The sequence below is a fragment of the Xenopus laevis genome, chromosome 7L (assembly GCF_017654675.1).
Source record: "Xenopus laevis strain J_2021 chromosome 7L, Xenopus_laevis_v10.1, whole genome shotgun sequence".
In the NCBI taxonomy this organism is placed as follows: Eukaryota; Metazoa; Chordata; class Amphibia; order Anura; family Pipidae; genus Xenopus; species Xenopus laevis.
The window spans coordinates 77,183,859-77,309,279 of record NC_054383.1 but is presented as its reverse complement, the minus strand read 5'-3'; the positions used below and the strand labels follow the sequence as shown (position 1 = coordinate 77,309,279).

The following is a 125,421-nucleotide window of genomic DNA, read 5'->3' as shown; positions in this document are numbered from 1 at the left end:
CTCCTATGGAAGGTCCTCAATAATCGGGGGGCATGGGTATTGGCAGCACTCACCCACGATCTCTCCTCAGGACCAAAGCCTCTCCAGTGGACCAGGTACTGGACTCCTCCTCTGGACCTACGAGAGTCAATAATATCTTGTACCTCAAATTCCTGATGGCCATTCAGGAAAACAGGAGGAGGAGGTGATTCCAGAGAAGAAAATGCGTTCTGGACAACAGGTTTGAGCAATGAAACGTAGAAAGAGCTGGAAATGTTCATGTTGGGAGGAAGGTCCAACCTCACAGACACCGGATTAATGATTTCCTTGACTTTAAAAGGACCGATGAAGCGAGGACCCAGCTTAGGACACGACTGCTTGAGCTTGATATTCCTAGAAGAGAGCCAGACAGAGTCCCCTACCTTGAACCAGGGAGCAGGGCGACGATGTTTATCGGCAGCCACCTTCTGGCATGAAGAAGCCTTGGCAAGGGCGGAATGAGCATCTGTCCAGATCTTCTGAAAGTTCCGAAACAAGGAGTCAGCTGCAGGAACGTCCACTTTGACAGCAGTTGGAGGAAGAGCTGAGGGAGAGAGACCATAGACACCATAGACACAGAAAAAGGGAGAGCAGTTTAAAGAGCTATGTTTGAGATTATTATGTGCAAACTCAGCCCAAGGAAGAAGATCAGACCAATTATCCTGATTTTGTGAGATGAAACATCGGAGAAACTGCTCCAAAGACTGGTTCGTCCTTTCAGTCTGCCCATTACTCTGAGGATGGTAAGCCGTGGAAAAGTTCAAATGAATGTCCAGAAGTTTACAAAAAGCCCTCCAGAATCTTGAAACAAACTGAACGCCACGATCAGAGACAATGGAGGAAGGAATGCCATGCAGGCGAAAAACCTCTTTGACAAAAAGCTGAGCGAGAGTGGAGGCTGTGGGCAACTTCTTGAGGGGAACAAAGTGCGCCATCTTCGAGAATCTATCCACGACGACCCAAATGGTAGTCATCCCCGAAGACTTGGGTAAATCCACCACAAAGTCCATTGCAATGTCCACCCAGGGTTGGGAGGGAGTGGGTAAAGGTTGAAGAAGGCCACAAGGAAGGGAACGAGGAGTCTTCTGTTGAGCACAGGTGACACAGGAAGACACAAACAAAGAGACATCTCGTTTCAAGGAGGGCCACCAAAAGTACCTGGATAACAAATCGAAAGTCTTGTTGACACCAGGATGCCCAGCCAACTTGGATGAATGGGCCCAGGACAGGACTTGAGGGACAGAGGAGGCAGGCACAAAGGTCTTTCCAGGAGGACATTCTGGAGGAGAGACAGAAACAGGAGCCACAATGAATTCAGGAGGAATAATTGGAGTAGGAGAGAGAACAGGGGCTTCATCTGACAAAAATGATCTGGACAGGGCATCAGCCTTGGAGTTTTTTGAACCAGGGCGAAAAGAAATGATGAAATTAAATCTGGAGAAAAAGAGAGCCCAACGTGCTTGGCGGGGATTCAGTCTCTTGGCAGAAGAGATGTATTCAAGATTTTTATGATCCGTAAGAATGGTGATAGGTTCAGCCGAACCCTCCAGCAGATGACGCCATTCCTCTAGGGCCAATTTAACTGCCAAAAGTTCTCTGTTGCCCACGTCATAGTTTCTCTCAGCAGAGGAAAATTTCCGTGAAAAGAAGGCACAAGGATGTAACGGGCCATGAAAGTCAGACCGTTGTGAGAGGATGGCCCCAACTCCGGAATCAGAAGCATCCACCTCCAAAACAAAAGGACGAGAAACATCTGGGTGAATCAAAACAGGAGCAGAAGAAAAGGCTTGTTTCAGGTCATCAAAAGCTCTCTGTGCTTCAGGGGTCCAGACAAACCTTGTACCCTTCCTAGTAAGGGCGGTGATGGGAAGGACGATGCCGGAAAAATTTCTAATGAACTTCCTATAGAAGTTGGCGAAGCCCAGGAACCGTTGGACTGCTTTCAGATTAGAAGGAGGGACCCATTTGTGGACCGCAGAGACTTTTGCTGGATCCATCTCAAAACCAGTGGCAGAAATGATGTAACCAAGAAAGGAAATCTTAGGCTGATGAAATTCGCATTTGTCAATCTTGGCAAACAAATTATTCTCTCTGAGGCGCTGAAGGACCTGTCTCAGATGAGTAACATGAAGAGATTCACAAGGGGAGAAAATCAAAATGTCATCTAGATAGATGACAACAAAGGAGTAGAGGAGGTCTCGGAAAATATCGTTCATGAAGTCTTGAAAGACAGCGGGGGCGTTGCAGAGGCCGAAAGGCATGACCAGGTACTCATAATGGCCGTCACGTGTGTTGAAGGCTGTCTTCCACTCATCTCCTTGCCTTATACGGATAAGATTGTAGGCTCCCCGGAGGTCTAACTTAGAAAAAATTTTGGCGCCCTTGAGCTTATCAAAAAGTTCAGGAATGAGAGGGAGAGGATATCTGTTTTTGATAGTTATCTTGTTGAGACCACGATAATCAATGCATGGCCGAAGACCCCCATCCTTCTTCTGAACGAAGAAAAATCCGGCACCAGCAGGTGAATTAGACTTCCTGATGAACCCCCTAGATAAATTGTCCTGGATGTAGTCCTTCATAGCCTGAGTTTCAGGTATGGATAAAGGGTAAGTTCTTCCCCTAGGAGGGACGGTTCCAGGGATCAGGTCAATGGGACAGTCATAGGGTCTATGGGGGGGAAGGACTTCAGCGCTTTTCTTCTCGAAGACATCAGAAAAGTCTCTATAACAGGCAGGAAGAGACTCGAGGGTGGATAAGGAACAAACGGAGACTGGAGAAGAAGAAGAAGAGAGCAAACAACTGGAAGAACAGCAGGAATTCCAAGCAGACAGTTCTCCAGCAGACCAGTCAATAGCAGGGTTATGCAGTTGTAGCCAGGGCAACCCTAGGATGACCGGAGTGGAAGGACAGGAGATGGCCAAAAACGAAATCTTCTCTTTATGGAAAGAACCAACTTGCAAGTGCAGAGGGGAAGTGGAGTGAGTAATCAGTCCAGGAGAGACGGGATGTCCATCAATTGCTTGAGCCGCCAGAGGCACTTGAAGAGGAACAAGGGGCAAGGAAGAGGCTCGGGCAAAAGAGAGGTCAACGAAGTTCCCAGCAGCACCGGAGTCGATGAAAGCCTGGCAAGGAATGGTTTTGGAGGAGTGCTTAATAAGACAGGGAACCAATAAGCGAGAGTAGTTTCTTGGTGGAGAAGAAGCGGCAGTGCCCAGGACGGTCTCCACCGGCCGACCTAGGCTTTGGAGTTTCCCTGCGGCCGAGGTTGAGGCTTGTTAGGACAAGTTTTGACAAAATGACCCTTCAGGCCACAGTAAAGGCACAGACCTGCCGTACGACGACGAGACCTCTCCTCGGAGGTAAGTCTAGTAGCCCCCAGCTGCATGGGTTCCTCCGGCACAGGAAGAGAATTAGCTGGAGAAGGAATGTTGGAGTCGAGGAGCAGTCTGTGAGCACATGATTTGGCCGAAAGCCTCTCCTTCAGTCGAACATCAATTCGGATGACCAAAGAGACCAGGTCTTCAAACTGCGGAGGCAGATCTCGGGCAGCCAACTCGTCTTTTAGGGACTCATTGAGACCGTTCCAAAAAGCTGCCACAAGGGCCTCGTTATTCCAGGATACCTCCGCGGCAATGGTACGGAAATCAATGGCGTACTCGGCTGCGGAGAGTGACCCCTGGGAGATCTTTAAGAGACGAGTCGAGGCATTCTCCTTCCTGCCAGGAGCATCAAAAATCTCACGGAAAGTGGATAGGAAGGCCGTGGAGTTGTGAACCAGAGGATCGTCCCGTTCCCAGAGAGGGGAAGCCCAGGCCAGGGCCTTTCCATAAAGCAAAGTCAAGACATAGGCCACTTTGGACTTCTCATTAGGAAACTGTGAAAGCTCGAAGTGGATCTTGCACTGATTCAAAAAACCTCGACAGGTCTCGGGGTCCCCGGAGTAACGAAGGGGTGCAGAAATCTTGGGTCTCCAGCAAAAACTCTCCCCACTGGGTAAATGAGCCGAGACCAGAACTGGAGCAGGCGGTGCCACAGAAACAGGAGGCAATGGGGTCTGGGAGGCCTGCAGGACATCTAGGCGACTGGACAGATGTTGAATACTCTGAGCGAGATGCAACTGCTGGGTCTCAGAATCCTCAAGACGCTTCATGAGAGCCTCCAAAACAGTCTCCAGAGAGGAAGGTCGACCAGCGGCTTGGGAGGGATCCATTTTAAATGGCCCAAGCTAACTGTAACGATCTGTTACCTGGGATCCCGGAGGAGGACAGCTGGTCCTAGGCGGACAGATGGCAACTGGAACTCCTCTACGGCTCCGGTCTTCACCGACGCCCTTTTGGGGCCCCGGACTTTCTGCGGCGGAGGCAGCAAAGGAGCCAAGCGTGTTAGCCAAAAGCGAAGTATCCAGGGATCAGGCAAAGGCGTAGTCAATTACAGGCAGTGGTCGGTTTCAGGAAGCAGAGAAGCGAAGTACCAAGGGATAAGGCAAAAGCGTCGTCAAGTTCAAGCAGTGGTCGGTCCGGGCAGCGAAGGTACAAGGTCGAATAAACAGGCCAAGGGTCGAATAAACAGGAAAGCAGGCAAACGGGACTTGAGCAGGAACTGTGGAAACAGAAGCCAGCTTGGGCAATGTGAGAAGGAAGAGGAAGGTATTTAAGGGGACAGGAACCAATCAGGAGCAGGCTGAGGAAGACAGACAGATCAGGGACCAATAGGAAGCCAGGCGCCCAAATTAGATGTCATAGCTCCTAAGTGTTTTGGTGGGAGCGTCCATTTTGGCATGCACCGGTGTTTATGCGCCGGCGCCTGAGTTGACGCGATCCAGCGTTTATGCGCTGGAGCACTGCCGGTGTTACAGATTACAGTTACCATCCCCTGGGAGAAAAATACTTATATTACTCTAAGTTGCCCATATCTTCCCTCAATTTTTGTGAGAAAGTTTAAAGCTGGTCATACACTCATGCTCAAAACAGCTAATTCTGTACACTAATTTTCCACTAAAATGGCAGATCATAATTTCAAAGGTTAACTAGTATTAGTATGGTAAAGCATGTCCAAACCACTTCCTAGTTGCTAGAGTAAACAAGACCTTATCAGCCAGATAACTGCTAGATTACCAAACTGAAGAGCTATTGAACAAAAGCTAAATTAATGAAAATTATAAAAAATAAAGGCCAACTGCAATTTTGCCTTAAATATCAATAACTGCATCATACTACATGCTAATTTGAGAATGAACTACCGGTTTAATATTGTTAAAAAATACATTAGAACAAACTGCTCAAAGCTGAAAACATTATAAACAGATGCCCTCTCATATTATATGAATGGTCTCATTGGCTGACCTAAAGCAGAAAATGGCCTAATTTCTGCATTATCCAAGTTGCTCATTCACTTGTGTGACCTAATTGTCATTACCTGATACATTTTATACGAAATCTTGAACATTTACTTATGACTCTGTGCTAGCAGTATATGTTAAACTGCTTGTACACAACATCATATACACCTAGGCATATCAATTTCCTCTTCATAGATTGGGACCTTTTATCCAGAATACTTGGGAACTGGAGGTTTCCAGATAAAGGTTCTTTCCGTAATATGGAGCCCCATAACGTAAGCCTACTAAAAATCATTTAAACGTTAAATAAACCAGATATGATTGTTTTGCTTAAGAATTGTAATTATCTTATTATAAATCGTATACTGTATGCCTTCAGATAATTATGAGCCTTCTGGATAACAGAGCCTATACATAATAATGTCTATTATGTAATGTATAATGTAGTATAATAAGTTGTGTAATGTTTTTGTATTCTATATTCAGACATTTGGTTTGCGATGTTATTTGATTAGATGATCATGGGATTCAATTAAATCAAATTAAAACATTTTTGCCATGTTTTCCCCCTTAAAGTGACACTTTCTACATACATTTGTTAGCGAGGGCAGGGTCATATAATTGATAAAACAGCTAAAGTTCTTTATCACATACTACTAATATCCACAAACAATGCTAAAATTATGTAATTATGTACAATGTGGATGGATCACTTCCTTTACGTGATAAAATATTCATGACGAAATACATCACAATCCAACATTTCGGTCCCAATTGGGGACCTTTTTCAAGGATAATACAATGGGATTATACAACCCTTTTAATACCCTCCCAACTGTGAATTTTTATCTCCCTGAGTCATTTCCCATTTTACACCACGAGGTGTCACTGTAGTGTTAAAAAATGTGCACCGTACTGAAACAAAATTGAAACTAAAAAAAGTTACATTACTTAGGGGCATAGGACAAAAAAATTAACAAAAAGGTGGTATAAAGTTGATATCTTTATTGGCTAGCTAAGATAATCACTGCAAGCTTTCAGAATATTTTAGTTTCTTTTTTTCAAGCTGACTATAATGAAGCTGTGGTGTTCTCTGATATATATAAAAGTCAGCTCATAGATCAAATGACCAAAAAAATGGACGTTCATCTCTGTGTGAGGTGTTAACAAAGTCATATACACGGGGACATGCAAGGAATAGCCAGATAAGGTACAAGATAATGTGGATCAAAGTGTCTGAATATAAATTAGGGCTAAAATAATGCAGTGTGAAATAAAAGGAATTCTATATGAGAAGTTAGTCTAGTGTCCTAACAACTGTTAGTGTTTCTGACTTGGTGCAGGCAGTCCTTAAAGGGATACTGTCATGGGAAAAAATGTTTTTTTCAAAACGCATCAGTTAATACTGCTGCTCTTACAGAATTCTGCACTGAAATCCATTTTTCATAAGAGCAAACAGTTTTTTTTATATTCAGTTGTGAAATCTGACATGGGGCTAGACATTTTGTCAATTTCCCAGCTGCCCCTGTCATGTGACTTGTGCTCTGATAAACTTTAGTCACTCTTTACTGCTGTACTGCAAGTGATATGACCCCCTCCCTTTCCTCCCCAGCAGCCTAACAACAGAACAATGGGAAGGTAACTAGATAGCAGCTCCCTAACACAAGATAACAGCTCCCTGGTAGATCTAAAAACAACATTCAATAGTAAAAGCCAAGTCCCACTGAGACTGATTCAGTTACATTAAATAGGAGAAATAACAGCCTGCCAGAAAGTAGTTCCATCCTAAAGTGCAGGCACAAGTCACATGACTGGGGCAGCTGGGAAATTGACAATATGTCTAGCTCCATGTCAAATTTCAAAATTGAATATAAAAAAATCTGTTTGTTCTTTTGAGAATTGGATTTCAGTGCAGAAGTCTGCTGGAGCAGCACTATTAACTGATGAGTTTTGAAAAAAAACATGTTTTCCCATGACAGTATCCCTTTAATCCACATAATTAGCTAAATCCAAGGCCCAGGTTCAGTCCCTTCTCCAGAGAGGTGAAAGTTTTCATTGATTTATATTCCCATACTTCCGTTTTCTGTTTCATAATTCCCCTTAAGAACCAAGATTCTTTAATCTTTTATGGAGTGGCAAGGGCTGTTGCAATGGTTTCCTACTGGTGTGTTCAGTTTTATTGGTTATGGTGAAGCTGTGCTGTGTATTTCTCTTTCTCAGACTTTGCTTTATCTCTCCTATAAACCTTCCTCCTGTTATGCATCTGGTGCATTGTATTAAGTACACCACATTGGAAGAACAGTTGTACTGGCTGTATGCTGTATTCCTCTAATGTGTCTGGAATCTGTATTCTATCTGAGATCAGGATGTGTGGGCAGCTTTTACACTGTTTTTTGCCACACGGGTATGTTCCATTTTTGGTGGGTTGTTATAGGGCATTACTTGTTGTTAATTTTTTTTTTTAGGTTTGGAGGCTGTCTAAATGCTAGAAGTGGTGGGTCTAGGAATATGCTTTTGAGCCTCTCATCCTTATGAAGTGTACCCTGTAAATCCCTGGCTATTTTTCTAAGGGTCTTTAGTTGTGGATTATATGTGGCTACAAGAGGTGCCTCTCTATCGTGTGCCATCTAGGTTCTAGATTGCCTTATGTGTCTTGTTTTGTGCTGTTAATTAAATTATTATATTTTGTTCATTGATTTTGTTTTGTTACTGTTTGGCTCTGTACCATTTTTCTATATATTCTACAGGCTTCCTACTAATCTTTGGGCTTGTGTGCCACAAGGTAGCAGTGTTGTGCAGGTTGTTATGTGGCTGGCTGTTATCACTCAACAATGTGCATATGCTATTATGTAAGGATATTTTATAGTGGCTGTGCATGTTCCAGTTCTTTTCAGGAAAGCCTGAAGTACAGGTATGGGATCTGTTATTTGGAAACCCGTTATCCAGAAAGCCCAGAATTATGGAAAGGCCATCTCCCATAGACTCCATTTTATCCGAATAATTAAAATTTTTAAAAATGATTTCCTTTTTCTCTGTAATAATACAGTACTTCGTACTTGATCCAAACTAAGATATGATTAATCCTTATTGGAAGCAAAACCAGACTATTGGGTTTATTTTATGTTTATATTATTTTCTGGTAGACTTACAGAAAGATCCGTTATCCGGAAGACCCCAGGTCCCGAGCATTCTAGATAACAGGTCCCATACCTGTTATCTATGTATGTTACTGGAGTCAAGCTCTTGTTAGGATCAATTGTTTTGCCTTGTCTAAATTCTGGGTTACCATATGCAGCCTCAGGTATGAAAAGCTTTCTATCCCTTAACATTTTTTCGACATGTATTTGTAAATGTCATTTATTTTGGTTTATAATAGGTTAAGTGCTTTTACAGCACAGATGTTCATCTGTTAGACTTAAGGAAAGCTGTTGGCCCTCCAAACCCCTAAGATGTTGCATTTATATCCAGCCACTGCTTTAAGAGTTCTCTAAAGGGCTGCGTTTACAGCAATAAACACCAAATACATATCTGCATCCTTACCAAGATATGTAAGAGGCTGACAATAATAATTGTTTTTATTTTAAAGGAGAAGGAAAATCTTTTCTTTTTTTTTTCTTGGGGGTGCCAAAAGTTAGGCACCCCCAAGAGATTGCATTTACTTACCTGACACTCCGGGCCGGTGCTCCTATCAGCAGAAAACTGCACTGACCTTGGTATCTTCCAGCAAGCACCACGGAGTGATCCTGTTCTGGCTTCCTCTTTCTTCTCGCGTCTGCATGAAAAGCCAAACTATAATGAAAAAGCCGTCTTTTTTCATTCTACTGCGCATGAGCCTGCCCCAGGCACAAAGAAGGGAAGAAGATGATCGTTCTGTGGTGCTCGCTGGCAGAACCCCAGGTCGGTGAAGTTTTCTGCTGATAGGAGCACCAGCCCGGGTGTGAGTTGAATAAATATAACCACTTGGGGTTCCAATTATAATCATGAATAGGTGGGCGTTGTATTTACAATCTTTCAAGCCTACCTAAAAGTTCTCCATATGTTGCCTCCAGTTTGGCGCATGGTTGCATTACTCATTACTGCTGAAGCCCACAGACCAACAATCTGATCGCTTGGAGGGGGCCCTTTGCAGACTTCAGTCTGACCATGCCACTTTCAGACATTGATCAGGGAGGTCATTGTTTTATTTTATTTAAAACTGTAAAATATTCGCACGCCATCGGTTACTGCCTAGGTGCAAATTTGCCCAGTGTTTGTTAATGAGCCCCAGTGTGTTTATTCACAATATGCTCACCTGTGTCTTAGATAGGTGAACGTCATCTTACAACTAGATCCATGACTCTTTTCAACTGGTCTTTCTAAACCTTTATTTGTGGTTCATTAAAGGAAATCAGAACACCAAGTTATTTAAAATAAATTAATTCATGTTATATGATGGAATACTGGTTAAATATTCAATGCCTTACAGTAGCACATTGAACTGGACTGCTATATTTTGCTGTTTCTGATGTTGGATGGCATTTCAAATCTCTTGTACACTTTTGGACTTTGCCATATGCACTGTCACCCAATAAGATGCATGTTGATGAATTATTTTCACTTTACTGCATTGATTGGAACAGGGCATCCTTCTTGGTGGGGGGCAAAGGTATCATAGTTCAGGCAATGTATAATTTTCTGAGAGTGGGTAGGAAATTTTGGCTTTTTTTCTGAAAGTAATCTGTCTCTCCAAGCAAGGAAGGAACATAACTCTGCAGTACTGTCTCCCCTAACAGGATAAGTTTAAAATAGAAAGCAAAATAGTTATTTGTATATGGCCTAGTAAAACCAAAAATGAAAATGTTGTGAAGAGTGGGCACTAGGAAGGTCTGAATGACACCCTTTAAGGCTACAGTGAACCTTACATTAATTGTATTTCTAAATCAAGTGTAAGATAACAGTAGATATATATTTACATGAAATGAAGCCCAAAATGATCTTGTAAACATTCTGTGGGAACCAATGCAGTTGCACTGATGTATGCAACTATGCATTGTCCATGCAATCATTTGGTACAAATCAATTACCAATCAGTGATGCAGCTTGTGTTTTGAATATTTCACAATTAAAGATCTTTTAAGGCTTTTTTACTCCTTCCCCTCCACATTCTTTAGACTGAGAGGAAGTTGACAATACAAATCAATGGGTTGACTTGAGTCAGAAATTTTTCTAGGATGGATGATACATAATTCCTTTTGCATCACTCCAAATTCTTATTTTTCCAGTGGAATCTATTGTCTTGCTAATGGGAGTGTTAAAGGATCAGTTACACCAATAATTTAACGTTTTGTATACATTAAAATATATTGTACTGGGGGTATTTACCGTACTAAAACTTGAATTTATCAAATTTTTTTATTAAAACAAAGATGACCTAACTCCCATCCATGAATCTAATTCATTTATCAAAAAATCAGCTCAAAAAAGTCAGTGCGGGAAAAATCGCAACAAAATCGTGCGACAATTTGAATTGTACGAAATGTCGATGTTGACGACCAAATCGATTCTTTCTTTTTTTTTCGAGTTGTTGCCCAAAAACCCCTACTTTTTTTGATTATCGTACGAAAACCAATTCAGATCACAATATCAGGAAACATCTTCAGGAACAGGTTTTAGCTGCAGTATTTTTGGATTCGGATTTTTAGCAGCTTTGGGGTATAATAAATCTCAAAAAATATGAGGTTTTCCCCTTTAAAAACTCGACCAGAAAAAAACGAGGTTTAATAATTAGGCCCCTAAGTCTGCACTGAAATAAAATTAAGTTTCCATAAGTCGCATTGTACAATGTCAGGGGTTACACTCCCTACATCTGCCTGTCACCTGTGCTGATAAAGTACTGAAGTACTGATAACGTTTATATAAATAAGTAGCTGTATAACCATGAGGGATTTGGAGAATACTGGTTTTATTTCTATTTTATTCATCTTTTCAGATAAACGGGAGTCGTGGCTTTCTACAAATTTGTAGAAATAAAATAGGAAATGTTGCTAATAATCAGTTTATTTGGAAGAGCTCAGTGAACAGATACACACTGTTTACTTTATGACATTACTGGTGTTTTTACCATGTGTCGGGTATTATTAATAAAAACTTCTACTGAAATATCTACTTTATGCTCAGTGCTTTGAAAATAAAATCCAACCTTTTTTTTGAGATGACGTACTGAAAAATAATTGTTTGCTCTCTGGTAGCTAAGCAAAACTATGAAGCATGTACGACACAGACTAGCAGCCTTGAAGACTGTGGAGAGAGATGAGTTAACTCTTCCTGGTGGCGTCCGGAAGGTCTCACCCACTAGAGATGTAAGTACTGTAATTTCTTTAATGCCTTAAATTCGATCGCACCTCATATTCAACGTAGGCCTGACTGCATCCTAGTAATAGATGATTCTACATTACTTAATATTAATAAAGATGTTTGCATTGTTTCACTTTGTCAAAGCTGGGCATAATGATACACTTTGCCACACAGTAAATCATGACATAGAATCCCACCATATTTTGTGAGTGATTCTATCATTTTTAACTTTTTAGGGTATTAAGCGGGTTAGGAATATTATGATTAAATAAAATTTGAAGATCTTTTATTAAGGCTTAGATTTTAGGGCTTTACTTTCCAGCTTTTACACAGTACACTTTGTTTTGCTAGATATCATGACCTGCCAGTGGAACTACTAGCTACTACTCGTATGCCCCCTTGTCAGAGACCGGCTATATTAACACTTCTTGGAATCTCTTAAAACCTGTAATGTAATTTTATACATTCTTGTAATGCTTCTTGCTGTTGTCACAGTAATGGTCAATTTATTTTGTGAGCTGTTTTTTCTTTACAAACCAAATAAAATATTGTAATTACAGTAGTATTGTGTATGTGGATGTTTTATTTGTCTGCCCCTGCTTTTTGTCTATTTAACATGGGATATTTTACAAGCGCCCTAAAGATGAAGAAAATATATCCCTATTTGACATGAGCTCATTCAGTTGGGCTTATACATAAAATAGGTGCATAAAAACTGAACGGCCAAAAATAGAAAAAGCAAACCTGTTTAGTTCAGAAATGAAAGCTATCCTCTCCAATGCAGACTGAGGGTTAGGGATGTAGCGAACGTCGGAAAAAATGTTCGCGAACATGTTCGCGAACTTCCGGACAAAAATGCGAAAGGTTCGCGAACGTCGCGAACCCCATAGACTTCAATGGGAAGGCGAATTTTAAAAGCTAGAAAAGACATTTCTGGCCAGAAAAATGATTTTAAAGTTGTTTAAAGGGTGCAACGACCTGGACAGTGGCATGCCAGAGGGGGATCAAGGGCAAAAATGTTTCTGAAAAATACATTGTTGACACAGCGCTGCGTTTTGTGCTGTAAAGGGCAGAAATCACACTACGTCACTCAGGTGATGTTTCTGGACACGGAATGTGAAAAAGCTCACACAGCTAGGTGGCACTTGGTTAAAGACTGGGCAAACAATGCCTGCAAAGGCAACGTATACAGTAGTGGATACGGAATATATTATTGCTGCTGTAAAAACTGTGGGACCGGTTCTTGGAACGTGATTATGATAACGAGGTGATCAGGGAGGCGTATGAGAAGGCAGTCTCGCTTGATAGAAAAGCCCTTTTGGGTAGGGGGAAAGATCGTAGACGTGGAATGAGTTGTAAAGCTGGCACGATAAGGTATTGTACTACTTTTGATAGAAACACTAGATTCATCAAGAATAGTGTAAGTAAATACTGGAATGTTCTGAGACAGGATCCGATGTTGGCGGAAGTCCTGGATCCCCACCCCTCTTTTGTATTCAAAAGGAATAGGAATGTAGCGTCATGGCTGTCGAAAAGCCTTTATGACTCCAGAAAGGGTGATAATAATAAGGCATGGCTCAGATTTAAAGGTAATTTCAAATGTGGCAGAACCAGATGTAAATCTTGCCAATATTTACTGGTTTCTAAGGAATTTAGATCAACGTCAACAGGGAAAAATTATGGTATAAAGAGATATTTTAATTGTACTTCGATTGGGGTGGTTTACCTTGTTACATGTGGATGTGGGGCCCAATATGTGGGTAAAACTGTAAGAAGAGTGGGTACACGGATACTGGAACATCTCTCCGCAGTAAATAGAAAGGACACTAAGTCCGCAGTAGCTAAGCATATATTAGATAAACATAATGGGGATATTAAAATACAGTACCAGGTTATTGATACAGCTACAGTTGGACCAAGGGGGGGGAATCTGGATAAGTTGCTATTACGCAAGGAGGCATATTGGATATATCAGCTTAGATCAACGGAATGTTTTGGGGGGTTAAATAGGGAGTGGGAGGTTTCCTGTTTCTATTAATTTCGTGATGGAACATCAGGGGGTTGGGATGGTTAATTCTCTGAGTCACTAGTATGATATATTGGTAATAATTGTGTCCTGGATGCTAATATGTTGATGGTGAGTTAAATGTTAAATGAGGGATACATCTTGCTAGATTTATTTCGGGGGTTACTAGGGCTGTCTAGAATTACATTATATAAGTGAAATGGCTATTACATCAATGTTCACTCCTTTTTGCTGGAGTCTTTAGTTATTATTTAGCAACAGTGTTCATCTGGAGTGGGGAAGATAAGATGAATACTATGTATTGCTTTTTATGATGGCTTGTTATATTGTGTTTTATTGTATTTTTGTGGGGGTTACCTTGGTTTGAAGATGCATGTTTACATATGGTTTTCATTGAAAGGGTTAAATTTAGTAGGGAGGGGTGGGGGCCATGCTATAGGGAGGGGTTGGATTTATTTCTCTTATATATATCTGGTGTTTAGACTGGTTGTTAGCTCCTGAGGAAGTGGCGAGAGCCATGAAACGCGTTGAGTGAACAGCCCATTGTTTAGCATGGGGCATGCTTTTTTCCATTACTATTTTAAAATGCTTGAATAAAGGTTTATATTTTTAATTTTTCTACTTTTTGGATTCCTTGGTGCTGCACCTACAAACTTACTTTTTCTCTGGAAGTAACCGTTGGGATCTTCGGTTTTGTGACATGCACAGGTGAATCCTAGTACCTGGTAAGTGCTCCCACTATTTTTTGCAAGTTTATACTGGGCAAACAATGCCTGCAAAGGCAACGTATACAGTAGTGGATACGGAATATATTATTGCTGCTGTAAAAACATCACTCAGGTGATGTTTACGGACACGGAATTATTATTGTTATTATTTAGACAGAATGTGAAAAAGCTCACACAGCTAGGTGGCCGTTGTTTGAAAATGAAGAACACACTGGGCAAACAAATTGAAACAATGCCTGCAAGGTCAACGTATACACTACAGCAGTGGATACAGAATATATTATTGCTGCTTGAAAAACGTCACTCAGGTGGTGTTTCTGGAGACGGTATTATTATTGATATTTAGACAGAATGTGAACAAGCTCACACAGCTAGGTGGCCGTTGTTTGAAGAACACACTGGGCAAATAATGCCTGCAAGTGCACTACTATTGGTGCACTACTATGAAGAACAGCAAACAGCACTGGACACGTTAAAGAACAGTGAGATAAGTAAAATAAAAAAATATATATATATATTAAAAAAAAAAAATTACTCTGGTTGGTGCTGAACTACTAGGAGCAGCACACCAGTCCCACTCCCCACCCCAACACAGCTAGACTAATAGCACTGGGCTCTTATAGTAGCAAAGTAAAAAAACAAAAAAGAAAATAAAAGCAGTCCTTACAAGGACTATTGGGTTACAGGCAGCAGTCAGCAGATGAGAGATCAGCAGCAGTGCCCACAGCAGCTACACACAGAGCACTGCAGTAGAAGGTAGATTACTAGCCAGCAAAGCTACCTAACCTAAAATGTCCCTCAAATCCCTGCAGAGTTCTGTCCCTACAATACAGAGCAGTATCAAGTAGATTACTAGCCAGCAAAGTTACTATCAACTGTCCCTCAAATCACTAACAGCTCTCTCCCTACACTAGCTCTTCCAAGCACACACAGGCAGAATGAAAAAACGCTGCAGGGCTTCAGTTTATATATGGAAGGGGAGTGGTCCAGGGGGTGTGGGGGTGGTCCAGGAGGGAGAGCTTCCTGATTGGCTGCCATGTATCTGCTGGTCTGGGGTGAGAGGTCAAAAATAAGCGCCAGCTATGACGAACCCAAATTGGCGAACGTCGCGCGACGTTCGCGAACATTCGGCGGACGCGAACACCCGATGTTCGCGCGAATTAGTTCGCGGGCGAACAGTCCGCGACATCCCTACTGAGGGTCTAGGTTTAATAGTGTAATGTCAAATTGCAGGTTTGAAGTTACTCATAACAACCAATCAGCAATTCATTTTGAGCATTCTACAAAGACTGATTGGCTGATATTTGTAATTGTACTTGTACAGTTTAGCATATATATTTGTAAATGAATCATTGATAGTAACTGAAATAAATCTCACAATACCATATCTGCAATGCAGCCAGAGAAGGCACTTCAGAACATCGTAGGTGGAAGATTGGACTTTCTCTGGCCAAGTTTAGAGATGTATTATATGTGGTTAATTGTACATTTCTTTCTTTATTTGTACATCTCTCAGTGTATTTGATATTTCCATGTGTCTAATTAGTGTGGCATCTAGTTTGCTTCTATACAAATACATGGCTAACCAACTTTGTGTACATTGCAGATTGTGTTATTTCATCTAATAGAGATTAGCTATTGTGTGTTCTAAAAGGGGTAGTTCATTTTAAGAAAGAAAAGAAAGTAAGGAAATATGCTATTGCTGCTCTCATGAACCTCCAAATGATTTACTTCAGTAATTGGCATCCAGCCCATTGCTCCTTGTGCTTTGCAGCTGCCATTTTAAATGGAACAGTAACATCAATTTTTATTAATGCTTAATTCCCCCCCCCCCAAATTAGCTGTAATTTATAGCTAAGTAGTGATGGGCGAATTTGCGCCGTTCGCGAAAAATTCCGGCGAATTTTTTTTTTTTATGCCAGCGAATTTTTGCCGGCAAATTTTCGCGGTCGTTTCACGAATTTATTCGCTGGCAGCGAATAAATTCGCCCATCACTATAGCTAAGGCTTATTTCCCCTTGGATTTTTTCAAATCTTTAGCTTGAATTTGATATGCAAAGTGCCCCATAGGAGAATGGTGAAAAGGCAGCATGAATTCCTGTGTGCTGAACTGGAAGCTCGCTTCACACCGATAACCTAAAGCACCTACGTTTTTTTTTAAGCGTCTGTAGCTTAAATATATACTCGCATCATTACCCCCAAAGCTGTCCAAATGCATGGAAACATAAATTGGAGCTGTCACTGAAAAAAATGCTTAGGTGCTTAGGTTATCAGTGTGAAGCTGACTTCCAGTTTAGCGCACAGAAGAATTTAAGCTGCCGAAGCCTTTTCATCTTTCTCTTATGGGGCACTTTGCTTGTCAAACTCAAGCTGAAGATTTGAAAAAAGTCAAGGGAAAGTAAGCCTTAACTATTATTATAGCTATTTTGAGGGAAATAAGTAATGAAAAAAATTGGTGTTTCTGGTCCTTTAAATGCTGATGAGGTCCCTCCACCCAGAGTGATGTCCGCATATACAAGTTTAATTCTTAGTGCATTTGTCTGAAAAACCTATGAAATATGCAGGTATGCACAGGTATTAGTATGGTTTAGTTGCACAGTGAGCTTTACATTCTCAATTCACATAAACTTTCATGCAGATATACTTTTCCTTTGAAAACAATGATATGATACCATAGTTCGCAGTTGGTTTTTATATTTTATTTTTATGTGGCTTCTGGATTATTTGACTATTTGACTTTTTTTTGGGTGTTGATGTTCTTTCCACATAATTCAGAAAGCTTGACAGTGCACACAAACGAAGTCAGCATATAGGGCTGGGTGGGAGCTCTATCCAAAGCATCCAAACATTCCACTCTGGTCACGTGGGTAAAGCAAACACTAAACTGAAGGAGCATAAGTTGGATTCCGTTATGGATAGAAACGCTAAGTGAAAGAGCTGTATAAAATCTTCTTTTATTAAATCTTCATTAAAAGCATTTCAAATGCCATGTGAAAATTTTCATTAAAACGCGTTTCGTGGCTACAACGGTCACTTCATCAGAAGTGATGAAGTGACCGTTGTAGTCATGAAATGCGTTGAGCCATGCACTCCCCTGCTCTGCTCATCCAGTTGTTGGTGCTTTTAATGAAGATTTAATAAAAGAAGATTTTATACAGCACTTTCACTTAGCGTTTCTATCCATAACGGAATCCAACTTATGCGCCTTCAGTTTAGTGTTTTCCACATAATTCCTAAACTATAAACAATATGAAGACTGATTAAAAAACTGCTAAAAATAGGCCATTCTATAACATACCCCTCATTTTAGATTGTAAGCTCCCCTGTACAAGGCCATTCTATAACATACCCCTCATTTTAGATTGTAAGCTCTTCTGGACAGGGTCCTTTTTTTGTTTTTTTATGTATGAATTTATAATTGTTTGTTAGACATAGGAATATATATCTTCTCATAAATCAATATTTAAGTAATATTTTCCATGGCACAGAATGCTAACAATAGATGATGTAGATCTTAATGGGACAACATCACTAAAAGTACATTAGTAAAGTATGGCCACTCCTTCAAATGGCCGGACAAATAGTTATAAGCTCCTTCTGACAAAATGAAGACACATATGCAAGTGGACAGGGCTCACTGGGGACATTAACATTTACAAAAGAAACCTGTTTAATATTTACCAGCTATGATTAGGGCAGCTTGTCTCTTTAACATTGGTGTTAAACATTACTGTTTTTCAGACATGCAGTCGGTTATTGAAGGAGACTTACCCCACTGGCCCTTCCCCAGCATTTAGCACAGATTTCCATGCAGCCCTTGTACTTCGACCAGGTGTTGATGAGGAGGAGAACCGTAAACAAGTAAGTGTAAGAGTGCAGAGCAATTGAAATTAATGCATTGTGTTTCATCTTTTAACTTTAAGGGACAAATAAAGGCAAATTCACTTGGGAGGGAGTGTTAATAGGCACTGCACATTGAATTCAGCCGCAATGCTTGTTTTCTGGTTCCACTTTTTTTTAAGGAACAACCAGATCTAAAAATGAGGAATACCAATATCATATATCAGTTGAAATGTTGGTTTCCTATCATGCTACATGAAAAAAATGTACTTTGCATGCTTTGTTAAATAGGTAATATACATTTTTATGACAAAATATACAATAAACAAAGAGCTATCTGCTTTAAACAATAAAAAACTAAAGATTAAATTTTTTCCACTAATTTAATTTTGCATATTAGGGTTCACATTCTTATTAAGGCCACTCCAGCATTTGGGTGGGCAGATATTTATATCATACCTAGTTGCCGAATTTTGGTCTCTAAATGGGGCCATTGAGTTGCTGTTTTTGTTAGAATGCTATATATGCATAGCTGCTTCTCATTAAAGATGACACCTGCATAATCAGTTAGCTTTTGGGCTGCCAACACAACTGCTCTGAATGTGATCTGCCATGCTTAAAGTCGAGTATTAGCATTATATAACTGATAAATCCTTAGCCATGTGACTTGTGCCCTGATAAACTTCACTCCCTCTTTACTGCTGCACTGCTAGTTACAGTAATACCACCCCTTCCTCCCCCCCCAGCAGCCTATCAACAGAACAATGGGAAGGTATAGAAGCTCCCTGACATCTGCATTGCTAAAAATGCTCCTATGTCCCTCTCCCTTCCATGTCCTAGTGGTAGATGTGAGAACAGCACTCATTAGAAAAACATCCAAGTCCGGCCATGACTGTACCAGTTACATTAAGTAGGAGAGACCATAGCTTATCTGAAAGCAGTTCCATTGTAAAGTGCTGGCTTTTTCTGAAAGCACTAGATCAGGCACAATGATATGAGATGTTTGCCTACACACTCCTATTACAACTAAATGTATTTATTAGTTCAAAAAAAGAATTTGAATCTTCTAAGTGAAAACTAAGGAAAACTGCAGTATAAAGGAGCCAATGTTAAATTATATGTGTATAGGTTCAAAAGGGGGCTTGGAATGAGGGATATAGAGGTAAGGGGCACTAAAAGGAGCAGCCCGGGCACAAAGTCCACAACTGACCCCTGGGCATTTAGTGAACTCCCTGTCCAATTTTATTAAATAATAATGTTAAAGATGTCCATGGATCCTTTAGGCAGCCAGAATAACTTTTGTACAGCCACATTTGGCTGTACAGCCACATCAGGCTCCTGATAGAGCTTAAGTCTCAATTAGTAGCCAGCCATCCCTGTTCATGTTCAAGATAGGATGTCATCCTTGCTTGTTTGAGATGCTGTTTTAACACCACTACTGTCAGGCAACTTTGAGAAAAGATTACTATAAAATATTGCCTTTGGCAAGTACAAACATTCTGCCAACATAATTTTGTGGGGGGGGGGAGCATTAGCCACTGTTCTCCTGTACATGATGCTGAGTGTGAATTTAAAGGTGGGCCCTATTTTAAAGAGAAATTTTTCCAGCCTTCCATAAATAACCTTTCTGCCATGTTTGTTATTACAAGTGCTGTTTCATAATCTGTGAGTGGCTAAAACGATACACTTTGCAAAGGTCACAAAAATATTTTCCAATATAGATTCCAATAATTAGAGTCAATTCTTCTTTCTCCATTGTAGCCTGGTATTTACCGAGATTTAGAGTTATACGTTATATACTTTTGCCCTCTGAGATGCATTGTGTAATAATCAGCCATGTACTGTTACAGTGTTTGTGCAGATTAACTGACAAACAGTTGCTTGTAGTTGAGTGTCCTATTTGCACAAATTATACTGTGTGTGTGTAATTGCAGGTTTTAATACTAAACACTATTCTGGGATATGTAGTACTGGTATTGCATTATCAACTAGATAAATGTGAATATAAGTGTGGGAAAAATGGCTTCCGTAATTTATAATGTAAGCTACTATAAATACATATTTCCCACATTTTAAAACCTCAAAGATAATCAGTGCATTATGAGCTGAAAATACTTTATAATGCCACATGGTTAATTTGGGTTAAAAAAAAAGTTCATCAAGTTCAACCCCTCAAAATGATCCCCAGTACATAGAATCAAAATCGTCAAGTTCCAGAATCCAACTCTTTGCAATGGAACAGTGTGAGAAGGTACAGACCTGCACAGGTCCAGGCAGGCAGACCCGTACCTGACCCCGACCCGCTGACCTGCAAAATGACCCACACCTGCCACTCCTCTATGCCCCCTACCCTGATCCACTACCAAATTTGCACCTGCAGTGGATTAACTTCCGACCGAGCTCTTGCAAAACCAGAAGGGATTTCACCGTGGACCAGAAGTGATGTCACTCAGGAGCCGAATCAGCTAAGTAAGGGGAAAATGGGAAAAACTTTCATTTCCATCAGGGGAGGGAGGGAGACAATACATCCGCACTTTAGCAAGGTACTCAAGCAGGGTAGCAGTAGACCTCCCACATGGTCAAGGAATCGGGAACTTCCTACCCAAAATCCAACTGCTTTGCGGGAATTCCGCGAGTACCAGACCTAATGCAGGACCCTACAGGGTGGGGTTGCATCACACTCTGAGCCAAAGATGAGTTGGGAAATGGACCTTACAAGTATGATAGAGTCATTTCAATCTGTGCAATCAGTCCAACTGAATGAGCTCATGTCAAAAAAGGTGTAGGATACCTTACTCTCCTGCATCCATTTTTTGCAGGTGGCTTGCAGTAAATGTATGTTGTGGCTATACTACCAAGTTAGTACATGTACATTTGTGTAGTACTCTACTATGTTTCAGACACAGAACCAAGCTGAAAAAATGAATTCTCCTTTTAGCAGTATCTCCAGGTAGTCCCTTTAATTGAGACATTTCTCATTTCAAATGCCATGTGAAATGCTGCTGCACTGATTTCAGCGCAACCATTCAGATTGCATATACATGCATAGCTTTAACGAATTAAAGAAATAATTTCTGAATTTTTTTTTTTTTTAACATCTTATTAATTTTTAGTGGCAAAACCAGTATCTCATGTACAGAAGACTGTTTATGGACATTGAAAGAGAACAAGTAAAAGAAATTAAAAGACAAAAGAAGAATGAAAAGAAAATTAAAAAGTAAGGATGATTCCCATAACATATATGGAAAACAGAGGTTATGATTAGAAGCAAACATAAGTAAAACTAGGATTTGGACCCCCTTTACACCCAGTGAGTTTACTTACTGACTCAAATAACATTTCTTCTTTCTGACAGAATTAAAGGAGAGAGAGAGAATTCCAAAGGCAAATAGAGGAGCAGCAGTTGCTTGATGAAGCTGACAAGGTCAAGGAATATTTACATGAAAAGCAATCTGAGTTGTCAAATTTTCATCATGGGCCAAAAAAACATCCAGAACATATAGAAAAAAACACAAAAGAACTTAGAATATGTTCAGTAATATTCCCCTGATGTATTTCTGTCATTTTTAATATTGCCAATACATTTTTCAAATACTCCCATTGGCCAGTTGGCCACAAAGCAGGTGCTTATTTTTGAATTCCAGGCATGAATGCAAGTTTTGGTTGTATAAAAACCAAGTGTACTGCCAAACAGAGCCTCAATATAGGTTGACAATCCATATAGGCCAACCAAATGGCCAATCACCGCACTTATTTGGCACACCAAGAAGATGTTTCATACTTGTGTTGCTCCCCAACTCCTTTGGGTTAGTCCACATGAGGAGATTCGGGGAGACTAATTGCCTCGTCTCTTGAGTGACTATCTCCCCGAACTGCCTCAGCGTGTTTTCCCATAGGCTGCATTGAAAAGTCGCCTGTGCTAATGCACACGCTGCGATGCGTTTTCAATAGTCGCCCAAAGTTGCCTCTTTACTTTTGGGAAGCAATTAGCTGGACATGTTTCTTTTTGTGAGCAATCATCCAACTGTTGGTTTCAAGTCATTCTTATACAGACCAAAAACACTGCATCCAAAAGAATGTGAGGATCTCCAAAAATAAAGAGGCAAATATAAAAAGTAGAAAAATTTATTAGGACATGAAGACCTAACGCGCTTCGTGCCTATTGGGGCACTTACTCATAGGCTAGATTGTTGTCAATCCTCTACTTTAGGTATGTTGAAGATTTAAGAGTGCAGATAAAGGAAAAGATCCATCTTAATAAAATTGGAATGCCACCATTATGTTGTTGTGGCTCAGATTTTTGAAATTCACATCCAGACGCTTGTGCAAAGAACTGTGTTTTTTACAAGAATCCAAAAGGTAAATTATCTTCTAGTAATCCAAAATTTATTCCCTCTGCGTCTCTCATCAGGCCGGATAGTTTAGTGTTTTTTTTTGTCGGATAATTCAGTTATCCTCACCCTTTGAATTACTTGCTTGGCGTGTATTATATCACCCAGTTTGTTCTCCTCTTACCAGTGATTCACTCCAATTCACCTCCAACTATATATACATTATATAAATATATTTATTGAAAATTCGAGTTACTTCTTCTTTAGTGTACACTGTTTTGTTTGAGTGCTAATCAGACATTCCTTCAGATCACTTGAGGGTTTGTTCGTACCCCCTCATTTCTGACCTGACAATAGAGTATAAACTGACAACTGAGCACCTCTTGATCTTCATCTTGACTTAGAGGAGGTCCTTCTATGTATGTGTTCAAGATCAAATTTCTGTTTCTTTTTCATTTGTTATTAAAAGGATTCTGTCATGATTATGGTATAGTTTTTATTACTAAATTACATTGTGTACATTCCAAGTAATTAATTCTACCATTTAAAATTTTATTCTTGAACCAATAAATATTGGTGTGTAGGCAGCCATTTAAGGTCATCCTGTGCTTTCGGAAAGAGTCAGATAAGTTATTGTTAGCTTTTTACTATTGTTGTTTTCATACCTAACACTATGGGGCACATTTACTAAGGGTCGAATATCGAGGGTTAATTAACCCTCGATATTCGACCATCAAAGTAAAATCTTTCGACTTCGAATATAGAAGTCGAAGGATTTACCGCAAATACTTCAATCGTACCATCAAAGGAAAAATCGGTCGATTTTAATCAATCGATCGAAGGATTTTCCTTCGGTCAAAGAAAGCTTAGAAAGCTTATGGGGAGGGTCCCCATAGGCTAACATTGGTGCTCGGTAGGTTTAAAGTGCCGAAGTAGGTAGACAAAGTTTTATTTAAAGAGAAAGTACTTCGACTATCGAATGGTCGAATGGTCGAATAGTCGAACGATTTTTAGTTTGAATCGTTCGATTCAAAGTCGTAGTCGAAGGTCGAAGTAGCCTATTCGATGGTCGAAGTACCCAAAAAAAACTTCGAAATTCAAAGTTTTTTTTACTTCGAATCCTTCATTCGAGCTAAGTAAATGTGCCCCTAAGGGTGCACTAGGAGCATTTTTAGCAATGCAGGTGTCAGGGAGCTGACATCTGGTTACTGTCCCATTGTTCTGCTGATGGCCTTCTGAGGGAAGGGAGGAGGGATTATATCACTCCAACTTGCAGTGCAACAGTAAAGAGTGACTGAAGTTTATCAGTGCACAAGTCACATGACTGAAGGTACCTAGAAAACTAGCCCCAAGTAAGATTTCAAATTTATATTTATGAATTGATTTCCATACAGGATTCTGCTGGAGGAGCACTATTAGCTGATGCATTTTGTAAAAAAACATGTTTTCCCATGAAAGAATCCATTTAAAGAAACATGCTAAAAGCACATAACACCCTGTATTTACTATTCAAGTGAATGTCCACTCCTGTGTTAAATTGACACTTGCCTCACACATAGCGAAGGAAGATTGAGGCTGGTTGTAAATGAGGCTCATGGGTTCACACAACGATAGGGATTCTGGGATGTATGAAGTGATTAATGGATATTTCCCATATATAAAGTTTGTGTACTTTGTCTTTAAATAGAAACTAAATTCTAAGCTGTTAATTATCTTATTCCATGTTTATATGGTTGGTGTATATGCCTAAAAGTGCAGCAGATTTATAAGTACAGTAGAACAATGTCTAAAGTAATTCTCTATTATACTACTGTGGTGTTTGGCCCTAGCAACCATGCACTGATTTGAGTAAGAGACTACAGTATATAAGAATAGGAGAGGGTCTGAATAGAAAGATGAGGAATTATAGGTAGCATTAACAATACATTTGTAGCCTTACAGAGCATATGTTTTTAGATGGGGGCAGTGACCCCAATTTGAAAGCTTTAATGGGTCCAAAAAAGAAGGCAAATAATTCAAAAAACTACAAAAGAAAAAAATGAAGGCCAATTGAAAAGTTGCTTAGAATTAGCCATTCTATGATATACTAAGGGGCAAATTCATCAAGGGTCGAATATCGAGGGTTAATTAACCCTCGATATTCGACTGGGAATGAAAATCCTTCGACTTCGAATATCAAAGTCGAAGGATTTTGTGCAAATAGTTCGATCAACGATCAAAGCAATAATCATTCGATTCGAAGGATTTTAATCCAACGATCGAAGGATTATCCTTCAACCAAAAAAATTTAGCCAAGCCTATGGGGACCTTCTCATAGGCTAACATTGGGTTCAGTAGCTTTTAGGTGGCGAACTAGGGGGTCGAAGTTTTTTCTTAAAGAGACAGTACTTCGACTATTGAATGGTCGAATAGTCGAACGATTTTTAGTTCAAATCCTTCGATTCGAAGTCGAAGGTTGAAGTAGCCCATTCAATGGTCGAAGTAGCCAAAAAAATACTTCGAAATTCGAAGTTTTTTTTCTTCTATTCCTTCACTCGAAGTTAATGAATTGGCCCCTAAAAGTTAACTTTAAATGTTACCTACCCCTTTAAAGAGACTCAAGAAGGTGGTCCTTGCAGTCCCCTGGAGCAGTTTTCTAACTGTACATTCTAGCTCACAGAGAACTGCCTGAACACATTCCACATCCTGTTTATGTATATTGAAACTGCCTGACACAGCATGTACAGTCTGTGCTGCAGCCACAGATCAGAAGAAGGCAGACCAGACTATTTTAGCCACTGGTTTTCCCTGATAATAGTGGCAGCAAAACCCCATATCCCCCAATGTGCTGTAGCCCTTAAGCTGTCCATAGACGCAAAGATCCGATCGTACGAATCGTGGATTCGTACGATTTTCGGACCATCTGTGGAGAGTCCCGACATTTTTCGTCCGTCGGAGATCAGTCGTTTGGTCGATCGGACAGGTTAGAAAATTTCTGTCGGCTGCCGATAATATCTCTGCGTGTATTGCCGATCGTACGATTTTCAGAGGGAGACTGTCACTAGTGTTGTCAGACATAAGTATCGTACGATTGCTGTCAGGGGCAGAACATTGGGTGATCTGTTCTATTTGATCGGAATGGTAAAGACTTAGATCTGAATGGTTAGTGGAGGGTCGGGAGATGGGAAAGTCCGATCGTACGTTGATTCGTACGATCGGATCTTTGCGTCTATGGCCAGCTTTAGGGAAATGGCAGGTGGGATCCATTGTCACTCACAGGAAATCACATCCCCAGAAGGCTACAAAGTGCACATCTGCCATTGTCCCTAAACTAAACAGCAGGCAGGCTGAGGGTCATGCCACTAAAATGGATGCAGCTGTTTATCATTTTGACAGCCGGTCTGACCTGTGTATTGATATACATTCAAGACCACCCTCACATCTGGGAGAAGATCAACAGCTACACATTGCATGCCCAAAATAGCACAACATTCTATCTGACAATCGTACTTCAGCATTCCATACGGTGCAACCAATACGTGGGGGGACACCTATTACCTAAATGTATTTCCCCACCAGAGGTGCGGGATATTACAGTCCACACTCCAGTTGGAGGAAACAATAGTTATGACCCTACGAGCACTACACCACCATATAGTGCCACAGCCATGTTTAGTTGTGCACATATGAGTGCTTCTCCCTACCTCTCCTTTACCTGCCAGTTGTCACGTTCGGCACCCTAAATCCCGAACCAGTGCTAGGCTCCCTGGTCTCGGCTCTTGCTTCTGCCTTTAACAGCCATCTTTCACTTCAGGAGGAGCCCTTCGCTAATTGGATGCCGCCAGGTCTTAATAAGAGAGGAGCCAAGCAAAGGGTTCTGGACGAGCAAAGGGGCACGATCGTTTTACCAAGGATATTGGACAGAAGGTAACACAGCTCAGAAGACAGGCAAGGATCAGAATTGGAGAGTGTAGAATAGTCAGGCAAGGGTCAGCTTTGGAGAGATCAGAGTGGTCAAACCACAGGCAAGCAAGGGTCTATACCAGGATAATCAGAAAGGATTCACTACGAATACACAGCCAGGAACCAACTAAGTTGAACCTAACAACGGGCAATGTAATACATACAGAAGTCCCATTAAATATGTTTGAAGTCATCATGCCGGCTCATAAACCCGGAAGCGTGTGGCCATGAGCGCCATAGAGAAGTCGACGCTGAAGGAGTGGAATTGCAGAAAAACTCAGGCATGTTTAGAAAGCTTAGATTGTCCTAAAAAAATTCCTAGGTGAACAAAATGCCTCCCTGGAAATGCCCTATAGAGAGTGCACAACATGTTCAAAAAACATCTAGCATTGAGTGCCAATGAACTGCAAAATTCTGTTGCCACTTTGCTGCTGTTGGAAGAAATCATTTCATATGTATGCATGCACAGAATAAAAAAGGTTGGCATGGTAGATTTCTTTGACACATCCAACATGGCGGCCACAATCCTTTCAGATTAACTAAATTAGCCCATGAACCATCTGATCTTCATGTTTTGTCCCAGCATATGCTTGGACAAATTGGGCAAAGGTCTATTCGTATATGGCCAGCGTTACATGAATCAGTAGCCACGGAACCACCATGATTGTTCCAAAAAATTACCGAACTACAAGAGTGGTGGCACACGTGGAGATTAGTTACTAATCGATAAAACTTTGCTACTGCAGTGACTAATTTCAACAAAATGCCTCCCCACCGGCAAGAATGCGAATCGTGTGGGATGGCATCCGTATCGCTTCTGTAGCAAAGGTTTATCGCTTGACAACTAATCTCCCCATGTGCCACCACCATTGGGTGTGGCACAGGTGTTGTTTCTGGAGAAGCCAATAAAAAAAAGAAATTGGTGCACGCTGTCCTGTCCACTTAATAGACTTTATCTTGGTGGCCCAGCATGTGCTATCTCTGGCCCCGTTGTGCTTATTCTAGATCTGCGGTCCCCTACCTATTTTACTTGTGAACAACATTCAGATATAAAGGTGCAAGGGAGCAACACAAGCAGGAAAAATGTTCCTGGGTGGTGCAAAATAAGTGCTATGATTGGCCATTTGGTAGCCCCTATGTGGAAGGGCAGCCTAAAGGAGGCTCTGTTTGGCAGTACACCAGTTTTTTATCCAACCAAAACTTCCCTCCAAGCCTGGAATTCAAAAATAAGCACCTGCTTTGCAGACACTGGGAGCAACATCAGGGGTTAATGAGAAACATGTTGCTCATGAGCCACTGGTTGGGGATCACTGTGATATAAATTCTTGGCAATGCATTGGGCCATAGCTCCATTCATGTCTTCTTTTTTTAAGTCCCAATTTGACATCAGTGTAACTGCCTTAGTTGCCAAGTCATGGGTATAGGCTTTCTCAGTATCCATTGCTCCACACTACACAGTACAGATATAGGATCTGTTCAGGGGCGGAACTACCGGGGAAGCAGGGGGTGCGAGCTGGCCAGGGCCCACACCCCCTCAGGGCCCCCCGGCAGTCCGTGCGCTGCGCATATCTCGGCCAGTTCCCGGGTTTACGGAGGGGGACGGGGGGCCCGGCTGCACGTCCTGCACCCCTCTAGTTCCGTTTCTGGATCTGTTATCTAAAATGTTTGGGACCAGATAGGAGTCTCTCCATTATTTGCATTGTCAAGTTTACTAAAAACATAAAAAAGTTTTAAAAAACCCAACAGGATTGTTTTGCCACAAATATGGATTTATGCATCTTAATTACCATCAAGTACAAGGTACTGTTTTATTATTGCAGAGAAAAAAAGGTAATCATTTAAAAAAGAACAATTAGAAGTATGTGCTTAAAATAGACTTGTGGAAAAGGGCTTCCTGTATTTCAGAGCTTTCTGAATATATGCATATATGTTTTCATTTATATAGTGCTATTGTATGTATCCAGTCAGTAAAGTGTGGGGGCCCTCCTCCAAATCAGGCGGATTTTTTTTGGAATCACCAAACACGCATGCATGATCATCACTCAGAAGACGAGGTGTTTAGTCGCCAGGCGACAAAATCTCCCAGAAACTCCTCGTGTTAACTAACCCTTAAGGTCTAAGTGGGTGGGTAACTTACAGACCTAAATAGGAGAACAATAAGTGCCGCAATTTACTTAAGGCATTGCTGCATAGTTCAGAAGAGAGTGAAGGGGGATTCTCGGTGGAAAGATTTCTAGAAAATAGATTCAGTACTTGTAATGACAAAAGAGGTTTGAGGTGACTAAAGCTTGTAGTGCAGCAGTATCTAAATCCCCAAACACCCCCTATCCTTGTTTCTGTCACCATGGGTAGTTCTACTTCCTTTGTTTTGGGATAGTGGCTGGGGGTGGGTGAGGCAATTGCCCAGCCCCCTCCACCCTCTGAGCATGTCTTCCCTCCCCTCCTCCAGCACTCCTGGCACCCTGCCCTTTATTCTCGCTCAGTACTATGTGCCTTCACTCAGTATAAATGCAAACATCAACGATAGACATCTCCTTCCTATTAAGTGGCTGCTGCCGGTCTAACAATCTTCAGCAGCAGCTCAATTGCCAGCAAAGCAAACCATCACTGTAAGGGAACTGAAAGCTTCTTGACAGCAGACATGAGATCTTCCCTAGCGCCTGCCATCAGGCTCATGCAGTCTGTATCCAGAGACAGCTGGTAAGTTAATTTCCTTCATCTGTGTCTCATTTCACTTTTTGTGTAGCCTGTCTCTGGGCTACAGCTCCCAGCATCCCCAGGAGGGCCTGTCCCATGCAAATGTGTTTTTTTCTCACAATAGCAGATGTGTATGTATTGTATTGTAATACCCATTTGTATTATGTTTTAAAAAACAATGAGTTTTCAAAAGATAGAAACTTTAAAAATGGACCATGGCAGCTCCACCGTGTTTGTCAAAATGTACTGGTTTTACAAGTTCTGTCATTTAGTAATGCTGACAGAATCCCATCCCATGTGCCTCTGCAATGCGTCTGCTGCCTGTTGAAAACAACATTCTAAATCATTTTCCCCTTGGGATGTTACAATTTAAAGATGGAAGTTTGCTGAAAAGCATAAGTATTACAAATGTTTGTATTTTACTGTTGCTTTCCCCTCAAGTACACCTGTTGTGTCTCAAAGACATGCAAATTAAGTAAAACCAAAACACCAGATATGGGACAAAATAGCAATTCCATAACTGCTACAAACAATGATTTGGATACTGAGATGCCAGATCTTGTACCTGTAATTGCTTCTGTATGTTTTATATTATTAGTCTGTTAAACAATTGTTAATACAGGTATTGAACCTGTTGTCTAGAATGCTCAGCACCTGGGGCTTACCGGATAAGGGGTCTTTTCGTTATTTGGCTCTCCATGCTTTATGCCACCCAGAAAATCATTTAAACAATTAATTAATAGAATTGTTTTGCCTCCAATAAAGATTAATTATATCTTAGTTGGGATCAAGTATAACAGATAATGGATCCCATACCTGTAATTTAATAACTGTAAAGCCCATGACAGAAAGGAATTTTTTTTTCTGACACTGCTCACACTGACTAGACATTTGCTATTGGTTTGAGGCGTAAAAAGTAGTATTCCTTTAATTGGCATCCATCACTATGGTGCTTATCTTATGTCAGTCTTGCATCTTGGAGCTTCCAATTAGTGCAAGTTTCTGCTATCAGTTAAGTTAACCCTTTAATTGTCATCATAGTGAGAATCATGGGGAGGGCAGTGTTACAGCTGCCATTTTCTTGCCTATTTCAATGTAGCGGTATTACCCTGTGCCACCATGGGTTGGTGTATGCGCAGTATAGAACATTAGCATTTTTTAAATCGGCGCATAAATTACCCTGTTTTTTTTTTTTCCTAAGAAGCATCACCCTAGAGTAGCCGGTTAATGATTGTTGTCTCTGGGAGCGGCCCAACAAATTGGATGGTATGAAAGCTGCAGTGCAGTTTCCATTAGTACTCCTATAGCTGGGCACCAGTGCTAATGTTTCAGAACTAATATTATGATTATGCATAAGGGCAGAATTCCACAGCATGCTTATGTCCAATTCGTCCCCATGCAATGAGTCAGATGTGCAGATTAGAAGGGAACTGAATGTGAATTGAGGGTACAAACTACATGTATGCGACTGTTGGATGAAAACACTGCACGCTGCGTTTTCATCCGACAGTCGGATACATCTAGTTTGTACCTGCATTTTTACACTCAGTTCCATTCTCTTTTGCACATGGCAACGAATCAGACGTAATTGCGCCATGGAGTTCAGCCCTTATGCTCCATCTTCCATTTATGCTCCATCTTCCATTTGTGTCTACTTTACATGTATCAGGGCCCTTAGATACTATATGCAATGAACAGACATGTGAATCTGTACTCCAATCTCTAAGCCTGGCCATGTCTGGTTGATGAGGTAGCTGCAGTTAAAACCTGTCACAAGGAAGCATGTGTGCCTTTTCCTTAAGGCGTTTATTGAAACTTGTGATTCCGTGTCTAATCTGTGTAGTCCAAAAGCAAAAGTATGCTGATCTATTCTGCTGCAAGTGATCTTAAATCATTTCAGTCCAAGGAAAATCTGTATTTAGTAGTGCTTGCTCATAAATCTATATATTACATACATCTTACTTACATACAATTCATACTTACAAAATGGGGCTATTTCAGTAACATACATGGTTTGCTTGACTTTTATTAGCATTTAGCTTTAATAAGCCACCTGCCCCAATCCCCTGGTGTGTGTTGTCTTCTACAGAGCACAGAAAGGTAAAAATAAATACTATGTGAAGACAGACATCTGTCTTAAGTTGCATTTAATAAGTAAATGTATATGTTTCAACTTACATACAAATTCAACTTAAGAACAAACCTACAAACCTACAAACCCTGGGCCTATATAGTAACTTTACAACAGGAAAACTGAGTAACAAAAAATAAGATTAAAAATAATTGCCCCACATAAATTATATCTGTGTACATGAAATTGTGTGGTCATCCTCTTATTATTAGTCAGAAAGCCTTTACAGTACCCCTATTTATACAGCCTGTAATAGGCCTAATTGAATGTACACCATCCTCTTGCCTATATAAGGAACTGGACACAACAATGTAGGCTATGCAGACACATTTGTGTATGAAATCCTATATATTTTGGAACATAATTTTACAAAATAAATGTATTGGAAGCAGCTTCCTGGTTGCTATGAGGCAGTTTACCCTAGTAACCAGGTTGTAGTTTGAAGATGAATAGGAGAGGGCTTGAATGTAAGTATTGAAAAGTAACAATAAAATGTAGCCTCACATAGCACCATGATTTTTGGGTCAGTAGTCCCCATATGAAAGCTGGAAAAAGGCAGAAGAGGACGACAAATACTTAAAAAACAAGAAAATGAAGACCAATTGGATAGTCGCCAAGAACAGTACGCTCTATAACATTCTGTTTGATCTCACAATACTGAGTATTTCTAATAGAATAATTTCTATAGAGCATTCCTCAGAAAGGGCCACCTGGAAACGTAGAATCTATGGCTTTAGCTCTCTGTGTTTACAGAGAGGGTTAAAGTGCTATCATGTCATTGTGTTTGCTTGCTGATAACATTGCATATCAACAAGTATCTCTTCTAATGCTTGCTAATGTAGCTGACCCATGGAAGACAATGTTGACCCTCAGACAGTGATTAACCAACATATAACATTTACCTGCTCAACCTTGCCCTAACGCTGGATTTCTACAACCCACGTGCTAGCACAAATTGGGCTGATCAGTTTATTGGGTCTGTGTACCCGAATAGATATAGGGCTGATCTTTTTAATAAGATATACATTGTAGAGGCTGTTAGTCCACATACATGGGCCAATAAGCCATTGTGGTCTGGATGGGCAGCTAACAGCTAGTATTGGACCATGTGTGGGCAGGCAGTAAAAACAACAAACTGACAATATGTAATCATGTTTTGGGAACAAACTGACCCGTTCCTATTGGAACATTTAGCAAGTATTACTATACAGCAATCTTAAATAGCAGATAAATGCTAATAATGATAAATAATGTTGACACTTCATTCAGTGTGTATGCCCTGGTGTAGGATTTCACCGTTAAGTAGCTGACCTGGTAACATCTTGTGACTAAGATTTTTTTAGTTTTGTCTGACAGTGTTTCAGTTCAGCTTCATTTCTGTGTTTTTTTTGGCAACTTTACTCAAGCTTTTAGCAGTGACCGCAATTTGCAAAATCAGGAATTTCTCACAGTATGTTTAATGAAAACGCTTTAAATCTTTATGTTCAATGAAAATGCTTTAACTCTTTCTAGATGAGGGATATATTTTTCATTTTACTTAGCAGTATAGCAGTATGTCACCTAAACGAAACAGCCTGTTCCACTAGTGACAACCCATTCCCATTGAACTCATTGGGAGGCAACACAGGTACTGTTTTTAACCTATTACTTCTTAAACACCTGTAAACCCCTAGCAGCACTAAATGACACTTTTCAGTATCAGTACTTATACTGATATTATACGGTTATTCTTATCTTTGGCTTTATACCTTCCAAGCTGTGTTGGAGATTTGTGAACATGCTTTTGTCCCGGGGTTTGTTCTAATGCAGTATGCAATCCTTATTATTCAGCATGTAGGTGGTCAAATGGGGCAAAGATCTGCTTATTAAGTTTATGGCCAGATTAAAACTGGGCATGGGAAGATTTGCTCATTTAGTGGGATAGAATAATAACAGATCCCTAGAAGAATACTGCGTCTACTAGCTGATCTGATCCAGACTCGGTTCACTTTTCTTTATTAATATCTGACCCAGTTCTACATATAAATGTATGTTTATTTGAGATTTAAATATACACTTGGTTTAAGTAGTACATAGAATTTGTCTGCAAAAAAAATAAATGTATCATGTGAATTGGTTGCCTGTAGTAGTTATTAGCAGAGTTTTGGGAGCTTCCTAATTTTTTTTTCAGTTTGACTCATAGCACGTTACATCTATCATGTGACACAAGCCACACTGTGATTCATATATGCATAAGTCAGTAGGAAACTCTGGCATAAGCAGCCTTCTCACATTCTTTTGTAGTTTTGCTCTAAGAGAACATTTCCTTTTTCATACATTTGTGTGCACATTTGAGTTAAATGGATATGGTAATGCAGCTTGTTTATGAATAAATGTGTGTGTTATGTGCAAGATCTTGCTTTAAAGAAAAATAGAATCCTGGGTAAGGACTGTATTTCTCTGTTTGTATTTCTGTCTCCTTGCCAAAAGTCTGTTAATACGGAGGCTTGTGTAGACCTGTCAAGAGAAGACTACATACACAGCTGAGGATTATACAGGTGTGGGATCTGTTATTCAGAATTCTTGGAGCCTTAGGTTTTCTGGACAGGAGCGATGTTCCCTCTAATTCATTCTTGGCTATGTGTGCAAAATAATTATTTTATGCTCACATTTTAAACTTGTGTGCTCATTTATTTAAAAACTGTGTTTGCAGGCCAGAATAAATTAAAAAATTCATGTTTTTACACACAATTCTTTTTGCGCATCACAATTTGGCCTCAAACACACGAGTGCACCTTTGGGAACATTGACAGGGGGTCTGCTTGTTCTAAAAGGTCACTTTGGGAAATGGAATTCCCAGATTTTGGAGCAATCTGGACAATGGGTTTCGAGATCCCATACCTGTATTTTCTTTTTAAACCAGTATTGGTTAACCTTCCTCCAAAATAATTATTTTTTTTTTAATTATTTACTATTGAAGGAAGATATCTTACATTATTAACTGCTACTCTGGAGACAGCACCCCATTTATATGCCCTGTCCCACAGGTTATAAATTCCTGCTTTAACCCCTTTAGAGGCAATCGTTGCATAGTTAAGTTGGGTTGACAAAAGACTAAAGTCCATTAAGTTCAACACCTCCAAATGAATCCCAGCGCACATACAGGTACATACACATACTGAACCCTCCATACACTCACAATATTGAACTATATTTATACTAAGTGTAGATTTTAGTATCACAATAGCCTTTGATATTATGTCTGTCCAAGAAAACATCCGAGCCTGCATTAACCGAATCATCCTGCAGGGCATTCCACAACCTCACTGTCCTCATTGTGAAGAACCCTAACAAATCTACCCTAATAATTTTAAATCTTCCATCCCTTTAACCAATGTTAATTGGTTAATATATAATATATATATTTGTCTATTTTTATCTTTGCAGTTATCGGGGGTTTATCATTGTGATGACCTTTTTGTTTTATACATGCTATCACCTTTCAAGAAAACCGATCAGTATTGTAAAGGTAAGTCATTAGGGATCATTTGGATTGGTTTGGGTTAATACAACAGCAGCAGTGGTATTTGTGAGACAAAAGGTTTATCTTGATAAATGGCCCTTACACACTGACATTTGTAACCATTATACCCTGCAGTGGAACACACAAAAAGCATTCACAGGAGCCAATACAGAAGTAAACTTACACAATTCTTCTCTATGGGGACTGTACCCACACACGTCCACTGAAATGTCCAACACATCACACAGGAACAAATGCCCATGTGTAAGGGACCTTAAAGGGCTGGTTTTGTTGCAACCAACATTTAAAAAAAAACAAAAACAGTAACGCCAAAAAATTAAAGTGTTTATAATTGATAAAAATGTCATGTACTGTTGATCTGTACTGGTACAACTGGTGTGTTTGCAGAAGAAACACTACTATAGTTTATATAAAAAAAAAAGCTGATGTGTAGCCATGGGGGCAGCCATTCAGAGCTAAAAAAAAGAGAAAGGGCACAGGATACACAGCAGATAACATATAAGCTCTGCAGTATACAATGGGATTCTTTAAGACTTATCTGTTATCTACTGTGTATCCTGTGCTTGAATAGCTACACATCTGCTTGTTTATATAAATTATACTGAAGCAAACACCCCAGTTTTACCAGTGCATAGCAACAGTACAGTAAATAGTTGTTTCTTTAAAATGCTTTAATTTTTTTGGTGTTGCTGTACCTTTTAATATGGTTGCTCTGAACTGTAGGTAGGTGCTGGAGTTAAGAGCTACATCTGTGCTCAGGATTGTCCTAGGCACCTGGAGTGACGTGTAGATCCCCTTCTCCCCCATTCCTTGTGTTGCTTCAAACAAATATATGTGTACACTGCCATATATGTGCAACTTGGAATGCTGATAATGTATAAATGAGCGAGGGAGTAGATATTACATTGTTTTTCCATTTAGAAATGAATCAGAGGGAAAAAATTGATTTTGCTTCTTTGTCAACCCGCAGCAGGGAATTGTTTAACCTCTGCAGTACTGAGTGGTATATATATTATATATATATATAATTTATTTTTTTTATATATTCCAGGGGCAACTACACAGGAACTGCTCGGCTCTCCCCAATCCTCCAAATATTTCTGAAAATGACACCACATGGTGCAGCTGGGCTCCTTTCGGTTAGTAAAATATTTGCAGTCACTTACAGTGAAAGTCAAATTATTTGCCTTTCTTGTGTTCACATTTATAATTTGTGGTTCTCGCCACCAAATTTACTTCACACAAAGCCATTCTCTGGGGAAAACAACCATTAAGTAGAAGAAAAGCCACACAATAATAAAAGGTCACATTCAGTTTAATGAAGAAACCTCAGGGCTCATTTGCAAGTGTAATTTGCGGTGTCTTTTACCCATGATGCAGCATTTTCCTCCAGTGTAATTTTGAGGTGGTGATACACATGATGCTTACACATCATGTTTAGTTATACACATTTGTAGAATATGATGTAAAAAGAACTCTCTAAAGTGGGATAATGAGAACATTTTGGAAATCTGCTTGATGCTTACACATCATGTTTAGTTATACACATTTGTAGAATATGATGTAAAAAGAACTCTCTAAAGTGGTATAATGAGAACATTTTGGAAATCTGAGAGGGTTGAACCTCACTGTCCAGCCAGTACCAACCCAGACACGCTCCCCACCAAAATGTGTTGCTCCTTTGGCCGTGGACCTCCCCGAATGGTGGCCACAGCAGTTAAGTGTAAGGCATATATGTGATGGGGGCACTGGGGGCGGCATCAGCAAGTTCAATTTGCGACTGGTGTGGGGGGCCCTGAGGGGGTATGGAGATCTCTGAGGTGGTAGCCCGATGGGCCCCCCTACCCCAGCCAGCACATATTAATGATGGGCAGTGCCTCACTAAACCACAACTCTCTAAATTGCCAGGAAATCCTGTGTCCTGTCCAATGTCTCATGACTATGGGTTACATTGATGGCAATATAAATTCAGCAGTAGTCTTAAGCTGGCCATAGATGCAAAGATCTGATCGTACGAATCCTCGATTTTCGAACCGTGTGTGGAGAGTCCCGACATTTTTCGTCCGGCGGAGATCGGTCGTTTGGTCGATCGGGCAGGTTAGAAAATTTCTGTCGGCTGCCGATAATATCTCTGCGTGTATTGCCGATCGTACGATTTTCAGTGGGAGACTGTCACTAGCTTTGGTTGGACATAGATATCGTACGATTGCTGTCAGGGGCAGAACATTGCTGATCTGTTCTTTTACTAATCTGACTGGTAAGACTTTGATCTGAATGGTTAGTGGCGGGTCGGGAGATGGGAAAGTCCGATCGTACGATGATTCGTACGATCGGATCTTTGCATCTATGGCCAGCTTAAGACACACATTAATGGCTCGAAATCTGAAAAGAGATGTTTCTGGGTGATCTTCTTTATTGCTATATGCATTGAAGTGAGCCATGGTGATCCTCAGTGGAGAGTATTCACTGTATCGGTTACTGTGACTTTTGTTGCTAAACATGGTCCTGTCCTTTGTAGCTAGCAATGTAGATAAGAATTCATGTTGAAATTCTGTAACTTTTATAAAGCTGTTGGCAAGCAACTCTATCCTCTATTGCCCTTTCTATAACTCATAGTAATGGGAAAATATATGCACTAACAAGCTGTGGGTTAATAAGCGCAAGAGGTTAGTGAAGACAACAAATATTTTGAAATGATCATACGCCAGTAACTCCCACATCGACATTATGTGCAATGGTAATATAACCCATTATACATGTTACCAGTCCAGTTAGAAATGTGCAGTCTGCAGTTCTGACGGAAGGACATTTGATTTATCATTTAATATCCATGTGGACATTTTGATGAACAGATACAAACATCACATTAATGTAAATCACATATTGATAATTGCATTATTACAAATGTATTAATAAGTCATTTTATACAAAACACCTTTCAAGATAAGAATGTCTGCTGATCAAATAATTAAGGTAAAAAGTGAATTTCAATTATCCTGAAAGTGCCAACTTAAATATATCAAATTAGTTTTTGACATACAGTATTGGTATATTTCTTCTCAGGATCAAGGGCATTAAAAGCAAAATCCCTAAGACCATATACTACTTAAGCTCATTCAAAGCTGTGGTATATAAGATTGGGACTTCCACTACTCCACTAGTTAACTAGTTACTAGTTATGTGTTGTTTTAAGGTAATTACGTATACTATATCTGCAACTTGTGTTTCATTTGGCAATTTGTTATGACTGGATTGTTAATCCTTGTTCCCACAAACGGATCCTGTCTTCTGGGAAGATTTCATCCTTGAGACACTTCCCCCCCCCCCCCCAAACCCCCTCCATGAAGAGAACAACTGAATTATACATGCCTTACAATAGTTATATATTATTATAGGATTTATTTTAGGTTCCTGGTTTTTATTTTCCATCGTGGGAAACATGTCGTGGAAGAATTTTTTAATTGTAGATTTTTTTCCTGTAAAATACAGGGAAGTTGCACGTGAAAAATATGTATCGTATTTTCCATTACTGATAATAACATTCTGTCAATATCCAAGCTGACTATGGTTCATGATTTTTTTTTTGATTTTTTTTTTTTAAGTTTGATGCTTGTATGACTGACCACATTGTTCCCTAAATTCTAAAACTGTGTGTTGTAAAATTTTTAGTAGGCACTATACACTATTTCTGATTTATCCAGACTGAAAGCTGTTCATTCTGACAGGATGTAAATTGTGAGCCAGCAACTGAAATAAACAGATTCTACATTAAATCATTTGTCTTCTTGATTTCAGAAAACACAAATTATAAAGAGCTTCTTGGCTCATTGGACACAGCCTTCTTGGTTTCCTATGCAATTGGAATGTTTTTCAGGTAAGTAAAAACTGTCATAGAAACTAGAGTTGCCACCAGTTTGTTTTTCTCCTGGACAGTTCGTTTTTTAAATTAGAAAATCCGGACAGGACTGAACTAAATGACATATCGTTAAACTAATCCCCAATTGCCGCATCATTGCCCTGTCCCTGATGGCACTGACCCACTTCCAAACTGGCACCACACCTCCCCCTGATGTCACAGACTCATCCTGAAACCGTTTTTATGCATTTGACTTTGACCACGTACTAACGCATGTATTAACAAAGCCCACTGTTTTCTATGTAGCCTCTACTCGGGACTGTGCTGAACCACCAAATGCAGATGAGATGCTGCCACTCCCAGCACCTACTGTCGGCTAATAGAAGCAGTCATTGGACAATCGTAGGGCCATAGTCACAGCTCTTACATTTATAAAAATAATAGGGCCCTGTAAAGTCCTGTTTTTGCAGATCCCATTTCTTTAAGTAACAAATAAGAATTAAAGTATTGTAGCTGATGCAAAATGTATGGTTTAAGAAATGTAATGGTAGGCATTTCCAAGTTAAGTGGATTTTATTGTCGTTTCAGCCATATACAGGACATAGAACTAAATAACGTTCCTCTAGAACTCATGGTGCTACACATAATAATATATGAGGTATATCAAGTGTGAGTTCTTGAGGTGAACAATACATGGTCCTGCTGGGCAAGGTAGACATACATTTGTATGTCTTCAGTTCAGTCCTTGGGAGTTGAGATGCCTGATGGCTTGTGGAAAAAAGCAGTTGCACATTCTGGAAGTTAGCGCCCCAATACTGCGGTATCTTTTTTTTACTGCAAGGTGGGTGCCATCCCAGACAATACTGGTAGTCTTCTGGAAACAGCGGATGTGGTAAATAACCATAATGGTGGGAAGTGATACCACAATGATCTTTTCCACTGTCCTCACCACCTGGTGCAGGATCTTGCGATCTAATACAGAGCAGTTTCCATACCAGGTAGGGATGCAGCTGCATAAAATGCTTTCAATAGACCTTCTGTAAAAGATAGTGAGGATAGATGGCGGAAGATGGGCTTTTTTCAGCTTAAAGGAATTGTTCAGTGTAAAAATAAAAACTGGGTAAATAGACAGGCTGTGCAAAATAAAAAATGTTTCTAATATAGTTAGTTAGCCAAAAATGTAATGTATAAAGGCTGGAGTGATTTGATGTATAACAAGTCAGTCTGAACACTACTTCCTGCTTTTCAGCTCTCTTGGTTTACACTGACTGGTTACCCTGGTTACCAGGCAGTAACCAATCAGAGACTTGAGGGAGAGCCACATGGGTCATATCTGTTGCTTTTGAATCTGAGCTGAATGCTGAGGATCAATTACAAACTCACTGAACAGAAATGTACCATGTGGCCCCCCTTCAAGTTGCTGACTAACTCAGAGTTATAGAGCTGAAAAGCAGGAAGTTGGATTCTGGCTGTTTTATTCACTACAGCCTTTATACATTACATTTCTGGCTAACTAATTATATTAGAAACAGTTTTTATTTTGCATAGCCTATCTATTTACACAGATTTTATTTTCACACTGAACTATTCCTTTAAGTAGAAAGTTGACGTTGCTGTGCCTTCTTCACTATAAAGCTGTTGTTAAGGGTCCAGGAGAGGTTCTCCGCCAGATGTACCCATGTGATCACTACGTGGTCTTCTGAAGTCAACAACTATTTCCTTTGTATTGTTCGTGTTTATAGACAGATTATTAACAGTCAATTAGCCATTTTACCTCTTGTCTATATGCTGAGTAATTGTTCTTGCCTATGAGACCCACCACTGTTGTATCGACAGCGAACTTGATGTGATTCAACTCATGCCTTGCCATGCAGTCACGAGTCAGCAGTGTGAACAGCAGTGGACTGAGAACACAGCCTTGTGGAGCCCCCTTGCTCAGTATGATGGTGCTGGAGATGTTTCTTCCCATTCGGACTGCCTGAGGTCTCTTGGTCAGAAAGTCCAAGATCCAGTTGCAGATAGTGGTGTTCAGGCCCAACATGCTCAGCTTAACAGGCATTGATGAATTATTGTTATTATGTATTGAATGCTGAGCTAAAGTCTACGTCTTCGTACATACATGTCTTTATTGTCTAGGTGAGTAAGTGCCAGGTGCAGGGCATTTATACCTGTTAACTCTTTTTTATTAACCCCTTGCCTATTACCAATATTTATTTTAATATGATAAGATTAGAATCACTGTACAAAGTGTAGCATTCATTGTTTTGCATAAGTTTGGACCTCAACTGGGGTGCTCTAAACTAGTAGAGCACTAGATTGTTTTGCAGGCCAAACAATCCGCAACAGCTTTTGGTCATTACAGTGCTATTAATGAACTTTTTTTTTTTTTTTTAGTGGCATATTTGGAGAACGCCTGCCCTTGCGCTACTATCTCTCAGGAGGCATGATCATTAGTGGTATATTCACTTCTTTCATGGGATTTGGCTATTACTGGAATATTCATGCGCTCTGGTATTATATATTGTTTCAGGTAGGAATTCAGTCTTCATAGTTCCTGCAAATTCATTAGTCCAACTTCACAAGGGACAGAACCAACTTGAAACCAGGCACAGCTGACTTTCAAAACATGCTAATGACAATGACATTGTAAAACACTAAAGGGTAATCTAAGTAGTGCAGGACAGGGTGCAAATCACTAGGTTTTTTTGCATTTGCACCCCAGCCAGTGTTTATCACCCATAGACACAGGCCTTTGAGGTCCAGAATGAACATCTTGGATAAATATAGTTTTGCCTGCATTTGGAAGCATTGGATTCATGGGGGGAGTTCAGGGGGCAAAATGTTCAGATGCACAAATTACTGAGTGAAAGGCATTAAGTACAGAACTGCAATGGACCTGTTATCAAACCCCTTTCACAAGCAAGTGTTCTGTAAATGAGCACTTAAGGGTGGGAGCGATCTATTTATAAGCCTTATGGCATACAGGGCAGAGTATGGGCGTTGGCCCACTGTGTTTTCTACAGTGGCCTGAAATCACCCCCTGCCCTGCAAGTGACAGTTTCACCTTTTAATTATCCTCACCATAAAGGTTATTGTTCTGAAACAACTAAACCCTTTATCAGTTTATTTTGTTTGCATACTACAGTTACAATTACATTGATGTGAATGATTAAAAATACATGTTTATTTTTTTTTTATACTGGCTTGATTGTTAGTATTTGTTGATTGGAACCATTACACGGTATTCCTTCATAGAGTGCACAAATGATTGACCATGAAAGTGTGTATTGATTATTATGATTTTTGTCGTTTGAGCCAAAGAACACCGATGCTTTAACTTATGAGAAAGTGCTGAGTTTAAAGACCTCGAACAGTAAGAAGATAAAGACTCTGCTAAAGAAAACACCATTGTTTACCACAAACTAAAATGTTAATGACCGATGGATGCAGATATATTGTTCAATATTTAGCCAAAGATTTTGGTGTTAAACTAATAAGATACCCAGCATGCTGATGTCCTTCCCATTCTTTTACAGATATTGAATGGTTTGGCTCAAACAACAGGATGGCCTGCAGTGGTCACATGCATGGGAAACTGGTTTGGAAAAGGGAAGTAAGTACATTTATGAATAAAAATCATCTTAATGTGCTTTGAGTGCTGTGAGCAGTTAAACATCACTTTGTTGTGTGGATACTAGTACCCATAGCACTGAGCACTATGTGCATCACATTTTTATCCCTCAGAAAAATTTGCCTCCGCTTTCTCACTACTTGAAGTGAGGTTCAGTTGAAGGGATACAGTAGTTTTATCTATGATACTTTTCTTGGGTTAGAATGATTTTTTTTTTAAGCATATAGGCATCGGACTGTGGCCCAAAGTCCGCAATCCTACTTGTGCTTAAACGGAATGCAAAGGAAGGACTAGTCTAATTCTTTTGCCACAAAGGGAGTTTAGAATTCAGACTGCTAACTTGGATTTTTTTTATCAAAATAAAAAGATGGGTTTTTATTTCTGATTGTACTCTATAATTGTGTATGGATATGGGTCCCCAAACGCATCAGTTTGGCAGTCACTGGTGTTATTACTCTAAAGCTTGTCAATTAAAGAACCAGCCTGACTGATTTTTGTTCATGTATAGGGTCGTTGGGCATGTCACAGGTGTGCCTCCCTCTTACTGAACTGGGTAGTTGACCCATATGCTGATCCATAAAATTAGTTACATTTGGTCCCCTAATGTGTGGAATATAATTGTCTTGATCTGCGAGATATTATCTATCTGCAACCAGTTTAAGGGGCATATTTATCAAGGGTTGAATTTCAAATTGAAAAAACTTTTTTTTTTTGATCAAATATGTCCGTATTCGGCCAAATTTGAATCGAAGGAATAGTGCATTCGTTCGAATTCGATTCAACGTTTTTCCACCAATTGACTTCAAATAGGTTCTTGGAGGTCCCCTATAGGCTAAAACAGCAATTTGGCAGATTTTAGATGATGAATGGTCGAAGTCGAATTTTTAAAGAGACAGTACATAATAAATTTCAATATTCGAATTTTCGATTTTTTTATTCAAATCGAATTTGGACTATTCCCTAGTTGAAGTACACAAAAAATAGCTCGAAATTCGTTTTTTTTTTTTTTTTTCATACGAAAAGCTGTGTTTACTTTTGTTTAGAAGACAAAAAATAATCACTGGAGGATTCCAGTTTATTATACACCCATCAGTGTGCTTTTTCTTTTGGCTGGGGAGCATGACCCGCTATATTTCTTAAGCTCCTATTTCTTGCATAGGCTTGGGGTAGTTGTATGTAATTTACATCCTGTCTTAGAAGAATTACAGGTATGAGAACTTTTATCCAGAATGCGTGGGACCTGGGGCTTTCTGGATAAAGGATCTTCATATCTTAAGTCTACTAGAAAATCATGTAAATATTAAATCAACCCAATAGGCTGGTTTTGCTTCCAATAAGGATTAATTATATCTTAGTTGGGAGTAGGGCAAGCTACTGTTTTATTGTTACAGAGAAAAAGGAAATCATTTTAAAAAAAATTGGATTGTTTGGCCATTCCGTAATTTGGAACTTTCTGGATAATGGATTTCCGGATAACGGATCCCATACCTGTACTACTCTGTGCATGTGATCAGCCCAAGTCCATGCAAGTAGCATTTAAGAGATGAATAAAATGGCAGTGCTGCACTGCTCACCTAAATACCATACATACCCCTGGCTAGTTCTTTATGAAACCTAGTGACTAACAAAATACTGTGATTTAAGATTGCCTTGTCCTTAATACCAACTGTAACAAATATATGTGTTTATTTGTTCCACTTACAGGAGAGGCTTTATCATGGGTATCTGGAATTCCCACACTGCTGTTGGCAATATACTGGGATCACTAATTGCAGGAGCTTTTGTTTCAACTGCCTGGGGCCTGTCCTTCATTGTGCCAGGAATAATAATTGCTGCCTTTGGTATCTTTTGCTTTTTCTTCCTTGTTGAATGTAAGTGGTTCTAAATCCTCTTTGCTTTTCTGTACTAAGTTAAGAGACCAGCTTATGAGAGCAGGGACATTTGATCTGGGATTTAAATATCCAAATATATCGCTGATAGAACCTATCTTTATATTTTATGTTTTCTGCCCTAATTACTTAATTATCTATTTACTAGTCACTAAGCTGTTTAGTTATTTACTGTCCTGTGAATTACTGCTGTCTTTCAAAGCAGATTTTCAATGATAACGGAAGATGATACAAACCCCAAAAATAACATTTTGCTTAATAAAAGAAAAAATATTTTTCAACAACTTATATTAATACATTTTTTTCAATAGTTTAAAATTATTTGTAAATGTAAGTGCAGCCTATTCCTGTCCCTTTTCTAGCACTACTTGGTCTTTTTAAACAATGTAGCAGAATTCAGCTCTCCTCCTGCAAGATTCCATTCCCAGCATGCCTTGCATGCTTCTTCACATTTTCTGAATAGTCTGAAACAACCACGGGAATTAATGCATATTAGAAGTTTGCTTGAAATTATTTTTTCTTTTAGTAGGCACAATGTAATTTTTACAACCCCTTTAATTTACTCAGGGGCGATCCTGGCCCCTCTGCCGCCTGAGGCAGCAGCAGTTGCTGCTGCCCCCCCTCCCCCAGAAATTCGCTCTTAAAGTACCAGGAGCAGCATTTTTGCTGCTCCTGGCACCTAGTGGGGCGCTGCCGCCTGAGGCGACAGCCTCAACTTGCCTCATTGGCGAAGCACCCCTGAATTTACTGCCTGTTGTAGTTCATATTTTTAAGCTGCTAGTGTCCACATAAAAAAATTAAAAGCATTAAACATGTGACAAGTAGCATCTGATCAAATGAAAGGGGTTTGCAAGTGGGGCGGCTTGCACAGTGAATGCAAACCCCAGTGACAGACAGAGTCCTATTTTGGGGGTTTTACCAGCTTGGCCATGCTTTTAACTGAAATATGATCACCTCAAATTGCCCTTATGGGCCTAATCTTATGAAGGTCTGGAAGTTAAAAACAGCAGACTCCTCTGTTGTATCGGGGTCCAACAATACAGAGATATAAACTGGAGAAATGTAAAAATTGTGAAAGATGTGGGAGAAAGGTGCAGTAATGTAATCCAAGTACAGCTGCTCAAATAATTTCATCTTTTACCACAGAAGGTAATAAATACAACTACAGTATGAGTGAAGGGGCTAAGAACATGTGTAGGTGGTAATGCAGGTACAGTTTGAGCAAAAGTCTTTACTCCATAGGTCATAAATGTAAAGAATTGTCATTTCAATACTCAAGTAAACAGACGCCAAGTACAAGGACTGGGAATTAAGCTTTAAACAAATACCTGCTGTATGTCCCTATTACCTAGGGATTCACCAAACCCTGTAGTCTGGGGTTCGGCCCATTCCCTAAATCCTTGGGAATGAATTTGGCTGAATACCAAACCCTCTGCGGTGCTAAGTGTTATTTAGGGTTCAGATTCTCTTTGCTCAGGCTCTTTGATTCAGCTGAAACCAGCTAAAAATAGCTTGAATTCAGCCAAATCCTGAACCAAATCTGGGATTCAGTGCATCCCTACTATTAGCTCAAAGCTGGATGGGGTTGTGTCTGGGCCTAATATGGCATTTATGTGGTCTAACATGTACCAACCTTTAATTTTGAAATGGGGGGGGGGGGTTTCATGAAGAAATGTGATTAGCTTAGCAGCTGTCATCATCCTTATAGATTGCATTGCTATGACACCTCAAACAGTAATATAAAGGGAAAGTTTGCCTGGGTCTAGAAAGCCAAAGCAACCCATCAGATGTTTGCTTTCAAACAGTTGACCAGTAAATGACTTATGCATACATTATTGCTTTTAAAGGAGAAGCAAACCCTAAAGTTAAAAACCCCTAACTCCCTACCCTACATAGGCCCCTCCCTCCTCCCCCCAGCAAATGCCCCTAAGTCTTTACTTACCCCTCAGTGCAGATACTGTCCAGCGAAGTTCATGGGTGCCATTTTCAGCTGCTTCGGTAATCTTCGGGTCTTCACATGGCGCTTCAGAAATTTCCGTGACTTTCAGCACATGTGCAGTTGTCCCAAAACGGAAAATTGCTCCAATAGTGCATGTACTTACTGAAGATGGCGCCTGTGAACTCCGCTTGACAGAATCTGCACCCAGGGGTAAGTAAAGACTTAGGGGCATTTGCCCGGGGTAACACTTAGGCTGAGGGGGGGGGTCTATGTAGGGTAGGGGGGTAGTGTTTTTTAACTTTAGGGTTTGCTTCTCCTTTAAGCACAATTATTATTATTGAACGTACATTTCATAGATAGATACGTTTAACATTCATAGTTACATACAAAGCATCCTGTAACCGATACAAGAGGTGAGCTTACAATCTAAAAGAGAATTTGTTCTAAATAGGAATCTGCTTAACTTGGGTTGTCAGAGGTGGGCACATTGTGAATTAATGAAAAAATACTGTACCTGTATCAAATGTATTCAGATCATATTTTATGTGTCCAAATGCATGAGACACCGGTACAGTATTTTAAACCCACCTCCACTATCCATGCAAAGGTGCACTTGAACACACTACACACACACTTAAAAGCACTTAAAAGTGCTCATGTAGCACATGCCTTTAGTAGAAATGTAAATGCTAATCAATACCTTTTCAAATACTAATAATAATCTTAAATTCCATTGATGCTCTTTAGAATATTCGATTTTGGAAAATCCTTATTTGTGTAATGTAAACACTCATTTTCCACTTAACACTCAGGATCAGATATTTTAAAATGTAAAACATTGTGTGACATAATATGATTTTTTTTTTGTATTTAGCAACTGCATAAGTTTTCCATGGACTTGCACTGGTTTCTATTTTCTCAAACCTTGAAAACATTTTGACTATTCAATTTGATTTAATTTTTTATAGACTAGATTTGGTCAAATCAGGATAAACCTGCTCCTCAGTTACTATGTCCTTGTCTTCACTTTTCCAAGCTATAATTGAGTTTTCTATGTATTTCTATTATTTAATATCATTAAATTGCTGAATGTCTTCTTTCCTCTTTAGATCCAGAAGATGTCGGCTGCACCCCTCCCCAACAGCCTGTGAGTATTCTTAGTTTGATTTTAATGTTTTGTCACCAGTATGTTTAACAGTGATAATTGCAAATTCATCTTGCTGTATCCCATTGTGGTATTAGCGCTATAATCTAAATACCTCCTTATGCATGGATGTAAATGTAGCAGCACTTGGGCCTTATATAGGGAGAGGTGGGTGCAAGCTGCACACCTTAAAGTGTACAAAAACTACCTGGGTGCTCTGGTTAGGGAATAAACAGAAAAAGCACGTAGTACCGGCACTCCCAGGATTTGCATGAAAGACTCAAAAGTTCGATATATTGAAATAAGTGAAAAAGGTTTATTAAATCCGACGTTTCGGTTCCTCACAGGAACCTTTCTCAAGGACATTTTGTCCTTGAGAAAGGTTCCTGTGAGGAACCGAAACGTCGGATTTAATAAACCTTTTTCACTTATTTCAATATATCGAACTTTTGAGTCTTTCATGCAAATCCTGGGAGTGCCGGTACTACGTGCTTTTTATATATATATATATATATATATATATATATATATATATATATATATATATATATATATTTGGAAATGGTGATAATTTGCACTTACAAAGCCATAAATAAATGTGCCTGAAAAAACATAAAACCAATTAGATGGAGGTATTAATATATTTAGGGTGAAGGAAAGGTGCCTAGTTGTTTGGCATCCCTCTGTGATTCTAGTCACTTCCTACCCAGCCGGCACTCCTCCTTCTTTTTTTTTTTTTTTTTTTTTTTTTTTTTTTTTAATCGCCAGCCTAGGATGTAGTTCAGAAATTGGCAAAAAGTTCTGTACAGCACATGCTTCACATAGGGCAGTGATCCCCAACCAGTAGCTCGTGAGCAACATGCTGCTCCCCAACCCCTTGGATGTTGCTCCCAGTGGCCTCAAAGCAGGTGCTTATTTTTCAATTCCAGGCTTGGAGGCAAGTTTTGGTTATATAAAACCGAGTGCACTGCCAAAGAGAGCCTCAATGTAGGTTAAAAATCCACATAGAGCTACCAAATGGCCAATCACAGCACTTATATGGCACCTAAGAACATTTTTCATGCTAGTGTTGCTCCCCAACTCCTTTTACTTCTGAATGTTGCTCATGGGTTCAAAAGGTTGGGGATCCCTGACATAGGGCTTAAAAGAGGATACCTGGGACAGCAAAGAAACTGTGATGCCTGTAAATTTAACCAGGATAGTGTGTTAAACTGGGGTAGTGTGTTGTTTGAAGAAAAAGGGTGCCAGCCCAAGATAGGAGATAAGAAACAAGAAAGACTGGGGGTGCCTAAAGTCGCCATCCACCACCAAGTGATTTTGCATTTCCTTTCATTTAAGGTGGTTAAGAGACATTTAAAGGACAGCTTGTGCAGGAAGCAAAAGATGACTAGAACCATAGGATATAATACTCCGTTGAACTGAACATTGCATCCTCTAGCTCAGGGGACCCCAACCTTTAGCCACATTCAAATGTAGAAAGAGCTGGGGAGAACCACAAACATGAAAAACATCCCAGGGGATACCAAATAAGGGCTGTGATTTGCTATTTGATAGCCCCTATGTGCATCATTGGCGAAGCACCCCTGCCTATGTGGACTGACAGCCTGCAGGAAGCCCTATTTGTCAGTAAACCTGGATTTTATACAATTAAAACTTGACTACAAACCTGGAAATCAAAAATAAGCACATGTTTTGAAATGGAGGGCAACATTCAAGGGTTTTGGTGAGCAACATGTTGCTCACAAGCCACTGTTTGGGGACCACTGCTCCAGCTAAATGAAAGCTAAGGAAAAATAAATATGGAGGATTGTTATAAAAAGCACATAGTTTGTCTAGGTGCAGTCACCTGTAACAGCCAACAAGATGTTTGCTTTTAAACAGGGAACCAGTAAAAGCTTCCTGCTCCTTTTAACCTTTTATTACATAATTCCAATGATGTACATACACAAAATACATGGAGTAGCCATACAGTAGGTGTGGTGGAAAAAAATCAGTAAAGGAATTCAAGCATGCATTGGAAGAAAAGACCAATTACAAGTTCTTACAACAAAAACTGAATTGGAGCATTTAATGACTCGCACTAGAGGGACCAGCTTATTCCTTTCTCCTGACTTATTTCTCCTGTACTTAGCGAACAAAAATCACAATGAGGAACATTGAGTCAATGATTTTAGTTGTAAGTGCTTAATAAAAAGATACTGGAAATTAATTAAATAATCTATGCTAAAGCAGATCTAATATAAAAAGTATGTTCGTTTTAGGAAGAAGCAAAACATGACTTGGAAAATATACCAGTGTCATATAACAGCACAGATACCATTTTTAAGTCCACTGAAAGCAACGCTGATGATTCTGAGAACGCGCACACTGAAGTGGAACACCCACAAGCCATCAGTTTTATTGGAGCCCTCCGAATACCTGTATGTATTAAATGTTTTTGACACTTAAACACTTGTCAGCTCATGCTGTTTCTGAAAATATATGCATTATATTTCATATATGTATAATTCACAAATCACTTATATCCCTTGACCCCTAAAAACCATTATTCTTTATTTTAGGGAGTTGTCGAATTCTCTCTGTGTTTGCTGTTCGCAAAATTGGTCAGTTACACTTTCCTTTACTGGCTACCTTTGTACATTGCAAATGATGGTAAGATTTCCTTTCCAATAAGGAATAATGATATAGTAGAAATAATTTAGACACTGGCAAATAATTTTTTTTTGTTTAAACAACGGAATCCTGATCTGCCAGGAATTTCAATTAAGAGTAAAGAACTTTGGCTCTTTACTCATTTTTTAATATATAGCTTTAGTTGGCATTTGTCTCCATCCAAAAATGTGTTATTGGTTTGAATGGAAACTGAGCTAATACAGGTCTGACCTGCTATGTACATTGTATCTGAACTGCAGTTGCATCTTGTGGCAGAGGATTTATACTGCATTCACTAGCTAAATAGTAAGCATAAAGGTACATTTTTTTTATGTTTTAAGTGCCAGGAATGCAGAAGCAAGAAAGGTTTCTTTGCTTCTCCAAAGAGCTTACAGTGAGTGTTGGCCAGAGCAGAATATTTCAATAAGAAAGCTATTTTAGTGCTCTGAAAGGTGAGGAACTCCTTATAGTTTTTCAGGAGGTAGTAAAAAAGGACAGAGGCAGTTAGTCATGGAACAGCATAAGCATACAAAAGCTTAAAGGAACAGTAACATCAAAAAATTAAAGTGTTTTAAAGTAATACAAATATAATGCAATGTTGCCCTGCACTGGTAAAACGGTGGTGTTTCCCTCAGAAACACTACTATTACTTTTATAAATAAGCTGCTGTGTAGCAATGGGGGCAGTCATTCAAAGGAGAAAAAGCTCAGTTCACAGCAGATAAGCTCTGTAGAACATAATGGTGTTATCTGTTATCCACTATTTAACCCGTGCCAACACATCAGTTTTACCATTGCAGGACAACAGTACATGATATTTTCATTACTTTAAAAAAAAAAAAACTTTCATTTTTTTGGTGTTACTGTTCCTTTAAGGCTGTAGAAGGCAGTATAGATGTGGAAAGATGGTGACTCAGTGCAGAGTGGAACCTATGTAAGGAATTTAGGGGACACCGTTAAAGATGAAGTAAAAGTCTTTGAAAGTAGAGCCTATACAGCAATGGTTGCGGCATGCATTGCTAATTTTACAGTTGCAGGTTGATGTTGCCAATATTAGGAAGGGAAATGGTTTATGTTTCAGCTGTTGTTAATTTCCGCAAAACATTTCCCAAAGTTGTATCATGCTATTAACAATTGGGTAAAGAAATGGCTAACATGGAAAATTTCATTTTAGTTAGACAGAATTTCATTTTAGTTAGACAACATTGAAAACACCAGCAGAATGAAGGAAAGAACTGGTTTAGTTATGTTCAGGAATCAAGACTGAATTCTTATGGGCAGATTTATTAACGATAGAGTTGTGTTTTCCATGACAATTCGAGTTTTCAAGGTTATTTTTCAAAGATCCAATTTTCGGGTTAAAAAACGAAAAATGTTTTATATTTATCTACCCTGACCCTGGAAATATCTCAAATCCAAAAATACACCATCAAAATCCTGTCAAGGTCATGTAGGAGTCAATGGCAAATGTCAGTTGAACCATTTTAAAACAGCCTTCCTAATGTTCAAGTTTTTTGTTTTTTTTTTGGAGGGTTTTGTCTGAACACTCGATCAATTTGAGCAATTCGAGTTGAACCAAAAACTCGATCAGTTCGAGTTTTTGGATTGTTAACCCCCAGCTCGCTGATTTGAGATTTTTCCATTCAAATTTTTTTCTTGCATAAGAGACCATTTGAATTGTGAGATCATTTGAGGTATAAAAAAACTAAAAAATCTGACCTAACCCTAAATCCATACAGACAATACCTAAAGCTGAATAAATTATATCCAAGGAAAACTATAATAAATAAAAAATGACCAATTGCTGATTATCTTAGAACTAAGAACTAAATTTATCATAGAAAATGTTAATATTAAGGCAACCTTTCCCACCAAAGCTTTAGGGGTTGGCTTTGTCATTGTAGATTCATTTTTGCAAAATCAAGTAACTTAGGCAACTGACAACCACATCTACACACAACCACACGACCACTAATTTGTACGTATATAAATTTCAGATTACATGGTAGCATAGAAACCAATACATTCTGATGGGTAACAATACGCCCTATAGTATCAGCTTCTATGACATTATATTTCCTTTAAAGCTTAGGCAGCCTAGCACACACACTAGGCATATGCAGTAGCATTTGGAAAATATTATTTCTAGATATTGTATTAATGAAAGATTAAGCACAGGACCTATTTTCTAAAGGACCTATATGACATGCCACTGGTATCCCCAAACCCACAGTTTACACCTGCAGATGCACATCTTATGAGACATGTCTTGCAGGTTTCCATTGCACTGTGACTGCACTTTCACTTCGCATGTCTGTATTTGAGGCACTGTGGTCTTGCTTTACCTTCGATATATGTGTCTCTAATATTGTGCATCTAATATTCTTTGGAATTCCTGACAATTATAGATATGGTCCCAGTTTCTGCTTGTCTGTGTGCTCATTTCTAAAACTTGCAATCTAAAATGTATGAACATATATCTTTTTCAGCTATTTTCTCTTACTTTTACTGACACAAAATTTTAAAGCATTTTTTTCTTATAGCCCAGTTTGATCCTAAAGCAGCTGGGGACCTCTCCACCCTGTTTGATGTTGGGGGCATCATTGGTATGTTATGAAATATTTATCTTTCTTGAAAAATTAAGTTTTTGGGCTTCTCAATGTCGGTGTATCCATAATGGATGTTTGAATCTGTTTCCAGGTGGAATTTTGGCTGGTGGTATTTCGGATTACACTGGTAAAAGTGCCATAACATGCACAATAATGCTTATTTTGACAGCTCCAATGGTAAGTATCAGGGGCACATTTAATATAATCTGTCTTTTTTTTTTCCCATCCTCTTTTTCTCCCTCTCTCTGAGATGTGTGTGTATATATGGACAAGATTCAATTTGACGTATCTCATTGTTTATCACGTGAAAAGTTGTTGTTTTTTTCTCCTCTAATTGTATCTCGTCCATGAGTTTTTATGCAATGAGATAACTTTTTCTCACTGAATTGCATCTGCCCCATAGTTTGAGTAATCATATACTGTCACTAAATACAACCCAACACTTACAGGTCGTTCCAATTAAATGTCAGTAGTGGATAATTTTTAGCATGTAGCCTGAGTGTTTTCTGAATGGCTGGATGTGATCTTTTCCATCCACATGAAATGCCAAATAGCACAGATCCATTCCTTTGGACAATAGCTGAACAAGCAAATATGAACTGAAGTGAGAGGGAATTATGGCCCTTCTCACTTTCAGATATATGTTTGACTTATTCATGGGCCAAGAAGAGACATGGTCAAATCTGATTATTTGTCCTGATAGACCAACTGCGTTGTGAGTCCAAACTTCTTCCTAAGTGTAATTGAATACCCTGTAAGTCTTATCTAAATCCATTTTCATTGCGTAGTCTGCATTAGAATTTTCAATATTTTGTTAACCTTTATTTAATCAGGGATTTATGTAAAGCAGCTTCTGTGCATCATGTTGTTATTCCCAGAGGTTTTTTGTTGCAAGGTGTGGGACCGGGCCAACAATTGCTCACCCAATGGGATTTTCAAATTTTTGCGAAGGCCCCCATATGCAGACCAATAAGCTGATCTCTATTGTTATTACAAGCTCTTTATATCTCCATGTATGGCCATCTTTGGCATTCACCTAGGGTCTGCCATGTATTTGGACCACCAAAGTGGAGTGAGAGTACCATAGCAGCTCTTGTTTGTAGACACATTTTGCAGAAATCAAAAGTCAAATAGTTTACCCAAAGATTCCTGGAGTTTCCCCTTCTTGCCGGCTCCAAAAAACTCGCTCTCCTCCAAGGACACCAAACAAAAACCTTCTTTCAATTAAAGCGGAGTCAGCGCTGACTCTGCTTTAATTGAAAGAAGGAGTCAGCGCTGACTCTGCTTTAATTGAAAGAACATTTGCAGAAGTGCAAGGCAATAAATAAGTCCAGGTCCAGGTTAGCAGATTGGAGCTATGCCCATTCTGACAGTATACCCATTTATAAAGACAGAAGGGTTCATTTATAAACACTGGGCAAATTTGCCCCTGAGCAGTATCCCATAGTAACCAATCAGTGATTTGCTTTTTTTTCAGCCAGAACACTGAAAGCAATCATCTGGTTGCCATGGGTTACTGCCCAGGTACAAATTTGCCCAGTGTTCATAAATAACCCCCAGAGTCTCAGAACTGCTGCTAACTGTATGTCTCAGGTGCAGGTGCAACCACCTTAAAGTCACCTAAGAAAAGCCGTTATACAAGTATAATCTTTTGTAATTGTACTCAATATCACATGCAGGAAGTTATGGGGCCACACTACTCTCTGTGCATAACTACCTGGGGTGTTGGGGGTACAATTGCACCCGGGCCCCCTTGGGGTCTGCCAGTCTTTTTGTGGGCAGCAGGGCAGGAGGATTTTTTTAACACGTGAACCGGCAGTAAGTCACCAAAACTTACTGTATGTTGATCAGCATTCTTTGATTGAATGAATATACCCCAATTTTAAAGGATAGTAAATATTAAAGGAGAACTACAGCTTAACAAAGAAGCAGGATAGAAATGCTACACCTTTTATTTTTGATAGCTACCAGCAAAATGCAACCACAGTCCTTTAGCAGTAAAGAACAGTGTATTTGAGGGGGCTCCTTATAGCTCCCCATCTTTCTTTCTGCTGATTCACAACACATACTCTGTGCTGCTTTTGCTTTTGAATACCTGAGCTTAGGGACCAACTCACAATATGTTGTGTAACAATACAAGACTGGTTAGTGATTCAGATAGTAATTAGAATAATCAGCCCTGTAGCATCAGCTTATATGACAGGCAAACCTCGTTTTCTGCTTGATGATATGTGACAACCCCCTAAGCTTAGCTTCTTACCAGCTGCCCAGAGCACAATGAGCATGTGCATGTTTCTGACACTTCATGTAAAGCTCCTATGACAATTTTGAAGACTAGGAGCATTACTGCTATAGAGATGTTGAACACAGGGTCTGGAGTATTAGTCTCAATATATAAAATATGGCATTTCTAATCATTTTTGTGCACAGACCAAACATAATTCACAGTGTTAAAGAGGTGAATCACCTTTAAGTAAACTTTTAGTAAGCAACTTTTCCATTGGTTTTTACTATTTCCTTTTTATATTTTTATAATTATTTGCCTTTTTCTTCTGACTCTTTCCAGCTTTCAGATGGGTGTTACTGACCCCATCTAAAAGCAAATGCTCTGAAGGCTACACGCTTATTATAACTGCTACTTTTTATTGCACATCCTTCTAATATGGTCCTCTCCTATTCATATTCCAGTCTCTTATTCAAATCAATGCATGGTTGCTAGAGTAATTTGGACCCTAGCTACCAGATTGTTTATAATGCAAATTGAAGAGCTGCTGAATACAAAGCAAAATAACTCAAAAACCTTAAATAATAAAAAATGAAAACCAATTCCAAATTGTCTCAGAATATCACTCTCTACATCATACTAAAAGTTAACTCAAAGGTGAACAACCCCTTTAAATTCTTTTCTAAAAACTGTCCCACTGGAAGCAAAAGGGCCAATTTCTGTGTTGATTGGGCCCCATCCTTTCAGTGATTTGGCAGTAGGTACATGGTCATGGCTAATTGGCCCAGAATTAGTAGGAGATTGGTTTGCAGCTGAATGATTGTGGCCACAGAACCGAGAAGCTCAGGAATAATGCATCAAGTTAATCATTTTCAGCTGGGTAATTGGTGACAAGCAAGGGAGCAGACTTTAAGGTAGACAAACATAGGGCATCAGCTTGGGGGTGGAAGCAAGAGAAAAAGATCAGCTGGAGAAGGTAAGTAGGGGTCGACTATTTTTATAGTTCAAACTTTTTCCTGCATACATTTGCAGTTTATAACCTGCCCTTTCAAAAAGCACAAAATAATTTACCTTAAGCCAGACAAAACAGAATGTAGTCATTTATTTGGGAAAATAATATCCATATAGTATACATCTTGGGTGTACTATGAATGTTTGTTTTTTTTTTTTACTTGAAGCTTCTTTTCACCTTTCCCACTTTTGGTTTGTTTTTTTCTTTAGTTATTCATTTACAATTATTTTGGACAGACCGGAATATCCACTACCATTGGTAAGCAACCTACTTTTGATTTCCCCTCTGCATAAGGTCAGGACAGAACCCCACTGACAAACAATTTGCAAAAGTGCAAAAAGAGCACTTCAGCATTCTTTATATGACTCGTTGAGATTTTGCATGCATAGTCTGTTGAGCTCCTCTCCTGATATAACTAACCTATAATTCTTTTTCCTAGCAATGCTGATTATATGTGGCATATTGGTTAATGGACCATATTCACTTATTACCACAGCTGTGTCTGCAGATCTGGTAAGACATGTGAACTTTGCCAATAGCTGTTTGTCCTATCAACCATATGAAATCATGCATGTGAGCTACATCCACTAGCATTTTCAGCCAGTGAAGTAACAACTGAAGTTATATTGCATCATTACATTCAACACAAGAGGGATCTTCTAAACTTTCAATTTTAAGACTGTCATAGAGGCATTACTTTTTTTTATAATAAAAGAGTAAACTGTGTTGCCCAATGGCCTGCATTTGCCAATGTTGTGATCTGATTATTTGGCAGAGGGGCAAATGATCAGATTAAGCTAATATCACCCACATAAACATAGGCATATCAGGGAACAGATCTGCTCAGTATTATATTGAGTCTGCATTTGCCTGCATTCCACCGAAGAGTATGTTCCTGCCAGCAATGTGCCATTCAACAAATGGGCAAAATACAGGCACATTAACTACATGTCAGTTCACGGACGTTTTTTATCAAGATTATGAAAGGTTTTAGGGCTCTGGCTGGTGGGCCCTTGGTGTCCCAGTCCAACATTGTGCCTTTTAAAAAGCATGTAAAGGCAAAAACATAAAATCCCATTAAACCTTTCTTTAATGAAAAATAAACCTATCTCCAATATACTTTAATTAAAAAATGTGTACCGTTTTTATAAGAAAACTGGCTGTATGCAGTGAAATTCTCCCATCATTTACTGCTGTGGATAGGAATTGTCATACGGTCCTTAACTGCTCTGCAGGGAAACAATCATACTTATGAACAACAGGGGGAGCCGCCGCCTTACTTTCCAGCCATGCAGAACTCAAGCAGCTTTATTTCCCTGTAGAGCAGTCGGTGACTGTGTAGAGATTTGCATTGTATATTATTTTTGCCTTTACATCCCCTTTACCGTTTCCAACTCTAGCTGCAGGGACAAAGATCATGGAGCCAGATTTAAACAGATAAACTGGGATTCTATTTGGAGGATTATATTGCTGCAGCAACTGGTTCTGCAGAGTTGGAGAAAGTTTGTATTAAACAAAACAAATACTTTAAAATCCACATTAGATTACATGACAGCACAGAACCATTCCGTCTGCATATTTTGATTATTAATCAGTCTTGCTGTATCGGCTTCTGGCAGATATTATTTGACTTGTGCTGTTTTGATAATTTATGACGATCCCTAAGCAGCCCAGACCACACTGAGCATGTGCACAGTCTTAGTATTTGCAAAGATGTTTAACAAAGTTACAATATGGTGATCCCCTGTGGCCAACTTTGAAAGCATAAATCATTTGTTTGATTAGGCTTGTAGTGCAGTAAGTTTATGTTTAGTATATAAAGTACAGCATTTCTAGCCTTATTCTATTTTAGACATTACTTCCCTTTTAAGTAAATTGCAGTGAACACATTTTAGTGTAGGATTTGTTATTGAATAAAATAAAAAAACAAGTAAAGGAATCTGTATTTACCACATCTTCAGGCCGAAGGTTTCTCTGTTGGCATATAGTGCCAACAGAAAAGCGCCTTCCATCCCTGAATAACTGTAATACGAACATCCAAAAAATATCAGTACTGGTTATTCTTATCCTAAAACACTACAGAAAAAAAGCCATGTGTGCTTTCAACCTTTTAACAAGACTTTCTGACCAAAGTGGTCTGAGATCCTTACTGAAAGTGTTTTTTTTTTTTTTTAACATCACTAGAGGATTTTGAAAATTTAGAAATATCTAGTTATGGAAACTGGACATATTTAGTAACAGAAATCTGCTCAGCACAAATTACTTTACATTGTACCTTTAGCGTGTGATGCTGCTCTGGAAGGTACCAAGATACATATATGATATTCACAGATTACACTGAACCAGAGTTGTTAAGATTACTTTTGTTTGCCCCACTTGGTTGCACTGGTTAGTGAGAAGGCTGTAGAGGAGGCCTGAGGTCCACATGCTACTGTAACATTGGTCACTTGTTGTTATTATTTTCCAGGGTACACATGAATCACTTCAGGGCAATGCCAAAGCTTTGTCAACAGTAACTGCAATTATTGACGGTTCAGGATCAATAGGTCAGTATATTATTAATCCTTTTTCCTGCCCAAAAATATAAAGAAATAGTTGTACTAACAAGTGTTGCCTTGAAACCAACTTGCAAACAGCAGTTAAATAAAAAAAAAAATTACTTGCATTACAGAAACTCAATTCTCAATAAATTACAGAAACTCATGTCACAATAAGTATCTTCTCTCCTGCAATTGTGCTTGGGAATATCCATAGACATTTGAGGCACCTCAGTGCCTCCTAGTGGTTGCGTCATTGTACTGCATTTTGTGAGGACACAATTCAGTTATTTAACATAAAAAATATGTGTTATAGGCATTTTCTTTTTAAAGTATGTTGGAAGAATTATACTCCAAAATGTCACTAGAAAGGTCAGCTAATGCCACTTTGTTTGGTTTTGATGGCAATGACACTTGCAGGGGAATGTAATAAAAGTCGCAAAGAGCAAAACAATTCACACCAATAAGACTAAAAATCCACATCTCGCAATTGCGAATTTTAATTGCGCATTGCGAATTTTAATTGCGCACTCATAAGAAGTGCTTGAAGGTGTCGTAATCTTTTGGAGCAAACATAACGACTTTTTCAGTAAGAAGTTTTATTACATTGACTGCGTATTGGCGCAAACTATAAAATTCGCAAACGGTCTTTCACTGTCGGAAGTGGTCGCTAAACAGTTTCCGGGCTCGCAAAAGCTATATTAAATTCGCACAAAGCAAAATTTGTTCACGCAAAGGCATAACTTTTCGCATTGCGAATAGTTTTTCCGTTAGCGATTTTTATTACATTCCCCCGTAAGTGTTTTTCACTTCGAATTTCGACCCTTGATAAATCTGCCCCTATGTGTATATAAAGGACTATGCTGATGTTTCTGTAGTCATACGTATTTTTCTATATGACCTCATGGCTCATGGGGCACAGTAACACCAAAAAATTAGTGTTTAAAAGGAATGATGATCTAATGTACTGTTGCCCTACACTGGTAAAACTGGCGTGTTTGCTTCAGAAACACAACTATTGTTTATATAAACAAGCCGCTGTGTAGCCAAGGGGGCAGCCTTTCAAGCACAGGATACACCGTAGAAGTTCTGAAGAATCCCATTGTATGCTATAGAGGTTATCTGCTGCATATACTGTGCCTTTTCTCCTTTTTCAGCTTTGAATGGCTGCCCCCATGGCTATACAGTAGCTTGTCTTTATAAACAATAGTTGTGTTTTTGAAGCAAATACACCATTTTTACCAGCACAGGGTAACATAACATTATATTGTCATTCCTTTAAAACACTTTTTGGTGTTACTGTTCCTTTAAGCAGAGCTGTGCTCATGTGGAAAACCGTGGCAGTCTAAATGTAATAATTGCTATCCGTTTTTTCCATGCAGATGTGTGGTAAAAGCTGGACTAGACCAGACAGTGACAGTTGGAGGCTAATAAAACCCCAATGCTACATTTTCTTTGGGATTGAGGATGCTCTCATCTGTATATGACCATGTACTGACTGCCATTAGTGAGAATGTTTTCAATAGGCACTCAGCTTAAAAATGTCACTTTTTACTGTGCACAGTAGACAGATATGCTACAGAGCCCCCTGGCAAGATGACTGGAGCAACAGAGAACAAGCTTTTGTATTTTAGATTTCTACATAAATGATAGTAAAAGTATATTGCAAAGTATATTTCTACATAAATGATAGTAAAAGTATATTGCAAAGTGGATGATTTTGCTGTATATAAGTGCAACTTGCTTTTACATTTATATTTATTTTAATCCCGTTGCTTTTCTGTAGTAGCTGCTGTAGAAACTACAATCACCAGCATGCTTAGGATTAGTAACAAAGAATTAAGTGGGCAAATGTCTTTTTTTGGAGGATTTATAAAACATAATTTTATTTCTTATTAATACTGCATTGGTCTTCCTTAGGCGCTGCTCTAGGACCTTCACTTGCCGGTGTTCTCTCCTCTAGAGGGTGGAACTATGTTTTCTACATGTTAATAGCAGCTGATATATGTGCCTGTTTGGTAAGTTTCCTAATACTCTGTATTACAAGCAGTTACAATTTTGTATTGGTTATGGACTTGATGGGTCAAAAAATATTTGTATATTCAAAGCATGCCTTGTAAATGTTCTGGTAAAATGATTTTCAGTACCCAGAATTGAAGTTAAATAATAACTTCCAATTAGCCACTATCACCATATGTATATACAGGTGTGAGATTTATTACTTGCCAACCCATTCAGAAAGCTCAGTCTTACAGTATAAAGCAGTGTCCTTTTTAGATGTCCTGTTTAAACAATTCTTTATTTTAATGTTTAAATGCTTCTTAGAAGTCTTAAGGCATGGTGCTCCAGGATACTGAGGGGGGCCCTTATCCATAAAACCCCCAGACAACAGGTTCCATGTCAAGCCCACTTCATGGACGCTTAATACATGGGTTGCTTTAACTTTCCCGGAATGTAAATATGCTCTCTGAGACTTAAGGCACACAAAGTTTATTTGTCTGTAATAATGCTGTCAGGGAGAACCACACCATAAATGTTCCTTATTAAAGTATTAAATGAGAACTCACCTTAGCAAAGCCTAGAGGTAGTTGGAAATGAACAGTTACTAAGGTTATATTTTTCATAGTACTTGATATTGGTTAATGTGGTTACAGCTTACATTTTGTGTGATGGCCTCATTTTCCATTCATTTAAATGGTGCATGTTAAATTACTGTTCTGTATTGTGTTAAGCGTATATTTATTTAAGTAGCTGAAATATCATTTACTGTTTTCTTCATTGTAGTTGTTGGCTCGTCTGGTATATAAGGAAATAAGGTCGCTATGTGGAGGCGAGAGAAAAAGGTGAACATGTTTTGCTTTTATCAGGTGGTCATAAATGTAACTGTTATTTAGATGACAAATAACAAAACAAAAAAACTGCTTTGCCTAGGCCAGTTCACCCTTTCTATAAAAATGCACTAGCCTGTGGTAGGAATACCACTAGGGTCGAATATAGAGGGTTAATTAACCCTCGATATTCGACTGCCGAAGTTAAATCCTTCGACTTCGAATATCGAAGTTGAAGGATCTACCGCAATTCGTTCGGTCAAACGAAAAATCGATCGAACGAAAAATCCGATCAGAATCGTTCGATTCGAAGGATTTTAATCCATCGATTGAACGATTTTTCTTCGACCAAAAAAAGCTTACAAAGCCTATGGGGACCTTCCCCATAGGCTAACATTGAGGTTCGGTAGGTTTTAGATGGCGAAGTAGGGGGTCGAAGCTTTTTTTTTTAAAGAGACAGTACTTCGATTATCGAATGGTCAAATAGTCAAACGATTTTTAGTTCGAATCGTTCGATTCAAAGTCGTAGTTGAAGGTCGAGGTAGCCAAAAAAATCATTCGAAATTCAAACTTTTTTTTTATTCTATTCCTTCACTCGAACTAAGGAAATGTGCCCCTAGTGATTATTGCAGAATGGCTTTATGGTCAGAATATAGACCAGTAGTGAAGAGCAAAGTCGAGGTACAGCTCTTGTAAGGCTCATGGCCATGGGATTATCATTTATATAGTGCAAACATTCAGTAGTTCTTTGCAGAGATTATATATCATTCACATACCTTCTTCAGTTGGGTCTATAGTCTAAGGTCCCTATCACACAAATTAGGGCTAATTTGATCAGGAGCCAATTGACCTGTTTCTGGAGTGTGGGAGGAAACATAAATACTGGAATGCCCAGGTTTGCCAAAAATGCTGTGTAGTTCTGCAGTTGGTTTTGCTAGGGAAATGGGGGTTGTTAGGCAGGTTGGGGTCCTGAGTACTGGGAGGGTTAGTTTGCCATTAATCAGGCAAATAATGAGCAGCATACCTACAATTGACTCAGATGCTGCATAGGAAAATGTATTTTTATAAACCAAGAACCCAGCAACAGCCAGTGGGTATAGCAGTGGCCCAATAACCAGCATGTGCTATTTATTTGGACATAAGTGTGTGCCTATGCACTGACAGGTTCAGCAGTGTGGCCAAGGTGTAGAAGAACCACCAAACTCTGCAGCTCTCCTTCATTATTTGTTATATTCACCACATAACTTCTCCTTCTCATCCTTTTCTAACAGCATGACTTTAAAGTATGTGCTTAACTAAACTTGACTGTATTGCTTTGTAGGCTTATCACTACTTGAATTCAACTAGAATTGCACTAAACATCCCCTTTTACTAATATATTAATTCTTGTATACTAAACATTTAGGAATATTGTATTTGTGAATATAATATATTATACCTGCATACTGTATGCACTTTGTTACCATGAAGTGTATTTATATACAAATAACTTTGGAAGCAGTGACATATACCTTATGTATGTTTGTGCATATGATTGTGATTCATCTGCAGTATATCACGTTCATATGCAACAGATAGAAAAGTATAAATGATTTCCTTTTCATAGGACATTTTCACACCCATTCTCTTCCAGTCTAGTATAAACTGTTCTACCTCCCGGGATAATTCAGGCCTGTGCAAAATCAAGGAGCACATTTAACAGTTAATTGAAGAAATTGTTCAGTTTAAAAATAAAAACTGGGTATATAGATAGGCTGTGCAAAATAAAAAAAATTCTAATATAGTTAGTTAACCAAAAATGTAATGTATAAAGGCTGGATTGACTGGATGTCCAACATAATAGGCAGAACACTACTTCCTGCTTTGCAGCTCTCTTGGTTTCCACTGATTGGTACCAAGCAGTAACCAATCAGTGACTTGAGGGGGGCCACATGAGTTATAACTTTTGCTTTTGAATCTGAGCTGAATGCTGAGGATCAATTGCAAACTTGCTGAAGAGTATGTCCCGAGTTTGGGATAAATTTACTAAGTGGCGAAACTTCGCAACCATCGCAACACTTTGCCAGGTGAAAATTCGCTCAGCCAATGCAAATTTACTAAGATGCAAAGTTTCGTCTCGTCTGATGAATGATGGGAAATTTTCAATAGTGTTACTTTGGCAGTGCGAGCAAATCAAGGCGAAGATGCGCTAGTGTTCAATTCTGCCAAGCGCAACTTCGTTAGAGGTCTTGCACTCAGGCTAATTTGCATACCACGGGAAATTTAAAGTTAGATGCACCATGTAACATAAAGAGGTGCATTCAATACATTACATTTACACTGATAACTAAACATGCCAAGGGAACCTTAATAAAGTTTTTATATTGCCCTAGACATGAGCCCACTGTAAAATAATGTTCCCATATGTTATAAAATGTATGGGGGAAACCGGTTACACAAAAAAAAAAAAATTAAGACTTTGGCAGCCTATCACCCTAAAAAAAAGGAAAAGATGCCAGCCTTTTTCAACTTAGAAGTTTTTGCACTCAAAAAATATGATGTAAGTAACTGAAGATTGAAGAAGTTCTATGCACTCCATTGCACTTCACCTGGTCTGAGCTGGGGAAGGCAAGTCTGGCGAAAGGGGTAATGTTCAGTAAAATATGCATCTTAATGAATTAGCAGAATATCGTCCATTCACCAGAGCGAAAATTCACCTGGCGATAGAGTGCGAATCAACGCCTGCGTCTATCTCCTTCACTAGCGAAGTGACGCCTGTGCCTGTTAGTAAATTGGCGAAGTCCCTGAAAGCAGTAACGTTGATGAATCTTCGCCAGCATTTGTCACTTTGCCCTTTAGTAAATCTGCCCCTTAGAGAGCTGAAAAGTGGGAAGTAATGTTCTGGCTTGTATGTTAGACATCCGCTCACTCCAGCCTTTATACATTACATTTTTGACTAACTGTATTAGAAACATTTTTTATTTTGCACAGCCTATCTATTTATCCAGTTTTCATTTTTACATTGAACTATTCCTCTAAGGGAAAAAAAAAAGCAAAGCATTGTAGGACACATGATACAAAAGTGATTCAAACGCTCAAAGTAGCCATTTGTAAATTGAATGAAATGTATCAATGAGGGGCTTTTTTATGCATGACATGTCAGACCAAGCTACTGCACAGATCATGTTTTGGGGTATCGGATAGAAAAGCTTGAGATTCCTACATGAAAATTCATTCTGATCCTTCAAAAATACAACTGTGTCGTGATTTTATACAGATCTATTGCAGCTTTCTCTCTTCCGGTTCTGAGCAGGAATTGCTTTTGCCTAATATGATTTTAAAGCAGTTCTGTTCATTTGCATGGCATTTAAAGTACAGTATGTATTCACAATAAACATTTTTGAAGTGCACTGATTGTGTTTCACACCTAATATTTATCTATTCCAGCTACACTGAAATGTGATTGCCATTTTACCTGCAAGAGGAGCCTGGATCAATTTACAATACTTTGCTGGCAGGATCAGCCCACATGCTGCTATTTTAAAGACAGAAGACATTTAAGTGATTTTACAAATAGAGTAATTGTATTAGGGCTATTGTAAACTAGGCATTTTGATCATCACGAATTCGTCAGTCAAAACATTGGGGATTATTGCAGGTCATGTCCCCTTGACAAAAATCAGAAAGTGCGACAGACACATCTCTCCTTTGACAAAAATGCACCATACAATTTGGGTAACAATCTCAGGTTGTGGATCTACTAGTAACCTGCAAACAGCTTCTCTAGATCTAAGGCTGCTGTTTTGAGTAGCAAAAGCCTAATTAAAGGGTTAGTCATAATTTTACAGATTTTACAAACAGAATTCTACAGTTGTACATAAATAAACAAAATTCATTGCAATCAATATTTTGACTTCTGCTTCTTCATGCCTGTTTTAATAGTAAATGCTTACACTTATGTACCAGCCAAGGCACCCACAGTTCTTTAGAAGGGAATACCTGTGGGTCATAACTTTTGATGCTTTTGAATCTGCCCTACATGCCGAGTATCAATTGCAAACTCACTGAACAGTTATGGCCCCCTTTTAAAGTCACTGACTAACTCAGAGTTAGAGAGCTGAAAAACAATAAGTAGTGTTCTGGATATTATGTTAGACATCTGCTCATTCCAGCCTTTATACATTACAATTTTGGCTAACTATATTAGAAACATTTTTTTTTTATTTTGCACAGCCTATCTATTTAGCCAGTTTTTTTTAGTTTTACAACGAACTGTTCCTTTAAGATGCCCCGATAGCTCCCAATCTTCTGTTTTGCTGATTCACTGCACATACTCTGTGCTGTTGTCAGTTACGTGAGCTTTGGGACCAATTTACAATACATTGTATATGTATAGAATATGAGTCAATGCACAAGACTAATTATTTGGATTCACATTATATAGCAACTCCGCAATTAGTGTATTTTCCAGCAAATTTGATTATATGCCCTTTAGCATCAGATTGTGTTACAGCCAAACAGCATTTTCTACTTGATGATTTCTGACTATCCCCTAAAACAGTGCTGTCCACATGAAAGTCTGACGGCTGTGACTGCTTACCTTGTGTAAGTTTTAAATGGTATCACTACAGAGATTAACTGGCCCCTGCATTGTTTAAACCTCAAATGCGCACTCTGTTTTCCGCAACCGGCCAGGCTGCCTAGGGTATCTGGTTGGTTTGGCCCAGCGCTAAGTGCTTTACTGTTGGACAACACTGCCCTAAGGTTATGTTATCAACAGCTGCCTAGAGCACACTGAGCATGTACAGTTCCACTAATATTAATAACGTGGCCTAATGATCCAATATGGCGAGCTTTTTTTACGCGTGTGTCAATTTTTTTCTCACTCCAAATGCATTAAAATCAATGGCCATTTTTTTGTGGCCATTTTTATGTCACTGCAACTTTTTTTGTCCAAATGCATTAAAGTCAATGGGTGTTTTCTTATTGGTGATTTTTTTTGTCTCGGCGACTTTTTTGTTGCGGCAGATTTTCTGCAGCAAAGTGTGTAAATTTTACAGTGAATCCATGCCTGCTGAAAAAAATTCAACCATCACCATTAGAGGTCTTTTTTGAGTGTACATCTGCTTGCAAGGGATTGCTTTCCTCTAATGACAAATGTTTTGTGCAAGGTCTGTGCTCAAAGCCTTGTGCTACACATTATACATACTAAATTAATTGTCCTCTGTAAAAGTTAACATTGGCTATAAATCATAATTATATTGAATACCAACAATATTCCTTTTACAAAATAATTAGTTATTTTCATTCTTAAAGGGATACTGTCATGGGAAAAAATTTTTTTTCAAAATGAATCCGTTAATAGTGCAACTCCAGCAGAATTCTGCACTGAAATCCATTTCTCAAAAGAGCAAACAGATTTTTTTTATATTCAATTAAAATCTGACATGGGGCTAGACATTTTGTCAATTTCCCAGCTGCCCCCAGTCATGTGACTTGTGCCTGCACTTTAGGAGAGAAATGCTTTCTGGCAGGCTGCTGTTTTTCCTTCTCAATGTAACTGAATGTGTCTCAGTGGGACATGGGTTTTTACTATTGAGTGTTGTTCTTAGATCTACCAGGCAGCTGTTATCTTGTGTTAGGTAGCTGTTATCTGGTTACCTTCCCATCGTTCTTTTGTTTGGCTGCTGGGGGGAAAAAGGGAGGGGTGATATCACTCCAACTTGCAGTACAGCAGTAAAGAGTGATTGAAGTTTATCAGAGCACAAGTCACATGACTTGGGGCAGCTGGGAAATTGACAATATGTCTAGCCCCATGTCAGATTTCAGAATTGAATATAAAAAAATCTGCTCTTTTGAGAAATGGATTTCAGCGCAGAATTCTGCTGGAGCAGCACTATTTACTGATTTACTTTGAAAAAAAAAAAAATTCCCATGACAATATCCCTTTAAAGTAGAATGCAATTGGTGTCACCTGGAGTTAATTCAGTTGTATTTCCCTTTAAAATGTAGTTTTATGTGTCTTAAAATTGCATTTCCTCTTCATAACAGACCTCTTCAACATTAATTAGGCTCATTATCACAGAGAATAAGCTTAATTAATTTTCCACGTGTGCAACAAGCACAGGCTGGCAGAGAGGCAATGATCTGAGGTTAAAGATAGAAAGAGATGAGACAACAATAATTCTTGGGAGTTCGTGTCAGCACCTGGAATATAAATAACAATACCCAGGCAACAGTATTTTCTCATTTATAAGGCTGATTCTCATTGTGAAGCACACATTCAGAAGCTCTAAAATTATTCATGACAGCATTTAAAAATAAAATAGGAAGTCTATGAAATATAAATATAGCCTAATGTGTAGCTGTAAAGATTTCAGCATAACCTACAGCAGCATGTAGTTGTTAAGGTATTTATGATATTGGGACAGCAGAAATTATTAATATTATTTAGGATTATGTGCATGCTTTAATAAATTGTTCCAAACCCACACTTTAAAACATGCAATTTTTTTACAACTGATGTAGAACTTTTAGTTAATTCTGATATTCAGAGAGCAGCAAACTCAGTCCACAGCACTTGGAAGACTTAGAAGGGGCTTTACCTTTGCAAATGGTCCCCACTCCTGGTTTGCTAGACATATCCCTTTATCATTTGCCATCAGGCTAATTATCCGGAGGCACGATACATGTCTGCTGTGCAGTGAGTATGGGTCAAGCTTTTAAGTGCATGAAATGCACACAAAGTGGCATCCTAAATCTTACCCCATTTTGCACTAGGCTGGGCTACATTGTTTTGTGTGCAGATGGAAGTTTTATTTCCCCAAATTGTATAAAGCATACATTTCTTGTGTTGGGTGGGGAGCACCCCCTGTGGATGTTTTTTTAATGATATTTATTTTAATTGAATATGATTAAAGGTTAAGTTTTAACATTACCACCTCTAAAATTAAAATTATGTTTTGCTGTTGTTGCAACTGAAACAATTTCTATTTAAATTTTCAAACACATTTAAATTGTAAAGAAATGCATGGAAAATGGCCCGAAATTTGTCTTTGCCAGCATTTCTTGAAGATGCAGTGACTGGAGCTCAGTATGAATTATGTTGAAGGAGTTTAGCAGAGTATTAAACAAATTATTCGAAGTAGCGTTATGCTTGATCCAAAAGATACTGTAATCTTAAGCAACTTCCTCATATTCATCAAATAACAATGTTCAATTTTTTGAAAGTTATTTGAAAATCTAATTGCTATTGAAAGCAGTATACTGGAGGTCTATGTGGGCAGAAAGCAGACATCCAAGATGCAAAGAATCACTACAAAGACAAATGAAATGGAGAAGGATATAAACTTGAATGAGTCTTTTATATTAAAGGAAAACTATACCCCTTGAACAATGTAGGTCTCTATAAAAGTAGAGAATAAATATAGTATAAAACAGCTCATATGTAAAACTCTGCTTCATGTAAATAAACCATTTTCATAATAATATACTTTTTTATTAGTATGTATCATTGGGTAATCCCAAATAGAAAATTGCCATTTAAAAAACAAGGGCTGCCCCTTGGGATCCTAGGATTCATGGTGCACACAAACAAACCATACATGTTAGGTCACATGAGCCAATTAACAGACAGAGGTATTAATTTTGCTTCCTGTTACAGTTGTAGTATTTATGGTCAGGTGATTTCTGAGGCAGCACAGAGACCATCACAAAATGGTGGTTCAAGGCATGAGATGTAAAAGGACAATATTTACTTAAATATACAGGTATATACCAATTTGGTAAGATTCTTTAATCTGTTGCTTAAGTATTTATTTTGGGGGTAAAGTTTTTCTTTAAGACTAGAAATATGAGAAGATGATAGGGCAGGAAAGACTAGAACGTGCTCATCACTAGTACTAACTGGACAGTCTGAGAATAAACACAAACAGGACTTGGAAATATTGTACAGGTTCAAACAGATATGGGAACAGAGCTTGGGATGAGAAATCTAGCTGAGCACACCATGCCATCTGATTGCTAAGTTTAGGTCACACATATGGATGGCTCCATTACACCAATCTGATAGATCAGTCTTCAGGCTGAGCAACCATCTGAACTGGAAGAAAGAGGATGATGCAGCTCTGTCACTTCCCTTTATAGTATCACCTCCACCAAGTGCACTACTACAAGGCATTAGTTGACTGGATTTTCATACTTGAGCAATTGTTGCCCCATATTGTTAGATTAGGGACCCAGTCACATGTTATTCTGCTCACATCCAGATTGTGCAACAATCTCCAATGAGATTATTGGCATGGCAGCATTTAGGGCTGGCAGAAATTCTACCCATTGAATAACTCCAGCTACATTGTTGGTGTCATATACCATATAGATTCCTATTCAGAAGTCCAGCATGTCACAAATTTTGACTGGTAATGTGTGGTTTGTTACATGGAACTCTGTGCTTGTTCATCAGTTACCTGTAGCTACCCTATATCTTCACCCCAACAGCATAACAGGGGCTATATTGAAAACGCTTGCCCCAATGATGTGGAAAGAAAGACAAAAAAGAAAGCCTTAAAAAGTTAGTTCCCCCTTAAGGGAAATTCTTGCATGTTATAGAATGTCCTATTCTTAGCAACTTTACAACTTATTTTCATTTTTATAGTTTTTAAATAATTTGCCTTACTATTTTGCTTATTTGCAGCTTTCAATTTGGTGTCACTGACAGCTCATATTGCTATTTGTGTATGCTACTGGCATTTTTGAATTGTTAAACTTGTCTGCCTGGTTGTTATGATACATTAACCCCAGAGTTGCAGCGACACTGTTGACACATTGGGGTATTACACCTAACTCCTACAATTGTAGGAGATTTGTCAATATGAACACAACCAGTAGCGTAACTAGAGGGGGCTGGCCCCGGTGCGGGCCCCGCCCCCCTCCGTACGGCCCGCATTTTGAGTGGCGCACGGGCTGCCGGGGGGGCCCTGAGGGGGTGCAGGCCCTGGCCCGCTCGCACCCCCTGCTCCCCCGGTAGTTCCGCCACTGTGCACAAACTTTTTTGCAAATTGGATGCAGTTGCACTAAAGTGTACATTGCATCATTTCCATTGTTTGATGTGTGTTGCACCTATGGAAACAGAGTGCAAAGAGAACCAAGGAGCTGATAGTAGTTCCAAGGTTCCACTGCATCAATAGCAGCGCTCTGTTCTAAACGGAAGGCAGGAAGGAATGAGTGTAAAAATGAAAATTTAGTATAAGCTTCATCATACTGAAATAAGAAATGTTCTAAATATTGTCAGTAAAAAATTCTGAATGGTTTCTGAAATAATCAAATTGCTCTTCATGCTCCACCTCTCAGCATCTGTCTCAATTAATTCTGTCTTCATGCAGGAGTTGTGAGTCCGATTTTGAATATATAGGGGGGCTCCTTTTGCTTAGAAGATTTGTTAGAGCTCACTCTATTAAAATCACCAGAAATCCTGTGTAACGTACGGAATCCCAAACCCAGAACTAACCCCTAGGTCCGGTCTCAGCCCACTCTTCTGCTTGCCCTCCTCTACTCAGATGCCACCAGGTCTTAATGTGGGAGAACCAGGGAGAGAGTTCTGGGCGAGCAAGGGAAACAAATGTGTACGGAAGAGAAAGGGGAGCAATCAGTGAAGGAACAGGCTGGGTCAAACCAAGCGGGCAATGCGGTACCAAAATGGGTTACAGGAGCAAGCCATTAGACCGCCTATGAGACCTTTCTTCTGAGGTTAATCTGGTACAGCCTAGTTGCATGGATTCCTCTAGAGATCTAGGGGCAGTGAGGAGAGGCTTAAGTGCCAAGTCTGGGGAGGAACTGGAGGGGGCAACCCTAGGGGTATCTTCTTGATGTCTCTCTCTCTCTGCCTCCTATAAATTTGTATCGCCAAGTGCATCAGGGAGTCTAGGGAGGATGGAAAAGGAAAATTAACTAAGCTATCCTTGATAACTGCAAACAGTCCCTCTCTAAACTGGCTTTTCAGAGCGGTGTTATTCCAGCCCGTCTCTACCACCCAATGGCGGAACTCCATACAGCAGTCCTCGACCCCCTGCTTGCCTTGTCTGAGATTATGTATGGCTGCATCGGCAGAGGCAGCGCGATTGGGATCATCTTAAATAATGGCCATTTACTAGGGGACAGGCTAAATGTCCACTCTTCTGCCTATAGTAGCCGCCTTTGGCTTCCGGTGGTTCCTTCTGCTACTCACCAGGTCTTAATGTGGGAGAACCAGGGAAAGAGTTCTGGGTGAGCACAGGAACCGAACATGTACAGAAGGGATGGGGGAGCAGTCAGTGAAGTCAAGGAACCGGCCGGGGCAAACCAAGCAGGCAATGCGGTGCCAAAATAGGTAACAGGAGCAATGTCTGGGTTACAGGCCAACGTCATACACAGAGAAGAATCACAGCACCAAATCGGAATCAGAAGAATAGTCAATACAGGCCGGGGTCAGTTCAGGCAGCATGATGTTAGAATCAGGGACAGTCAAGGGTCAAACACAGAGAATTTCAGCACAAGGAGTCAAACTAGAAAGAACCCAGGAACCAGGAAGAACCTTTACGTTGCACAAAAGACACTTGCACCTTTAAATATTTGAATTTCGCAATGATGTCAGCCGTGAGAGCGCTGAATAAATCCAGAATTACTGGAGTGGCAAAAACATGGAAGAACAGCACACACCTACACGACCAAAGGAGCCAAACGCTGCAGGCGTCCCTGCCGTGGATGTGCCAGGTGTCCCCATTGCATCCTTACTGGACCACCAAGCAAGATTCTCAAATCATGTCTCTCATGCAGGACATGCAGGATTTGTGCCAAAGTTATTTTGTTAGATTTTGTTTGTACCTGTACTGCTGGAAAAGGGAGCTCCCCTAAAAGAACTATTGGATCTAACTGTCAATAAAAATCTGACACCCTGCTCCATCATGAAGAAAGAAAGAAGAGAAACAGATGCTGAGAGAGTGACGGTGAAGGAAAACTTGATTATTTCAGAAACAGTACAGAATGTTTCATTGATTATATGTAGAAAGTTTCTTATTTCATTATGATGAAGCTTATATTTATATAAAATTTTCATTTTCTTTAAAGAATGTGATTAAATATGCAAATAACTGTAGGGAGAACATATTCGCTTCTAGTTGTAAATAGCCCTCTTTTATGTGGGACTCTATAGACATGTATATTAAGAGGATTATTTACTAAAACATGATTTTTTTATGGTTGGCTTTTTTGGGGAAAAATTTTAAATTTTTTTTTTCTCGAAATTTATTATACCCTGATGCTTCAAAACGCCAAAATCAGAAAATCTGCCATCTCAAACCAGTCAAGGTCATGTATAGGTCAGTGGGAGATGTCTCTATCCCAATTTAAAGATATTGTGTTTTGCACTGGGTTTAGCCAAATAATCAAAAAAGGGGTTTTCCCAAGTCACCCATGGCAGACAATTCACCAACATGGGTTAATCCCGCCTATCAGGTCACTGGACAGGAAAGAGTTAACGATCGGTATAAATACCTTGCTCCTCCCAGCAATCCTCGTCTTTTTTCCTGTCCAGGTCACGACAGGCTGCTACAGACTGTTACAGGCTGCTACAGATGGCTAAAAGGCTGCTAAGCTTACCATACCAGAGTGGGTCTCTCTCTCTCTCTCTCTCTCCCCTCTGATGCCTCCAAGTGCACCCTATACGGGTTGTGGTGAGAAGAACCCGTTGGGCAGGGTTGTGTGCTGGAGCTGCTGTAAGAATTCCCTCCTAAAGGTAGAGAGGAGGATGAAGCAGTCCAGAGGATCAGCCGTTTCAGATGGATTCGAGGCTGGGTAAAGTGTTTTGTTCCATGGAAGAGCACACGCGCCAATACTGACGCGGACGCGCGTCGAGTACGGACGCGGAAGCGCGTGTAAGACGCGCGCCTGAGTTGACGCGAACGGAGTGACGCGTGCCGGAAGTGACGCACGCGGAAGACGCGCGCTCAAAGAAGACGCGCGCCCGGAAATGGACGCGCGCGCCCGGAAGTGACGCGCGACCGGACTGACGCGCGGGAAAACGGCGTCAGGAAGTGACGCAATAAGAAGACGCTGGCAGTGTGTGCAAGGCTGGCGTTTTGGCTGGATGTGATTGTACACTTCGCCGGAAGTTGGAGAGCGTTGGTTCACTCGGCTACAGACTGTGAGTGCCTTTCCAGTGGAATCTTGCTTTTGTAATTGAATTTATGCTTATGGAATAATGTGTTACAGGTTACTATGGATCAGCCTGGCTCTGGAAAAGGATCTCAGCCCAAAGGTCCTAGGTAAGCTGGCTGTGGATATATGGATGTAATGAGAGAGAACGATAATTAGTGGCTGATGGTTGTCTTTTCCATTTTCAGCCTACATATGTCAACTGAATTGCAGAAAGGGGAGCCTACTCTCTCAAAGAAAGCGGCTTCAGCTACGGACCCAGTAGCGTCTGCAGACCCTCAGCCTTCAGGAGCCCCACAATTGGATGCTCTGGTCTCCATCATCAAGCAAGCTGTAGTACAAGGCATGCAAGAGGCTACTGCTTCTACCTCTGGGGTACAGAGGAAAGCTAAGAGGGTCAGAGATTTGCCATATGAGTCTCTATCAGATGTGTCAGATGAAGAATTGTACTCTCCAGGGGACGCACATTCAGAACTCTCAGAGGAGGGAGAAGTGTTTTCTGAGGAAGAGATTGCATTTGATCCTACAGCGATAGAGAATCTGGTAAAGGCAGTAAGGAAGACGCTATGTCTTTCGGAAGAGCTACCTAAGTCTAGTTCAGCAGATAAATTCTTCCCATCGGTCAGGAAAAGACAGGTGACTTTCCCGGTGCATGATTCAATTAAGGAAATCATCAGCTCTGAGTGGAAGAGAACAGAGAAAAAGTTTGTTATCCAGGGGAAGTTTGCAAAAAAGTATCCGGTGGAGGAGTCTTTCTCTAAATTGTGGGACAATCCGCCTAAAGTCGACGCTGCGGTGGTAAGGTTGGCAAGAAAGACGACGCTGCCAGTGGATGATGCAGTAGCTTTCCGTGATCCAATGGAGAAACGGATCGAAACCAACCTCAAGAAGACGTTTATAGCGGCAGGAGCAACTTGTAGACCGGCAGTAGCTATGACCTCCACATCAAGAGCTATGAAGGTGTGGTTGAATAACCTGGAAGATGCCATTTCTTCTAATGTCAAAAGGTCTGGGTTACGTGAAATGTTGTCTGAATTGAAACTAGCGGTGGATTTCATGACCGATACCTCTCTAGATCTGGTACATCTAGCTTCAAGAACTATGGCACTTTCGGTGTCCTCAAGAAGGGCTTTGTGGTTGAAGCCATGGCTGGCGGATTCAGCCTCTAAGGGGAATTTATGTCAGTTGCCGTTTGAGGGAGAGATGCTCTTCGGTGAGAAACTCGATTCCATCATTAAGAAAGCTTCCGGGGGCAAGAGTGTATTTTTGCCGCAGGAGAAGAGATTCAGGCGTCAAGGGGGGAGGCCTAGTTCCCCCATTAACAGGTCCTTTCGGGGTTCAAGACAGCCTAGATATGGAAGGACTGCCGGAAGACAGACTAATTGGAAGCCCACAAGGGGGGAAAGTAGGCCTCCCAATAGGAGAAGTTCTACTTTCAGCTCAAGCCATACGGAGAAGAAGCAATGAGATCAGGCCGGCTCAGACCAGCAGAGTGGGGGCACGTCTAACATCCTTTTATGCGGTCTGGGCCTCAAAAATCAGAGACCAATGGGTCCTGAGGGTGATTCAGGAAGGATATCAGTTGGAGTTCCACAGGGTGCCGTCTCGCAATGTGTTCAAGGTGTCTTCAGTCCCGCAGGTACCAGGTTCGGACCAAGTGTTACAGGAGTATGTAGATCAACTCCTGAACTCGGGGGCAGTGGAATGGGTTCCGAAGTCCCAACAGGGCTTAGGTTTCTATTCGAAGCTCTTTCTAGTCCGGAAGGCCTCGGGGCATTCAGACCGGTACTGGATTTACGCCCTCTGAATCAGTTTGTCAACTGCAGGCGCTTCAGAATGGAATCACTGACGTCCATCCTACAAGCAGTTCCTCCACAATCATGGCTAATAAATCTGGACTTGAAGGACGCATATTTCCATGTACCAGTGCACAAGACACACCGGAAGTATCTTCGATTTGTTTTCAGAGGTCAACATGTCCAGTTTACCTGTCTTCCCTTTGGCCTCTCAACGTCCCCAAGAACGTTTACAAAAGTCCTGGTCACGGTCGTGGCTTTTCTAAGAGTAGAAGGTGTGCCTATATTTCATTACCTGGACGACATTCTGTTGGTGGCTTCATCAAGAGAGGAAGCTCTGAAATTCAGGGACAGAACAATCCTGGTACTCCAACAGTTCGGTTGGGTAATAAACTGGGAGAAGAGCAGCTTACTTCCGTCACAAAGGATGGTCTTCTTGGGTGCACACCTGGATACGCAGGAAGGAATAGTTTCACTTCCTCAAGAAAAGATACAGCATATATTGAGACAAATAAGACAGTTCAAAGAACAACAAAGAGTCTCAGTAAGATCATGCATGTCGGTCCTAGGTCTCATGGCATCTACGATCCAGATGGTGAAGTGGGCCAGGTGGCACATGAGGCCTCTCCAACAATTCTTCCTGAGGGAGAATGCTTCAAGACAGTTGAAACTAAATTCACGAATTGTAGTTTCAGAGGACGCCAAAGACAGTTTAAGTTGGTGGCTGGTTGTAGGAAATTTGACTCAGGGGATGGTCCTTGCAAACCCCCCGTATGTGGTGATCACGACAGACGCTTCAGAGAGAGGCTGGGGTGCAGTACTGGAAGGCCGCAGTGTTCAAGGTCATTGGAACCTGCAGGGTGTCTCCTCAAACATTCTGGAACTACGGGCCGTGAAAGAGGCATTGCTGGCCTTTTCAGAAAAGATTCTACATGCCTGGGTAAAGATTCAGTCAGACAATGTTACAACTGTGTCTTATGTGCAGAAGCAAGGTGGCACCAGAAGCGCCCGACTGCTAAAAGAACTGGCCCCAATAATGACGTGGGCAGAGGAAAATCTAGAAGGGCTGACAGCCTTACATATTCCAGGCAGTCAGAATACGGAGGCAGACTTTCTCAGTCGCAACACCTTGCAACCAGGAGAATGGAGTTTATGTCTGCTAACCTTTCAAGGTGTAGTACAGAGGTTCGGAAGGCCAGAAATCGATCTTATGGCCACGGACAAAAACCACAAGTGCAGCAGGTTCTTCTCCAGGGCACCATGTCCTCTGGCAGAAGCAGTGGATGCACTCCTCCAGGATTGGAGCAGGATATTTGGTTATGTTTTTCCGCCCTTTCCAATGATTTGGAGGGTGTTGAAAAAGGTGGATATCGAAAAAGCCTTGGTCATAGCCATAATTCCGTATTGGCCGAGACGCCCTTGGTTTCCGCTCCTGCAGAGTTTGGCAGTGGAGCCACCTCTGAGACTGCCTCTTCAGCCGGATTTGTTATCCCAGGGCCCAGTGGTCTACGAGGGAGTGGATTCCCTGTCACTGACGGCGTGGAAATTGAAAGGCAGAGGCTAGCAGAATATGGTTTCCAGGAAGATCTGGTGAATTTCTTATTGAAGGCTCGGAGGGCTTCTACCTCGGCTCAATATTACAGGGTCTGGAAGTGTTTCGCAGAATTTGCAGTACAACACAAATTTGACCCAAAAGATCCTACTGTCCAACAGGTGATTCAGTTCCTGTTTGTGGGTTTCCAGAGAAAACTTAGCACAAGCACCCTGCGAGGTCAAGTCTCCGCATTATCTGCATTGTGTGGTCATTCCTGGGCGGAGGAGCCTCTGGTTAACCGGTTCTTCAACGCAATGAGAAGGGTGTGTCCTTTCAAGAAATCCAGAGTTCCACCTTGGGACCTTACGATTGTCTTACGAGCATTAATGTCTTCACCTTTTGAGCCTTTGCGGAAAGCCTCGGTCTGGCATGCGACATTGAAAGTCCTGTTTCTGGTCGCTATTACCTCAGCTTGCAGGGTTGGTGAGATTTCTGCTTTGTCAGCAAAAGAGCCAGACACAGTTGTCTATCCGGACAAAGTGATTATGAGACCATCTTTTGAGTTTCTTCCAAAAGTAATCTCCCAATTTCATGCCGATTTGGAAATTACACTACCTTCTTTCTGCCCGTCTCCAAAGTCTAACAAGGAGCGAGAATGGCATACTTTGGACTTGGTGAGGGCCGTTTCGCATTATCTGACGCGAACGAAGGATTGGCGAAAATCTGACAAGTTATTCCTGATTCCGAGGGGCCCTAGAAAGGGTATGGCACCAGCTAAATCTACGATTGGCCGCTGGATTGTCTCCTGCATTGCTCTAGCTTATCGGTTGACAGGCAATGAGATTCCTAAGGACCTGAGGGCTCACTCTACAAGAGCCATGGCTACTTCCTGGGCGGCGGAAGCCAAGGCCCCGCCAGACCTCATCTGCAAGGCTGCGAGGTGGACATCTTCTTGTACCTTCATTCGTCATTACAGACTGAATGTGATGCTGTCTCAAGATGCAAAGTTTGGAAGAAAGATTTTGCAATCTGTTGTTCATGCTAAATAAAGTTTTTTGGTTGATCGATAATGGTCCCTCCCTTCTTTAAGCTTGGGGAAATCCCATGTTGGTGAATTGTCTGCCATGGGTGACTTGGGAAATATAGAAATTTTTTCATACTCACCGTAATTTCTATTTCCAAGTCACTTCCATGGCAGCATTCACCAACTTCCCTCCCTTCTTCTGGAGCTTGTTACTAGACGAGGATTGCTGGGAGGAGCAAGGTATTTATACCGATCGTTAACTCTTTCCTGTCCAGTGACCTGATAGGCGGGATTAACCCATGTTGGTGAATGCTGCCATGGAAGTGACTTGGAAATAGAAATTACGGTGAGTATGAAAAAATTTCTATATTTTTCAGGTAATAACCCCAAAAAATGCCTGGCAGGTAAAAATGATGGTTGAACCTAATGTTATTAAAATGGAAAAAATATAAATATACAGGAAGGCCAGTATTTTTCCAGAAAAGGTGGCAACCCTAGGTTACAGGGGTTACATTTTCTATTTTACATGGTTTCTGAGATATACCCATCAGCTTTTTTTCAGTTAAGTTTTTGGATTTTTGGATATTTCCTTTAGGAGCCAACATTCTTCTATTAGACATTGTATTATTATTATTGAAACTGAAATGAGCAATATATGAAGAGTGCAGAGGGAGAGGGCAAGTTTTGTCATAGATCCCTAGGTACTGATCTGAGATGACTATTTAAGCTTGTTACAGCATTAGAGCCATGGCAACAAGGATCTATCAGCTGTTAATAATTATACCATTTCTCTCTTTCCTTGTAACTGTGACTGCCAATTAACTTGCTAAGAGGAATGATCAAAGCACATAAGAGAAGACAATGCAACACGTGTAAAATACCTCCTCTACATAAAAGCAAAGCTGTGTTTTTTTGAGTTTATTAGCAAGAGAAAGGAAAGCTTCTGGTAGAAAAAAAAAAGAGACACTAGTGTCCACTATGAGTTACTGAAAACTGGAAAGAATAACTGAGCTGCAAAACATCTGGAAGTGCCAGAAACATAACCGGAAATATTCTGAAATGCCTCAGAGTATTTAGTGTCTTAACTGAGCAAATAATATTTAGAAATACTCTTAAAACTAAGTGTGTCAGGGTTCTAATCTCTGTACATCAATGGGGTCCGGAGCATCAGCACACGGCCAGAGGACAATATACCTGGATGTTGATGGAAAAATTCAAAAGGTTGGTATTTTTAAATTTGTTATTATATACTGCTGCAGATTTTAGTTTTTGTATGGCAGAATTTTGTATCTGCCAAAATTTGTGTGTATATATATATATATATATATATATATATATATATATATATATATATATATATGTATGTATGTATCAAGCCTATTATCCAGAATGCTTGGGACCTGGTGTTTTCTGGATAATGTAGTTTGGATCTTTATACCTTAAGTCTACTAGAAAGTCATGGAGATATTAAATAAACCCAATAAACTGGTTCTGCTTCCAATAAGGATTAATTGTACCTTAGTTTGGACCAAGTACATTACTACAGAGAAAAATTTAATAATTTTTAAAAACTTGGATTATTTGGATAAAATGGAGTCTATGGGAGACGGCCTTTTCATTATTCTGAGCTTTCAGGATAATGGGTTTCTGGATAATGGATCCCATATGTGTGTGTGTGTGTGTGTATATATATATATATATATATATATCTATATCTATATCTATATATATCTATATCTATATCTATATCTATATCTATGTATATAAACTTATGAGATTTCACCATATCGTGGGAGTATGAACTTCTGTGTTGCAAAAAAATGGAATAGAAAAAAATGTCATAGAAGTCTTGAACTTGCGTTGCATATACAGGTATGGGATCCATTACCCAGAAACCCATTCTCCAGAAAGCTCTAAATTATTGCAAGGCCATCTCCCATGGAGTACAATTTAATCACATAATTCAAAATTGTTAAACCTATATCTTCATTCTCTGTAATAATAAAACAGTACCTTGTACTTGATCCCAACTTATCCTTATTGGAGACAAAAGAATCCTATTGGGTTAATTTAATGTTTAAATGCTTTTTTTTAGTAGACTTGTGAAATATAAGTATGAAGATCCAAATTAAGGAAAGATCCTTTATCCGGAAAAACCTGGTTCCCGAGCATTCTGAATAACAGGTCCCATACCTGTAGTACCTCACATCCAAATAACTGTATTGAGTGGGAAATAAAGGATAATTTGGTTTATAATTTATTTGTGTTTACCATTTTAAATTGATTTAGCTTATTATGAATCCACAATTCATGATTTATAATTATTTGTATAGTTGCATAATTGCTTTGAAATCAGCAGCAGATCTGTGTAGAGCACCTAAACTAGAATTCATGGTTTTGTATCAGCATAATGTTTTATCTATTATATAATTCTTGGTGTCATAAGGAGATTGTTCTTAAATTACCTTTGCAGGTTGTTTTCAGTCAGCAAAGCAGTTCTGCTGAGATTAAGGATCTCCTCTGTGCGTCAGCTGGCTTGCCATGGTACTGTACCTGTTCTTTTATTTTGCTTACTGTATATTTAGGAACATAATTTCATAGCAACAGGATTATTTAGACTGAATCTGTTCTTAAATCCTTTGTGTTAGGGGGATGGGGGAAACCGATTTTACTGACTATACAAGCAATTAAATATTTCCGGATTGATGCTATATACTGTAACTGTAGAACACGTAATTGTTTTATGTCCCTCCGTTTGCAAACTTTACGTGATAAAGAATCATCTTCTTTTATGTGTTAATGGTTCTAGTGTCTCTTATCTAAGCAACAGTAAATCATTTGCCTGGACTGTATTTTCCGTAGTCGTTAAAAGAGGAAATTTGGTGATATATACTGTGTATATATGTATGTATATATATATATATATATATATATATATATATATATATATATATATATATATATATATATATATATATATATATATATATATATATAAATAAATATAAACCCAATTTATATATATATATATATATATATATATATATATATATATATATATATATATTATAGTCTATATTGACTACTGAAAATTCCCATTAACAACAGCAATTATTATCATTCCTTGTTTTGCTTGATCATTACTAGTATCTGGAAATGGCAAAATAAAAAATCCTAGAAACAGCTGTTTAAACCCGTATTAATCAATTGGTGAGGTTTACTGGCAAATATAACAAAGCCTAAAGCTGGCAATACAACTTTAGTGAGGTGGGAATGAGAAATAAACTGATCTATACCTGATTTGGACCCCTACATTCTGCACCAAATCAAGCTGATCAATTGACCCCTGAGACAATGATTGGATCATAATGGCTTGTCAGGAGAGAACCATCTTAATTGCCAGTTTGGTACCCACCCAATGGGATATTAAATATTGCCCAATAGATATCTAGAATAATAATAATAGTAATTACAAATTAATAACTTTAAAGTCACATGTATATGATAAAATATGATGTAACTTAAATTTCTTGTTTCAGAGGGATAGGGAAGGGAAAGGAGGATAATGTCAAACATGATTTGGAACTTAATATTAAAGAAGCAGTTGTGTAGGAGAATGATAGAGCTAAATCCTTATACAGTATATGAGCATTTTGCATAGTGTAAGGCGACAAGTTACTTACAGGGGTATGCTATAGAACCCCTTCGAATAAGTAAAGAGGAAGATGCTCAGCTCCTGTTGCATCTACAAAAGGATACAAGTTTGGGTCAAGCATTATTAATGGGGGATTTAAATTACCCAACTATTGACTGAAGCAATAAAACTGTCAAAAAATAAGCAGAAAGTTCTTAGCACTGCTTTAGCTAACTAAAAATGCATCAAATCCTCTTCCAGGTATACCGCTATCCTGACACCCATCAATTAATTAAGAATGAGGAGAAAACTCCAAGTTAGCAAAATGCTTTGGTTGTGTTTATTCAAGACAACTACACGACATGTTTCAGGTCTTACATACCCTTTTCTCACATGTACCCTTGAGAAAGGGTATGTAAGACCAGAAACATATTGTGTAGTTGTCTTGAATAAACACAACCACTGTATTTTGCTACCTTGGAGTGCTCTCCTCATTTTTAATTAATTAAAGAACTGTCAAAAAAGTTAATGTAAACACATTTATAAACGTAATATTTGTCCATTTTATGTCACAAACAAATGTAAGCCGAACTCCAACAGTTGGGTTGCTGTAGATGTGATCTACTTTGAATTTTACAAAGCTTTTGATACAGCGTTGAATCAACTTTTGCATCCATTTCTCATCAGCTGCACTTTGGCAAAAATAACATAAATGCAAGTTATACAGTAAATGGCAGTGTGGTGGGAGTTTCCTTAAATGAGAAGGGCTTTTGTAGATAAGTTGTCTAATTCTAGGCAGTCATTCTGTGGCTACTAAAGCAAATAAAGTTCTGTCTTGCATAAAAAAGGGCATTATCTCAAGGGATGAAAACATAATTATGCCTCTTTATAGGACCCTGGTGAGGCCTCATCTGGAGTATGCAGTGCAGTTTTGGACTACAGTCCTTAAGACGGATATAAATGAGCTGGAGAGAGTGCAGAGACATGCAACTAAATTGGTTAGAGGGATGGAAGACTTAAATTATGAGGGTAGACTGTCAAGGTTGGGGTTGTTTTCTCTGGAAAAAAGGCGCTTGCGAGGGGACATGATTACACTAGAAGACATTATAGACAAATAGCAGGGGACCTTTTTACCCATAAAGAGGATCACCGTACCAGAGGCCACCCCTTTAGACCAGAAGAAAAGAACTTTCATTTGAAGCAATATAGGTGGTTCTTCACAGTGAGGACAGTGAGGTTGTGGAATGCACTGCTGGGTGATGTTGTGATGGCTGATTCTGTTAATGCCTTTAAGAGTGGCTTGGACGATTTCTTGGACAGACATAATATCACAGGCTATTGTGATACTAAACTCTACAGTTAGTATAGATATGGAGGTATACAATTTATGTGAAGGTATGGAGGGGTGTGTGTTGGGTTTTTCATTTGGAGGGGTTGAACTTGACTTTGTCTTTTTTCAACCTGATTTAAATATGTAAGTATGTAACTAACTGTATGTACTGGAATGTTTAGCTTGATAAGAATCTTTATTCATGTAGAGTAGAGCTAAATCTGTTTTGACGATTCTAAACTATATAATTGTTGTATTTACTTTGACAGGCAGGCAGCTATAGTTCTTTTGGATAAAAAGGGCACTGTTATTGCTACTGACTCTACTATTCCTAAAAATTCAAAAAGGTAAGTCATACAACCATCAGCATAGCACACATATACAATGTACAAAGTAATTAAACTATTTTGGTTGTAAATAAAAATATGCGGATTCTAATGTTACAAATTATTACAAATTTTTCCATGTTTTAGTTCTGCATATCGCATCATTTCCCAGTCTCTTTCACCAAGACCAGGTAATATTTTACATTAACTTTTTCATTCATTTATTTTTACAGTACTTTATATTGTCAATTTTAAAGGACATAAACACACCAAATGAAGGATGAAGCCACTTCCTAATCGTCTGCCGCCTTGTATTAGGTCATATATGAATCTGACATTGTTATAGCAAAAACAGGGCCTTTTAAGTAATTTATATAACTAATACAACTTAAAGGATATTGAATAACAAAGTCTACATACCATGCACACCATATTCTAACCCGTAAGAATAGTAATATACATAAACAAAAAACGTTCTTCACAGTGCTCTGATAACCAAAAATATAAAAATATTAAAACAATAGGAGGTCTCCTAAGGTGTTGCTGTACTAGCTCAGTAATGAGTTATCTACATAAATACATAAGGATCATTACTCATATAATTCATTATATATAAAACATCTAGAGTTTCAACATTTTGTGGTGGGAACTCCAGGCAGGGGGTGGGATGGGGAACACGATGTAGGTGTGGATTGGCAGATGTTTCAGGATGGTCTATGAAATCAGAGGGCAGGGTTTTGATGTCACAAGTCCTGTCCAGATTTCTTAATTTGTTAATCCAGATAGACAGCTCTCACTCTGACGGTCCTTGTGAAATCTATATATTCCCCTTTTTTAACATGAGCTCAATAAATAGAGCTGGTGCTAAATATATTGTTTGCTATGCTTTTAATTAAGGAGCATCTATGTTTTTTTATTATATCTAGCACTAAAAAAGAAAATGAAACCAGTTTCACTTTAGAGCTTTCTGGTTTTATATGTTATAAATTGCTTAGTAAAAAAAGTATTGTCCATTCATAACAATAGTTAATTTTATGTAGTTTTATATGTTTTGATTTTTATAATTTCCCTCGTCATGCTTTGCATATTTTTTCCCAAAACCGATACATCATTCTCATGGGTTCCTCTATAATGACTGCTGCATAAATGATCTCTCACAGTATTTGTTCTCTGCGTGGTCATTGAGGCTCTTGACCCTTTGTTCCAGTAAAATATTTCCAATTTCACCCCATTGTTGATTAAAATTAGAGATAAATGCTTTTCTAATTTTATTTAAAACAAAAAATGATTATTCGTAAGTACCAGCAACTGTAAAACCAATTTACTGAGTGACCTAATCTGTGTACTGCATCGACTCCAAAAAGTCTACAGGCCTCTTATGACATCATGTTGAATTGAGGAACGAAATATAAATGCTCCACATCAAGAGTAACCAACTTTAATCAAAATCTATAGGTACCTTGTCTAATTCAGGATGGGCGATTTTTTTCGCTTTGTTTCGCCGAAAAAATGACGCCCATAGACTTGTATAGCGGCATGCATCAAAAAAAAAAAAGACGCATGTCAAAAAATTTCGCCGCACGACAACATTTTTTCGATGCCCATAGACTTTAATGGGCGTCTGCGACATTTCGCCTGCGGCAAATTTTTGGTGAAACGAAATGGGTCAAATTCGTCCTTCCCTATTTACTACAACATTAGTATCATTTCATTTTCTTCCTCAATTGGTCTGCCGGGCAGCTTTTTATGCTGAACATTTTTATTTCTTATCCAAGAAAATACCTCAACTATCGAATTTTTTCTACCCCCTGAAACTTTGCGGAAAAGCTTCAAAATCATAAACTCTTAATTTCCCCAGATTATTTCCACAGTTTGTCTACACGTGTCAATGTATATCTCAATGTATACTTTTATCTTTTCCTTATCTGTATTATTAATTAAATCCATTAACGGAGAAGAACACTCAATATGTCAATATTACATTCCATCTTGACATTATAAATCTTATTATAGATACTCTGAACGTTATTTCTCAGTTTCTCTCAGATATACAGTAACTGCATTATGTGCCCCTCAAGTTTGATTTAAGACTGAATGTCTCTAACAGATGGGGGGGTAGATACCATAACTGAAATCAACATGGAAGGTTCTATGTAGGTCATGTATTGTAGACCATCCCATCTTAAAAAAAAGGAGAAAATAGAGGGGATTGATCAATACACATTCCCTGGTCATTGCTGTGATTTCAAATGATATGTATTGGGAATTGATAATATTTGCAGTTAGAATTATACCGCTTTTCTACAAACTAATTACCATTTTCTGACATCTGACTGCAACATAAAATGCAGTTTTCATTAAATCAGGTATCAAGTATTATTGCCTTCAAAATATCTGTTCTACACACTAGACAAATTTAAAAACAATATATATTGTAATTGTTATATTTACAGAGAAAGAAGACTTCTTTCAGAATGTTCTATCTCAAGTTACTGAAGAATTTTCAAGGTAAGCTATTTTTGTGTATCACAACAGCATTGAACTCCACAGGATGCATATTTATACAGGTGCATACTTATTGTGCTTATATGTTGTGTATATATTGTGTTTAGATTGCATTTGCATAATAAATATGCACCTCTACATGTTCTGTGTATAAGTATTTATCAGTTAGAGTCTGTGGAGCGTTGAAACCCATTGTTTATATTTAATAAGATTTTAGTGATGGTGGTATCTGCCTCCTGGTTTTTTTCACATTTGACTGGCTATGCCTTTACTATACCGGTGGATGGATTAATAATGAGTGAAAAAAATAACATGTATTGTATTAACAAACAAATTACATTTAAATGTATACTGTAAAAACACAACAGCCTGTACAGCTTTGGTAAAAAATAATATATATTTAGATATATTTGTACATTATAGGAAACAATAGCTAGGGGTGTGACCTATGATGGACCCCTATCACCTCCTTAAAGATAAAACTGTATGGATTAGCATTTCACGTACATGGAGAATAAATCTAATCAGCATAGGATGCAAATAATAATATGTAGCATCTAATATGCCTAATATGAACTTTGTTTTTTATAAGAGCTTTCAGAGTCACTGAAATGAAGCGAGAAGTTATGGAAAGGTTGGCTATACTGGAAAGGAGGATGGAAGGTATGCTGAATTATTCTACTAAATAAATATTATTAAATAATGATTGTAAATTAGAATTACATTCAAAAGTAATGTTTCAGTCTTTATATTCTTCAGTTGTACAGCAGTAGCTTATCATTTCTGTGATATCCTAACAGCTACATAGATTTGATGTATCTGGTACTGGTCTTCATTGGGTTTCATCCAGAGTTATTTAGATCCAATTTTAAATAGGAGGTTTAACTTTAACATTATAGTGACACTATTTATAAAATCTCTGGCATTTCATCCTCAAAAATCTTTTTTTTGTTTGAGTCAGGTCTCTGTATATTTGCATTAACATTTAGCATGATACATATGGAACCAGAGCGATTGAAAGGCCAGTTTTTTATTCGTATTATCTGTTCTTAACTAATCTTAGTATTCAGACTAGAGAACAGAATTTAGTCAATGCTATACAAGCTTCAGTGTAAGGCTAATATCATAAGAAAAATATTCTCCGCAGGAGAAAAAAAACCTTGACTGCTGCTTGGTGCTCCTATAGACTTCAGTATGAAGTACATGGACATGCAGGTGCTTTTCTGCCCAGGAATGCTCTTTGGGGAGTTAAAGCTCTCTAAACACATGGACATCCATGCATTTCCCATTTAACAAAGTGGGAGCCTCAGGGAAAGGGTCATGAATGTTTCTTCTCCAATGGAGAATACTCTACATGTGACAAAAAACAAACAAAAAGTAAGCATCAAATTCAACATGAGATCACACATTTACATAGGTAGAATGTTGTATCCATAATATTTAGGGAATAGTACCATTACTGAGGGAAATGACTAATCAAATATTTTCCAACCTGCCCTCAGGCTTAATCAACAAAGTGTGTTTGCTTGTATTTGTGGATATTCTCAAAAAAGTAGAGGTGCTACTGACTGATATATCCATGGGGCCATTTTAATATCTACAAAACATGCAGCACTGGCCATTGGAGACAGATGAGTACATTTCTGAGGACATGTGCATAAAGTGCTTCTTGTTTTCAGTTGAAGGTCTGAAAGCTATTGATATTGACAAATGCAAGAATGAATTAAGGAATCTTCGAGATGAAATGGAAAAGAAGACAAACAGGTTAGCTTGTGAAACTGCTAAATCCAACATAAAACAATATTCTTAAAAAATATGAAGTAGGAGATACACTTCTCTCATCTTGCCTGTAAACAAATATTGATTCACTCCATCTGTTTGTTATACCTGTGGATCTGCAGTTTGTCCATTCTAGTTTTGTTATTTATGTAAAATCTATTATTCATATTTTATTGTATTATGATGATCCTTAAATTCTCTCTTTTAGACTGAGCTGCCCATGCAGATTTTATTACTCGGAGGATGTGAAAAAATGTAACCCACGAAGAGATGTGCCAACCTATCCAAAGGTAACGACTAACTTTAGATCTGTTAAGCTATTATTATTTTATCTGGAAACCCATTTTCCAAAGAGCTTCAAATTACAGAAAGACCATATCCCATAGACTCCATTTTATCCAATTAGTCCAAAATTTTCTGTATAATAATAAAACAGTACCTTGTACTTCATCCAAACTAAGATATAATTATCCTTATTGGAAGCAAAACCAGCCTATTAAGTTTATATAATGTTTACATGATTTTCTGGTAGACATACCTGTTTTGATTATCTTAAAGGAACAGTAACATCTAAAAAAAATTTAAAAAATTCGTTAGTATAGAACGAAATAAAAACACCAAGACAAATTAAACTTTAAAGTAGCAAAGCCTTTATTAAAGGGATCCTGTCATCGGAAAACATGTTTTTTTTCAAAATGCACCAGTTAATAGTGCTACTCTAGCAGACTTTTGCACTGAAATCCATTTCTCAAAAGAGCAAACAGATTTTTTTTTATATTCAATTTTGAAATCTGACATGGGGCTAGATATATTGTCAATTTCCCAGCTGCCCCAAGTCATGTGACTTGTGCTCAGATAAACTTCAACCACTTTTTACTGCTGTACTGCAAGTTGGAGTGCTATCACCCCCCTCACTTTCCCTCCCCAGCAGCAGTCTTGGTGGTTTTTATTTCTTTCTATACTAACGAATTTTTAAAAAAACATTTTTGATGTTACTGTTCCTTTAACAGTGCACTTTAAAACTGTAAAAAAAAACTATTTTCTATTACATTTTTAGCATATATACTTCTTTAGTTCTTTATGTGAAATAAGTATGTCTTTCCTCTACCTTTCTCAAAGTCCAAAAAAAGTTGTTAGAACAATGACACAGCATCTAAAAAAGATCCTCTATGCACCACTATCCCCCATGGTTTCCACTTATCTGTTGTATTTGTAGGCTCATCCATTAATCCCCCTGCTCATTACCTATGGGTGTGGGGACAAAGCAGATCAGGGTAGAATTTACAATCTGAAATACTTCAGGCCACTTATTCAAAGATTACAGATTTCTTGACAGATAAGGTAAATTTACATTTTATAACACAAAACATTATTTTAAACATTTTTCAACACTATTTCTTTTCACAGTACACATTATCCTCAGAGACGGTAGAAGCTCTTAAAAAACCTACGTTTGATGTTTGGCACTGGGAATATAATGAGGTTAGTTGTACATTTTTCCATGTTGTTCAATTTTCACTTTACAGAAAATTGCCCTTTAGTACCGATACAGAGCAGTGTTGCACTGTGCAGTAATGTATTGCTGATTGTGTTTCATCATCAAAGTGAAGCTCTTCTCTGACCTATTCCACAGTGCACAGGAAAAGAGCTTTGTGCTGCAGTTAATACACATTCTAAATATTCTTTGTGATAGGGATTTATTGTAAATTCATATGTTTTTTTAAGAATGTTGGTGCCTCTTGGTCTAAGGCCAATGATGTTTTTCAGGGGCATTATTTGCATTAAGATAGGGAGATTATAATAATATGTTTCACCTTATAATTCAAATTTGATTCACTTGACTACATGTGAAACAGGTCCATATGGCACTTTTTAAAAAGTAAGAACAATAATAAGGGGGTTCTGAAAAGTTTCTCCTCCACCACTAAGGACTGCCCTGTGTATGCTATTTCTATATTTTTATTATTGTTGTTAATGAAATCAGAGCAGCACCACAACTGGTAGCTACTTGCAAGAAGGGTAAAACAGGAGGGCCATGGGAGAAGATGAGGAAAGTTGTTATCGGGCAGCCTAAGAACAATAGTTTCTTATGTAAGTTTAAATAACATAAAAAAACAAACAAATACAAAAAGTATTGTAGAAGTGATACCTATATTGGCTAACAATAAAAATACATTGCAAGCTTTCGGAGCACCAAGGCCCCTTCGTCAGGCAAAATACATTTTTATATATATATATATATATATATATATATATATATATATATATATATATATATATATATATATATATATATATATATATATATATATATATTTATTTATTTATTCTTTTCTTCTTTTTTTTGTAATTTGCCTGATGAAGAGGCCTTGGCGCTCTGAAAGCTTGCAATGTATTTTTATTGTTAGCCAATATAGGTATCACTTCTACAATACTTTCTGTATTTGTTTGATTTTTTATTTGTTATTTTTGCTACTGGCTAACACGTTACCACAGTTTTTGTTTTGCGCTTATGTAAGTTTAACACAGTGAGATAAGCCAGTAACCATTTTAGGGCAATGGCACAATAGGAGACTAGTCACCCTCGATAAATCTTTGCTACTGTGGGTGACTAAACTCTTGCAAATGCTTTCCCACCATGAATTATGTGAATTGCTGGTGGTAAAACATATTCAGTGCTTATTTTTCCAAAGTTTCCTCAATAGGCAAGGAAAGATGAAGCATTGTCTTGGGCAACCAGGTACCTCATCTCATACTTATTAAAAATTGTAAGTACAGTATTTTGTAAGAGAAATGGGGTAAATTGTCTATGACAATACACTGGTGTATTTTCATCCTATTACAAAGTTACTCTATAGTCCACACCACTGCTTCTCCATTGTAGGCGGTTCCTCCCCAGGTGCTTCTCTCACGGCATTCTCCTCTATCGCAGCACTTGAAGATACAGATTGCACAGGAGAGCTACTCTAATACAGTAGAACCCCCATTTTACATTTTTCAGGGGACCAGGAAAAAAATTATGTAAAATTTGGGGAAATTTAAAACCAGGGATCACCTATGCAACGTTAATTCACCGAAACCCATTGTACTCTCCTTTTAGTAAATTAGAGATGTGTTGGCTAATTTTCATCATTGGTAAAAATTCTCAAAATTTCGTAAAAATATGCCTCAATGTATCATCAAATTTCCAGGGCAATGTTGGGTACATAAGCTTGTACTGTATATGTTTATTGAGAAAGAAATATGCATTACCATGGACTAGATTATTAGGTGTCTTAATTAAAAATATAACTGGAATAAAGAAAGGACATTTAAAATTATTTATTGATATAGGGAACATCTTTTGGCTGCCCTGTGGACAGTTAATGGAAAGCCTAGCCCCTTGAGTAAGCTAATTACTAAGTTGTTATCACTTTCCCATATTATAGGCAGGCCCCTGATGGTTTCATTAAAGCTGAGTCAAAGAGGCCAGTCTTGGTAAGCAATAAAGCAATTCTATACGATTAAGGTTGTAAAACATGCTTTAATGATCCCAACCTTGCTATGGAAAAATACAGTATAATGGTGAGAAAATTAGAGTAAGAAGGGTTAATAAGTTTAGAAGAGACTCACATGGACACACATCTCAACATTGTTAAATATTATTACTTTGCTTACCTTCAAAAGTTATATTTTTGGCTTGGAATAGGGAATGGATATTCACACAAGTGATCTGTCCAACACACACAGAATTTATTGTTTTTTTAATCTAAAAATAAAGAGCCATACATCAGGTAGTGAAAGAGATGTAAGTTCAGCTCTTCCAGATTTGCTTTCCATATCAGGCTGGGGCAGAGCTTATACCATGGCTGGGATAAAACTAGGCATGCTGGGGTTGTTCTGACATGACCATAGACCAGAATTATATAATTTGACTCTGGGAGATGTGCATCTCTGTAATGGTAAAATCTAAATCTAATAATAACCTAAAAATAAGGGACCCAACATTGGTATAATAATTTAAAACATGCCCTTGCAGGGTTAGAAAGGAAAAGTTTGGTTATACAATATTGTATAATTGCCATTTGGTAGAGGTGTAATCCATAAATGTATATAGATAATACCTGGTACTTGATCCTAACTAGTATGTAATTAATCTTTATCGGTGGCAAAAAATCTCACTGGGCTCATTTAATATTTAAATGTTTTTCATGTAGACAAAGTATGATCGATGGTTCATACTACTGAAAGATCCCTCACCTGGAAAACCCTAGGTTCTAATGATTCTGGATAACAGGTCCCATAAATGTATATACATTTAGAAGGCGTACAATAATTTTGAGCTCTGTTTGAACTTTATTTTGTGAAGGTGGGCTCTGCAAAGCATGAAATGAGCAGGAAATGATGAACAGAAAAGGCATAAGGAATTAGGACTGGTGTTGAAAATTAGGTGATGTGGAGGATGATGTCATCACAAGGACACAATTTATAGCATACAGATGTGTAGTTTGAAATAAGCCAACTCTGACAAGTCACAAAGGAGCAATAAAATATGTTTAAATTCAGAATTTTAGCTTAGCATTTTTGCCTCCTTTGAATTTTTATGGCAAGGCTAGAATATCAGGCTGCAAAGAGAAGCGTAAGTTACCAGCCATCACTGAGTTATTATGCTGCATACTCCCAGCCAGGAGAACTGGGTATGCTGACTAGGGTGAAGCAGATAAGCCAATATCTTATTGCCTTCTCTGTCCACTCACTAGAAAAACCCTTAGAGCAATGACCTCCCAGACAGCTCCTTATATTGACAGGGACAGGGCTCCAATCCCAATGATTCATGTGAAAGGCAAGTGGTGGATTAATGGTCTACTGGGAAATTTTCATTTGTTTTGTGAAACCACAAGTTTTTCTGCAAAACTTTACTAGGCATAAAAGTCTGTTCATCCCTGTATTATTAGCATGTATTTATTATATGCCAAAACATGCAAAGGATATATATATATATATATATATATATATATATATATATATATATATATATATATATATATATAGATAGATAGATAGATAGATAGATAGATAGATAGATAGATATAGATATATATATACATCTATTTAGCAAACATACAAATTACATACGAATACTGATTGATACAACTGATTGATAATGACTGATTGAAAGAAGTATATCCCACTTGAAGACACTTAACAGCTCGAAGTCACAAAGATCGCTCTTGCAATTTGTGCATATAGGTTCCATCACTACAATTTTTTATGTTGTTTTTAAAATGGCTGTTTTTGTTTAGTCCCCAAAAAAGATGAACTGCACTGCTCAGCTGGAAGTGGAAAATGCTTTGTTCAAAAGTTATTGCATTTGATGGGTAATGGTATCTAGCCATTACTTATGCTGGTGAATTCTGGGAAAATATACCCTGGGCCTGTTTATTAAATCAGCCTGGTGTGAATTTTTAGCTTGTCTGTAACTTGTAATTATAATTGTTACTGTTGTAGCTATCCATACCACTACAACAATGTTAATCTGTTGAATGCTAATACTAGTTCACTGTTTAACAATTTCTTTAATAATGTTATGTTCCTAGATGCTAAGCTGTCTAGAATTTATGTATCATGACCTTGGGCTTGTTCAAGAATTTAACATGAACCCTATTACTTTAAAACGTTGGTTGGTAAGTATAATCTAAGTTAAACTAAAGACTGCATCTGTCCTAAAAATAATATGATGTGCAAAGAAAACATGATAGACATTTAGAGAAAACAGTTGAAACTGTTTTTTTAGAACTAGAAAGCTTTGTCCGAAAAAAGCAGTATAGGAATACAAAAATATACAAAATAAATAAAGAAAATTTTGTTTCAAATAGGTCTTACTATAACATTCCAAAGGAGAGTATTGTCATTCCACAGATACTACCATTCTATAACCAACAATTAGTAGTGTGTTGTTATTGTTAATACAGAGATTTAGATTTCTTATATATATATTTTAGTAAATGTACCTGAGCTTTAGATAAGTTTTGTAAATATAGGCTAAACTGCTGTTTATTAGACAGAGAGGAAGTAAAAACTTCTTTTCATACTTACCACAATTCTCTTTTACGGTAAGTATGAAAGAATTCTCCTATTTCCTGGCCACTCCATATCAGCATTACAACCGGATATACCGAGCCAGGAAGGCTAATGGGTGGGAAAACCAATACACCGGGACTGATGCAAAAATGATTTTAATAAGAATGCAAGGCCATGTGGGTACCAGCTGCAAAGGCATGATTACTTGAAGAAGACAAGTCCAACAGATAGTGCCTGATGAAGGTTCGAGCTGAAGACCAGGAGGCTACTTCGCAGATCTGTGGAGTCCAGACATCCGCCAGCGCTGCTTACGAAGATGAAACAGCCCTAGTGGAGTGGGCCTTCAAACCCTCTGGAGCTAGCTTGCCTTGAGCTTGGTAAGCCTTGGATATACACAAGGTTATCCATCTACTGATGGTGAAAGTGGCAGCGGCCTGGCCCTTTTTGCTGCCCCATGGAATGAACAGCCTGTCAGACTTCCTGAATGGGCTTGTCATCTCCAGATAGCATTTTAGACAACGTACTGGATCAATCTTTTCCAATTCCTCAGTATTCTGCAAATCTTCTGAAAAGATAGGAAGAGTGACCTCTTTCTTTAAATGGTAGGTAGAAACCACCTTAGGTAAAAAGAACCTTACAGGTTTTATAATAACTCTGTCATGCAGAAAGGAGATGCAGTCCTGGGCACTGGAGAGGGCCTGTAGTTCACCAACTCGGCATGCCAATGTAACAGGACCAAAGTCTTGAGATTGAGATGCCAGAGAGAGAGAGAAAGAGAGAATTGGACTCTAGAGGTTCGAAAGGAGACATGGACAAGGATTTTAATACCAATGGAAGACTCCAAGCTGGAGGGACTTTAGTCACTGGAGGGCGGACCTTGTGGAATCTTTTCACCGTTGAGTCCGTAGACCAAGAACTCCCTGAAAGTGCTGATAGGGCGGAGATGTGTACCTTAAGGGTTCTATACTGTAGACCCTTATCTAGGCCTGACTGAAGGAAACCTAAAACCTGCGGGAGAGTGGCTTCCTGGAGGGTGGAGCACCAGTCTTTGAACCTTTCCCAAACTCTATAGTAGGTAGAAGAGGTGGAAGGTTTTCTTGCCCTACGTAGGGTATCTATCACTTTGTTGGGCAAACCTAGACTTGTCAGTTTACTGTGCTCAACCTCCAGGCCTGTAGAGACTGGGCAGCTGGGTTTGGATGAAGAAGAGGCCCCTGACTCAACAAAACCCTTCTCCTGGGGAGAGGCCACGGAGGGGCTATTGAAAGTTTGAGGAGCAAGGGGTACCATGGCCTGTGTGGCCAGTTTGGGGCAATCAGAATCAATTCGGTCTTGTCTTGGATGAGCTTCAGAAGGACCTTCTGGATGAGGGGAAATGGAGGAACGGCATAAGCTAGCCTGAAGTTTAGAGCAACGCATCTGACCCTATGGGCATGGTTTTCTCGAGAAGAATGCTGGAAGCTTCATATTGAGGTGAGAGGCTAGAAGGTCGATTTCTGGAAGACTCCATCTCATCACTAGTGTCTGAAAAACCTCCTGGTTCAATGACCACTTGTGGCTTTAGATACAGTTTCTGCTCAGGAAGTCTGCCTCCAGATTTTCGATCCTCAGAAGATGTTCCGCTGTCAGCAAGGTCAGGTTCTTTTCTGCCCACTGGATGATAGGCTGGGATTCTAGAAGCAACAACTTGCTCCTCATTCCCCCCTGCCTCCTGATAAAGCTTGACTGAAGAGCCTCTGAGAACATCCGCAAAAACAAACAGTGCTAGCTTTGCTGCCCTTATCTCCAAGATGTTTGAAGGTACATTGGTCTGACGAATAGGCCATTTTCCCTGGACCCATTCTGTCCCCAATCTTGCTCCCCAGCCCCGAGTAGAGGCATCCGTAACTAGGACCTTCCAATGTGGTTGAGAGAGGCAATATTCTCTCATAAGGTTCTTCTCTGATATCCACCATAGGAGAGAATTCTTGAAGGACTGAGAGAGACGGATCCTCTGATCCCAATCCTCCTCTTCTCTGTTCCATTGGTAAGATATTGGGCTGGCCTCATGTGCCACCTCGCCCACTTTGTTACTGGAATGGTCTCTGCCATGGAGCCGAGCAGGGACATCAAGTCTCTGACTGTGGCCCAATCCTTGAATTGGAAACTTGAGGTTAAATTGACAAGGGCCCGACCTTCTGGAGAGGAAGCGAGACTGAGTCCTTCTGGGTGTTGTACCAGAGACTGTCGTCTAGGTAGTGCCAGATGGAGATTCCCCCTAGTCTGAGAGCCGCTATTAGGGTGACTAGTACCTTTGAAAAAACGCTTGGAGCAGTGGAAAGGCCAAAGGGCAGACAGCGAAATTGGAAATGTCTTCCTGCTATAGCAAAGCAAAGGAAACGCTGGTGAGAATGAGCTACTGGGATGTGGAGGTAGGCATCCTGTAGATCGATTGAAAGAAGCCAGTCTTGTGGAAGCACTGCCGTGATGATTGAGAAAATGGATTTCATCTTGAATTTTTGCACTTCCAGGTGTTTGTTGACTAACTTTAAGTCTATTATAGGTCTCCATCGCCCTGCGGACTTTTTCACCAAGAAGAGAATTGAGTAGATCCCTTTTCTCTGCTCCTCTGGTGGAACTGGAGACACCACTTCTTCTTTTATCAGCCACTGCAAATAATGATCCAAGGCCTCTCTTTTTTCCCCTTTGCTGGGGTAAGGAGAGATCTGTTGGTACTGAGATGAACTCCAGACGGTAGCCTCTTGTTAAAATGTCTAAAACCCACTGGTCGGAGATGGTAGGCCTCCATGATGTTAGGAAGCCTGCCAACCTGCCCCCTACCTTCCCTGTGGAGCACGGATAGTCAGGATGGCTTCTTGTTTGACTGAAAAGGCTTAAACTTGTCCCCTCTAGCAAAGGAAGCATGCCCCTTCCTCCAGGAAAAAGGTCTGTAGTCTTCTCCTGTAGACCTAGACACCTGCTGCCCGGTCCTGGGTCTTCCTGACCCTTGAAAAGTAGAGGATTTAAAGTTAGGAACTCTCTGCTTTTTCTTCTCTTGGGGCAAGAATAGACTTTTTCCCCCCTTGGAAGGCCTTTGATCCAAATAGGCACAAGCCCTCGAAAGGTAAGTTGCAGAGGCTCATTTTGGATGAGACATCTGCCTCCCATGGTCTGAGCCACAGAGCTCGTTGGGCCGCCACGAGAGAGCTATTGAACGTGCTGCTAGCCTGGTGAGATCCACTGTGCCCTCTGAGATAAACCCCGTAGCCAACTTTAGTTCCGCCAATCTGGAGGAGATTTCTTTTAAGTTTGCTCCTTTCGAAATAGCTCCTTCAATTCCGTCGATGCAGGGGGACATGGCCTTGGCCACTGAGACTAAGGCTACTACTGGCTTGCAAGCAGCTCATGCCACCAGAAAAGCTTTTTTGATGTCGGACTCCAACCTCCTATCCATAGGATAGGCTAAGGAATCCATAACAAAAAACCTGAACAGAGAAATGGGTTTAAAAAAGGTAAGCAACAAAAATATACTACCAGGATGGTCATTCTGAAAAAGCACATCCCCCCTCAGTCACCTACCTTCTCTACACAAGAGAAGGAACAGTCAGCTCGAACCCGCATGGAGAAGTGGAGAACACGAGTGCTGCCATTTACAGGCCTTAAAAACCCCTAGGAGAGGAAGTGACACGCACTTCCAATAGCATCCTGAGATTCACCATTGCAAAATACTTTTCGAGCGAAAATTCGCATGCACGCCCATCTAAGATGGCCGCGGTGGGTTTCCGAGGCATAATTGCGCCTGTGCAAAACTCAAGATGGCCCCCACGATCGGAGGAATCACACAACTCACAGGGAGAAAAGGGGTGGCAGCTGAATTCTATTCTGTGCAGGAAGGCAGACATGAAAGAAAAGGTAGATAACATCTACCATGGATTCCTTTGCAGCACAAGCAACTTCCAAGTCACTTCCATGCCGAGCTCAGGGAGACAAAACGGAGGAAATAGTAGAAGCCATTCAAGGCTTAACCCCTTGTCTGCCCCAATCCCTGACTTTACAAGAAGGGGAGGAAGGAGAAGCACCCTGCCCTGGATTCACCTAGGGAATCTTACGACTACCCAGGGAATAAATACAAACTAGGAGAGGATCCCTAAGGTCATAGCAGAGCAAGGACAGAAAGATATAGACAAAGTAAGTGTGCCGAGGGGGTGCCTTTTAAAGTTTTAGAGGGGGAGGGACGTTCTGGTCTATGGACGGGGATGGGAGGAGCCCCCCCGGTTGTAATGCTGATATGGAGTGGCGAGGAAATTCATTTTTAAAGAAAGACTAAAAAAGTCTTTGGGGGGAAATGTGATAAAATTTGCAAAGAGGACAAATTTCCACACAAATAAGAATAAAAATGTGCATATTGCCATTTAATATTAGGAATTAGGCTTTTGCTGCATTGCAAATCTTATTGCACATTGTGAACTTTTAAGATGTGCTTGAAGGTGGCGTAAACTTTTGGAGCAAACGTGACAACTTTTTCATTAAGAAGTTTTATTACATAAACTGCACACTAATGCAAACTATAAAATTTGCAATTGCTCTTCTACTGTCATGTGAGGGGCAAAGAGTTCAAAAAATGTTTGCAAAGGCAAAATTGTTCACAATGAAAACATTTATTTGCATTGCAACGACCTTAATCTTTGAGCATGTCTTAAATAATATGCTGTATGCAATTAGAATTCACAATAATGGACAATATTACATAATGAAATATGAATATTCTCATGTATCCATTTTTCATTTTTATTGCATTTTTTATAACGTTTCGTATATGACATTTTATCCTAAACTGTACGACTACTTTTCATATATTTCACATATATACAGCATGAAGGCAGTAATCCTTCAACACTCTTTTAGGTACAGGACATTTTTGTAATATTTTAGTCATTATATTTTGCCAAAGGTGATGTTTTTGTATATTTTCAGTTGTGCATTCAGGAGAATTATCGGACCAACCCCTTCCACAATTTCCGTCATTGCTTCTGTGTGACACAGATGATGTATGGCATGATCCATCTCTGCAATTTGCAGGTTTGGTTTTCAACTTTTAATTACTACATATCTACCAACACCCTGTTTGTATTAACCACCACTGGGCTTGTTACTTTCTTCTAGCTAATCCTTATAAAACCTTTATGTGCATCTATATTGCTATGTTTTAACTGTTCACATGGAACACACTTTCACTACACATTTGCCTCATGTGTTGCTATGCCTGCCTTGTCCCTTTCTTTAAATCAGTGTGTGAGGTTTTACTAATTTGAATTGTTTGATTAAAATAGAGTTATGGAAGAAGGCCTTCCCATAATTCAGAATTTTGGGTAACACTTCCTATATTTGGATGTCTAGTTACAGTATATTATTTCATGTATGTCATTAAATTTGTGTGGAAATGTAGAGCAAGTGCAAGGAAAAGGAGGCTAAATTTTATATTTAAATACACAGCAAAGAAGGAATTCACACTATCAGGGCTTAAGGAGAAACTATACGTTATTTATTGGGTAGAGACTAACGTTTAGGCTAATCCACACATTGGAAGCCCTAGTACTTGCTATCAAGCTTCAGCAACAAATTAATTGTAACAAGAACTTTTGTTGCTCTTTGTTACTTCTGCCCAATGGACTGTGTCCACTCGGCGTATATTTGGGTGTTTTTTGAGTTGTGAGTACAGTGCCAAGAGAAAGCATAAGCTCCTTTACATTTTCACTTTTTATGCAGGTTTTTACACTAAATTTGGTCATATTTTTTGTCATGTCTAATATTTTATGAATGCATAGTGAGTAAAAATGACAACATTGTTTTCATGCAATTTCCTTCATGTGAAATTTGCAATCACAAGTCTGAAAAATGAATTGTCCCTTAAATTAATTAATTAGGGGGGTAACTAGAGAAAGTTTTTTTCAAGTAAGAAAAGGCATAAAACAGGCTCAAAAAAAGAGAAAAGCAAAGAGCATGCAACAATGTAAGAGAAGAATTAAGAGAGTAAAGAGTATAAGTCTGAATGCTTATGCTTTTGTGTGTGTGTTTATCTTTAAGGGGTAATATTATTATGGTTTGAATCAGTGGCGTAACTAGATAATAGTACTGGGCCCCACAGCAAATTATTTTTCAGGCCCCCAAAATGTTTAGAGGTTGACTTGTTTTACCAATATTTATTGAAACTGTATATGAATTAGGGCCTCATGGGGCCCCTATACCTCCTGGGCCCCCCTGCAGCCGCAGGGTCTGCTTCCTCTATAGTTACACCCCTGGTTTGAATGGTAAATCCAAATTCAAGATTTATCATACGTCGACCCCACCAAGTTCTTGTAGAAGCCTTCCTGACATTCAAGTTTTTTTCGAGAAAAAAACTCAAATAGAGTTCCGTTTTGAATTCGATTCAAATTCGATTTCAGGTCGCTAACATTTGTTCGAGTTTTAGAGTTTTTTTCTTAAATAAAATACCATTTTAGTTTCAAGGTTATTTGAGGTCATTCGAGGTAAAAAAAAAAACTCTATTACTCGACCTTTGATAAATATGCCCTGTGTCTGTTTTCTGGGTCAGACTAGGTGAAATTCTAGTACAGGTATAGGATCCCTTATCCAGAAACCCGATATCCAGAAAACTCAGAATTACGGAATGGCTCCCATAGACTCCATTTTATCCAAATAATCCAAATTTTTAAAAATTATTTCCTTTTTCTCTGTAATAATAAAACAGTAGCTTGTACTTGATCCAAACTAAGATATAATTAATCCTTATTGGTAGCAAAACCAGCCTATTGGGTTTATTTAATGTTTAAATGAATTTCTAGTAGACTTAAGGCATGAAGACCCAAATTATGGAAAGATCCGTTATCCAGAAAACCCCAGGTCCCGAGCATTCTGGATAACAGGTCCCATACCTGTATATGTTTGCATGTTGTGTGTAAGTACAGTATGCACATAACTAGATAAATATACAGTATCACTGCTTATTTTCCAATTACATCCCAGTTAACAGGGAGAACCTGTTCTTTATTTGAAATTTTTGGATAATCTGTTTATGAACTTGATTTTATTTGCAAGAGACTGCTGTTTTATAGACAAGGAAGGTTGTGTTCAAATACGGCTACACAGTCCTTGTTTTGTTGCAGCTGCCTGTCCACTATGTTTTTTACAAATTATTTTAATGTTAACTTCACGCCTGTAAACATGCTTGCTTGCATATTTGTTATATAAATATATTTACCCTCCTCTGTGTTTTTTTTTTCATTTTTAAAGGAAAAAATGTCCCTGGTTGAGTTAGGGGTCCTGATGACTTCTGCTATTTGTCATGATCTAGATCATCCTGGCTATAACAACACGTTAGTAATTTAACCTCTTGACTTAAAGCTCCTCAAATTGTATTTGGTTTATATAGACTTGAAAATGCAATCTATTGAGGTTTACCATTACATTTTCTAGTGCAATGTACAGGTGACTAACGAGCACCTTCAATAAGTGTTCTAGCTTTATTAGGAAAACATTAATTTTCTCCCTGTAGTGTAGAATTAGTACATTATATAAACCATGCTAAAAATTGTGCTTGTGTTTGTACTGCACCTCATGGGTAGGTCTTATTCGTTCTCTGATATATTATTTAGAAGGTTCATAGAAGGTGCACCAGTTAATGCATGGCTTTCCAGAGCCCTGTACGTAATGCTTGCTCAGGCCAGTTGTCTAGTATAATGCTGCCATTTGCCCATGAGCATTGTTCTCTGTGCCTTGCACTTAATATTGTTTTTTCTCTGTATGAAACTGTATAGAACCCAGGTTGTGACCTTAAGTGCTTCAGCACTTGTGCCAGTACCCATAGCAAATTAATTCTATTCTCTTTAAAGGAAAACTAAAGCTTAACTGAAGAAGTGTATAGAAATGTTGTACATTATGTTTTGGGCTTCTGTACCAGCCCAAGGCAACCAAAGCCCTTTAATAGTAAAGATCTGTGTCTCCCCAGTATCTCCCCATCTTCTTTTCTGCTGATTCACTGCACATGCTCTGTGCTGCTGTCACTTACTGAGCTTAGGGACCCACTCAAAATATACAGTACACATATAATATAAATGTCACAATATAAAGCTGATAAGTAATTAATACAGATAATGACTACATGGTAGCACAGAAACCAGTGCAACTAGAATCAGAATTTTATCATCAGCCCTGTAGCATCAGTTATATTACAGACAAATCTCATTTTCTGCTTGATAATTTGCGACAACCTCTAAACTTAGCGTCTCAACAGCTGCTCAGAGCTGAAACTTTCCAAGATGGTGACCCCCTGTGTTTAAAGTCCTGGATCATTGCTGCTATTGAGAAGCTGAAACTTTAGACTGGTGCAAAAAGTTCAGTATATAAAATATGGCATTTTTAGCCACATTCATTTTCAGGTATTAGTTCTCTCGAGTATGCAGTATCAATCTAGCATTTACAAACACTATACCTCCTGAAAAAAACAGTTCCCATCTATTGATGTATTGGGTGAATTAACCAGAGAAAGCATAAAAATTAAGCATAAAAATGAATACAAACCAATTAATTTAAAATTGTGCCCATCCACTGCAGGGCTGATAATATTCACAGCCCATGCAATTTTTGATTCGTCTTAATTTCTTATTAATATGTTTATTTTACATGTTCAATAAGGCCTGAACATTTCATAATTACGTGTTCTGGTAATAGATATACATTTCTTTGCTTATTAGGTATCAAATCAATGCGCACACAGAGCTTGCAATCAGATACAATGACATGTCGCCTTTGGAAAATCACCACTGTGCTGTGGCCTTCCAGATTCTCGCTCAGCCAGAAAACAACATTTTCGCTAATATCACGCCAGAACTCTTCAAACAGATCAGACAGGTGGAGTGACATTTAGTATTATTGTGGAAAGTGTTCATTCAGAAGAAGGGCAGGTTACTATTGGAAAAGCAGAAGTCTGTCTTGGGAAATATCACATTTATTGTATCTTCTAACTGATAGTAGGAAAGGCAGACATTCCTGGAGGCATACTTCAAGGATATAGTACTATAATATGGTAAACGCTTCACTGACAATATAGCAGTGAAAATGTAGAATATATACAGTAATTGAGAATGTGAATAAGAGTGAGGTCTATGTGCAATATCAAGCTTATAAAGGGTAGCAATACCAATAATAATCTATTGTGCTAGACATGAGCCCACCCTTAATCAAATGTGGAATGAGCTTCAAATGGTTAAAAAAATGACAAAGAAATATTTTTAACAGTTACAACTTTTAAACATAATCCAACATTAAAATATGAAAAAACGCCAGTGTTTTGTCTTTTTTTTAATGACTTTTCGGCATACAGGATATAATGTCACTGACATAATGTTGAGGATGTAGTGTCATCTTATCAATTCGCCAGATATAACCTGATGAAACAAACTCTGGCAAAAAGGTTTACGTATTGGAAAGTTCAGTCCCCTGAGTGATAATTTGCCTGGCGAAAGGGCACGAAAGTTCGCTAGCGTTGAGCTCTTTTGCTAGCAAATTGTCCGCTATGCCTTTTAGTAAATTGGCAATGTCCCTGGAAATTGTCCTTTTGGCAAATTTTTGCTAGCAAAGCCCATTTTACCCTTTAGTAAATCTTCAATGGGGGGGAGGGATCTTCTCCCTTTATAGGTAAGCTACTGACTTACCTATGTTGTGCAATATCTGCACTGGTTTCTATGCACATTTACTAGATTTGGGTCAGTTTTTTCCCATACATATCAATGAACCAAAGCCATGAAGTCTATTTAAGTGATGGAAGCAAAAGTATATTTCTGCTCCTTTTTTATATCTTTATAAATATGGTTCGTAGGATTCAGTATGTGCTAATATGATGATTTCTTACTTATTTCACATTCATGTATTAGAGCCGTTTATGGCATGTTGAATTGCAAGCTGATCTTAACAATGACTTATTTTTCAAAAACAGTCAATAATTCGCCTGATTTTAGCAACAGACATGGCGCGTCACGGGGAGATTCTAGAATCCTTTAAGAAAGTCCTTCCAAGCTTTGACTTTAGTAATGAAGATCATGTAAAAACTGTGAGTATGTCAGTTATAACAGAACATACATTTATGTTTGTTATCCATATAATCATTCTTCAAAAAAATAGATGTATTACTTATCTGTTATACTCTCTAAATTACAACCTGTCAGTTTGTTCTCATATATGACCTTTAGCTGCAGATGGTGCTGATAAAATGCTGTGATATCTCCAATGAAGTTCGTCCCACCAAAGTTGCAGAGCCTTGGGTTGACTGTTTATTGGAGGAGTATTTCATGCAGGTAATGTAACATTTGTGGCTAGAAAAGTGTGCACATTTTTTTCTACATACCCTTCACACAAATCTACCTTTCAGAAAAAAGGTATGGATATCACCAAGGATTCCCTGCTGTCCAGAGGCTGATACATTGTATACAAGCTTATAATAGGCCCCCATACAATAAATTTGGATGATCTTAAGAGAACATTTTACCAATTGTAAAATTATAAAATCATAATAGCATAATTAAAAAGTTTGTTCATTAATGGGGAAGGCCCACTTGTAAAGAATCTTTAAGATCTTTTATTTCAGTAAGTTGCTGAATTCAAAATATATGATTAGCTTTTTCATGTTTGCTGGCAGCAAACCACTTCCATAGACAAAATTAATAATTTAAGACTTTTTTTAAACCAGGAAACCACTGACTGACTTTCTGGCCTTTTCTTCACCTAAATAATGTCCCTTAACCTAAATAATGTCTCTCAAGTCCACAGACACAATCCCCATAGAAGCATACACTAAAATGCAGCTTGCCTGACTTCCAATTCAGTAGAGCATTACCAGGTAGTTTGTTTGTGTAGTTACAACAATTGCAGCCACACAAACACTATAGAAAATCAGTAGCTAAATACATTGCTAAATACCTTCTTTCTGGGAGCAGTATGAGAATTGTATGTACATTTCCAGTTGAGGGCATCATTGATAAAAATAGAGCCAGGAACATGGGTGTCAGGGAGGATAGAATGGGAGTAGTGTACATGGTGTGGGGGAAAGAGTAGGGAGTCACACATGGATGCTTGGGAGAATGGAAGACACATAGGGAGGGTGACACTGGCTCTTCGATAGGGAGTGGGAAGAAAAAGAGAATGAATCATGGTGAATAACTGACCTGACATGTGGAAAGAAGGGGTAATAAAAAAAAAGTAACATAGAGAAGCTGCAGTGGGATGAAATTACACATTGAGAATGGGGATAGAATGGTCTAGATGAAAGAGGGTGAATGGAGGAGAAGGCATGGTACATATGTAGAGGGTGCACATGGGCAGAAGAGAGATTAGGAGAGGAAATATGTCAGAATGACATATGGGGAGAAAGAGGAAAAGGGGAGAAATGGCACACTTGAAGCAAGGAGGACAGAAGAAGAAATGACTCATGGGGAATGAGGAACAGGGTGTTTACATGGCACATAAAAAGGGAGGTAATGGCAAGAGTAATGCAAATAGAAAGATAAAGAAAAATATGTAAACATGCCACAGGTACAAAAAAGGTTACTGCTGAATAAAGAAAGGAAATCTGAGCTATGTGCTGTGCACATTGAGGTTTTAATTACTGCTGCTATGTAGTAACAACATAAATCTGAGAAATGATCTCATCTTAACTACAGTAGGAAGGGCTGCAAGCTGCTCTGTGCCCATGATGGGTCACACTGCACACTAAAAAAAGTACAACAATCTACTAAATAGGTGTAACAACAACATCTAGATGATGTCTTCATAGGTTACTTGTCTAGATGAGCTTTGGATACAGTTGAAACTGTGACTCTGAACATTATAGTCAATATCAAAATTTCAAAAAGCTAACTTACTGTGTCCTTTTTGTTTCTTTGACTTTTCTATATTTTGCAAAAAAATAAATAAAAAATAACCAGATTACAACACACACTGAATGGATAGCTGTTATATTTTTCAATTCATTTTGTTTGTATACTCATATTATTTAGAGATAGTTTAGGAGATTTACATCCCCTAAACTATTTTACAAGCTGTATATAATAAGAATAATCAAACTCACTACCCCAACTTTATTATTATTTGTAACCACCACAGGCAGTTGCAGAAGATCAGATATATATATTTTGTAACAAATAATATAATTTTTATAGGTTGTAGGTAAAGAGATTCATGGTCCTTAGAACTATACAGCATTATTACATTTTGAGTATATACTTTATTATAAGTTAAAAAATAAAATTAGGGCTTTTAACAGCTTTATTCCACTTGAAGTGTATATGCCCTGTGACGATCTAGTTTGGATAATGCCTCCATTTACTGGTTTTAATTTTACATCTAAATATCTAAAGATTTTTTTAAATTAAATTTAATCTGGCCCATTATGTTATAAACCCACATGGAGTCAACTATATTCTCAATATTGTCTTATAATCATCTTCATTGCAAAATCCATGCACGTGCTGTATTATTTCATTTATCTTTCTAGAGTGATCGTGAAAAATCAGAAGGACTTCCAGTCACACCCTTTATGGACCGTGATAAAGTCACTAAACCCAAAGCACAAATTGGATTTATTAAATTTGTCCTGATACCAATGTTTGAATCAGTAATGAAGGTATGAAAACCCCATCTTTCTTTGTGCATTTCTTTATTTATTTCACTGTATGCCATCCAGTAGACACAACTAACTCAATTACAAATGCAAGGCAATTCTCCGAAGAGAATAGTAGTCATTTTGTTTTTATGTAAAATATTGAGATTATTTGGTAGGAATAATTCTGTTTAGGTATTCAGAGATAGGAAATGCTTTATTCCCAAACCTATTCTTCTGTGCTGTAAATGTTGATAGATATCAATAGTAATCATATAATTCGTATGGCAGCTCTTTCCTCATACAGAAGACATTATGGTTTTACCTTTACGAGAAGCAAGGGATCATTATGAGGAGCTCATGGAAATTGAGGAAGCAATGGCTGAAGTAAGTAAACATATATAGTTGAATTAACAGTGGTAAAAATTAACTTGACTTTTTCTCACCCTAATAAAAAAGAAATTTGACCAAACCCGAATCCCGTTAATTAAGCAATAATTCTAATCAAAAAAGTTGGTGCGAAATAACGTTGTGACAAAATCATCCAACTTTTTCCGAATTGATACTACGAAAACTTTACTGTGTAAAGTTGTCACCTCGACAACTTAAATTTATCAGATTATTGAACAAAAACCAGCATAAACAGACTGAAACGAGAATTGAGAATCTTAAAATCTGGTAAAAAACATATTCCAGTTGTTATAGAGATCATCTGCCATTGATTTCTACATGATGACAGTTTTTAGCTGGAGTATTTTCAGATTCGAATTTGTAGTAGCTTTGGAGCATAATAAATCTCAACAAATTTTAGTTTTTTTCCCCCTCTAAAAATGTGAGTTTTTCCCCTTTAACAACTCGACCAGAAACATTTGAGGTTTAATAAATAGGCCCATTTGTGTTAATAAAACATTCTTCAGTCTTTGGATTAACATAAACCTTTTGCTTTATTTTGAATTTGTTCATATATCTATACCTATAGATATATCTGTATTTATCTATGCATTTGCTATACATATGTATTGTGGGGAATAGCTCAAAGCAGCCGGTAGGGCTCAGGTAAAACAGTTCTTACAGAGGAGACAGGAGACTTAGGTTTGCAACAAAAGTGAAACAGGCTCCTGCCTGGGGTTTTATTGTTCAAACCGGACAACTTAAACAGGCACAATTTCCGTGCTAAACAGTCAAATAATAATGTAAACCTCACCGGTTTGCAGTGTTACAGTCCATAGGAAAGTTCCTTGCGGTGGTAACAAACATTTGCCATTTGGAGTTGCAGTCAAACACACAGTTTGTTTCACAAAACACTTCACAGCGTGTGTTCAGAGGTTCTCTCTGACTCCCAGTACAACACACCCACTCCCCGCCAGGCTCCCTTAAACAGCCCCACCTGCGGACTAATTGGGCAGCATACTGAACTATATCCTTGCTCCAGGGTCCTAACCTGTCTTACCCTGGAGATTTAAAGGAGCCAATACCTCAGGCTGGGTGCTATATACCTCCCATCATATACAGGCAGCCTATTGGGACATAGCTCTTTGTCACATACCTCCCCCCTCTGTTCGAACCCGGGGTTTCGGACACCATTAGCCACCATACAGTGGACCCTTGACAAGGCATCTGCATTACCTTGCAGTTTGCCTGCTCGGTGTTCCACTGTAAAATTGAAATTCTGCAAGGAAAGGAACCAACGTGTGACCCTTGCATTTCTTTCTTTTGCCTGTGACATCCAGGTTAAGGGAGAGTGGTCCGTAATGAGCACAAACTGGCGGCCCAGAAGGTAGTACCGCAAAGCTTCCAGTGCCCATTTAATTGCTAAGCACTCCCGCTCAACAATACTATAATTTTTTTCTGCAGGGGTCAACTTCCTGCTCAAGTAGACCACTGGATGCTCTTCTTCCCCAACTAACTGTGACAATACCGCACCTAATCCAACACCAGAGGCATCAGTTTGCACAACAAATTTCTCTTTGAAGTCTGGTGCGACCAACACTGGATCTTGGCATAAAACCACTTTCAAATCATGGAATGCCTCCTCTGCCTCTGGACCCCACTTAATCATTGTGGACCCTTTCCCTTTGGTCAGGTCGGTCAAAGGAGCAGCCCTGCTTGCAAAATTTGGAATGAACCTACGATAATAGCCCACCATACCAAGAAAAGTACGAACCTGCTTTTTAGTGAGTGGCTGGGGCCAGTCTTTAATTGCCTCCACCTTGTTCACTTGAGGCTTGATAACACCTCTCCCTATAGTGTACCCCAGATAACGGGCTTCTTCCAAACCTAGGGCACATTTCTTGGGATTTGCCGTCAGGCCTGCTTCTCGAATGGAATTTAGGACGGCCTGTACTCTGGGGAGGTGACTTTGCCAATCCCTGCTAAAAATGACCACGTCATCCAAATAAGCAGAGGCAAAATGTTGATGAGGTCTAAGAATTTGGTCCATCATTCTTTGAAACGTGGCTGGGGCCCCCTGGAGGCCAAATGGCATACGAACATACTGGAAGAGCCCTTGTGGGGTAGAAAAGGCTGTTTTCTCCCTAGCTGTTTCTGACATTGGTACCTGCCAATACCCTCTAGTTAGGTCAAGAGTTGTTATGTACCTAGCAGGACCTAGTCGTTCAATCAACTCGTCAACCCTTGGCATAGGGTAAGCATCAAACTTTGAGACTTCATTTACCTTCCTGAAGTCATTGCAAAATCGTATAGACCCATCTGGTTTAGGAACAAGCACAATGGGACTATTCCACTCACTTACAGACTTCTCAATTACCCCCAAATCCAGCATCCTCTGCACTTCCTCGTCGACTGCCTGTCTACGGGCCTCTGGGATCCGATAGGGCTTAAGGCGGACCCGAACCTGAGGATCAGTAATGACATCATGTTTTATCAAATTTGTACAACCTGGTATGTCAGAAAACACCTCAGTGTTTCTTTGCAGAAACTCCCTGACTTCTTGCTTTTGTGGCTCTGACAAGGTTTCAGCTATTTTCACCTTTTGTATACCGTCCTGGGTAGGAGGAAGGGGTTGAATTATAGCCGTGAGGACTTCTCTGTCCTTCCAGGGTTTTATTAAGTTTACGTGGTAAAGCTGTTCTTTTTTCCTTTTATTTGGTTGGTAAACTTTATAGTTCACCTCACCTATTTTCTCGATTATTTCATACGGGCCCTGCCACTTAGCCAGGAACTTGCTCTCAACTGTTGGGACAAGAACCAATACTCGGTCCCCAGGGTTGAAAGTTCGAACCTTAGCTGAACGGTTGTAAACCCGACTCTGGGCCTTCTGTGCTTGCTGCATGTGTTCCCTGACTATGGGCATGACTGCAGCAATTCTATCCTGCATGAGGGTAACATGTTCCACCACACTCTTATGGGGTGTTACCTCTTGCTCCCAGGTCTCTTTTGCTACATCCAAGAGACCCCTGGGATGACGACCATACAATAGCTCAAAGGGCGAAAAACCTGTGGATGACTGGGGCACCTCTCTAATGGCGAACATAAGGTATGGCAGGAGACAGTCCCAATCCCTCCCATCCTTATCTACCACCTTCTTTAACATGTTTTTCAGGGTTTTGTTAAAGCGCTCTACCAACCCATCAGTCTGGGGGTGATAAACAGAAGTTCTTAACTGTTTAATTTTCAAGAGCTTACATAGTTCCTTCATAACCCGAGACATAAAGGGTGTACCCTGGTCTGTGAGGACTTCTTTAGGAATGCCAGTGCGGGTAAACATATAGAACAGCTCTTTAGCAATATTTTTGGAGGCTGTGTTTCTTAAAGGGACTGCCTCAGGATACCGCGTAGCATAATCCATAATTACGAGAATATACTGATGGCCCCGAGCTGACTTAACCAGTGGCCCTACCAAGTCCATTGCAATTCTTTCAAATGGGACCTCAATGATAGGCAATGGCACTAGAGGGCTACGGAAGTGAGGTACCGGGGCAGACAGTTGGCATTCTGGGCAAGAGTCACAATACCCCTTCACCTCCGCAAATATACCGGGCCAATAAAACCTTTGTAAAATTCGCTGTTGGGTTTTCTCCTGACGTAGGTGACCACCCAGGGGGTGAGTGTGGGCCAGGTCCAAGACCATTCGCCTATAGGGCTGGGGCACTAACAACTGCTCTACCACCCCCCCTTGGACTTTGTCAACCCGATACAGTAAATCTTGACTGACAGAAAAATGAGGGAATACACTCTCAGCCCCAGGTTCCTGAGGTTCACCATTAATTACCTTAACATTTTCCCAGGCCCTATTCAGGGTAGGGTCCCTCATTTGGGCTGTTCCAAAGTTAACCCGAGAGACCTCCAAGTCTGGCATATCGGATGCTTCGGAGGGCTCCAAGGGCAACTCTGTTTCACCTGCTAGTACCTCTAGGGGAAAATTATCTGCTTCAAGCATGGTCTCCCCTTCAGTTACTACCTCTGAGTTAGGTTTACAAACCCCTGGTGCATCCTTAGGAATCCCTTTCTCAGACCCCTGTGGAGAACCTTCCTTTCCCCAGAGCTTCCAAAAGAGGGGAAAGTCTCGTCCCAAAATTACACTATGCATCAAAACAGAGGAAACACCCACTTCATGACATGCAGTACCAGTAACAGTTTCAAATGTCACTATAGCAGTGGGATAACTTTTACAGTCTCCATGAATACAGAGCACCCCAAGATTACGTTCATTAACTTGGTCTGGGCTTACCAAACTGGCGTGCACCATTGTGACTAAGCTCCCGGAATCCAACAGAGCTTGAACAGACTTTCCACCCACCTTTACCACCGCCATATGCAAGTCAGTGTCTGCGGTGCACGCAGGGTGAGCAAACAACGACACCTGCTGAGCCGAGTGACAATCCATGGGCTCTGCAGGTAGTGGGCACCTGGCAGCAACATGACCCCACTCATTACATCGCCAGCATTGCACTTGGCCTCGACCCTTGGTTGGAGGGGACAGCTGAGTTTTGTCAGCTCCTTTAGACCATTCTATAGCCTTTTGGTCAGCCCCAGTATCCTGAGGCAACGAATCATTGGCTTTTCCTGGGGACCTTGCAGATGGATGTTTTGTGGCTGGCTTGCGGTGTTGTGGAAACGATCCTAAGTTGTCCTCAGCGGCAATATAACGTTCCACCATTTCCACCAGGTGATCGGCTGTCTGGGGATCTGCATGACTCACCCATCTCCTCAAGGATGGCGGAAGAGCTCTCAGAAAGCGATCCATAGTGACCCTTTCCACGACTTGAGGAGCTGACAGAGATTCTGGCTGCAGCCACTTTTTCACAAGATGAATTAAGTCATACATCTGGGCACGGGGAGACCTCTCTTGCTGGTATGACCACTTGTGCACCCGTTGAGCTCGCACGGCTGAGGTGACACCCAAGCGGTGGAGTATCTCCGTTTTTAACTTGTCATAGTCTTTGGCATCGGCTATGGTCAAATCAAAGTATGCCTTTTGCGAATCCCCAGTCAGAAAAGGCGCTACCAGACCTGCCCACTGGGACTTGGGCCAAGACTCCCTCTCGGCAGTCCTTTCAAAAGTATGCAGATATGCCTCCACATCATCATGTGGCGTCATCTTTTGCAGAAAACGACTGGCCTTAATGGAGCTATCTGTGTTAGGGGCCCCACTCGACACATTGGACCCCAGTGCAATCATCTGCTGTACCACATCCGTCAAGAGTTGTCGATCAGCCTCAACCGCCTTTGCTAATGCTGTCAGTTGAGCTGCAAGCAAACAATTAGTCTCTTGCTGGGTGGCCATACTCTGCCTCTGGATGGTATTGGTCTCTTGCTGGGCAGCATTTGCCTCCTGCTGACTAGCATTGACTTTGGCCAGCTGCAACACAAGTTCCTCCATGTTGTTGAACTACAACTCCCACAGTCTGCAGCAGATAGCACTGCCCTTTTAACAATGGTTGTCCTATTATGCTCACTGTCTCTCTGTTGCCCGCATCCGAAACACCATTTGTGGGGAATAGCTCAAAGCAGCCGGTAGGGCTCAGGTAAAACAGTTCTTACAGAGGAGACAGGAGGCTTAGGTTTGCAACAAAAGTGAAACAGGCTCCTGCCTGGGGTTTTATTGTTCAAACCGGACAACTTAAACAGGCACAATTTCCGTGCTAAACAGTCAAATAATAATGTAAACCTCACCGGTTTGCAGTGTTACAGTCCATAGGAAAGTTCCTTGCGGTGGTAACAAACATTTGCCATTTGGAGTTGCAGTCAAACACACAGTTTGTTTCACAAAACACTTCACAGCGTGTGTTCAGAGGTTCTCTCTGACTCCCAGTACAACACACCCACTCCCCGCCAGGCTCCCTTAAACAGCCCCACCTGCGGACTAATTGGGCAGCATACTGAACTATATCCTTGCTCCAGGGTCCTAACCTGTCTTACCCTGGAGATTTAAAGGAGCCAATACCTCAGGCTGGGTGCTATATACCTCCCATCATATACAGGCAGCCTATTGGGACATAGCTCTTTGTCACAGTATATAATACACAAAATTCATGAATATATGTGAATGATATGTTTATAAACATATGCAATGTCATTTTTGTAAAATCACTCACAGATTTATGTATTATAATAAAAAAAAATGTACCCCTTGTTGTAAATTACGAGGATGTAAGAAGTCATCTCGGAGTTCCATGACCAGTATAAAATGACTGGGCCTGTGGCCTTGTGCCTTATATTGTCATGGAACTCCTCTGTGACTTATAATATCCTTGTATTTTACAATTATTCCCTATATAGCTTTAATTTGTCTCTTGGATATATCCATATTGCCTGCAGACACTAACATATTAATAAAGTTGACAGAATTTTTATCAATGTAGCAGGTGTTCAATTCCAGCTAGGGTCCTCTCTGCTAAGAGTTGATATGTTCTTCCTATGCTGCAGTGGGTTTTCAGAGTACTTCTCCCAAATCCCAAAACACACTGGAAGATTAACTGGCCATAGTGAATGTGATAGTGAATTTAGACTGTAATCTCCACTGTAAATGATCTATGTAAATCACTGCAGAATATTCATTTTACTTGTCATAGTCTGTGGGAAAAACTATGGGGTACATTCCACACACAGTTCTGTGTAGCTTTCATAGAATATAAAGCCATATCTCGCCATTAAAAGCTACTTCAGCCCAAACTCCATTTTACTCAGTGTTCCAGCAGATGTCACCCTTGGACTTTACAGTAATACAACATTTTACCTACTGAACGCATTGGAGGCTGGAGAAACATTTTCAAACCTTTAAACAAGGAAACTGATTTGTGACAAAGATCATAAACACTGATAAATATTAAATTACATATTAGTTACTACATAAAATAATGAAAGACGGCAACATGCATAAGACATAAAAAATGTCTTTAAGGGGAACTTCAAAGGGTCAGACTGGAAGCTGCAGGCCTGTAAAATGTTCTCAGTTCTAACAGTTCTAATAATAACTGGTACATTTGTATCTCTGTTGATAATGGTTTATACCCAGGGTTGGACTGCGGGGCCCAGGGCCCAACGGGGCTGCTGTCTCAGGGCCCCCCCGCCCCTGCTGCAAATCCCCCTACGGACCCCGGCCGCAGTCCTCCCCCCTGCACGCACACGAATGCACATCCCTGTCGTGATCGGGGACAAAGAGAGAAGAGATCAGGGCAGCCAGGGCAGGGAGCATGTCTGGGCCGGTGGGGCCCACCAGGTTTTTTCCCAGTGTCCCACTGGCCCAGTCCGACCCTGTTTATACCCAAATAGATAGAACTTGGGCAGCTAATACCCATTACGCTCGTTTTTCATATTCTGTGAGCATTTAGGCCCCTGTGCATGGTGTATTCTTCACACCCTCACACTATAGATTTCATACAAAGTCATAGCTCACCATAATTTCACTACTTTAATAAAAGTCTTCTACAATTTTTTTTACTCTGTATTCCAGCAGATGTCACCCTTGCACTTTACAGTAATAATACAATTTACCAACTGGATTCATTGAAGGTTGTAGGCAAGAAAAGTTTTCAAATCATTGCACAACAGGGAAACTCGTTTGTGACAAAGTTATGTTTGAAGTTAATGGGCAATGATAAAACGTTGATGTAAACATTTGTTACTAAGTAAAATATTAAAAGAAACTAGATTTGTCTAAGGAGGTAGATTGCAATTTTGTGCACACTTTGCAGGTTAAATTCTAAGGCGCAGTTCTTTGTGCTCCATTCTAGGAGCCTACACGAGTCTACAAGAGCTAAACACTTCTCTGCGCAGTAGGTGGCATATGGGTGTCCCATCTAATGGCTTCTGGCTTGAACATCTTTAATAATGCCATACACAAAGCTAGTACTTACTTATGATCATCTGTACCAGTGCCTTGTAACAATTTGTTGGCTACATGAAGTGCGAAAGCCCTGCACAAAAGAATACAAACTAGACCAGTACCTAACGCCCGCCTTGAACAAGTGTAATAAGCAGGGTTGTTGCATTCATAAGCACTCAGTGTTGTCCCAGTCTGTCTAGTTGGCATAGTCTGAAAATGCAGGAAAAAAAGTTGCATTGTTGGAATAAAAACATTGAAACACTATACAGAAGATGCTTTTGCCATTTTCTTTCTTGTGCCTAACATCAATACCGAGAGACTCTAACAAAGCCATCAGCCTCGACTATACTCAAATGTATTGTTCAGCCAATAGCATTTCTTAGGCTAATGGGGCTGAAAATCAGCCTGAAATATGCAGGGCAAGAATCAGTAGTCCAGCAGTGGTCAAGGACAGGCAAGGATCAAGGAACAGTGAATCAGACAATAAGTGTACACAGGAACTATCTAAACTATCTAGACTAACTATCTCTGCCATTGGGCAGTGAGAAATGGTGTGTGGTGCCTTTAAATATTTGAATTTTGCGCCGCGTCAAGTATAAAAGGACATGCATGAGCTGTGAGCACATCCCAGGTATTATTACACCAGGATGACTATTTCCGACCATACAAAAAAAGTGCACAAAGCAAGCCTTTGTACATGCACCTAGCTAAAACAAGCACAAAAATAAAATGTTTAGCATTTTCAAAGTCCAGACTAAAACAGATTAACACTGAAAGCAAATACAACATGTCTGTATTACTATTGTTTAACAGGTTATAAAGAACAGAAGTTATACTGTAATTACAAAGACATTTACTTGCTGCAAAGTAACCAAAACAAGTTTTTTTTTATGCAGTTAAATAATAATCTTGCTCTGCAGGTACAACAAAAAAAGTCTACATCGCTGTCTAGCAGAGGCAAACTGCAGTGAGCGACTAAGCAGTTAAAGGCCTGTAAGTATGATTTACTTTTCCATGTGTAATAAAGTCTGCATAAACCATACTAGCAGAGCACAGAACTCATGGTGTGATCAGTAGGAGTGAGCTGATGATTAATATGGTTTTCCTCTAACCTTTTTAATGCTTCTGCATCCATTGGCTCGCAAACCTGTTTTCTTAAATACGTAATTGATGTTGCATTCAAAGTCTCCTTTCTTTTGCCAGTTCTGTGCCTTAAAACAGCAGGGGTATAGTACTTGGACTCGGTTTTTTGGGGAATACTTTGGAAGTCAGTGGAGTCATTAAATGAGGATTAGTCTGTTCAATGCTCAAGAACAGTAAAGAGGTTATAATAACAGTTATTGGCAGCGAAGTCTGCATGTTGTGCTCCCTTTGCTTGTGTTGCAATCTGACTGAACTGAGCTATTCAAGTCTCCTGCAATGAAACAGACACCAGATAACACACAATTTTATATCTATATATATCGCCAATTGGATTTGTTTAAAGTGCATTTTATTTCCATTATGCTGGGTGCCAAGGGTGATATTATGGGCCATGATGAAGCTGCTGTAAACAGTAATAAAAAAAACAACTAACCAATAAATAAAAGGTTGAAAAGCTGAAAAGGATGCTGACAAGTGTTTATTAACTATATTGCTGTCAGCAGCAGGATCCAAAGTCTAGGACATGACACATTTTCTAAATAATCTTTTTTTGGCATACAGCAGTCTGAACTTCCATCTAAGACGTACTTAGGCCATTGTGGAAGCTGGGCTACAGCCCACTCATACAGGAGGATTAGGAGAATGTCAACCTTATTTGAATTGGGAAATTCAGTTACCGGATATCACTTGAGGTGAAAGACAAAGTTTATTTGACACAAGCTCCGTTGATTCTGAACTCACAAAGAATCAAAACCCAGAACAAAGAGATCACAGGGTTTTTATAGACTTGGGAAGGTATGTCATGAGAACATATGAATACAGGAAAAAAAGAAGTTACTGGTGGGACAGCATAGCGATATTGCTTCACAGCACAGAAAAACAAAGAACTGCTCTTACAGCCAAACAGGTGGCTCTGCTATCAAGGTCAGGGTATAGTGACCAAGGCTAGCTTGAGAATAGAATCCATAGATGTAATGGGGGTTTATGGAGGAATCTGCATACACAGAATTTTATTCTCTATCACAGATGGTTTTTAAATGAGTTCAGCTAGAAGGAAGTTTTCAACACATGAGAAAAAGGATGGTAACCCGGCTAGCCTATGATTAAGGGGTGTTCCGAAACGCATCTTATGCACTCCAGCTACCAACTATTTTTTTTAATGGTTGAATAAACAGTTATTTTTACTTCAGGAGGCAGGTTGCCAGTCTTTTTCTCATGTGTTGTATGCTGCAGTTGAGGAGTCCTGCATGATTGTGGGCACATCTGGTCCTCGTTTATCTCTCTGGAGCATATTGAAAGTTTGGGTGAGTCTGTACCCTACTATTGTGAACAACTAGAAAGAAGTCTTGCCAAAGAAATTTGGGGATGATTTGGATTTCAAACTTTTATCACATTTATTACACTGTCCAGAAAAGTATTTGAATAAGCCTTTTAATCAGAATGAATTGATTAAATTATTGAATACAATTCTTGTCTATTATTGAACTATATCACTTGATCCTTTCAATAACTTCCAGAAAAAACAAATGCATTATTTGTATTTAAGGGGAATTACCAAATCAACAAAAATATTTTTACTATCGCTAGTAATCTATATTAATGCAGAAGATGTTTTGTGAATTGGAAAATCTCTTTTTTGAAGATCAGCATTTAAAGAATGAGATCTAGAAAATAATGTACCTCCTGCTGTAAAATATTAACGTTATAAGTTACCACCGAGTTCCACGACCATTTTCCTTTTATAGAGGTCATGGAACCCCAAGGTGACTTCCAATGTTGACCTAATTGTTGGTCTTCTGTTTTTCTTTACCTACAGATCTGACTTTCCTTCTGCAAAGGTTATACATCATACCAGAGCAAGAACTACTATCTGACTACCCTACAGATGTATTGGATGTTATCAGGATTTTGATGGTGTTATTAGCTTTATAGTTTTTGATGGTGTTATTAGCTTCACAGCAATATGTCTGTATTAAATGTTAGGCGTCTAGGCTTTGTATTTACAGTATTCTGAAAATTGTTCTGTGAGTCTTGTGTTTATAGAATTACATTAGTACCCATATTATATTTTACTATTAAAACACACGTTTTATTATATTATTATATTGTAAATTAGCTTACCTGTACATGTAATAGAAGCTTTACTTTTCTATAATACAGAGCGAAATACCTCCTTAGGTCTCTTCCACGCCATGCTTTTTTAGCTCCTTAGTCTATCTTTGTCTTGTTATCTAGTCCCATTCCTTTGTAAAGCTCTGCTTGAATTGAGTGCAGTAGAATGAATGGTATTATGCTAATGCCAAACAAGCCTTTTTCTCTGTTGGCATATTTCAGTCATTGGACAGGCATCTGAAACTTTGCCTGTCATCTCAGCCTTCCCTTTAATGAGAAATGTCTGACATTGCCATGACATGTACCATCAGTACAATAGCTGTTTGCATTGAAAAGAACTTGTAATGGTACTGTCAGTCCTATCCAACTGAGTGTAATGGGAGACAACAGGAGCAGTTTGCAAGGACTCTTCGTAGGAAACTCCAAATGTGCCATCATAATTTTACATAATAACCTACTGAGTTAAAAAAAACATAACTTTTTAGATACAATACTGATTTGTCACCAGAGGTTTATTCCCAAATAATAACTCACATACTATAAATAGTTTGAGTAGCAGGCATGACCACTAAATTCCATGTTGATCTATAGAACATAGGGGGCCTCTTGTGTTCAGGTGCAATAACTATTTTGTCACTGATATTTCTGTTGCATTTTCTGTTCCCATTTATCTTCCATGTTCTTGATGGTTGCACACAAAATATTTATGCTTGTAGAGATTATAAGCATCAATATATTGATTCCAAATTAGCAATCTGTGTATATTTTACACTAACTGACCAGCTCAACCATTTAGCCTGGGACAAAAAAATGCATCTTTTAGGACAGCAATGATATAAGTACATGCATGCTATGTATCACTGGTTAACAGTGATCTTGTCTGCCTATTGTATGGACATGTATTATAAAAGGTGGATGATAAAAGCCATTCCTGCAGGTGAGGATTTTATGCCATATGCCATTGCTGCTGATTTCTTGGCTAAATGCCGTGAAAAGCAATGAGATTTGTGGAGGCAAGGCGGCTCTGCCTTGCAGCACTGGAGTCCTGAGTTTTTCGGGCACTCCAGATTCTTCCCACACTCCAAAAACATTCAGGTAGGTTCAGGCCTGGATTTGTTGAAAGGCGAACACCCAGGCCTAGGGTGGAAGGATTTTAGGGGGTGCCATGCTGTCCAACCACATCCACATGGGTTCAGAAACACTGGGGATGCGTGGGAAATACAATAGTTTTTTAAAATTTCCTGTGCGCCAATCCTAAGTGCTCTAGACCCGATGAAGAAAATTTGCGGATGTGCACAAATATAGGGGAGGGGATGGGGGCAACGAGCGGCAGCAGGCCTATGGAACACCCACAATGTAAATCCGGCCCTTGGTAGGTTAATGGTCTGCATGTGAATAGATAGAGATCTTGTAAATTTCACTGGGGCAGGGACTGATGTAAATGTTGAAAAATCTTTGGAAGCACTGTGTAAACATGTATCATTTATATATATATCAAAATAAAGCATAATAACGTTTAGTATCATGGCTGTGGTGCTGCCAACCACAACCTGGTGATTTACTACTGCCTTTACCAGCACTCCACACACACAAAGCAAGCTGGATTCTAGGTGATTGCATCTAATTCATTTCTGTCCGAAACCATTGCCTTTTACTTAATAAACATTTCCACCTAGCTTCTTCATGTGGCGTTATAGGTTACACAGAAATCAAACTATAATTTAGCCATTTTAAAAATCTCTGATATAGGATGCATTATCCAGAAACACGATATCCAGAAAGCTCCAGAATACGGGAAGGCCCCCTTCCATAGACTCTATTATAATCAAACAATTGACATTTTTAAAAAATGATTTCCTTTTCTCTGTAATAATAAAACAGTACCTTGTACTTGATCCCGACTAAGAAATAATTAATCCTTATTGGTGGAAAATAATTCTTTTGGGGTTATTTAATGTTTGTGGTTTGCTTTTTTTTAAGCTGATTTAAGGTTTGGAGATCCAAATTACAGAAAGATCCCTTATCTGGAAAACCCCAGGTTCACAGCATTCTGGATAATCTATTATCCAGAATGATTGGGGCCAGGGACTTTCCAGATAGGGTTTTTCCATAATTTGGACAAAACATTCATACATAACATAAACCCAAATGGAATGCTTTTTATTATTATTAACATGTATTTATATAGCGCCAACATATTGCATAGCACTGTAGCTTTGCCACCAATATAAGTTCATACAGCTTAGACACCATTAAATACAATGTACTGGTTTATTATTAAAGAGAAAACGGAAATCATTTCTAGAAATGTAATTATTTACTTCAAATAGAGTCTATGGGAGACAGTCTTCCCCCTAATTCAGCGATTTCTGCATATGGGTAGTGGTTCTATTATCCAGAAATCTGCAAATTACGGCAAGGCCATCTCCACAGACTCCATTATAAGCAAACAAGTCACTTTTTTTAAATTGATTTCCTTTTTCTCTGTAATAACAGTACATTGAACTTGATCCCAACTAAGATACTGTATAGTTAATCATTATTTGAGTCAAAACAATTCTTCTATTGGGTTTATTTAATGTTTAAATCCAAATTATCATTATTATTAATAAAGATCCCATAACCAGAAAACCATAGGTCTGGAGCATTCTGGATAACAGGTCCAATACCTGTATTTGGTTTCTGGATAAGCGTTCCCATACTGGTACCAGAAATATTTATTTTTCAATTTAAGAAGTGTTACAGTTTTAAAAAATTAAAGGGCAGCGTTCATTTTTCTTATTAGATCATTCTAAAACATAGAACATCTATGAGGTAATATACATCCATTTCCAATACCAATATTTATATAAAGAATATCCATTGTAATTTAGTAAATTAACTCTCCATTTGTTCACAGCGAGTTGGCACCATTATCAACTGCATAATAAAATCATTTATATTCTTGATTCCAAGTGAAATACATGATGTTTACAAAAGTAATTTCCTACAGTCCTGCCATGTTTTCTTTTCACTTTCCAGTTGCAAAGGTACTTTTTACATATCCGATTTCACTTTCTCAAGTGCTAAAATTAATAATGTTCTTTTATCGATTCATTTAGAAATAACACACACAACTAGTCAAAGATTTACAATGATTTCATTCTTGCTCCATAAAGTAAACGCATTACACTACAGGACTTAAAAAGAGCAAAAAAAAAAAAAGGAAAAGGAAAAAGCAAGCAAATATTTTAGCATTGACCGTATGTGTTTGCTGGCAGTACCTGATGGCTCAGCTAGATAAAATGGCTTCTCACTTCATAAGAAAGACATTCAAATAGAGTTTGCTTCAGTGTGTAAAATGCTTATTTAACTGGTCTCTGAAAGGTAAGTAGAATATCATTAGATTCATATTTGTCTTTCTTTCCAAAGATATTTCACTGTGCCATATTTTATTTGACGTGGTAATAAAACATACAGTGTGCTGAATGTACTATATGTGAATATATAGGGGCATACATGTATAGGAAGTACAATGATTTCCATGCATTAGTGTACGTATATCCATGTATACCTGAAGATCCAGTGCAGGGAGTTACGGATAAACCAAAACAACAGGGATGCAGGGAGTTACAGTTGAAACTAAAAAAATATGATCTCTATTTGGATATGATGTATTACTTTCAAAACATTTTTTTTCAGCATCATTACATATAGTGAAAAGGAAGAATAAAATGAAGGTAAGCATTATATAAAAGGTCTCCTTTGAGAACTTTGGGATAGGCATAGGGCATTGACATACAAAATTCATCATCCACAGTAAATCTGTGCTCCTGCGCGCAACAAATCTCCAGAAAATGCCTTCCCATTGCCTAAGCTTCAGATCAACACAAGTAAGACACATTACTTGCACCATCCTGGCTTAAAGCGGTGGTTCATCTTTAAGTTAACTTTTAGTATGTTATATAATGGCTAATTCTAAGCAACTTTTCTTCATTTATTTGTTTTTTTTTATTTGCCTTCTTTTAACTCTTTTCACTGACCCCATCTAAAAAAAATAATGCTCTGTAAGGCTACAAATCTGTTGTTATTGCTACTTTGCATTACTCCTTTCTATTCAGGCCCTCTCATTCATATTCCAGTGTCTTATTCAAATCAATGCATGTTTGCTAAGGTTATTTGGACCCTAGCAACCAGATTCAATTTTGGTTGCCCTTTATACCTTAAAGGCAATATATTGATCACTTTGTATTGATTAGGTAGAAAATAAAGTCATTTTAATGGTTACGCATATCTTGATGGTTATGTAAAACAATCACTTAAACTCTAAATAATTCACAACCACACATTTAACTGTCACCAGGGACTCCCAGTCACATTAAAAGAATTGTTTCCTTTTGCTAGACTGGGTCTTCAACAATGCAATGTTGATTGAAGTTGACTGCAGTCATTCCTGTATTCATCTTTGTTCATAGTAGTTCCATTTATTGCTTTACTTCATGGAATTCTTTGTTGTAATGAAAACAGGAATAAAATCCTCCAACCAGGTGACAGTTTTGCACATGGCAGTAACTGCTTTGTAAGAGAGTATTATCAAATGAGGCTACCGAGACAAATGGGAAAATACATACCTCCTAAATAAAATGTAAAAATATATATATATATATACAAAAAAAAAAAAAAAATATATATATATATATATATATATATATATATATATATACACATCCCTTGTCTCTGAAAAAGGTCACACATCAGTAACAGAAACGGACTATTAATTTTTACAATAATTTTTTATTTTGACCTGTAGACTGTGAAGCTATTTTTTCATATTTAGTTTTTTCTTCATTTCCACCCAGGCATGTTGATCCCTATGGTCAAAGGAGTGCATTTCGTAGGACTAGGACAGACTCTAGATTGAAGGGATGCAAAAGCGAGCCCATTAGTTCTCATCTCAGAGTACTTCCACCTAAGACCTTGCTGCACTTCTGCATCTTACGTCACATAAAAAAATGTTTACAAATATAGGTCCTGTGACAGGAAGGGGAAGGTTGTTATATTGGTCAAGACTGCACACCTTCAATCCCCAAGGTCCTATTGGGGATAAAATTAAATATACAAGAAAACAGGTAGAAGGTGGATTGCGAAACCAATAAATTAAAAATACAATTTATTATAAATTCTCTAAAACACTGGCCGGCCAGGAATCACAGTGAATAATTTAAGAATATATATATTCAATCAAAGTGGGTAATCACGTTTCCTGATTCAAATAACTGTTCCTTGGTTGTGGTATATGCTTGTAATTAAAAAGACAAGAAAAGTTTTTTTGGGAAACTCTTCCCAATATGGTGAAGCAGTGGATTATGCAGAGTGATTTACTGAATATTTTTTAAACAGGCAGATTGATGAATGGCTAGATATAGAGAGCAGATTTTCAAAGGGTTGTACTAGGGGAATTCCCCACTCGCTCCTCCTTGCCAGCTGAAAAAACACCCAAAATTAGTTGGAATAATCTCACCAGATTCACAGTTCCGGAATTTTTCAAGGGCACAGCTGGGTTTGAACTCTCAGCAGCCTCTAGCCTGTTTCACGAATTTGCTTCTCTGCAGATGTCCTTTTCACAAAGATCCAAGATGGCGCACCACCTGTTTTATTGCGTGCATGCACAGTGGAACGCAAACTTCGATTTCTTGTCACGATCTCCCGTTGCTACACCGATTTCACAAACTAGCGGATCACGGAAAGCCAGTAGCTTACAAGCTTTTCACGATTTTTTCATTGTTTGAATTAAAAGCATAAAAAGATAAAAGTCCAGACCAAGGAGTGATCCCACCTGGGTACTGCAACGCTTTTCGCCACACTAGGGCATTCTCAAGCAGTTAAAGACGAAGTGATGTTGTTTCTCACTTTAAATACCCTAGTCTTAAAGGGAACACAAATAAGGAGCACAGTCAACTTAGAGCCGCTATATTATCTCACAGGAAAGGTGCTAGCTCAAAACTACTGTTTTAATCCATTGGAATGTAAAATGTATCTCACAAAAACAGTGCCAGCTCAAATCTACTATTTAATCCATTAGGATGGAGAGTATTCATATCAAATATCAACTTCTGTTCTTTACATTTCAAAAGTTTATCCCTGTCACCACCTCTTTTCAGAGTGAGGACACCATCTATCGCTAGAAACTTTAAGATTCCCCCCCATGAACAGAGTTACAATGTTCACAAAAGTGGGCAGATTCTCCTTTCTCTCCTACCTTCTTTCTCCTAATATTACTCCAATGTTCCCCAATTCTTTCTATATATGCTAGCTCGCAGGTGCATAGAATCAGATAAACCACACATTTAGATTGACAGTTATACAAGTTGTTCATCCTAAATTTACTGGAGTTAGCGTGTAACTGAAAGAAGGCCCCCTTTTTAACCCAACAGCATTTTGAGCAATGTTCACATGGGAACATCCCTTTTACATTATCCTGGAGGAAATTTGTAGGTTTAGATTGTGGGTTTCCATTTCCATTAGAACTAAACAAAAAAACAAAAAAAATGTTTGGTGCAAGATGCAGACCACATATTTGGCAGGTGCTGCCGTCCAACTGGCGGCCCATGACCCTCCATTGAAGTCTGGCTGCTTTGATTGCTTACCTTGTGTAAACTTTAGAAGGTATCAGAACTCAGATGAACTGGCCCCTGCATCGCTCACACCTCAGATTCAGACTGTAAAAACCCTGCATTGTTCACATTTGTAATCCCATGTATTCTTCACACCTCTAGGGAACCTACATTGTTCACACTTGTAATAACCTTCATTGATCACACGTCAGACTGTCAGTGCCAACATTGTTCACCTGTTAACACCTCAGATGGACTGCAGAAGCACTGCATTGTGTTACTGTACAGTACATAGCACAGTATTTACTGTTAATATTAGTGGTCCTGATTCTCTGCTCAACCCTACCTGTGTGTGTGTCATTCTCTGCCTGCCCTACTCTGCCTGCCCTATGCTCCCTGTGTGTGTCATACTCTTCCTGCCCTATGCTCCCTGTGTGTGCCATACTCTGCCTGCCCTATGCTCCCTGTGTTTGTCATACTCTTCCTGCCCTATGCTCCCTGTGTGTGCCATACTCTGCCTGCCCTATGCTCCCTGTGTGTGCCATACTCTGCCTGTCCTATGTTCACTGTGTGTGCCATACTGTGGAAGATGAACCTGGTGGGGTTTTGTTAGCATTTGGAAATACTTGTTAGGGGGTCTTCAATGTGTTAAATTGTGTGCTGGAGGTTGTTGTGCTATCCACAGGGGAGGAGGAGGCATATGGAGTTAAGGGTATGTCTTAATATGACTTAATACACTTTTTTCACATACAAGTGATATCCCTGCAGTGAGCACCAACCATTTGGTTTTATTGTGTGCTACCACCATTAATGTGGGTATAGTCTTATCATTGTAGTGATGGGTGTGGTTTAAAGTGGGTGTGGTTTATAAAGGGAGAGTATCAACACTGGCTTCCATGATCAGCCCTCCACCATGTACTGTAGATCAGAAAACTTCCATCCCTCGGCACCACAGATGTTGGACAGTGCTGATTTAAATGATATTTTCAGAAGGAACTGAAGTCAAAACGCAGGGCGTGTATGCACAGAATGAATAAGGCTAAAACTGTGTATTTTAAAGTACATTTATTGAAAATAAGTACTTTTTTTCTATTGAAATATTAAAAAAATATTTAATTTGTATTTCATTAAAAAAGAATCTACATTTATAAGACAGCAACTCGGAGGCTCCAGTTAGTGCATCCCCAATGGTTTTGCATAGACGGGCTCCAAGATATGATACACAAAGACGAAGAAGAGGCATCCAAGAAAAATCACACTCATAATTGAAATCAGGAA

At 39.1% G+C, this 125,421-nt stretch overlaps 4 protein-coding genes across 7 annotated transcripts in view; 3 read left to right on the top strand and 1 right to left on the bottom strand.

Moving 5' to 3' along the window:
- The first annotated feature begins 11,547 nt into the window (after positions 1 to 11,547).
- Positions 11,548 to 21,936, top strand: LOC108695823 (coiled-coil domain-containing protein 15-like). Its single transcript, XM_041569197.1, has 4 exons — positions 11,548 to 11,694; positions 18,185 to 18,304; positions 21,397 to 21,500; positions 21,639 to 21,936. Exons 1-4 carry the CDS (start codon positions 11,596 to 11,598, stop codon positions 21,673 to 21,675), a joined length of 360 nt encoding a protein of 119 aa, XP_041425131.1. The 5' UTR covers positions 11,548 to 11,595; the 3' UTR covers positions 21,676 to 21,936.
- A 7,142-nt stretch (positions 21,937 to 29,078) lies between these two features.
- Positions 29,079 to 65,111, top strand: slc37a2.L (solute carrier family 37 (glucose-6-phosphate transporter), member 2 L homeolog). The gene is given in 18 exon segments (NM_001085961.1): positions 29,079 to 29,256; positions 34,811 to 34,892; positions 35,959 to 36,046; positions 38,703 to 38,781; positions 41,158 to 41,293; positions 42,300 to 42,376; positions 44,099 to 44,265; positions 47,332 to 47,369; positions 49,628 to 49,786; positions 49,928 to 50,018; positions 52,561 to 52,623; positions 52,718 to 52,803; positions 56,072 to 56,120; positions 56,302 to 56,375; positions 58,330 to 58,408; positions 60,320 to 60,417; positions 61,184 to 61,242; positions 64,654 to 65,111. Coding segments are annotated over 18 exon segments (1,500 nt in total). The 5' UTR covers positions 29,079 to 29,197; the 3' UTR covers positions 64,670 to 65,111.
- Positions 65,112 to 78,327: 13,216 nt separating this feature from the next.
- On the top strand, positions 78,328 to 117,584 carry LOC108695822 (high affinity cGMP-specific 3',5'-cyclic phosphodiesterase 9A-like). Of its 2 annotated transcripts, XM_041569196.1 has the most exons (19): positions 78,328 to 78,967; positions 80,220 to 80,290; positions 82,980 to 83,057; positions 83,184 to 83,227; positions 85,490 to 85,544; positions 86,134 to 86,204; positions 87,221 to 87,305; positions 87,529 to 87,610; positions 88,728 to 88,802; positions 92,897 to 92,983; positions 98,334 to 98,438; positions 100,650 to 100,732; positions 102,110 to 102,266; positions 103,351 to 103,464; positions 103,604 to 103,708; positions 105,904 to 106,032; positions 106,300 to 106,395; positions 115,216 to 115,288; positions 117,255 to 117,584. In XM_041569196.1, the coding sequence occupies exons 1-18, from the start codon at positions 78,899 to 78,901 to the stop codon at positions 115,264 to 115,266; spliced, it is 1,557 nt and encodes a 518-aa protein (XP_041425130.1). In that variant the 5' UTR covers positions 78,328 to 78,898; the 3' UTR covers positions 115,267 to 115,288; positions 117,255 to 117,584. The 2 variants fall into 2 exon arrangements, with proteins under 2 accessions (XP_041425130.1, XP_041425129.1); XM_041569195.1 differs by lacking the exon at positions 78,328 to 78,967 and having other exon boundaries at positions 80,065 to 80,290.
- Positions 117,585 to 125,193: 7,609 nt separating this feature from the next.
- Positions 125,194 to 125,421, bottom strand: part of tmem218.L (transmembrane protein 218 L homeolog) — a 14,630-nt gene continuing 14,402 nt past the window's right edge. For all 3 annotated transcript variants that reach the window (XM_018225722.2, XM_018225721.2, XM_041569194.1), the window contains exon 4: positions 125,194 to 125,421. This exon is cut by the window's right edge and continues 30 nt beyond it. In XM_018225722.2, the coding sequence (XP_018081211.1) occupies positions 125,317 to 125,421 (105 nt within the window). In that variant the 3' untranslated portion in view covers positions 125,194 to 125,316.

What these genes read in the sequence shown, in the direction of transcription:
- LOC108695823 (XM_041569197.1), top strand. Translation starts at nt 11,596, where the DNA reads ATGAAGCATGTACGACACAGACTAGCAGCCTTGAAGACTGTGGAGAGA. An exon ending in AGGAGGAGAACCGTAAACAA is followed by an intron (nt 18,305 to 21,396) that starts GTAAGTGTAAGA and finishes ATTAATTTTTAG; the next exon opens with TGGCAAAACCAGTATCTCAT. An exon ending in AATGAAAAGAAAATTAAAAA is followed by an intron (nt 21,501 to 21,638) that starts GTAAGGATGATT and finishes TCTTTCTGACAG; the next exon opens with AATTAAAGGAGAGAGAGAGA.
- LOC108695822 (XM_041569196.1), top strand. Translation starts at nt 78,899, where the DNA reads ATGGGGTCCGGAGCATCAGCACACGGCCAGAGGACAATATACCTGGAT. An exon ending in GTCTCTTTCACCAAGACCAG is followed by an intron (nt 83,228 to 85,489) that starts GTAATATTTTAC and finishes TTATATTTACAG; the next exon opens with AGAAAGAAGACTTCTTTCAG. An exon ending in GGCACTGGGAATATAATGAG is followed by an intron (nt 88,803 to 92,896) that starts GTTAGTTGTACA and finishes TTATGTTCCTAG; the next exon opens with ATGCTAAGCTGTCTAGAATT.